Raw genomic sequence first — 124,870 nt, forward strand, 5'->3', positions numbered from 1 at the left:
CAAAGGTCCTCAGGACCCTCCTTTGTATCATGTAGGGCACATCGATCCCTTGTAAAGATCTCCTTTAATCCTGCAGCTCTGCAGCCTGGCCCAAAGGTCCTCAGGACCCTCCATGGGATCACATAGGGCACATCCATCCCTTGTGGAGATCTCCTTTGATATTGCAGCTCTGCAGCCTGGCTGCTTGCTCTACTGAGCATCCTTCTTGCACATAAGAGGGCAAATCACAGTGACTGGGTTGGAAGGGACTTCAAGGACCAACAAGCTCCAACCCCCCTGCTGCAGGAAGGGCCGCCAACCTCCATATCTAATACTAGACCAGGCTGCCCATCCAATCCAGTTCATAGATCTCCTTTGGTAGGTTTGTGTTTGTGCTGCAGACTCCTGCATGCATTGCTGGTTGCAAATACAACCTTGCCCACTGAATCCCATGCAGGCTGCACCATGGTAAGCCATGATGCTCAGGGGGGGATTCTGCACCTGATAAGCAAAGTTGCTTGGGATTAACTCAGAAATGGACTGCAGAATTCCATTCTGCAGATGGTTTGTGGGCACCTCAGCAGGATTTGGGCACTGGAAGTTGCAGAGGTGAAATCTCAGCCTGTGAAGCCTCAAATTAGTCAGTTTTTCTGCAGGATATGGGATTTTCCTGCAGCCTGGCGTCACTGTCTGCAGGCCCAGAGCCCTCAGGGTGTGATTTAGGAGAGGCAGGTGTAAATGAAAAGCATCCGCACACATTTCAGCTACCGATCTCAAGCCTTTGGCGGGCAGCCCAGCTACTGGGCTCTGCCTCCGCCGTCCCCGTGCCTCCTCTGTCCCATTCCTTCATAGAATCATGGAATGGCTTTTGTTAGAAAGGGCATTAAATATCATAGAATGGCTTGAGTCAGAAGGGATCTTGAAGAGAATAGAATTATACAGAGTTTTATATTGAAATGAATATTAAAGATCGTAGAGCCATAAAATGTAGATTAGAGGGGACCTTAAAAGCCCATTCAATTCCAACTCCCCTTCCATGGTTGCCATCCATTAGATGAGGCTGTCCATGGTGCCGTCCAATGTGGCCTTGAACACCTTCAGGAGCGGGGCACCCACAGCTTCTCTAAAAAATCTTCCTAATATATAGACAACATTTTCCCTCTTTTACTTTCAAATCAATCTTCTTTGTCCTGCCACTGCCCTGTGGGAAAACAGTTATAAAAAAAAAGGCAAAACACAGAGAGTTTTATTAAGCTTCAGCATTTCAGCTTATTTCCAGCTCCCCTTCCACTGTGCAGCAGTGTTCTTCTTGCTTAGTCTGAATTCACAAAGCCATAGTCGTGGAATTCTAGTCATAGCATCATAGGGATCATGGAAAGGTTTGGGTTGGAAGAGACCTTAAAGACCATCCAGTTCCAAGCCTATTTCATGGGCATGGACGCCACTCACTAGATTTCCCAAAACCTTATCCATTCTGGCCTTGAGAATGCCCAATTTCCCTGCCCAATTCCAGGGAAAGGGCACCTACAATTCCTCTGGACAACCTGTTCCAGTGCCTCATCCCCCCAAAATTCATCCTAAATTTCACCTCTTTCCATTCAAACCCATCACCCCTTGTCCCATCACTACTTGCCCTGATGAAAGGACGCTCAGAACATCTTCATCCCTCCAGCATCTTCCACATGCAGAGCCATCTCAACATACTCTCACTCTGGCTTTTCTGTATGACTGGCCAACCCACATCCCATCCTCTCAGTGCAGATTTTCTACCTTTTGCAGAGCCATGTTCAGAGGAAGCTGTGTTCCAGGTTGATTTCCTCTCCCTCAAGGACTAGGAATTCGCCCCACAGCCCTGCCTAACCTATATCTGTGTGCCTGGAGTACTTACATTTGTCTCCTCGCCTCATAAACCCCAAGGAAATCCTTTGGCATCTTAACTAATTACAGCCTGGTGACATCCTCCTCACACACGTATGCAAGGAGTGAATGTCAGATCCATTTCTGGGTTCCCTTGCAGAACTGATGAGCGGTTTTACCACCCACTTCCACCGCTCTCCTCCCATTTCTCTGTGTCCTGCTGGCTGCTCTTTCCTTGGCTTTTACTTGCTCATTTGTTGCTCAGGTGCTTTGCCATTGCATTCATCAATAGGGTGAAAAGTAAGTGTGGGGCTGGGGTCCCTGACCTCCTTCAAATACAACCCCTGGTGTTTCTTCTCCTTCCCCTGCCCACAATGTGCTACTGGCCCTTATGTTCTCACCCAGGGGACCAAGTAGAGACCAAGGCTTCCATCCCACCCACAAGAAACACAGAATGGGTTGGGTTGGAAGGGACCTTAAAGCTCACCTAGTTCCAATCCCCTGCCATGAGCTGGTTGACATCCAGGTTGCCCAGGTCTCCATTCAACCGGCCTTGAGCACATTTAGGGATAGAGCAACCACAGCTTCTTTGTTCAGCCTGTTCCAGTGCCTCACCATGCTCTGAGCAAAGAAATCCCCCCTAACATCTAACCTAAATCTTCCCTCTTAACTTAAATACCATTCCCCCTTGTCCTGTCACAGTCAGACTGTGCAAAAAGTCACTTTCCCTCCTGTTTATGAGCTCCCTTGAAGTACTGGAAGGTTGCAATGAGATCTCCATGGAGCCTTCTCTGAACAAGCCCAATTCTCTCAGCTTCTTTAGTTGGAAGAGGTGCTTCAACCCTTGGAAGAGGTACTTCACCTCCAGGCATCCTTGTGGCCTCCTCTGGATCCTCTCCAACAGCTCCATGTCCATTCTGTCCATTCCAAGAAGAAGAAGAAGACACCAGCCCACACCCCAAGGACCCCTCCGTGCCATGTTGGAGATGCCAGCTAGTGGCACAGGGCCATGGCACTGGCAGGTGCTGTGGGCATGCTGCTCTCCTCTCCATAACTGCTGTCACCACACTCCCCATCATCCCCCGAACCCCTGCACCCTTGGGCAAGGGCTGACTGAGGGCCACCATCCACTACTCTGTGTGCATCACCATCCCCCCCTCCATATCCGTCACCATCCACCGCTCCAGGCCCATCAGTGCCATGGGTCCGATCCCTGTTGTTGGGTGCTGTCAGCCATGGCAGGGCCAGGTACTTGTGCACCTCAATGGCTGGGCTGCGGCGATCAGGGTCAAGCCTCAGCAGGCGCTGCAGCATCTCCTGTGCCCCACGCTCAAAGCCACCCCAAGACTCTGGTGCCTCTTGTCCCACTGTATCACCCTGCCAAGCACTGAAGGCCTCAAACTGGGGGTCAGGGCTGGCAGCTACAGCCCATGGGAAGCAGCCGGTGCAGAGGCAGAAGAGCAGCACAGCAAAAGCCCAAACATCCAGGCTGGAGTCCAGCTCCAGTGTGTCAGAGCCCTGCAGCAAGCAGAGCTCTGGTGGGGCGTAGGGCAGCGCACCAGACATGGCGCTGATCTCTGAACCCTGCAGTCGAGTGAGGCCAAAGTCTGCCAGCTTCACACGGCGACACTCGTGGTCGAAGAGCAGCACGTTGTCCAGCTTGACATCCCGATGCACCAGGGCTCGGCTGTGCATGAAATCCAATGCTTCGGCCAGCTGAGAGGCACAGCGCTTCACCAGCACCTCGGGCAGCCCCTCCTGGGGAAGGCAGCAATATCACATCCCTCAATGGGGCTGTTGTAGAGCCCTACCTGGTGCCACAGCCCCATAGCAGCCCCCAGGGGTATCCCTGCACCATAGAGGGGCTCCTGGTGCACTGCATGGGCTTGCATTCCACTGCAAAGGGTGTATATGCAACACACTGCATGCACTGCGTGTTCCCATGCACAATGTGGGCATGCACCATGCTGAAAGATACATGAGTGTGCAACCCACTGCAAGGGATCTCCTCATAAAACCACAACCATGGACACTGCTGCAAAGGGTGTCCCTGTGCACTGCATGAGCATGTGCCCCATTGCAGAAGGTCTCCCCATCAACCCTATAGGCACACACCCCATTGCAAATGATGTCCCCATGCATCACACAAACACGCTCCCCATTGCAAAGAGCCTCCCCATGCACACGCATCCTCCCCATGATCTCACACAGCTGCAGGGTCAGCTTTGCTCCCACTCCCTCCCAGCCCCTTCCCCTCCCCATCCCACTCTTGTGCCCCCTGTTGTACACCCACCCCTGGTGTGAGCAGGTTGCACAAGTCCCCAGCGGGAGCCAGCTCCTGCCCAAAGGCAAAATGTGTTGAGTTCTCAAAGGCAAGGGGCAGGGCATGGATGCAGGCAGCGTGGCCGGAGAGGCAGCGTGCTATGCAATACTCCCTTAGGAACGCCCGTCGCTCTGTCCGTTCCTTCAGCATCAGCTTGAGGACCACGGGGGAGCCTGGGATGCAAAGAGAGGGTCAGCACCGAGGATTCGGGTCCACTCAAACCACAAACATGCAACCTCGCTGTGATGCACGTCCCCATTCACATTGCAAGCATGCAACGCCGCTGTGAAGCATGCTCCCATGCGTACAGGACTCCAATGCAAAGGATGCCCTCATGCATTACACGAGCATGAGGTGCAGCATTGGGGCAAAGACCCCCCAGCTCCTCACCACCATCCCGAGGCTCGGTGAGCACCACGTTGCCATAGGTGCCGCTGCCCAGCTCTTCCAGCACGCAGAACTGCTCCTCCAGCTCCTGCCATTGCAATGTCCGGCCTGTTTGTGCCATCAGCTGCTCCAAAGCTGCTGTGTTGTCCTCTTCATCCTCCTCCGGCTCTGCCATGGTCCTGCGGAGCCCAGCACCATGTTGTGGTGGCCCCACAGCATGCAGAGGGAGCATCCAGATGGATGCACACCAGTATGGCCCAGTTTAATGCAGCTCAGACCAATCTTGTCTGAAACAGCCCAGTTGTTGAGCCCGTTCAGCCCAATATTGTCCAGTTCATCCCACTTCAGTCCAGTTCAGCCCAGTCCATCCCACTTCAGTCCAATGCATTCAGCCCAATATTGTCCAGTTCATCCCACTTCAGTCCAATTCAGCCAGACCAATGCATCCCGGCCCAGCCCAATCCCTGTCCAGATGCAGGGAGCATCCCAAGAGGGAACAGAGCTGGGATGCTGCCCCACACAAGCCCCACATCTCACCCCACATCACCACATAGCAGTGGGTCAGGTCCATCACTTCCACACTCCTCCATCCCCAGCTGCGCAGCAGGATCTCTGACCCACCAGCACTACCAGATACACTGGACAGCAACAAGCCCCTTGTGCTCCCCATAGGCCTGCAGTGGGGCTGTAAGGAAGCCACAAGCAAAACACAGGTTGGGGTTGCACAGGGACAAGCAAAGCAGCCTCACCTGAGTCCCTGAAGCGTCCCCCCCAGCAGAGCTTTGTGCCACCGGCTCCGTGGCGCCCGCGGCCGTGACTCAGATTTTCCTGAGCACTCCGACACCCGCCGGACCCAGGGCAACGCTGGGCCGTGTTAATCTGTCCCAATGGAGTGGGAACATGTGCAAGGCACAAGGCGTGCCCAGAGCCAAAGATAGGCAGGGGCAGGACAGACAGGGCACGGTGTGCGGACAGACAGACAGGATGCAAAGAGTGAGATAGAGAATTGCATGGGGATAGAGAAACAGGATGAGATACAAAGAGAGAAAGGGCACTGTGAGGGGGCAGACAGGCAGCACAGAGCATGAAATAGTATGGAGGGAATGTTTAACTACTAAGCACATAGATTAGGAGGTTGCATGACCCAGCGTTCTAAAGGTTAAAAGAAGGCAAATGAGATTAAGCTTGACATTAATAAAAACTGGATTACCTATATTAATACTGATCGTTCTTCTATAAGTTTTAGTGATTTAGTTAGGTACAAGGTGGGGGTGTCCCCCCTTATTCTGCTCCCAGTGTGGGCTGCCTGGTGCCCCAAAATCAAACTTGCCCCTGCTCCATGGAAAGGTATGGGGCTGTACCCAAAGGTGTGGGGCTGTACCCAAAGGTGTGGGGCTGACCCTCTGCTTCAGTGCCCATCTCTCCCTCTCCCCCTTTTCCCACATCCATATCTCCTCCAACCTCAAATTCCCAGGCCTGCCTCCCTTTATCTCCCCATTTCCCACAACCAAATCCCTCCCTCTTTCCAGTTGTCTCTCCCCACATTTACACATCCCTATGCCTCTCTCTCCCCCTTTTCCCATCCCCATATCCTTCCTTCTCCTCACTTCCCACATCCTTCTCTCCCCATTTTCCTACATCCTTACACCTCCCTTTTCCCCATCCATATCACTTCCACTTCCTCATTTCCCACATCCTGATGCCTCCCTGTCTTTCATATCCCCTGTCTCTCTTTTCCCACAGCCCCAATTCTCCCCCTTTTCTTACCCCCATACTGCTCCTTCTCTGTTCTCCCACATCCTTGTATCTCCCTTCTCCCCCTTTTCCAACCCTCATCCACTTTCCTTTCCCTCTTTTCCCACATCCCTATGCTTCCCTCTCCCCATTTTCCATATCCACATTCCTCCCTTTTCCCATGCCCACATCTCTTTGCCTCCCTTCTCCTTCCCTTTTCCCTACTCCCCACAGCCCCATCTCTCTCTCCCTCCTTCCCCACATCCTTCACTTTCATAACCCCTTTCTCTCCCATTTTCCACAACCCCATCTCTTCCTCTCCCCTCATCCCACGCGCATATGCCTCCTTCTCCCCACTTCCCACACCCATAACTCTCCCCCTCTTCTCTTTTCCTACATCCTTATGCCTTCCTCTTCCCATTTCCCACACCCATAACTCTCCCCCTCTTCTCTTTTCCTACATCCTTATGCCTTCCTCTTCCCATTTCCCATATCCACATCTCTCTCCCACCCCTTTTCCTTCATCCTTTCCCATGCTCACACCCTTCCCTCTCCCTTTTCCCCCATGATAACTAGATAGGCCTAATGGTCCATTCTCTGATTCCTCACATCCTTATCCTTCCTTCTCCCCAGTTCCCACATTCTCATCCCTCCTCTCCCCATTTTCCATGACCATAACCCTCACTTTAACCTTTTTTCCATACCCTCTCCCCTTTTCCCCTCATCCTTATCCCTCTCCATTCCCCATTCCTATCTCTCCCTCTCCTTTTTCCCACAGCCATATTCCTTTCTCTCCCCATTTCCCATGACTGTATCCCTCTTTCTCCCCTCTCTTCCTACATCTTTTTCTCCCCTTTTCCCACACCCTCCCTCTTTTCCCCCAAAACCACATCCCTCTCCTTGCCCATTTCCCACAGCCCCATCCTTCCCTCTCTCCCTATAGCCGTTCCCTCTCCCTCCCCATCTGCTCTCTCCCCTATCCCAGCTGCTCCTGCCTGCCCTGACCCCGGCTGGCTGGGCCATAATTAACCCCTGACACATAATTAACACCTGACAGCACATTAGCGGGCCCTGCTGGCATGTGGAAAGGTCACTGGGCCGCACCTCTCACCCTGCCCTCCCCAACCCCATTACAAGGAGCAGATGCTGCTGGGTGGGGGTCGTGCCCTTGCTATGGGGCAGCGGGTGTGGGGCCGATCACTCCATCACCCTCTTGCCCCACTGAAAAACATCAACAGGGCCCAAAGCACAGACGAGGCCCGGTGCCAACCCCATGGCACCCAGCCCTGCGGGGGTGGCCGGGGGCGGGGGGCACCGACAGCTGCGGGGGCACAGAAATAGCCTGGGCCAGGTGGCAGAGCTCAGCCTTGGGGATGCAGCCAGGTCCCGGCCCCATGCCAAGGCCTCAGTGTTTGGGATCATCCCAGTGCCCCCTATCTGACCACCCACTCCCCTATTGCCCCCTATCTGACCACCCACTCCCCTATTGCCCCCTATCCAACCGCCCACTCCCCTACTGCCCCCTATCCGACCACCCACTCCCCTATTGCCCCCTATCCAACCGCCCACTCCCCTATTGCCCCCTATCCAACCACTCACTCCCCATGTCCCCTCTGTCTGCCCCCCCACCAGCAGGGTCTGGCCCCAGCCCCACATCCCAGAGCTGCTGGCTGGGTGCCGACCCTATGCCCTGGCAGCGGGTGCCAGCAGCAGACAGGTGGCTGGTAGGATTAGCTCTAACAAGAAGTTTCATATAATGAGGTCAAGAGGCCACATGGGGGGACAAGACAGGGTGGGGCTTCAGCGATGCACCTGGGCCTGCCAGGACCCCAACACACGATGTGGCATTCGATCCTGGTGTCACCCCACGGCCCTAATCCCCTCAACCCTGGTCAGGTTCTGTGCTTGTGGATGCTGCTGGCTTTTAATGACACCATTAAAGGCATAGGGCTGGGGCAGGGAGGCAGCGGATGGGGCTGAAGACCTGGATCCTTTTTGAGCTTGGAGTTGTGTTTCAACAGGGAGTCCTGATTGTGTTTGGGTTGGATCCTGTTTGGGCTCAGGACCTTGTCTGGATATGGGGTCTTGTCTGGGCTCTGGATCCTTTTTGATGTAGGGTCTTATCTGGGTTTGGGAGTCCTGTTTGTATTTTGAGTTCTGTTTGGGATGAGGGTCTGTTTGGTTTTGGGTCCTGTTTGGGCTCTGGGTCCTGTCTGGATCTGGGATCTTGTTTGGGCTTGAGGACCATTTGGATCCTGAGACTGGGGAGTCCTGTCTATATTTTGGGTCCTGGTTAGGCTTGGGGGCTGGCTTGGTTTTGGGTTCTGTTTGAACTCAGGATCCTGTTTAGGCAGAGGATCTGCAGATTCTGTTTGGGTTGGGGTTCTGTTTGGGCTCTGGGTCTTGTCTGAATGCAGGGTCTTGTTTGGGCTCTGGGTCCTTTTTGATTTTGGATCCTGTCTGGTTTGAGGAGTCCTGTTTTTATTCTGGGTCCTGTTTGGGCAAGGATTTCCATTCAGTTCCATTCAGGCTTAGGGTTCTATTTGGTTCTGGATCCTGTTTTGACTCAGGATTGGTTTGAGCTGCAGTCCTGTTTGGTCTCGGGGTCCTGTTTTGGTTCCTCACGCAGATGACACAGGAGGGCTAGATGCAATTCCTGAAGCTACCGGAGCCAGAGCCACGATGCTCAGGGATCCTGTAAGGAGAGAAGACTGAGCATGGCTGAGCCCTGCACCACAGGGTCCCATGGTCATCACCGAGCCATGGCAGCCATCCCACACCTGGCACACAACTCCAACGTCCTCATGGTGGGTGCAGTCATGGTATCCCCACACACGGTGTGCGCAGTCCTGCAGGCTCTTCTCCTGCCCTCGGCATCGGACATCATCCAGCCAGATGCGCCCGACACCGGGCTTGAAACGCGGCCGCTCCCCATCCAGGCCTTGTGCCTCACCACAGCCCAGCTCCTTGCAGACCACAGCCGTGTTGGTCCTGCTCCATCCGTCATCACACACCGTGCCCCAGCGCCCAGCCCGCTGCACCTCCAGACGCCCCGCACAGCGCCTGGGCCCATCAGCCAGACGCAGCCTGAAGGGCTCTGTGGGAACATGGCAGTGACATTTGGTCTTGATGTGACACCAGGCCCTGCCATGACACCAGGCCTTGTCACATCCCCTCTAGGCCCTGCCATGACTCCAGGCCTCAGGCCTCACTGTGTCCCCACCAGGCCCTGCTGTGACACCAGGTCTTGTCACGTCCCCTCTAGGCCCTGCCATGACACCAGGCCTTACCATGTCCCCACCAGGCCCTGCTGTGACACCAGGCCTTGTCACATCCCCTCTAGGCCCTGCCATGTCACCAGGCCTCACCATGTCCCCACCAGGCCCCACAATGACACCAGCCCTTGTCACATCCCTGTCCAGGCCCCACCATGACACCAGGCCTCACCGTGTCCCCACCAGGCCCCACCATGACAGCAGACCTCACCGTGTCCCCATAAGGCCTCTCTGTGACTCCACCATGCCCTGCCATGACACCAGGTCCCGCCATGTCCCCACTAGGCTGCAAGGCCCGGTCCTGCCCCATGCTCACCTTCACAGTTGACAGCAGCCACATGTTTGGAGGGACAGGACGCAGCATCACCGGGCTGCAGCTCGCAGTGCTCCAAGTCCAGCTCCTGCCCTGCACACAGCACCTGACGCAGACCCACCACGTCCCCCTCAGCCTTGGTTGGGCTGCAGGGCAGTGGGACGGCACGGGGGCGACCACAGCCCAGCTGGCGGCACAGGACACGGGCAGCTGCAAGGTCCCAGCCCACGGCACAGACCGAGGCCCAGGTTCCAGCCTGCAGCAGCTCCACGCGGCCCTGGCACTGGGAATGGCTGCCAGAGAGCCGCGCAGGCACTGTTAGGGAGAGCAAGAGAGTAAAACACGAGGAGCTGTGTGGCCTTCCCAATGCTGCACCAGCCTGACCAGCACAGCCCCAGTCTGCCCAGTGCAGCACCAGTTTGTTTAGTCCAGCACCCAGTCTGCTTAGCACTCATAGCAAAGCCCCACCTCAGCTTTGGCATGCCCAGTTCAGCCCCACTCTGCCCAGTTTAGTCCCAGTCTGCTCAGCTCAGTCATAGCAAAGCCCAAACACAGCCCCAGAACAGCCCAGTTCAGCCCCAATCTGTTCAGCTTGGTCCCAGCACAGACTCAGTCTGCCCAGAACAGCCCCAGTACAGTGACCCAGTATAGTCCCAGTATAGCCTGTCTGCCAAGTACAGCTCCAGTCTGCCCAGTTTAAACTGTGCCCCCTGTTGCCCCGATGCCTGCCTCATCCAGCAACTGCTGGCACCCAAATAGTATCTGTGGGGCATCCCAGGACACCCAGTGATGCCCAGTGATGCCTACTGTCATCCAGGACACTCAATGACCCCAAGTAACACCCAAGTGGTACCCAGTGAACCCCACTGACACCCAGTGACACCCAACGTACCAGATCCCATCACGGCGCCACAGCACAAAGCTGAGGGGGAGAGAAGAAGGAGTTGGAAAGAGACACAGACACCCACAGACCACCCAAGACTCTCGGGACCCCCCCCCCCCCAAGCCACTTACACACAATACATTTTCCCCCAGTTCCACTTCCACGTGCCCCCAGCTCTGTATCCCTCTTTTTCCTCCATCTCTGCCCACCATGCATCCCAGCTCTGCCTCCCTGACTGCCTCCACCTCTGGGCCCCTCATGTGCCTCCCATCTCTATGCCTTCCATTTCCCCCCAGCTCCGCACCCCCCATTTCCTCACCCAGGCACAGTCCGATGCTATGCAGCCCCCCCATGCTGCCAGCAGGGCCTCCCCAGCTGCTGGGGCCGCCCTTTTAACAAGGGGGTCAAGGAGGGGGGGGGGAACGAGGGGAGGAATCGAAAGCTGAGAGCAGGAAGGGGAAAGCTGAAGCAGCCAAGCAGGCGCCAGGATATAAGTCCTCCTTTCCCTCACCCCCTCCCTCTCCCTCTCTTTCACCATCTCCTTCATGTTCTCTCTCCCCCTCCCCCTGTTTTCTCTCTCCCCCCTCCCCATCCCTCTCCCTCTTCAACACTCAAGTTTGGTGAACCAGCCCAGCTTTATTTCCCTTGCCTCCTGTGCAAGGCCCCCCTCCGAATGCCCACACCCCCGTATTGCCAGGTGGGCTCCTCCAAGATGTGCTGCCCCAGGGCAGCCAGTCTGCCCAGGCGGCGGGCAATGGCCTCCAGTCGCTGAGCTCCCTGCCTCTGGTTGCGGGCCAGGGCTTTCAGCTGCCCCCGCAGCCCCTGCACCTCCCACAGCAGTGCCCGCAGTGCAGGGGCCACACAGGGTCCCCCACGGTCCCATAGTGCAGAGAGTGTTGGCACAGGCGGTGCTGGTTGAGCTGGACCTGTGGGGCAAGAAGCAGAGACCCCTAAATCCTCTGTGTGTGTATATGTTAGGGACCCCCCCAGCAGCCATCCCTCCTCTCTGCAGAGCCAGGGGTCTCAGCATGTGGGAGCCCATGGGGGTCCAAGTCTCACCCACAACCCCAGGACCTACCTGCACATGGGGGTCCAGGCAGTACAGGACTTGCAGAATGGGTACGGAGGGTCTCTGTGGGTGCTGGTGGGGTCTGGGTGCTGAACAACTTCATGGGGTGCTGGAGGGGTGCTTGGGGAGTCTGAGTGCCAAAGGTCTCCACTGGATGCTGAACAGGTGCTGAGGGAATCTGGGTGCTGGGGGGATCTGTGAAGTGCTTTAGGGGTCCTGGAGGTGTCTGGGTGCTGAGGAGCTCTTTGGCATGCTGGTGGGATACGGGGGGGGTCCGAGTACTGAGCAACTTCATGGGATGCTTATGGGATGCTGGAGGGTTCTGGGTACCAAAGGTCTTTATAGGGTGTCGTAGGGTTGATGGGGGCCTCTGGGTGCTGGGGGGACCTGTGGAATGCTGGGGTGATACTGGGGGTCTCTGGGTGCTGAAGATCTCCATAGATTGTTCAGTGGGTGCTGGGGGGGGCTGGCTGTCAGAGGTCTCCATGGGGTGCTGGTTGGGTGCTGGGGAGACCTGTGTGCTGAGGATCTCTGTTAGATACTGGGAGAATGGGGGGCTCTCAGAGCTGAGAGTCTCTGTGGGGTGCTGGGCAGATACTGGGGCTTTCTGAGTACTGAGGGTCCCTATGGGGTCCTCAGAGGGGCTCTGGGGTCTGGGGATATTCATGAGGTGCTTGAAATGAGCAGCATTCATGTAAGAGCTGGTGGGATCTAGGGGGAGAGCGGTGAGTGCTGGGAGGCTCTGGGGACTGGGGTTCCTTGTTGGAGTCTGGATAAAGAGGTCTGGGTGTGTCCGGAAGCCAGAGGGCTCTGCAGAGGCAGGTTGGGAGAGCAAAAGCTCTTTCCAGGCAGTGGGGCTCTCTGCAGGGTGTTGGATGGATGCTGGGGGTCCTTGAGTGTTGGAGATATCAGGATACTGGGTAGGTTCTGGAGGTCCCTGGGTACTGGGGGCCTTTGTGGGGTGCTGTGAGTGGGTGCCATAGCCTGGACTCAGTTGAACAGCAAGGACAGGAGAGACAGCCAGCCCCTGAGTGGGGCCTAGAGATGGAGAGGGTGATAAAACTCTAGTGGGCACAGCAGAGATTTCAATTGGACCAGCACCTGGAGAGGAGACACAGCCCATTAAATCCCCTCCAGCATCCCTCAGCCATCCATTGCCTTGCCTTCCTCTCCTGCACCCTTTCTTCTTACTCCCCTCTCCGTCTCAAACACTTCCACCTACAACCAGCACAATGTTTTGGCCTTCCTCCATCCCTTCCTCCTTCTCCTAATCTATCATTGCCACTCCATCCATCCATCCATCCATCCATCCATCCATCCATCCATCCATCCATCCCTCCATCCATCCATCCATCCATCCATCCCTCCATCCATCCACCCACCCATCCATCCATCCATCCATCCATCCATCCATCCATCCATCCATCCATCCACCCACCCATCCATCCATCCACCCATCCATCCATCCATCCATCCCTCCATCCATCCATCCATCCATCCATCCATCCACCCACCCATCCATCCATCCATCCATCCATCCATCCATCCATCCATCCATCCATCCATCCATCCATCCCTCCATCCATCCATCCATCCATCCATCCATCCATCCATCCATCCAACCACCCATCCCTCCATCCACCCATCCCTCCATCCATCCATTCCCCCATTTATCCTTGATATCTTTCCATCCATTCAGTCAAGTCCCTCCAAACTTTCTATTCTTTCCTCCTCTGTCATTTCAAACACCCCTTCTCCCTTCTGCCCAACCCCACAGATTCCTTGCTGTCCATCCACACCAGCCCTCCAACACTTGGTTCTCTTCCTTATCATTACTTTCAAGAACTTGCAGCCCTATTTTAGTCTGAACCTGATTCTGGTGTGGGAAGCGTTCTCCTCATGATTCCATCTGATGCTCGTTCTTCGGTAGGATGAGTCCTCCACGTGGCATCTCTTAGACTTGTTTCTATTGCAATATGTTCACTCTCCATTGTGCCTTTGAGATTTGCTTCTGCTGAAGAATGTTTGCTCCTCGTGGTACCATGTAGATCAAAATCAGCTGAAGAATGTGTGTCCCATGTGGTAACTTCTAGACCAGACTCAGGTGCAGGACGTGTGCTCCAGGTGGAAACATCTGCTGTGGGATATGCGCCCCATATGCGAGCACCCAAGCTCAATTCTGCTGAAGAACGTGCACTCTGCGTAGCACCATCTGGATCCATTTCCTCTGGAAGATGCGTGGTCCAAGCAGTACTTTCTGGATCAAGTTCTGCTGCAGGATGTGCACCTTTCATGGGAACATCTGGGTCCAGTTCTGTTGCAGGAGTTGTGCTCCTCATGGTAACATCTGGGTTCAGTTCCACTGCAGGATGTGTGTTCCTTGTGGTAACATCTGAACCCAGTTCTGCTGCGGGATGTCTGCTCCTCATGGTAACATCTGGATCCACTTCTGCTGCAGGATGTGTGCTCCTCGTGGTAACATCTGGACCCAGTTCTGCTGCAGGACGTGTGCTCCTCATGGTAACATCTGTGTCCAGTTCTATTGCAGGATGTGTGTTCCTCATGGTAATATCTGGGTCCAGTTCTGTTGCAGGACTTGTGCTCCTCGTGGTAACATCTGGGTCCAGTTCTGCTGCAGGAGTTGTGCTCCACGTGGTAACATCTGGGTCCAGTTCTGCTGCAGGAGTTGTGCTCCACGTGGTAACATCTGGGTCCAGTTCTGCTGCAGGAGTTGTGCTTTTCATGGTAACATCTGGACCCAGTTCTATTGCAGGAGTTGTGCTCCACATGGTAACATCTGGACCTAGTTCTATTGCAGGAGTTGTGCTCCACATGGTAACATCTGGACCCAGTTCTGCTGCAGGATTTGTGCTTTTCATGGTAACATCTGGGCCCAGTTCTGCTGCAGGAGTTGTGTTCCTTGTGGTAACATCTGGACCTAGTTCTGCTGCAGGACTTGTATGCCTCATGGTAACATCTGGGTCCAGTTCTGCTGCAGGATGTGTGAACTTCAAGGTAACATCTGGGTCCAGTTCTGCTGTGGTCCCTTCTAGAACTGATTCTGCTGTAGGACCTGTGCTCTTCATGGTCCCTTCTGGACCTGGTTCTGCTGCAGGATGTGTGCTAGGATCTGGACCTAGTTCTGTTGTGGGACGTGTGCTCCTCATGATATCATCTGGATCCAGTCCTGCTGTAGGCCCTGTGCTATTCATGGCACCTCTAGGGTCTGGTTCTACTGACGTACGTGCACCCCCCATGTTAACATCTTGGTCCAGTTCAGTTAGAGGATGTACATCCACAGTGCCTTCTGGACCCAGTTCTGTTATAGTATCCGTGCTTTTCATGGTACCTTCTGGAGCTGGCTCTGCTGTGGGATACATGCTCCACACTGTACTTTCAGGACCTAGTTCTGCTGCACGTTGAGTGCTCCTTACGGGACCTTCAGAACCCAGTTCTACTGATGGATGTGAAACCCATGAGGTCCATTCCAGACTTGGTTCCGCTGTAGGAGCTGCAGTCTTCATGGTACCTTCTGGATCTACTACAGGAAGCGTGCTTCCCATGGGACTCCCTGGACCTGGTTCTCCCAGGCTGTGATTATTCCATTTGACAGCACTTGCTTGGAGCCTCACGGTAAGGGCTGAGTCCTGCTCTGCATTGGACCTGCTGCTCTGCGTGACACCAACAATCTCTTGTTCCACATTGCTTTGAATAGCACTAACAGCATCCCGTCCTGCCAGCCACTGTGTGCTCCTGGTGGAATCAACTGGAGCTGGTTCTGCTTGAGGCTTGGTACCAGGTGTGGTCCCCACCAAATGCCTGGTGCTCTGGTTGGCTCCCACGACAACCTGCTCCGCTTTGGGATGGGTAATCCAAGTGGTACCGTGTGGATCCCATCCTATTTTATGTCGGGTGACGTGGATGGTGCCAGATGGATCCCATCCTGCCTTGGACCTATTGGTGCCAACTGGATCCCGTCCTGCTTTGGTCTTGTTGATGCCAACTGGGTCCCATCCTGCTTTGGTCTTGTTGATGCCAACTGGATCCTGCCCTGCTTTGGTCTTGTTGATGCCAACTGGATCCTGCCCTGCTTTGGTCTTGTTGATGCCAACTGGGTCCCGTCCTGTTTTAATCTTGTTGATGCCAACTGGGTCCCGTCCTGTTTTGGTCTTGTTGATGCCAACTGGGTCCCGTCCTGTTTTAGTCTTGTTGATGCCAACTGGGTCCCGTCCTGTTTTGGTCTTGTTGATGCCAACTGGGTCCCGTCCTGCTTTGGTCTTGTTGATGCTCACCAGATGCTGTCCTGCTTTGACTTTGTTGATGCCAAGAGACTCACGTCCCACCTTTGACCGGTTGGTGCCAGCTGGATCCAATCTCACTTTGGTCTTGTTGATGCTGACTGAATCTCGTTCCACCTTGGACCTGTTGGTGCCAGCTGGATCCCATCCCACTTTGGACCTGTTGGGGCCACCATGTTCCCGTCCTGCCTTCAGCCTGGTGACACCAGCTGCTTTGGGCTTGGTGCTCTGGATGATGCCAGCTGGATCCTGTTCTGCTTTGAGTCGGGTGATCCTGATGATACGGATGGGATCTCGCCCTGCTTTGGTTGAGGTGGCACTGACTTGGCCCTGTCCTGCAGATCCTGTGGTGGTGCTGGGGACACTGGTGAATGGATCCCGTCCTGTGGCCTGTGCAGTGGTTCTAGTGACACCGATGGCTGGATCCTGTCTTTGGGGACGCGTAGGAATGATTGTGGCCAGAATCCGTCCTAAAGGACGTCGAGGGATGGCGCTGGCTGGATCCCATCCTGAGGGAGATGGGGAGGTCCCCACAGGTGACAAGTCTTCTGGCCCTGAAAGCAGTGAGGGGCAATTCAGTCCTCTTCCCACAGCCCTTCTGCTTGTGGGAGTCCCCCCTTTCCCCTCAATTCCTGGGGATAGTGTCCATCCCTAGGGGCACCCAAGAGGTTGGGATGTCCCTTGGGGACACGCTTCTGGGAGCATTGGAATAGACCCCAGAAAAGTCCCCCAGTAGAGTCCATGCCCACAGAACTGACAGGGTACAGGATATAGGATCACTGCCCTTTACCAGTGCCATCCTACCTGCACAGATGACAGCAGCATCCTCTCCGTGGTCACAGTTGTGCTTGCCCCAAGGCTCAGCTGGGCAGCGCCACAACGCAGCCTCCGTCCCGCTGCACTTCACCTCATCCAGCCATATGGGGCCAATGCCGGGGCCAAAGTGTGCGCTGCGGAGGGCTTTGCGTGCAGCCCCACAGCCCAGCTGCCTGCAGACCACATGTGCATCCAGCAGACCCCAGCTGTCATCACACACCGTGCCCCAGCTCCCGGCACGCAGCAGCTCCACGCGCCCTGCACAGCGCCCAGGGCCCCCGGCCAGGCGCAGCAGGAACGGGGCTGCGGAACAGCCAGCACTGCATTACCACCAGCACCAATGCAGCTGCTGGGTTTGGGGATGGGGATCCCTGCTTTATCTCTATTGCATCCCTGATGCATCTTCACTCCATCACTTTACATCTCCCCTCCAGCCCATCTTCACTCCCCCACCATCCCCTCTCTGCACTTACTCCATCCTTTCCCCATCTCTATCCCATTCCAGCCCCACATCTTTTGCATCCCCCTCCCTTCAACCACATCCCATCCCCACTCCAACCCCTCACCATCCCCCTCCATCCCTTCCCTGTCCCCTCTCCTTCCACAATCCATCCCCACCCATACCCCATCTCCATCCCCACTCCATCCCCACTCCATCTCTTCCCTATCCCTTCTCCTTCCACAATCCATCCCCACCCATACCCCATCTCCATCCCTCTCCACCCCTTCCCTATCCCTTCTCCTTCCACAATCCATCCCCACCCATACCCCACATCCATCCCCACTCCATCCCTTCCCTATCCCTTCTCCTTCCACAATCTATCCCCACTCCATCCCTTCCCTATCCCTTCTCCTTCCACAATCTATCCCCACCCATACCCCATATCCATCCCCACTTCATCCCTTCTCCTCCTACCCATCTGCGATGTCCCATCCGTAGGCCGGCTGCTTGGTGTAGGTTGTGGGGAGCTGGTGCTGTGGGGCCGAGCACCTACACGTGGCACAGCAGAGGGGGACACCAGCAATGACCTGGTGGGTAGCTGTTCAGGAGTGGGGGGCATGGGGTCTACCCCAGTCAGCTCATCTAGGGCAGGTAGGAGAGTAATGTGAGCCTGGTGGTGCACTGTGCACACCTGCCTTGTGCATGCACCTCACCTCATCAGTGCACAGGGTCCCTGCTTTCTGCATGTGCTCACATAGCACATGCACTGCACCTTAATGTTGCTTGCAGCGCACCCTGCTGCTTGTGCTGTTTGCAATCTAGCTGCACATGCACTGCATCAGGAGCGCTGTGTGAGCACAGAGACTTCATACATGCTGCATAAACACTGCATTTCTCTACAGTGCATGAGAGGAGCACATGTGCATGCTGCGCATTCCCTGTGTGGCTGTATGGAACTGCATGCATCTATCAAAATGCACACCGCACTGCAAAGCCCTGCAGAGCTGCATGCATTGCATGCAGGCCATGAGCACGCCAGGCTGCACACATGCTGCTTGGGCACGTACCTGCACAAATGACGGATGCATCCTCCCGGTGACGGCAGTCGGTGATGCCCAATGGTGCAGCCGGGCACTGCAGCAATGCTGACTCGTTCCCCCAGCACCGCACATTGTCCATCCAAATGGGGCCGGTGCCCTCACCAAAAAACGCCCCACCGTGTGCAACCAGTGCAGCTCCACAGCCAAGCTGCCTGCAGACCACGGTTGCATCCGGCAGCCCCCAGCCGTCATCACACACTGTGCCCCAGATCCCGCTGTGCAGCAGCTCCACGCGCCCCGCACAGCGTCCAGGACCCCCAACCAAACGCAGTGGGTGTGGGGCTGGGGAATAGGGCATCCACATCACTGCTGGCACCGACCCTGCTGCCAAGCTTGGGGATGAGGCCTGTGTCCCAGCTCTCTCCCTGCTCTATCCCTTCCCATCCCTGCTTGTTTCCTGCAGTATCCCATCTCCATCCCCACTGCATTTGCATCCCTTCCCTCTGCACTTCTGTCTATCTGCACCTATCCAGCTCCATTCCCATCCCCATTCCTTCACTACTCCATCCCCTCTCCATGTCTTCTCCATCCCACATCCCTCCACTTTCCTTCCCATCCCATCTCCATCCCCACCCCCAATCCATCTCAGATCCATCTCTAATCCACCTCCAATCCATCCCCTTTCCATCTCTCTCTATCCCCACTCCATTCCCTCTCCACACTTGCTCCCACCCGGTTCCATCCCCAGTTTCTTCCCTAACGCATCCTAGTTCCTGTCTTTCCCATCTCCATCCCTTCTCCACCTTCATCCGTGTATTTTGATTCCATGTCCATCCCATGCTTGACCCTCACTCCTTCCCTCCCTTTCCTTCCCCCTTCCTTTCTCTTGCTATCTCCACTCTCTCCTCCATCCTTCTCCACCCCTTCTGATTTGAGCTCTAACCCCTCTCCATCTCAGCTCTGTCCCATCTTCATCCCTACTCCTTCCTGGCTCCATCCCTGCTCTTTCCATGCTCCTTTCCCATTCCTTCCCTCCTCCTTTTTCCATCCCTTCTCTTTCCACGCTCCTTTCCCATTCCTTCCCTCCTCCTTTTTCCATCCCTTCTCTTTCCACGCTCCTTCCCAAATCCATCCCATCCCAGCTCCTCCTCCTCTCCTTTTCTGTCCTATGCAACTATTTTTATCACAACCCATCCCGTCCCCTCTCCAACCCCTCACCATCCCCATCCCCACAACACAGGTGCATATTGCACCTGTGCATCCCATACTGCACCCTGAACCCAGTGCAATACTTATGGCCATATAACACTCACCGCCCGTTGTGGTGCTGCCAGCAGTGCCACTGGGCTCCGTGGTCCCAGGCGATAGCAAAGGATGAGCTGTAGGGATGCATGCCATGATGGGGGGGCTCCCTTTTTCCTCACCCCCCTCACCCCCATGCCCGCTGCCCACCTGAGCACACAACGCTGGCATCCTCCTCATGGGTGCAGACATGGCTGTGCCACCCCCGGTGCCGGCACTGGGCAAGGCGCTGCTCATCACCGCTGCACCGCACGTGATTGAGCCAAATAGGGCCGGATCCTTCCCCAAACCAGGCCCCTGATGGGGCAGCCAATGCAGTCCCACAGCCCAGCTGCCTGCAGACCACCGCCGCGTCTGGCAGCCCCCAGTCGTCGTCGCAGATTGTGCCCCAGCTCCCGTTGTGCAGCAGCTCCACGCGCCCCACGCAGCGCCCGGGGCCTCCAGCCAGACGTAGCGGGAATGGGACTAAGGAATGACATTGGTTATGGGGCCACCAGCACCACCAGGACCCACCGTCACCCACTGAGTGCTCTGGGACTTGCTGAGACCCATTGGGAATCTGACTGAGATGAGCCGAAACCCAAAGGGACCCCTGTGTGGTCTGGGACCCATTGGGAATTGTTGGGACTCTCTGGGACTTTCTGGGACCCCCATGTGTTCTGGGATCCATTAAACTAAACCAGCTGGGACCTACTGGGAACTGCTGGGTCCTACTGGGATGTGCTGGGACCACTGTGTGCTCTGGGACATGCTGGGACCCATTGGGAATCTGATGGGACTGACTGGGATGAATTGAAACCCAAAGGGACCCCCTGCGTGGTCTGGGAGCAACTGGGAACTGTTGGGTCTCTCCGGGAATTTCTGGGACCCCCGCATGCTCTGGGGCCTACTGGGACCCACTGGGAACTGTTGGGACCTTGCTGGGATTCCTGGGACCCCCGTGTGTTCTGGGATCCATTAAGCAAACCAACTGGAACCTACTGGGAACTGCTGGGTCCTACTGGGATGTGCTGGGACCACTGTGTGCTCCTCATTGGGACTTACTTGCTGGGATCCTGCATGCTCTGGGATCAACTGGGATCCACTTGGAACTGTTGGGAACCTGCTGGGATTCCTGGGAGCCCCCACATACTCTGGGATCTGTTAAGATCAGCTGGGACCTACTAGGATCACTGAGACCTGTTGGGATCTGCTGGGACCAGTGTGTGCTCTGGGACCCACTGGGATTTACTGGGACCTCTTGAGAACCCCACGTGCTCTGTTAGCTGTGGAGACTGACCTGGATCTACTGGGATGTGCTGGAACCCACTGGGACCCACTGAGAACTACCAGGATCTCTGTATGCTCTGGGACCCACTGGAACCTTCTAGGACCTTCTGGGACCCACTGGAAACAGCTGGTACCCTCCCACACTCTGGGACCCACCAAGATTTATCGGGACCCAGAGGGAACCACTGGGAGCTACTGGGACCACTGTGCGTTCTGAGACCCATTGGGACCTACTGGAACCTGGTGGGACTTGCTGGGACCTACTGGGATGTTCGGAAACCCATTGAGAACCACTGGAACTCACTGGGACTTGCTGGGATCTACTTGAACCACCGAGTGCTCTGGGACATTCTGAGACCCACCAGGATCTGCTGGGACTCACTGGGATCTGCTAAGAACCCTGCAAGCTCAGGGACCCACTGGGACCTGCTGGGATCTATTGGAAACTGCGAGGATCTACTGGGATTTACTGGGATCCCCAGTAGTTGGGACTGCTGTGTACTTTGGGACACACTATGGTCAACTGCATACACCAGGGCCTACTGGGACGTAGTGAGATACATTGGAGCCTACTGGGACCTACTAGAACCCACTGGGATGTACTGGCAGTGACAGGGATGCTGTGGGGCAGGGACCCTCAACCCAGCCCTGTGCCAGTACCTGTGCCAGGGAAGGCCAGCAGCCACACTGGAGACGAGAGAGGAAGTGAAAGGAGATTGCACCTGGCCAAGCCCCTCCAAGACCCACAGGGGCCATGGGGCTACAAGCAGCTTAGGGCTAGGGGTCCTACCCAGGGTACATCACCCAGAGCCCAGCAACCAGTGCCCCATTCCCAGTGACCCATGATCACCATCATCCCAGTGCCATTCCCAGTGACCAGGACTAGTTCCATTCCCAATTCCATTCCCCGTGCCCCATGACCAATTCCATTCCCAGTGTTCCATGACCAGTTCCATTCCCAGTGCCCAATAACCAGTTCTATCCCCAATGTGCCATTCCCAGTGCCATTCCCAGTGCCCCATGACCAATTCCATTCCCAATTCCATCCCCAATGACCCATGACCAGTTCCATTCCCAGTGCCATTCCCAGTGCCCAATAACCAGTTCCACTCCCAGTGTTCCATGACCAGTTCCATTCCCAGTTTCCCAATCCCAGCATCATTCCCAGTGCCATTCCCAGTGTTTGATGCCCAGTGCCATTCCCAGTGCCCAATAACCAGTGCCATTCCCAGTGCCCCATTCCCAGTGACCCATGATCACCATCATCCCAGTTCCATTCCCAGTGCCCCATTCCCAGTTCCATTCCCAGTGCCATTCCCAGTTCTGCAAGACCAAACCCATACCCAGTGCTTTGTGATCTGTACCCCATAACCAGTTCCCAGTGTCCCAATCCCAGCATCATTCCCAGTTCCATTCCCAGTGTTTGATGACCAGTTCCATTCCCAGTGTCCCATTCCCAGGTCCCCAAGACCAGATCCATACCCACTGCTTTGTGATCTGTGCCCCATGACCAGTTCCCTTCCCAGCATCCCAATACCACCATCATTCCCAGTGTCTGATACCCACTGCCATTCCTAGTATCCCAATCCCAGTGCCATTCCCAGTGCCCAATAACCACTGCCATTCCCAGTGGCCCATTCCCAGTGACCCATGATTACCATCATCCCAGTGCCAATCCCAGTGCCCCATTCCCAGATCCATTCCCAGTGCCATTCCCAGTTCCCCAAGACCAAACCCATACCCAGTGCTTTGTGATCTGTGCCCCATAACCAGTTCCCTTCCCAGCGCCCCAATATCACCATCGTTCCCAGTGTCTGATACCCACTGCCATTCTTAGTATCCCAATCCCAGTGCCATTCCCAGTGCCCCATTCCCAGTGAACCATGATCACCGTCATCCCAGTGCCATTCCCAGTGACCAGGACTAGTTCCATTCCCAGTTCCATTCCCAGTTCCATTCCCAATTCCATTCCCAATTCCATTCCCAATGACCCATTCCCAGTTCCATTCCCAGTTTCCCATTCCCAGTGCCATTCCCAGTGCCCAATAACCAGTTCCATTCCCAGTGCTCCATTCCCAGTGACCCATGATCACCGTCATCTCAGTGCCATTCCCAGTGACCAGGACTAGTTCCATTCCCAGTCCCATTCCCAATTCCATCCCCAATGACCCACTCCCAGTTCCATTCCCAGTGTCCCATTCCCAGTGCCATTCCCAGTGACCCATTCCCAGTTCCATTCCCAATTCCATTCCCACTTCCATCCCCAATGACCCACTCCCAATTCCATTCCCACTTCCATCCCCAATGACCCATTCCCAGTTCCAATCCCAGTGTCCCATTCCCAGTTCCATTCCCAGTGTCCCATTCCCAGCCCCATTCTCAGCTCCTCATGCCCAATGCCCAATGCCCACCACCCTTCCAGTTTTTAGCAATCACAGACTATTGCTATGTGCCCCATAAGCAGTGCCCCACACCCCCTTCCCAATGCCCAGCACCCCACTGAACACCCAGTGCCTTGGCCAGTGCACCCATAACCTTCCCACTACCCACAGCCCAATGCCCAGCACAGCTTGCAGTGCCCACCCTGCTGCAGTGCTCACTGCACTGCATGGTGTCCACTGCAGCACTGCTGCAGTAACCCATGCAGTGCCCAGTGCCCCATGCAGTGCTTCATGCAGAGCCCCTTATGGGCCCAGAATCCTTGCAGTGCCCAATGCAGTGCAGTGCCCCTGCAATGCGCAGTGTCCTTGCAGTAATCCTGCAGTGCACAGTGCCCCAGTGCAGTGCCCTCCTGTTTGCAGTGCCTGTTGCAGTGCCCAGTACCTTACCATGCCCACACCATGCTCAGTCCCCATGCAATGCCTGTGCAGTGTCCAGTGCAGTGTCCAGCTTGATGCAGTGCCCACCATAGCGGGCAGCCCCATGCAGTGCCCACAAAACACAGAGTCCAGTGCCCATGTAGTGCTCAGAGCAGTGCCCATGCACTCAAATTGCAGTGCCCGTGCAGTGCCAGTTGCAGTACTCATGCCATGCTGAGTGCAGTGCCCACACAGAGCTGATGCCCATACAGCGTTATCATGCAGCTCCCATGCAGTGCCCAACATGGTGCCCAGAGCAGTGCTCAGAACAGTGCCCATGCAGTGCCCATACAATGCCCATGCAGTGCTCTTATATTGCCCAGCACAGTGCCCATGCAAGGCCCACAGAGCGCCCATTTCATGCCCATGCAGTGCTCCAATACTGTCCAGCACAGTGCCCATGCAATGCCCATGCAGTGCACAGCACAGCACTCAGCTCCCCTTGCAGTTCCCCACACCGTGCCCAGGTTATACCCATGCTGCAGCCACACCACCTCCATGCAGTGCCATTTCAGTGCCACGCAGTGCCATTGCAGTGTGCCATAGCAGTGTGCCATTGGAATGCCACTGCAGTGCCATTGCAGTGCCATTGCAGTGTCAATGCAGTGCCATGCAGTGCCATGCAGTGACATTGCAGTGCCACACAGTGCCATGCAGTGCCAATGCAATGCCATGCAGTGCCATTGCAGTGCCATGCAGTGTGCCATGCAGTGTCATGCAGTGCCATTGCAGTGCCATTGCAATGCCATGCAGTGCCATGCAGTGCCATTGCAATGCCATGCAGTGCCATTGCAGTGCCATTGCTATGCCATGCAGTGCCATGCAGTGCCATTGCAGTGCCATGCAGTGCCATTGCAGTGTGCATTGCAGTGCCATTGTAGTGCCATGCAGTGCCATGCAGTGCCATTGCAGTGCCATACAGTGCCTTGCAGTGCCTTGCAGTGCCATTGCAATACCATTGCAGTGCCACGCAGTGTTATTGCAGTGCCATGCAGTGCCCTGCAGTGCCATTGCAGTGCCATGCAGTGCCATGCAATGCCATTGCAGTGTGCATTGCAGTGCCATACAGTGCCATGCAGTGCCATGCAGTGACATTGCAGTGTGCATTGCAGTGCCATACAGTGCCATGCAGTGCCATGCAGCGGCCCGGTGCTCACCCAGCAGCAGCAGCAGGGCCGGGTCCATAGTTTGTGCTGGAGGAGGATGCGATGGAGGCTGCAAGGCCGGGGATGACTCACTGCAGCCGTTCAACCCCCCCCTTCCCCCTCCCTCCACCCCCCTTGGATAAAATGGAAGGGGTTGGAGACAAGGGGGGAGGGATACCCCTGTGTTTTGGGGGGGGGGGGGGGGAGAGGGGGAGAGTCCTGCTATGGGCGCTGCTATGGGTGCTCCCTATTAACCAAGGCATTGAGGGGGGTATTTGGGGGATGAGGGTTAATGCTTGGGGGGTGGGGGGGGGTTGGGTTGACACGTGCAGGCGCCCACGCACCCGCGTGGCAATGGAAGGGGGGGGGGAGGCACGTGGCTGTGGGGTCGGGGCCGCGTGTGAGCAGTTGCACACGTGCAAGGGGGGGATCTGTGGGCACAGATAGACCAGCATAGTGTAATGGGGGGCACTAGGAGATACTGGGGGCATTTTAGGGGGCACTGGGGGCATAGAGGGGTGTAATGGGGGCTTACTGGGGGACACGAGGTATTGTGGGGTGTAATGGGGTCAGACTGGGGCCATACTGGGACTGTATTGGGCTATACTGGTATTGTGGGGTATATTGTGGGGTATAATGGGGTCAGACTGGGGGCATACTGGGACTGTATTGGGATATACTGGTATTGTGGGGTATAATGGGATCAGACTGGGGGCATCCTGGGACTGTATTGGGATATACTGGTATTGTAGGGTATAATGGGATCAGACTGGGGGCATCCTGGGACTGTATTGGGATATACTGGTATTGTGGGGTATAATGGGATCAGACTGGGGGCATACTGGGTCTGTATTGGGATATACCAGGGTCATAATGGGGGCTGTACTGGGGTATACTGGGACTATACTGGGGGAATACACAGGGACACTGGGCTATACTGGGTATAATGGGATTATATTTAGGTTTACTGGGAGCATACTGGCGTCCCAAGGGCCATACTGGGGGCCATACTGGGCTATACTGGTTTTTAATGGGGGCATTCTGGGGGGCAGCGGGATCAGACTGGGATATACTGGGGCCATACTGGGGCCATACAGGTCTATACTGGGCCATACTGAGTATTCTGGGCCATCTATACTGGGCCATACCGGGCCATACTGGGCTATACTGGGACATACTGGGCTATACTGGGGCATAGTGGACTGTACTGCGGGCATACTGGAGCTATACTGGGGCTATACTGGGGCCATACTGGGTTATACTGGGGCCATACTGGGCTATACTGGGACATACTGGACTGTACTGGGGCCATGCTGAACTATACTGGGACATACTGGGGCTATAATGGGGCTATACTGGGGCCATACTGGGCTGTACTGGGACATACTGGGCTGTACTGGGACATACTGGGGCTATACTGGAGCCATACTGGTACATACTGGGGCATACTGGAGCATACTGGTCTATACTGAGGCTATTCTGGGCTACACTGGGGCTATACTGGGGCTATACTGGGCTACACTGGGGCCATACTGGGGCCATACTGGTGCTATACTGGGGCCATACTGGGGCCATACTGGTGCTATACTGGGGCCATACTGGGCTATACTGGGGCATACTGGGCTATACTGGGCTACACTGGGCCCATACTGGGGCTTTACTGGGGCTATACTGGGCCATACTGGACTGTACTGGGGCATACTGGGCTATACTGGGACATACTCAGCTATACTGGGGCTATACTGGGCTATACTGGGGCCATACTTGGCCATACTGGGGCTATACTGGGGTTATACTGGGCCATACTGGGCTGTACTGGGGCAATACTGGGCTATACTGGGGCCATACAGGGCTATACTTGGCCATACTGGGCTATACTGGCCTATACTGGGCTGTACTGGGGCCACACTGGGGCTATACTGAGCTGTACTGGGGCCATACTGGGCTATACTGGGACATTCTGGGCTGTACTGGGCCATACTGGGCTATACTGGGCCTATACTGGGGCCATACAGAAGCTATACTGGGGCAATACAGGGCTATACTGGGCCATACTGGGGCTATACTGGGGACATACAGGGCTGTACTGGGGCCATACTGGGCCATACTGGGCTATACTGGGGCATACTGGGCTACACTGGGGCTACACTGGGGCCATACTGGGCTGTACTGGGCCATACTGGGACATACTGGCGCTATACTGGGGCTATACTTGGGCCATACAGGGCTGTACTGGGCCATACTGGGCTATACTGCGCCATACAGGGCTGTATTGGGCCATACAGGGCTATACTGGGGTATACAGTTGCTATACTGGGGCCATACAGGGCTATAATGGGGCCATACTGGGCTATACTGGGGCTATACTGGGCCATACTGGGCTATATTAGGTCTATACTGGGGCCATACTGGCCTATACTGGGACATTCTGGGCTGTACTGTGCTATACTGGGCTATACTGGGCCTATACTGGGGCCATACAGAAGCTATACTGGGGCAATACAGGGCTATACTGGGCCATACTGGGGCTATACTGGGGACATACTGGGCCATACTGGGCTATTCTGGGCTATACTGGGCCATACCGGGCCATACTTGGCTATACTGGGACATACTGGGCTATACTGGGGCATAGTGGACTGTACTGGGGGTATACTGGAGCTATACTGGGGCTATACTGGGGCCATACTGGGGCTATACTGGGGCCATGCTGGGCTATACTGGAACATACTGGGGCTATACTGGGGCCATAATGGGCCATACTGGGCATACTGGGCCATACTGGGGCTATACTGGGGCCATACTGGGCTATACTGGGACATACTGGGGCTATAATGGGGCCATACTGGGCCATACTGGGCTGTACTGGGACATACTTGGCCATACTAGCGCATACTGGGGCATACTGGTCTATACTGGGGCTATACTGGGCCATACTGGGCTATACTGGGGCCATACAGGGCTGTATTGGGCCATACTGGGCTATACTGGGTCTATACTGGGTCTATACTGGGCTATACTGGGCCATACTGGGGCTATACTGGGCTATACTGGCGCTATACTGGGGCCATACTGGGAAATACTGGGCTATACTGGGACATACTGGGCTATACAGGGATATACTGGGGCTATACTGGGGCCATACTGGGCAATACTGGGGCTATACTGGGCTATACTGGGGCTATACTGGGGACATACTGGGGACATACTGGGCTATACTGGGCTATACTTGGCTATACTGGGACATACTGGGCTATACTGGGCCATATTGGGCTATACTGGGGCATACTGGGCTATACTGGGCTATACTGGTCCATACTGGACTATACTGGGGCCATACTGGGGCATACTGGGCTATACTGGGCTATACCGGGCCATACTGGGCTATACTGGGGCATACTGGGCTATACTGGGCTATACTGGGCCATACTGGGCTATACTGGGGCCATACTGGGGCATACTGGGCTATACTGGGCCATACTGGGCTATACTGGGGCTATACTGGGGCATACTGGGCTATACTAGGGGCATACTGGGCTATACTGGGCCATACTGGTCTGTAAACGGGCTGTGACGACCAATGAGATTCGCCCATTCCCTCCCCCACCGGAAGGAGAAGCCGCGCAACAGGATGTTCGTTTATTAATCCGGTCCGGGCCGAAACCGTGCAACATTGGTTCCGCTCTCTGCCGTTCCCCCCCTCCCTCCCCCGGCTCCCGCACCCCATTGCTCACCGGCCCGCCCCACACGCTGTTGTGGCCGTAAAGCGGGTCCAGATGAGGCAATGGAGTGCTATAGGGTGCTGTGGTGGCCATAAGGTGGCTATGGCGTGGATGTGGTGGCCATGAGATGCTATGGTGGCCATAAGGTGGCTATGGGGTGGATGTGGTGGCTATAGGGTGCCTTGGTGGCCATAAGGTGTTTGTGGGGTGGATGTGGTGGCCATAAGGTGGCTATGGGGTGGATGTGGTGGCTATAGGGTGCTGTGGTGGCCATAAGGTGGCTGTGGGGTGGATGTGGTGGCCATAAGGTGATTGCGGGGTGGATGTGGTGGCCATGGGGTGCTGTGGTGGCCATAAGGTGGCTGTGGGGTGGATGTGGTGGCCATGGGGTGCTGTGGTGGCCATAAGGTGGTTGTGGGGTGGATGTGGTGGCCATGAGATGCTATGGTGGCCATAAGGTGGCTGTGGGGTGGATGTGGTGGCCATGGGGTGCTGTGATGTCCATAAAGTGGCTATGGGGTGGGATGTGGTGGCAATGGGATTAACAAGAGATGGTCTCTGAGGGTTGTAGGGTGGTGGTGATGGCCATAAAATGGCTATGGGTTCCAGTACCATCACTATAAGGTAGCTATGGGGTGGTTGTGGTGGCCATGGGTTGGTAATGAGGCATTGTGGGATGTCTGTGGTGGCCAACAGTTGGCTGTGGAGTCCTGTAGGGTGGCTGTGGTGGCCATAAGGCGGCCATAAGGTGTGGTGGGATGTCTATAGCATTCAACAGATGGCCATGGTGTATTGTGGGATGTAAGGTGGCCAGCAGGGGCACATGGGATGTAGTGGGGTGGCTGCAGTGGCCCTAAGGTGTCTGTAGGATCCATGGGGTGGCTATAGTGGTTGTAGCAGCTATGGGGAGCCAAGTAGACGCCTCTCGGTGGCCCTGGGGCAGCCGCTGTGTCACTACAGGGGCCATGTGGTCACTGTGGGGGCCATAGGGCGGCTATAGGGGCCTGTGGCGTGGCTGTGGGGTCTGTGCTCCCCCTTAGAAGGTGTGAACGAGCTGCGCCCCTGGCAGCACCTGCACACCTTGCACAGCTGGCAGCCGGGGGGCTGGGGAGCCAGGGAGCAGCTGCACCACAGCGGGTCCCTCACTTGCTCCCCCCTGCTGAGGCTCCCCACGTAGGACCAGGACTTTTGGGGGTGCCAGGGTGGGCACTGGGGACTGGTCACTGGACCCCCGCAGCACCAGGACACTGCGAAGCCCTTCAGATGTCTGCAGCACACCCAGACCTATAGCAGGTTCTGGGCCTCCCTGTACCAGCAGCACCTCTGGGCCTGCTGGAAGAGACACCCCAGAGGGTGGAGGGGGTGGTTGGGCTCCCGATGGGGGCTGTAAGTGGACCGGGGGCACCTCCAGGGTCTGGAGCTGGATGTTGGGCACCTCAGTGGTCTGGAGATGGACACTGGGCACCTCGGTGGTCTGGAGATGGATGTTGGGCACCTCCACGGCTTGAAGCTGTACACTGGTCACCTCAGTGGTCTGGAGATGGACATCGGGTACCTCCACAGTCTCAAGATGGACGTCGGGTACCTCCATGGTATCAAGATGGACGCTGGGCACCTCAGCGGCTTGGAGATGGACGTCGGCCATATCGGTGGCTTGGAGGTGGATGCTGGGTACCTCTGAGGTCTCCAGATGGACACTGGCCACCTCTGTGGCTTGGAGATGGACACCGGCCACATCTGTGGCTTGGAGATTGATGTTGGGCACTTCAGTGGACTCAACATGGAGATCGGTCACCTCTGTGCCTTGGAGATGAGTGTTGGCCGCGTCGTTGGCTGGGAGATGAACACTGGTCATTTCAGTGGCCGGGAGCTGGATGTTGGCCATCTCAGTGGTTTGGAGATGGACACTGGGCACCTCCATGGTCTCAAGATGGACACCGGGCACCTCCATGGTTTCAAGATGGACACTGGGCACCTCCGTGGTCTCCAGATGGACACTGGGCACCTCCATGGTTTCAAGATGGACACTGGGCACCTCTGCGGTCTCAAGATGGACACTGGGCACCTCCATGGTTTCAAGATGGGCATCGGGTACGTCCGCGGTGTCAAGACGGACATTTGTTCCATCTGGGTTTTGGAGCTGGATGTTGGGCACCTCAGTGGCCTGCAGCTGAACGCTGGTCACCTCTGTGGTCTGGAGCTGCACGTCGGGCACCTTGGTGGCCTGGAGCTGCATGCTGGTCACCTCCGATGGTTGTGGCAAGCTTTGCAGCTCAACATCTGTCACCTCAGTGGCCTGCAGCTCAACGCCGGTGACATCTGTGGACTGTGGCAGGGCTTGCAGCTGGATGTTGGTGACCTCCAAGGGCTGTGGCAAGGCTTGGAGCTGGACATTGGGCACCTCAGAGGGCTGTGGCAGAGCTTGGAGATGGACATTTGTCACCTCGGCCGCCTGCAGCTCAATGTTGGTGACATCTGAGGACTGTGGCAGGGCTTGCAGCTGGACATTCGCTACCTCGGTGGCTTGCACCTGGATGTTGGCGACATCTGTGGGTTGTGGTAGAGCTTGCAACTGCACATTTGTCACCTCATTGGCCTGCAGCCTGACAGCCGCCCCCTCCACCACTGCCTGTCCCTGCTGGATGCCTGCTGGGTGAAGGGGCTGCTCGGGGAGGCCCTGCAGAACAAGGATACCAGTCCCCGTCCCCTGCGGGACAGCAGTGACTGCCTGTAGCCTCAACGTGGGCAGTGTGGTCCCCGTGCTGGGCACAAGCAGAAGGCTCTGCCCAGGGGTCGGGGACTCCCCTTGGTGTTTGGGGGGCAGTTGGGAGGCCGTGGGGAGCAGGATGAGCTTCTGTGGGGCAGGCGGAGAGCTGGGGATGAGCTGGAGGCCCTGTGGTGTCTGCAGCAGCAGGAAGGTGTGAGCATCAGGAGCCGTCACCTCCAGGCTGAGAGCAGCCTGTAGGACGGGGCCGTCACGCTGCGGTGTCGGGCCAGGGCGAGGGGAACCTTTGGGGCCAGCAGCGTGGGTGCGGAGATGCCGCTGGAGGTAGGAAGCCATGACAAAGGCTTTGGGGCAGAGGGGACACTGGTGGGGCCGGGCGCTGGAGTGGGTGCGTTGGTGCAGCTGGAGGTTGGAGGAATGGGTGAAGGTCTTGCCGCAGTGGGAACAGGCGTAGGGCCGCTCGCCCGTGTGGGTGCGCTGGTGTTGGCGGAGGTTGGAGGTCTGGGTGAAGGCCTTGCCGCAGATGGGGCAGGAGTGAGGCCGCTCACCCGTGTGCAGCTGCCGGTGGCGGCGGAGGCAGGAGGTGTTCTTGAAGGCTTTGGGGCAGTCGGGGCAGGCGTAGGGCCGCTCACCCGTGTGCAGCCTCAGGTGGTATTGGTAGTGCGAGGACCACTTGAAGGTGAGGCCGCACTCGGCACACTTGAATGCACGCAGCCCCGTGTGCACCCGCTGGTGGATGGCGAGCAGTGAGGAACGCTTGAAGGCCTTGGGGCACTCGGAGCATTTGTAGGGCCGCTCGCCTGTGTGATCCCGCATGTGGTAACGCAACCCCGAGGAACCCTTGAAGGCTTTGCCACACTCAGTGCACTGATAGGGACGCTCCGATAGTACTGACGTTGGGGCTGGGGTCGCAGGAGGGGGATGTGGTGTTTCCGAGTGACCTCGCTGGTGGCCCAGCAGCCCAGCCAGCTGCCCGAAGCTCCTGTGGCACTGTGAGCATTTGTAGGGCCGCTCGGCACCGTGGCTGTGCCTGTGCCGAGCCAACCCTGAGCTGTTCTTGAAGGTCTTGCCACATGTGGGGCAGCGATGGGTGGTTGTTGCGGTGATGTCCCCTGGTGTTGCTGGCTGTGGGTGGCTGCGTTGGTGGCTCAGCAGCTGCTCCTGGCTGGGGAAAGCCAGGTGACACTCGGTGCATTTCCAAAGCATCTCCACCGCCTCCAGGAGCAGCGGTGGTGGGGATAACTGGGATGGGGACAACGGGGATGGTGACAACGGGGACGCGGCATGGCTCTGTAGATGCTTCTGCAAGCAGGCATCTGAGACGAAGGCTTTGGGGCAAGCCGGGCACTTGTGGGACCGGGTGCCGGAGTGGGTTCGCTGATGGAGGAGGAGGTTGGAGGAATGGGTGAAGGTCTTGGAGCAATGGGAACAGGCGTAGGGCCGCTCGCCCGTGTGGGTGCGCTGGTGTTGGCGGAGGTTGGTGGACTGGGTGAAGGCCTTGCCGCAGGCGGAGCAGACGTAAGGCCGCTCGCCCGTGTGGATGTGGCGGTGGCGGCGGAGGCTGGAGGAGTTCTTGAAGGCTTTGGGGCAGGACGTGCACTTGTAGGGCCGCTCACCTGTATGTTGCCGCAGGTGGTACTGGTAATGCGAGGACCACTTGAAGGCCAGCCCGCAGAGCGCGCACTTGAAGGCACGCAGCCCCGTGTGCACGCTCTGATGGATCTGCAGCAACGAAGAGCGCTTGAAGGCTTTGGGACACTCAGAGCACTTGTAGGGCCGCTCACCCGTGTGGCTGCGTTGGTGGTAGAGCAGCGCCGAGGAGCCCTTGAAAGCTTTGGGGCACTCGGAGCACTTGTAGGGTCGCTCACCCGTGTGGGTGCGCTGGTGGTGGACGAGGCGTGAGGACCATCTGAAGGCTTTGCCGCACTCCAAGCACTCGTAGGGGTGTTCCCCGGTGCTGGGCGCTGCTCGGCCCGCAGCCAGCTCCAGCTGCTGAGCACCCACCATCGCTGCCGCCCTGCGGGGACACGGGGTGTGATGGGGATGCACACGTACAAAGGCTGACCCCAAGGACACGACCCAGGAGATAACCCCAGTGTAACGGGGATGTGGACAAGGGCTGGGTCCTATAGAAGGACAGAATCCAGTAGATGGGGATGGGGTGTGGGGAAGGACACAGGAGGATGGGCACAAGATCAAGGAGATGGGGACTGACCCCAAGAGATCTGGGTGCAGGGGGTGGGGGAAGGAACTAAGGGACGACCCCAGATTAATGAGGCTGGTGATAGGACCCATCCCAGTCCCATCCCAGTCCCATACTGGTCCCATCCCAGTTCCATACTGGTCCCATCCCAGTCCCATCCCAGTCCCATACTGGTCCCATCCCAGTCCCTCTCTCCCCTTACTATGAGACTGGACAGAGGGGACAGGAACAGGTTGCAGGAATAGATACCAATGGAATGGTAATGGGGTTGGGAACAAGACCCCCAAAATCCCCCCCCATATCCTCCCATAGACCCCCCATATCCCCCCATAACTCCCTATATATCCACTATAGACACTCATATCCCCCCACAGACCCCCATATCCCCCCATAGACCCCCATATCCCCCCATAGACCCCCATATCCCCCTATATATCCCCTATAGACCCTCATATCCCCCCCATAGACCCCCATGCCCCCCCATAGGCACCCATATCTGCCCATAACCCCCCATATTCCCTCATAGACCTCCATATCCATCAAATATCCCCCCATAGACTCCCCATAACCCTCCACCTACCCCATAGACACTCTATAAGGGGGTGTAGCCTATAGGGGGCGTGGCCACCATAGCCACCCCATAGACCCCCATAACCCCCTATATATCCTCTATAGACCCTCATATCCCCTCCACAGACCCCCATATCCCCCCATAGACCCCCATATCCCCCCATAGACTCCCATAACCCCCTATATATGCCCTATAGACCCTCATATCCCCCCCATATCCCCCCATAGGCACCCATATCCCCTCATAGACCTCCATATCCACCCCATATCCCCCCATAGACTCCACATAACCCCCTATATATCCCCCATAGACCCCCATATCCCCCCATAGACCCCCATATCCCTCCACAGAACCCCATAGACCCCCATATCCCCCCATAGAATCCCATATCCCCCCATAGAACTACATAGACCCCCAAAGACCCCCATATCCCTTCATAGACCTCCATATCCACCCCATATCCCCCCACAGACTCCCATATCCCCCCCATATCCCCTCATAGACCTCCATTTCTCCCCCATATCCCCCCATAGAGCCCCATAACCCCCTATATATCCCCTATAGACCCTCATATCCCCCTCATAGGCACCCATATCCCCTCATAACCCCCCATATTCCCTCATAGACCTCCATATCCACCCCATATCCCCCCATAGACTCCCCATAACCCTCCAGCTACCCCATAGACCCCCTATAGGGGGGCGTGGCCTATAAGGGGGCGTGGCCACCATAGCCACCCCATAGACCCCCATAACCCCCTATATATCCCCCATAGACCCCCATATCCACCCCATATCCCCCCATAGACCCCCATAACCCCCTATATATCCCCTATAGACGCTCATATCCCCCTCACAGACCCCCATATCCCACCATAGAACCCCATATCCCCCCATAACCTCCCATATCCCCTCATAGACCGCCATATCCACCCCATATCCCCCCATAGACCCCCATATCCCCCCATAGACCCCCATATCCCCCACATATCCCCTCATAGACCCCCATATCCACCCCATATCCCCCCATAGACTCCCCACCCTCCCTACCCCATAGACCCTCTATAAGGGGGCGTGGCCTATAGGGAGCATGGCTTATAGGGGGCGTGGCCTATAAGGGGGCGTGGCCACCATAGCCACCTCATAGACCCCCATAACCCCCTATATATCCCCTATAGACCCACATATCCCCCCCATAGACCCCCATATCCTCCCATATCCCCCCATAGAACCCCATATCCCCCCATATCCTCCCCATAGACCCCCATATCCCCTCATAGACCCCCATATCCCCCCCATATCCCCTCATAGACCACTAAATCCACCCCATATCCCCCCATATCCCCTCATAGACTGCCATATCCACCCCATATCCCCCCATAGACCTCCATATCCCCCCCTATCCCCTCATAGACCACCATATCCACCCCATATCCCCCCATAGACCTCCATATCCACCCTATATCCCCCCATTGACTCCCCACCCTCCCTACCCCATAGACCCTCTATAAGGGGCGTGGCCTATAAGGGGGTGTGGCCTATGTGGGCGTGGCTTATAGGGGCGTGGCCTATAAAGGGGCGTGGCCTATAGGGGCCGTGTCCACCTCATACCCCCCCCCCTTCCCGTCCGGCCTCTCGCCCTATAACACCCCGCCCCCTCCGGTTCAGGCCCAGCTCCCCCCCTTAGCCCCGAACCGCCGCTCACCTGGCACAGGTTGAGCCTCCACCTCCACCACCCGGTTCCCGACCCGGTTCGGTCCCTCCTTGTGGTTCCGACACCCGCCCCCGTTGGCGGCGAACACGGCAATGGCCCCACCGAGCTCCCGTCCTCGACCCCGCCCCCCTTCACGTAACGCCATTGGGCGAGGCCCCCGCTCCGCAAAGCACCCTGGGAAATGGAGTCCGCTCCGCCGCCATCTTGAAGCCGGTAGGAAGCGACGCCATCTTTCTTTCTTCCTGACGTCATCACCACGCGACGCCCCCGCCATCACCAGCTTCCGAACTACATCTCCCATCACCCGCCCCCCCCTCCGCCCCCTCACTTCCGGCCGCCGGTAGTGACGTCACACGCTCGGAATTTTTCCCCGCGAAAACGGCGGAGCGATGCAACGGCGGATCACGTGAGCAAACCGGGACCCCCACCCCATATAACCCTCCCCCCCACACACCCCATATATTCCCCCCCCATATATGTCCCCCCCCACCCCTATATGTCCCCCTTCCCCCCTATATGTCCCGTCCCTCCATCTCCCTATATGTCCCCCCACCTCCCTATACGTCCTCCCTCCCCTATATGTCCCCCCCATTCCATATGACCCCCCCTCCCTATATGTCCCCCCATATATGTCCCCCCCCATATGTCGTCCCCCCTCTCCCTATATGTCCCCCCCTATATATCCTCTCCCCCCATATGTCCCCCCATATGTCCCCCACATCTCCCTATATGTTTTCCTCCCCCATATGACCCTCCCCTCCCTATATGTCCCCCCCCACATATATCCCCCCCTCTCCCTATAAGTCCCCCCATCTCCCTATATGTCCCCCCATATGTCCCCCCCATTTCTATATGTCCCCCCTCCCCCTATATTTCCCCCTCCAAATGTCCCCCCACATAAGTCTCCCGCCCCATATGTCCTCCCCCCTCTCCATATGTCCCCCCCTCTCCCTATATGTCTCCCCCCATATATGTCTCGCCCCATATGTCCTACCCCCCCATACGTCCCCCCATACGTCCCCCCCATATGTCCCACCTCTATATGTCCCCCCCTCTCCCTATATGCCCCCCGTCTGTATGTCTCCCCCCATATGTCTTCCCCCCCAACCCTCTCTCTATATGTCCCACCCCTCCCTATATGTCCCCTTCCTCCCCCTATATGTCCCCCCCATATGTCCACCCCCCTCTCCCTATATGTCCCTCCCTATATGTCCCCTGCCATATGTCCTAGCCCCCATACGTCCCCCCCATCTGTCCCCCCTCTCCCCATATGTCCCCCTTCCATATGTCCCCCCTCTCCCTATATGCCCCCCCATATGTCTCCCCCCCGCCCTCTCCCTATATGTCCCCCCCTCTCCCTATATCTCCCCCACATCTCCCTATATCATCATCCTCCCCCCCACCCCATAGTGACACCCCTCTTCCTTTTCATCTCCCCACAGATCTTTCTTCTCCCCCCCCAGGGCTACAAATAGCGCCGGCCAGTGAGTGGGATGGGATGGGATGGGATGGGATGGGATGGGAATGGATGGGATGGAATGGGATGAGATGGGGTGGGATGGAATGGAATGGGTTGAGATGGGATGAGATGAGATGGGATGGGAATGGATGGGATGGAATGGGATGGAATGGGTTGAGATGGGATGGGATGAGATGGGATGGAATGGGATGAGATGGGATGGGATGGAATGGGATGGAATGGGATGAGATGGGATGGAATGGGATGGGAATGGATGGGATGGGATGGAATGGGATGAGATGGATGGGATGGGATGGATGGATGGAATGGGATGGGATGGGATGGAATGGGATGGGATGAATGGGATGGGATGGGATAGGATGGGCTGGGCTGGGATGGGGTGGGGTGGGGGGTTGGGGGGGGGGTTGGAAGTTGTTTATTGGGGTGGGGGGGGATCAGATATGCCCCATCTCCCCCCATTATCTCCCCCCATTCCTTTCTGCACCCCAAACCTCTGCCCCTTCTCCCCTCGCAGATCCCATACACAGAAGGTAGAACAAAGCTCCCCCGAAGAGCCCCCCCAGGAACGTCAGGATCTCAATGGAAGCACGGTGAGATTCCCCCCTTTGCCTTCCCAGTTCCCCCAGTACCTGTCAGCCCAGTATATCCCAGTGCCCCCCCTGCTCCATCCCAGTCTGGCCCCATTGATCTCCCAGTTCATCCATAGCCCCATTCTATCACCCCAGTATATCCCTATACCCCCTATTCCCCCTATCCCCCCCTTACCCCCCATAGTCCCTATTCCCCCTATACCCCCTATGCCCCCTATACCTCCTATACCCCTTATACCCCCTGTTTCCCCTATCTTCCCTATACCCCCCCATACTCCCCATACCCCCTATACTCCCCATACCACCTATACTCCCTATACACTCTATCCCCCCTTATACCCCCTATACCCCCTATACCCCCTATACCCCTTATACCCCCTATACCCCCCATACCCCCTTACTCCCTTTGCTCCCCATACCCCCCATACCCCCCATATCCCCCATATCCCCCATATCCCTTATACCCCCTATACCCCCTATATCCCCTATACCCCGTATACTCCCTATACTCACTATACTCCCCATATTCCCCATACTCCCTATTTCCCTATGCTCCCTATATTCCTTATATCCCCTATACACCCCCATACCCCCTAAACCCCCTAAAGTCCCCATACCCCCTATCCCCCCTATCTCTCCTATATCCCCATACCCCCCATACCCCCTATAACCCCATACACTCCATACCCCCATACCCCCTATACTCCCCATGCCCCCTATCCCCCCTATCCCCCCTATCTCCCCTTTCCCCCCTTTCCCCCCTATACCCCCTATATCCCCTATACCCACCATACCTCCTATACCCCCTATCCCCCCTATACCACCCATACCCCCCTTATACCCCCTATATACCCTATACCCCCCATACCCCCCATCCCCCCATATACCCCCTATGCCCCCTACAACCCCTATGCCCCCTATACCCCCCTTACCCCCCATACTCCCCATAATTCCCATACCCCCTATACCCCCTATACTCCCCTATACCCCCTATACTCCCCATACCCCCTGTACCCCCTATGCCTCGTACACCCCGTATACCCCCCATACCCCCCATACTCCCCATACCCCCATTATACCCCCTATATACCCTATACCCCCCATACCCCCCATACCCCCCATACCCCCTCTACCCCCTATACTCCCCATACCCCCTATACCCCCTATACCCCCTATGTTCCCCAATACCTCCAATACCCCCCATACCCCTTATACTCCCCATATTCCCCATAACCCCCTATACCCCCTATACCCTCCGTACCCCCCATACTCCCCATACCTCCCATACCCCCCATAGCCCCCATACCCCCCATACCCCCTATAACCCCTATACTCCCCATACTCCCTATATCCCTATAATCCCAGTTTTATACTGATGGTCCCTGTCCCCCCTACATCCCCTCGTGCCCCCTCCTGACATCAGCCAGGGGACAGTGATGGGGACAGTAATGGGGACGTTGCCCCCCCCGCATCCAAGCGCTGCCGTCAGTCACCTGCTGACCAGGACAAGGGACCTCCCCCACCCCATAAAGCTCCAGCCCCCAACAGGTGGGTGATGTTGTGGTGTGACACAGGGTTCCCATGTACCATATACCGCCATATACACCCCCATTATTTGCCCCTACAGCCATATACCCCCCCATTATCGCCCCATATACCCCCCCATTATTGCCCCTGCAGCCATATACCCCCCTATTATTGCCCCATATACCCCCCCATTATTGTCCCTGCAGCCATAAACCCCCCCATTAACGCCCCTACAGCCATATACCCCCCCATTATTGTCCCTACAGCCATATACCCCCCTATTATTGCCCCATATACCCCCCGTTGTTGCCCCTACAGTCATATACCCCCCCATTATTTGCCCCTACAGCCATATACCCCCCTATTATCGCCCCATATACTCCCCATTATTGCTCCTGCAGCCATATACACCCCTATTATTGCCCCTGCAGCCATATACCCCCCATTATTGTTCCTACAGCCATATACCCCCCCATTATCGCCCCTACAGCCATATACCCCCCCATTAACTCCCCTAGAGCCATATACACCCCCATTATTGCCCCATATACACCCCCATTATTGTTCCTACAGCCATATACCCCCCCATTATCGCCCCTACAGCCATATACCCCCCCATTATTTGCCCCTACAGCCATATACCCCTTCCAATATTGCCGCTACAGCCATATACCCCCCCAATATCGCCCCATATACCCCCCATTATTGCCCCTGCAGCCATATACCCCCCCATTATTTGCCCCTACAGCCATGTACCCCTTCCAATATTGCCCCTACAGCCATATACCCCCCCATTATCGCCCCTACAGCCATATACCCCCCCTTTATTGCCCCATATACCCCCCATTATTGTCCCTACAGCCATATACCGGTGGAGCCATCCCAGTATGACCCCAGTAAGAGTGGGTACCACCCAGTGCAGGATGCCTGCTGGGGGCATGGGCACAGGTAGGGGCTTTGGGAGGGGATCCTAAATGGGGATGGTGGGGGATATGGGGTGGGTCGGGATGTGGGGTGATGGGAGATATGGGGTTATGGGGGACACTGGGGTGGGACATAGGGTGGTTTGTAACAGGGTGGGACCTGGGGTAGGAAATGAGGCTATTGGGGAACATGGGGAGGAAATGGAAGATGTGGGGTTGTGGTGGGAGTCTTGGGGGGCCATGGGGGGTGATAGGGCCATAGGGTGTGATGTGTGGGGCTGGAAGGCCATTCAAATGGGACTTGGGGTTGATGGGGGGGAACTTGGGGTGGGGTCATTGGGGCATTAAAGGGGGACATTGAGGTGGGATCATGGAGTCATGGGGGGTGATAGGGTCATAGGGTGGGGCATGCAGTGATGGTGAATATGGGGTCATGGAAAACATAGGGATACAACGTGGAGCCATTGGATATAGGGGTATATAGGGGTGATGTGGGACAATGGGGTGGTTCTTGGGGAGGGGGATGGAACATGGTGGGGACATTGGGATGGTGATGGGTGATGGGAGGGTTTGAGGGTTGGGGTCACAATCTGTCCCTCTCAGTGTCCCCTACCTGGCGGTGGCTCGTACCTTTGAGCGCATTGAGGAGGCTTCATCCCGGTAAGACCTCACTTTTCTTATATGGGAAGGGACAGACCTATTGGTTCCCAAACCCCAACACTGACCCCATAACCAAAACACCAAAGATTTTGAGGTTTTGGGATGATCCCATTCCCCGCTTTGATCCCAAACCCTGATCATTTGGGGTTGAGGCAATGACTCCACATCACTCCTACCCCAAACCCCAATAATATTGACCTGGGAAATACAATCTCATTTCTGCATTACCCCAAATCCCAATGATTTTGGGTTGGTGAACGAACCTCATCTCTACCTAACCCCAAAATTGATCCCCCTCACCTCAATTATTTTAGATGGGGAGGATGACCCCATTTCATCTCCATTCCAAACCCCATTACATCTCCATTCCGAACCCTAATAACCCCATTACATCTCCATTCCAAACCCCAATGACCCCATTTCATCCCCATTCCAAACCCCATTTCATCTCCATTCCGAACCCTAATGACCCTATTTAATCTCCATTCCAAACCCCAATGACCCCATTTCATCCCCATTCCAAACCCCATTTCATCTCCATTCCGAACCCTAATGACCCTATTTAATCTCCATTCCAACACCCAATAATTATAGGTTGGGGACCTGACACCTTCTCCACTCCCACCCCAAACTACTCGGGATTTATGGAGACAACCCCATTTCATCTTAATTCCAAACCCCAATGACCCCATTTCATCTCCATCCCAAACGCCAATGACCCCATTTCATCTCCATTCCAAACCCTGATGACCCCATTTCACGTTCATTCCAAACCCCAATGACCCCATTTCGCCTCCATTCAAAACCCCAATGACCCCATTTCATCTCCATTCCAAACCCCAATGACGCCATTTCATCCCTATTCCAAACCCCAATGACCCCTTTTCACGTTCATTCCAAACCCCAATGACCCCATTTCACGTCCATTCAAAACCCCAATGACCCCATTTCACCTCCATACCAAACCCAATGACCCCATTTCATCTCCATTCCAAACCCCATTTCATTTCCATTCCGAACCCTAATGACCCTATTTCATCTCCATTCCAACACCCAATAATTATAGGTTGGGGACCTGACACCTTCTCCACTCCAACCCAAAACTATTCGGGATTTATGGAGCCAACCACCTTTCCCCTCCATCCCCAACCCTTACCCCAAACCCCAATGATCTGAGCCTCCATCCCCCCTCTAGGCTGAAGATCATTGAGATCCTCACCAACTTCCTACGCTCCGTGGTGGCTCTGACCCCATCTGAATTACTCCCTTGCCTTCTTTTGTGCCTCAACCGTCCCGGAGCCGCCCCTGAAGGGTTGGAGCTGGGTGTTGGCGAGACCCTGCTCACCCGTGCCCTTGCCCAGGCCACTGGTAAGACCCATGGGTTGGGATGCCCCATGTTATTGGTGTGTTGACTGGGTTGCCCCATAGCATTGATGTAGGTGTTGACTGGGATGCCCTATGGTGCTGATGTAGGTGTTGACTGGGATGCCCCATAACATTGGTGTTGGTGTTGACTGGGATGCCCCATAACACTGGTGTAGGTGTTGACTGGGATGCCCCATAACATTGATGTAGGTGTTGACTGGGATGCCCCATAGTATTGATGTAGGTGTTGACTGGGTTGCCCCATAATATTGGTGTAGGTGTTGACTGGGATGCCCCATAGCATTGGTGTAGGTATTGACTGAGATGCCCCATAGCATTGGTGTAGGTATTGACTGGGATGCCCTATGGTGCTGATGTAGGTATTGACTGGGATGCCCCATAACATTGGTGTAGGTGTTGACTGGGATGCCCCATAGCATTGGTGTAGGTGTTGAATGGGATGCCCTATGGTGCTGATGTAGGTATTGACTGGGATGCCCCATAACATTGGTGTAGGTGTTGACTGGGATGCCCCATAGCATTGGTGTAGGTGTTGACTGGGATGCCCCATAGCATTGGTGTAGATGTTGACTGGGATGCCCCATAGCATTGGTGTAGGTGTTGACTGGGATGCCCCATAACATTGATGTAGGTGTTGACTGGGATGCCCCATAGTATTGATGTAGGTATTGACTGGGATGCCCCATAGTATTGATGTAGGTATTGACTGGGATGCCCCATGGCGCTAATGTAGGTGTTGACGTTGGCGTTGCCATCCCCACAGGTCGCCAGCTGGCTCAGATCCGCAGTGAAGCACAGGATAAAGGGGATTTGGGGTTGGTGGCTGAAAGCAGCCGCTGCACCCAACGCACGGTGGTGCCGCCGGCCCCATTGAGCGCCAACGGTGTCCTTGGCAAGCTGCGGGAGATGGCCGCCATGTCGGGCAATGCGGTGAGCTTGGGGACCATGTGGATGGCACTCATCACCTTTGTGTCGTGCCAACGTGGCTGTGGTTTCTTTTGCAGTCTTCTAACAAGAAGATCGACATCATCAAAGGGCTCTTTGTCGCTTGCCGGCACTCAGAGGCGCGATACCTCGTCCGGTGAGGACAAGAAAAGGGCAATTGTGGTGCTGTGGGGTCACCTCATCACCCTGTTAGTGATCTTGGTGCCCATTTTGTCCCTGATAATGATATTAGTGCCCATTTTGTCCCTGATAATGACATTGGTGCCCATTGGTGTCCCTTATAGTGACATTGGTGCTCATTGGTGTCCTTGATAATGACATTGGTGCCCATTGGTGTCCCTGATAGTGACATTGGTGTCTCCCTAATGCAGATCTCTCAGTGGGAAGCTCCGCATTGGGTTGGCCGAGCAGTCGGTGCTCACCGCGCTGGCACACGCCGTCACTCTCACCCCACCAGGGCAAGGTGAGAAGCTGTGGGGACATTGGGGGACGGTGTGTGGACATTGGGGTGGTGACAATGGGGCTGTGTCATATGGCAGAGTGGCCACTGGCTGTGGTGGATGCTGGGCAGAACATGGCACCTGATGCACGCAGAGCTTGGTTGGAGGAGCGGAGCCGGATCCTCAAGCAGACCTTCTGGTGAGGCCTGTCCCCCCACCCGGGTCTTCTTTATTGGGGTACCTGCTCTTTGGATGGGTTGTAATAATGGGTCGTAACGGGTTGTAATGGGTCGTAACGGGTTGTAATGGGTCGTAACGGGTTGTAATGGGTCGTAACGGGTTGTAATGGGTCGTAACGGGTTGTAATGGGTCGTAACGGGTTTTAATGGGTCGTAACGGGTTGTAATGGGTCATAACGGGTTGTAACAGGTCGTAACGGGTCATAATGGGTTTTAATGGGTCATGATGGCTTGTAATGGGTCGTAATTGTTTGTAATGGGTCATAACTGGTTGTAATGGGTTGTCACAGGTTGTAACGGGTCATAACGGGTTGTAATGGGTCGTAATGGGTCATAACGGGTTGTAATGGGTTGTCACGGGTTGTAACGGGTCATAACGAGATGTAACGGGTCATAACGAGATGTAACGGGTCATAACGGGTTGTAACGGGTCATAACGGGTTGTAACGGGTCATAACGGGTTGTAACGGGTCATAACGGGTCATAACGGGTCATAACGGGTCGTAATGGGTCGTAATGGGTGGTAACGGGTTGTAATGGGTCGTAACGGGTCGTAATGGGTTGTAATGGGTCGTAATGGGTCTTAATGGGTTGTAATGGGTCGTAATGGGTCTAATAACCACCCCATGAGCTCTTTAGAGCCAAGTCATCTTCTATATGTATGGGAATAGAGACATTGGGTCTGTCCCCTTGTCCCCACAGTGAACTGCCAGACTATGCTGCCATTGTCCCGGTGCTGCTGGAGCACGGCCTGGAGCAGCTCCCCAAGCATTGTGGCATCACTCCAGGTACCGTGAGGCCTAAGGCAGGTGGTCCCAGCCCCATCCTTTCCCCACGGCCCTCGCTACGTCCCCTTTTATCCCCAGGTGTCCCCTTGAAACCCATGCTGGCCCAACCTGCCCGCTGTGTCCGCGAGCTGCTGAAGCGCTTTGAGGAGGCTGCATTCACCTGCGAGTACAAATATGACGGAGAACGAACCCAGGTAGAGCTTTGGGGGAGTCGCAGGGTGCCCTTCACCCTTTGTCACCCTCCTGTCACCTCTATGTCCACCCCATAGATCCACGTCTTGGAGAGCGGAGCCGTCTTCATCTACAGCCGCAACCAAGAGAACACAACCGCCAAGTATCCCGACCTTGTCCAGCGCATCCCCAAGGCAAGTTTGGGTCTTTGGGGGGAGGGACATGAGGGTACCAAGGGAAATATAGGGCAAACACGGGGCACTTGGGGGGCAGTGGTGGTGCCGTGCTGAGCTCTGGAATTGCCTCCCAAGATGCTGAAGCCTGGCGTGCGCTCGTGCATCCTGGATGCAGAAGCGGTGGCTTGGGACAAGGTGACGAAGCAGCTGCAGCCCTTCCAGGTGCTGATGACGAGGAAGAGGAAGGTGAGAGAAGGTTTGAAGACACGAGGGGCAGCAGATGGATGGGACGGTGATGCCCTGTTTGTGTTCCGTGCCTCCGCAGGATGTGGATGCTGCTGACATTAAGGTGCAAGTGTGCGTCTACGCCTTTGATCTGCTGTACCTCAATGGGGAGGTGAGTGCAGTTCATCCTAATGGGATTAAGGGGATAACACTGTGACCCCTCATCCCTAAGGGGATGACACTGTGATCCCTATATCCTCTAATCCCCTAATCCTAATGGGATTAAGGGGATGACACTGTGATCCCTAATGGGATTAAGGGGATGACACTGTGTCCTCTCAGCCCCAGTGGGATTAAGGGGATGGCACTGTGATCCCTAATGGGATTAAGGAGATGACACTGTGATCCCTCATCCCTAATGGGATTAAGGGGGTGACACTGTGATCCCTAATGGAATTAAGGGGATGACACTGTGTCCTCTCATCCCTAATGGGATTAAGGGGGTGACACTGTGACCCTTCATCCCTAAGGGGATTAAGGGGATGACACTGTGATTCCTCATTCCTAATGGGATTAAGGGGATGACACTGTGTCCCCTCATCCCTAATGGGATTAAGGGGATGCCGCTGTGTCCCCTCATCCCTAACGGGATTAAGGGGATGACACTGTGATCCCTAATGGGATTAAGGGGATGACACTGGGATTCCTAATGGGATTAAGGGGATGACACTGTGTCCCCTCATCCCTAACGGGATTAAGGGGATGACATTGTGATCCCTAATGGGATTAAGGGGATGACACTGGGATTCCTAATGGGATTAAGGGGATGACACTGTGTCCCCTCATCCCTAATGGGATTAAGGGGATGACACTGTGATCCGTATATCCCTTAATCCTAATGGGATTAAGGGGGTGACCCTGTGACCCCTCATCCCTAAGGGGATGACACTGTGGTCCCTATATCCTCTAATCCCATAATCCTAATGGGATTAAGGGGATGACACTGTGATCCCTATATGTCCTAATCCCCTAATCCTAATGGGATTAAGGGGATGACACTGTGATCCCTCATCCCTAATGGGGTGACACTGTGTCCCCTAATCTTAATGGGATTAAGGGGATGACACTGTTTCCCCCATAGCCGCTGGTGCGGGAGCCCTTGGCCACGCGGCGCCGGTTGCTGCGCCAGTCATTTGAAGAAGCAGAGGGCGAATTCCTCTTTGCCACTTCGATGGACACCTCTAATCCCGATGAGATTTCCGAGTTCCTGGACAAAGCCATTAAGGGTGAGTGATGCCACCATAGAAACGCATCCCCTATATCCCCTTTTATTTGGGGTGACCATAAACTGTCCTTAGCTTCCTGCGAGGGTCTCATGGTGAAGACGCTGGAGGTGGAGGCCACCTATGAGATTGCTAAGCGGTCCCACAAGTGGTTGAAGGTGAGCGCTGGCGGCCCGTTTCTTGCCTCTCTGTCCCCTTGTGGCTTTCCTTTACGTTCCCAACCCTATTTGGTCCATTTTGGTGCCAATTTGGTCCATTTTGGTGCCAATTTGGTTCATTTTGGTGCCAATTTGGGACCATTTTGCTGCCACTTTGGCGCCATTTTGGTGCCAAATTGGGCCTATTTGCTGTCAATTTGGGACCATTTTTGTGCCAATTTGGCTTTCCTTACGTTCCCAACCCCAATTTGGTCCATTTTGGTGCCAATTTGGTCCATTTTGGTACCAATTTGGTCCATTTTGGCGACAATTTGGTCCATTTTGCTGCCACTTTGGGGCCTATTTGCTGCCACTTTGGGGCCATTTTGGTGCCAATTTGGGCCTATTTGCTGTCAATTTGGGACCTTTTTTGTGCCAATATGGCTTTCCTTACGTTCCCGACCCCGCTGCCTGTCCCTTCAGCTGAAGAAGGATTACCTGGATGGCCTTGGGGACACGCTGGACCTCGTCGTCATAGGTGCCTACCTGGGCAAGGGCAAACGTGCGGGCATTTATGGGGGATTCCTGCTGGCCTGCTATGATGAGGAGAGTGAGGAATACCAGAGCATCTGCAAGGTGACCACTATGGGGTCCTTATGGGGTCCTGTGTGGACATTATGGGGTCCTTAGGGGGTCCTATGTGGTCCTTATGGGGTCTTTATGGGGTCCTATGTGGACATTATGGGGTCCTTATGTGGTCCTTATGGGGTCCTTGTGGGGACCTATGTGGTCGTTATGGGGTTTTATGTGGTCATTATGGGGTCCTTGTGGGGACCTATGTGGTCGTTATGGGGTCCTATGTGGTCATTATAGGGTCCTATGTGGTCCTTATGGGGTCCTATGTGGTCATTAAGGGGTCCTTATGGGGTCCTATGTGGTCCTTAGGGGGTCCTTATAGGGTCCTGTGTGGTCCTTATGGGGTCCTATGTGGTCCTTATGTGGTCCTTATGGGGTCCTTATGTGGTCCTTAAGGGGTCCTATGTGGTCATTATGGGGTCATTATGTGGTCCTTATGGGGTCCTATGTGGTCGTTATGGGGTTCTGTGTGGTCCTTATGGGGTCCTATGGGGTCCTTATGGGGTCCAATGTGGTCTTTATGGGGTCCTTATGGGGTCCTTATGGGGTCCTATATGGTCTTTATGGGGTCCTATGTATTTTCCCTACAGATCGGCACCGGTTTCACTGAGGAGACCTTGGAGAAACACTACAACTTCTTCAAGGTGAATTTGGGCCATTTCGTGTCAATTTGGGCCATTTTGGTGCCAATTTGGGACTATTTTTGTGCTAATTTGGTCCATTTGGTGCCAATTTGGGCAATTTGGTGCCAATTTGTGTCATTTTGGTGACACAATTTGGACCATTTTTGTGTCAATTTGGGCCATTTAGTGACAGGTTGGGCCATTTTTGTGCCAATTTGGGCCATTTGATGACAATTTGGTGCCAATTTGGCCCATTTTGGTGGCAATTTGGTCCATATTGGTGCCAATTTGGCCCATTTTGGTGCCAATTTAGGCCATTTGGTGCCAATTTGGGCCATTTTGGTGCCAACTTGAGCCATTTGGTGACACAATTTGGGCCATTTTGGTGCCAATTTGGGCCATTTTTTGCCAATTTTGACCATTTTGGTGCCAACTTGAGCCATTTGGTGACACAATTTGGACCATTTTGGTGCAAATTTGGGCCATTTGGTGCCAATTTGGCCCATTTTGCTTCAAATTTGGTCAATTTTGGTGTCAATTTTGGTGTCAATTTGGGGCCATTTTGGTGCCAATTTGGACCATTTTGCTTCAAATTTGGTCAATTTTGGTGTCAATTTTGGTGTCAATTTGGGGCCATTTTGGTGCCAATTTGGACCATTTTTGTGTAAATTTGGGCCATTTGGTGACAATTTGGGACCATTTTGTTTCCAATTTGGGCCATTTGGTGCCAACTTGAGCCATTTGGTGACACAATTTGGGCCTATTTGGTGCCAATTTGGGCCATTTTGGTGCCAATTTGGCTCATTTGGTGCCAATTTGGTCAATTTTTGTGACAATTTGGACCATTTGGTAACAATTTGGGTCATTTTGGTGTCAATTTGGTCCATTTTGGTACCAATTTGGTCCATTTTGGTGCAAATTTGGCCCATTTGGTGCCAATTTGGGCCATTTAGTGACAATTTGTGCCATTTCAGTGACAATTTTGACCATATTGGTAACAATTTGGGACCATTTTGTTGCCAATTTGGTTCGTTTCTGTGTCAATTTGGACTATTTAGTGTCAATTTGTTCCATTTTGGTGCCAATTTGGGCCATTTGATGAGAATTTGGTGCCAATTTGAACCATTTTTGTGTTAATTTGGGCCATTTTGGTGCCAATTTGGGCCTTTTGATACACAATTTGGGCCATTTGGTGCCATTTTGATCCATTTTGCTGCCAATTTGGCCCATTTTTGTTCCAATTTGGTACCCATTTGCTACCATTGCCCCATTCTAGGACCACGTGTTGACTCAACCGCGTCCCTATTACCGCTGGGATACCGCGGTGGCCCCTGACCATTGGCTGGCAGCCGTTCAGGTCTGGGAGGTGAAATGTGGGGACCTCTCCATCTCCCCCGTCTATGGGGCAGCTGTGGGGCTGGTGAGTGTGACAGCGGGACATGGGGAGGGGGATTTTGTCCTTGGTGGGTATTGACGCCGTGTTTTGTTAAGGTGGATGAGGACAAGGGCATCTCATTGCGCTTCCCGAGGTTCCTGCGTGTGCGTGAGGACAAGAAACCCGAGGAGGCCACCAGCAGTACACAGGTAATGGGTTCTATTGAGTTCTAATGGGTTCTAATGGGTTCTATTGGGTTGTAATGGGTTGTAACGGGCCGTAATGGGTTCTAATGGGTTGTAATGGGTTGTAATGGATCGTAACAGGCCGTAATGGGTCGTAATGGGTTGTAATGGGTTCTAACGGGTTCAAATGGGTCATAATGGGTCGTAATGGGTTGTAATGGGTTCTAACGGGTTCAAATGGGTCATAATGGGTCGTAATGGGTTCTACTGGGTCATCATGGGTTCTAATGGGTTCTAATGGGTTCTATTGGGTTGTAATGGGTTGTAATGGGTCGTAATGGGTTGTAACGGGTCGTAACGGGTCATAATGGGTTCTAATGGGTCATAATGGGTTCTATTGGGTTCTAATGGGTTCTGATGGGTTCTATTGGGTTGTAATGGGTCGTAATGGGTCGTAACGGGTTCTAATGGGTCATAATGGGTTCTGTTGGGTTCTACTGGGTTCTGCTGGGTCGTAATGGGTTCTAATGGGTTGTAATGGGTCGTAATGGGTTGTAACGGGTCGTAACGGGTCATAATGGGTTCTAATGGGTCATAATGGGTTCTATTGGGTTCTGATGGGTTCTATTGGGTTGTAATGGGTCGTAACGGGTTGTAACGGGTCGTAACGGGTCATAATGGGTTCTAATGGGTCATAATGGGTTCTATTGGGTTCTAATGGGTTCTGATGGGTTCTATTGGGTTGTAATGGGTCGTAATGGGTCGTAACGGGTCATAATGGGTTCTAATGGGTCATAATGGGTTCTGTTGGGTTCTACTGGGTTCTACTGGGTCGTAATGGGTTCTAATGGGTTGTAATGGGTTCTAATGGGTTGTAATAATGGGTTGTGATGGGTTGTAATAGGTTCTAATGGGTTGTAATGGGATCTATTGGGTTCTATTGGGTCGTAATGGGTTCTAATGGGTTGTTATGGGTTCTAAAGGGTCGTAATGGGTTCTACTGGGTCGTCATGGGTTCTAATGGGTCGTAATGGGTTTTAATAATGGGTTGTAATAATGGGTCGTAATGGGTCATAATGGGTTGTAATAGGTTCTAACAGGTACAGATGGGTTGTAATGGGTCGTAACGGGTTGTAATGGGTTACAGTGGGTTCTACTGGGTAGTAATGCGTCATAATGGGTTGTTATGTGTTGTAATGGGTTCTAATGGGTTGTAATAATGGGTTGTAATAATGGGTTGTAATAATGGGTTGTAATAATGGGTTGTGATGGGTTGTAATGGGTTCAAATGGGTCATAATGGGTTTTAATGGGTCGTAATGGGTTCTATTGGGTTCTATAGGATTCTAATGAGTTGTAATGGGTTTTAATGGGTCGTAATGTGTACTAATGGGTTCTAATGAGTTGTAATGGGTCGCTATGGGTTCTAATGGGTTGTAATAATGGGCTGTAATGGGTTGTAATGGGTTCAAATGGGTCGTAATGGGTTGTAATGTGTCGTAATGGGTTCTATTGGGTTCTATTGGTTTCTAATGAGTTGTAATGGGTTCTAATGGGTTGTAATGGGTTTTAATGGATCGTAATGGATACTAATGGGTTCTAATGAGTTGTAATGGGTCGCTATGGGTTTTAATGGGTTGTAATAATGGGTTGTAATGGGTTGTAATGGGTTCAAATGGGTCGTAATGGGTTACAATGGGTCGTAATGGGTCATTATGGGTTGTAATGGGTTGTAATAATGGGTTGTGAAGGATTGTAATGGGTTCTAATGAGTTCTAACAGGTTCAAATGGGTCATAATGGGTCATAATGGGTTCTAATAGGTCGTAATGGGTTCTAGTAGGTCATAATGGGTTCAAATGGGTTCTAATGGGTCGTAATGGGTTCTAATGGGTTCTAATGGGTTTTAATAGGTCGTAATGGGTTCTACTGGGTTGCAATGGGTCGTAATGGGTCGGGGGCAGGGATGGGACACAGAGCAGGGACACAAAGCCCCACATCTATTGTTTCCTATGCAGGTGGCCGAGCTGTACAAGAAGCAGCAGCAGATCCAGAACCAGCAGCAGGCGGAGAAAGGGGACGAGGAGTTCTATTGACATCACCCGACCCCATAGACCCCATAGATCTATGGGGTCTCTATGGGGATCTATGGGGTCTATGGGGGCAGTGTTCCCCTATGGCATGAGGACTTTGGGATGTAATAACCTTCCATCTGTTGTATTCCCCCACCCCATATCTAATGTCACTCCTGCCCCATCTCTGGAGCTCCCTATGTGTCCCCAATAAATTGTCTGTGATTGCTCCAGCTCCTTTTGTCCTATGGGGTCTCTACGGGCATCTATGAAGTCTCTATGGGACTCTATGGGGTCTATGGGGTCTCTATAGGGGTCTATGGGGTCTCTATAGGGGTCTATGGGGTCTCCATGGGTATCTATGGGGTCTCTATGGGGATCTATGGGGTCTATGGGGTCTCTATGGGGATCTATGAGGTCTCTATGGGGATCTAAGGGGTCTATGGGGTCTCTATGAAGATCTATGGGGTCTCTATGGGGATCTATAATGTCTATGGGGTCTCTATGAAGATCTATGGGGTCTCTATGAGGATCTGTGGGGTCTATGGGGCCCCTATGGGGGACTATGGGGTCTCTATGGGGATCTATGGGGTCTATGGGGTCTCTATGGGGATCTATGGGGTCTCTAAGGATCTATGGGGTTTCTTGCTCATAGCCCAGTACAGCTCTCTGGAAGAGAGTCTATGGGGTCTCTATGGGGTCTCTATGGGGACCTATGGGGTCTATGGGGCCCTCCCTGCCCCATAAGTGCCCCATTCCTCATCCCTGCCCCATAAGTGACCCTCAAAAACCCCCAAATACCCCATAAGTGCCCCTAACCCCACCCTAAATGCCCCCATAAGTGCCCTCCCCCCCGCCCCACAAGTTGTGGGTCAGACCCACCAGCGCTGCGCAGCACCAGCCCCATGGTGGTGGGTGCCTGCCCCATTAGTGACACCTCCCAAACCCCATCCCTGCCCCATAAGTGACTCCCAAATCCCCCTCCCTGCCCCCCAATCCCTGTCCTTGCCCCACAAGTGACCCCAATCCACCCTCCTTGCCCCAGTAGTTCCCCCAAATCCCCCCTACCTGCCCTATAACTGCCCCCAAACTCCCCTCTCTGCCCCATAAGTGACTCCCTCCTCCCTGCCCCACAAGTGATCTCCAATCCCCCCCTCCCTGCCCCACAAGTGCCCCCCTTCCTCCTCCCTGCCCCATAAGTGACCCACAAATCCCTCCTATATGCCCCCAAATCCCCCTCAAATGCCCCCAATCCCCCCTCCCTTCCCCATAAGTGACCCCAACACACCCGCCCCACAAGTCACACCACCAACCCCCAATCCCTGCCCCATAAGTGACACCCCCAAATCCCCACATAAGTTCCCCAGATCCCCCCTAAAGGAAAGCGAGAGGAAAGACACGGAACGAGACGTTAATTTTGGGTCCCGGGGGCTTGACTTGATGATCTCTAAGGTCCCTTCCAACCCGCACAAGACTGTGATACTGTGATACCGTGAATACCAATAGAAAAAAATACAAAACCACGACAGTATGGCAGCCCGAAAAGATTCCCTTGTGGAAGAAGGGGGAGGGTGAAGGAGGGTGAAGGAGGGTGAAGGAGGGGAGTGAAGGAGAGTGAAGGAGGCCGAGGGCCCTTTACTTGGGGCCGGCTACTCTGTGACCTCTTGCTGGCCAGAGAGAAGGGCTGCCCGCTGGGCACAGGGAGCACCTTGGAGCTCCCGTGCCGTGCCCTGCCCTCCAGCCCCCTCCTCATCCTATGTGGAACGCCAGTGCCAGCAGTGCGGCCGCCATTTTAGAACCCTCTCCATGTCACCTTGGTCACCGCTGCCGCGCGCAACACACTCACCTCTGACAGCTGTGGCAGATAACAGCCATGTCGGCAGCTAAGAGGGCGAGGGTAGAATTTTCCCTGTTTCAGGCGGGAGGATGGAGCTGGGTGCACTAGGAGTGAGAAGGAGGAGGGGGCCCGCCATGACCACCAGGCAGAGGAGGGGTAAGAGAGCCATTTTCCATAATGCCTGGACCAGCCCCGTGACCACCACCCATGTGGAGCCTATGGAGGTGGATCCCCCTCCAGAGGAACCGATGGAGGTGGATCCCCCTCCAGAGGAGCCCATGGATGTGGATCCCCCTCCAGAGGAACCGATGGAGGTGGATCCCCCTCCAGAGGAGCCCATGGATGTGGATCCACCCACGGCATAGCTAGCCTGGCACCACACCACCATGCCAGGCCCCGCGTTGGCATGGTCACAGCTTCACCATCGCTGATCCAGGCACTTGGCTCCTTTCCTGCTGCGCGGCCCCTGCCCCCAGCGTTAGCTGGGTGGCGTTATTTAACATCTTCTTCTCCTCCACCTTGTTGCTCCTCCGGTTCTGTGGGCCCCCAGTTCCTTCTTCCCCCTGTTGGAGTTAGGTGCTTGTTCTGTTCTTTGTTGTTGATGGTAGTGTTAGGTTAGTGTTAGTGTTCAGTTTAGTTTTAGCGTTAGGGATAGGTTCCTGTTTGTTCTTTAGGGTTAGGTAGTTAGGAGTTTCTGTTGTTATTTTAGAGTTAGGCATAGGTTAGTGTTCGTACTTACAGTCAGGCATCGGCTGCTACGCTCAAGTCAAAGTAACCGCTGCTCCTTGGTTGCTCATGCATGTCATGCAGCTGGTTGCTCACCCCGAGCAATGAGTGCGACTGCCCTGAGAGCAGAGGTTTGATGACATCTGCGATGAACTGAATTTCCCTCTTGGGATTTTTCCTTTGCAGAACATGGAGGAGCAGAGCGTGAGTGGCTGAGAAATGGAGCTGGGACTCAGGAGAGCAACACGTGGCTGTGTCCCAGAGCTCCCAAAGTGTGGCCATGGCAAGGTAGGCGTGCCTTACCGTAAGCGTAGTTCAAGCACAGCTCCTGGCACTGTCTGCAACAGATCCGCTCTCTGCGTGCTTGCTTTCAGTCACTGGTGTTGTGCAGCACAGCCACGGCACGGCCCTCAGTGCGTACCCGAGGAGCGTGAAAAGGTAGGTGGTGAATTTTCATCTCGCTAACGCTAGGATTAGGAATAGTGTGGTCACCAAAAACGGAAGTGAGGTCAGAAAACCCTAAAGTGAGGTCTGCTAACACGGAAGTGAGGTCAGCAAACCTGGAAGTGACGTCACTAAACCCGGAAGTGAGGTCAGCAAACCCGAAAGTGAGGTCAGCAAACCTGGAAAGTGAGGTCTGCTAACCCGGAAGTGAGGTCAGAAAACCCTAAAGTGAGGTCTGCTAACACGGAAGTGAGGTCAGCAAACCTGGAAGTGACGTCACTAAACCCGGAAGTGAGGTCAGCAAACCCGAAAGTGAGGTCAGCAAACCTGGAAAGTGAGGTCTGCTAACCCGGAAGTGAGGTCAGCAAACCCGGAAGTGAGGTCAGCAAACCCGGAAGTGAGGTCACCAAACCCGGAAGTGAGATCAGCAAACCCGGAAGTGTGGTCAGCATATCCGGAAAGTGAGGTCTGCTAACCCGGAAGTGACATCAGCAAACCTGGAAGTGACATCTGCAAACCTGGAAAGTGAGCTCTGCTAACCTGGAAGTGAGGTCAGCAATACCGGAAGTGACGTCACTAAACTGGGAAGTGAGGTCACCAAAGCTGGAAGTGAGGTCAGCAAACCCGGAAGTGAGGTCAGCAGACCTGGAAAGTGAGGTCTGCTAACCCAGAAGTGTGGTCAGCAAAGCCGGAAGTGAGGTCACCAAACCCGGAAGTGAGGTCAGCAAACCCAGAAGTGAGATCACCAAACCCGGAAGTGAGGTCAGCTTATCCGGAAAGTGAGGTCTGCTAACCCGGAAGTGTGGTCAGCAAAGCCGGAAGTGAGGTCAGCTTATCCGGAAAGTGAGGTCTGCTAACCCGGAAGTGTGGTCAACAAAGCCGGAAGTGAGGTCACTAAACCCAGAATTGACGTCACTAAACCCCGAAGTGAATTCTGCTTACCTTTTAATGAGGTCAGCATTTCCCAAATTGACTTTGACAAACCTGGAATGAGGTCATCAAACCCGAAAGTGACGTCACCACAACCCGGAAGTGAGTCCAGCAAACCCAGAGTTGAGGTCTGCTCAACCAGAAGTGACGTCACTAAATCCGGAAGTGAGGTCAGCCAACCCGGAAAGTGAGGTCTGTTACCCTGGAAGTGAGGTCACCAAACCCGGAAGTGAGGTCACCAAACCCGGAAGTGAGGTCACCAAATCCGGAAGTGCTATCAGCAAACCCGGAAGTGAGGTCTGCTATCCGAGAAGTGAGATCACCAAACCCGGAAGTGTGTTTTTCAAACCCAGAAGTGACGTCACCAAACCCAGAAGTGAGTTCTGCTAACCCGGAAATGAGGTCAGCAAACTCGGAAGTGAGGTCATCAACCCGGAAGTGAGGTCAGCAAACCCAGAAGTGAGGTCAGCAAACCCAGAAGTGAGGTCACATAACCTGGAAGTGACGTCACTAAACCCCGAAGTGAGTATTGCTTTCCCGGAAATGAGGTCAGAATTCCCAAAATTGATATTATCAGAACCGGAATTGAGGTCATCAAACCCTTAAGTGAGGTCAGAAACCCGGAAGTGACATCACTAAACAAGGGATTGAGGTCAGCAAACTCGGAAGTTAGGTCAGCAAACACAAAATTCTGGTCAGCAAACTCGGATGTGAGGTCAGCACACCCGAAAGTGAGGTCATCAAACCTGGAAGTGCGGTCACCAAACCTGGAAATGATGTCACTAAACCCTGAAGTGTGTTCCGCTAACATGGAAATGATGTCAGCAAACACAGAATTGACGTCACTAAACACGTAAGTGAGGTCAGCAAACCCGGAAGTGATGTCTACTAACCCGGAAGTGAGATCACCAAACCCGGAAGTGACGTCACTAAACCCAGAAGTGCAGTCTGCAAACCCGGAAGTGAGGTCAGCAAACCCAGAAGTGAAGTCATCAAACCCGGAAGTGAGGTCAGCAAACCCGGACGTGAGGTCTGCTATCCGAGAAGTAAGATCACCAAACCCGGAAGTGAGTTTTGCTACCCTGGAAATGAGGTCAGCAAACCCGGAAGTGAGGTCGTGAAACCCAGAAGTGAGGTCGTGAAACCCAGAATTGAGGTCATCAAACCCAGACATGAGGTCACATATCCCGGAAGTGACGTCACTAAACCCTGAAGTGAGTTTTGCTTTCCCGGAAATGAGGTCAGAATTCCCAAAGTTGATTTTATTAAACCCAGAAGTGAGGTCAGCAAACCCGGAAGTGACATCACTAAACCCAGAAGTTAGGTCAGCAAACCCGCAGGTGACGTCACTAAAACCGGAAGTGAGGTCAGCAAACCCGGAAGTAAGGTCATCAAACCCGGAAGTGAGCTCACCTAACCTGGACGTGACATCAGCAAAATAGGAAGTGAGTTCTGTTAACCCAGAAGTGATGTCAACAAACCCCGAAAGTGAGGTCTGCAAACCCAGAAGTGAGGTAACCAAAAAGGGAAGTGAGTTCCGCTAACCCGGAAATGAGGTCAGCAAACACGGAATTGACATCACTAAACCTGGAAGTGCGGTCTGCAAACCCGGAAGTGAGGTCATCAAACTTGGAAGTGAGGTCATCAAACCCGGAAGTGAGGTCAGCATACGAAGAAAGTGAGGTCTGCTAACTCGGAAGTGAGTCCAGCAAACCCAGAAGTGAGGTCTGCTATCTGAGAAGTGAGGTCAGCAAACCTGGAAGTGACATCACCAAACCCGGAAGTGACGTCACCAAACCCGGAAGTGAGGTCAGCAAACCCGGAAAGTGAGGTCAGCTAACCCGGAAAGTGAGGTCACCAAACCCGGAAGTGAGTTCTGCTAACCCGGAATTACAGAATCACAGAATCACAGAATCACAGAATGACCCGGGTTGGAAGGGACCTCAAGGATCATGTAGTTCCAACCCCCCTGCCTAGCAGGGCCACCAAACATACACCTTTACTAGATCAGGTTGCCCAGGGCCCCGTCCAACCTGGTCTTGAACACCTCCAAGGACGGGGCATCCACAACCTCCCTGGGCAGCCTGTTCCAGGACCTAACCACCCTTCTAGTAAAGAACTTTCCCCTAACATCCAACCTAAATCTTCCCTCCTTCAACTTAAAACCATTTCCTCTTGTCCTGCTATTATCAGCCCTTTCGAAGAGTTTACTCCCCTCCTGGGAGTAAGTTCCCTTCAGGTACTGAAAGGCTGCAATGAGGTCACCCCGCAACCTTCTCTTCTCCAGGCTGAACAAACCCAACTCCCTCAGCCTGTCCTCATAGGGGAGGTGCTCCAGCCCCCTGATCATCTTCGTGGCCCTCCTCTGGACCCTTTCCAAAATCTCCATGTGTTTTTTGTACTGAGGGCTCCACACCTGGACACAGTACTCCAGATGGGGCCTCACAAGAGCAGAGTAGAGAGGGACGATCACCTCCCTATCCCTGCTGACCACCCCTCTCCTGATGGAGCCCAGGATCCCATTTGCTTTCCGGGCTGCCAGAGCGCAATTGAGGTCAGCAAACCCGGAAGTGATGTATGCTAACCAGGAAGTGAGGTTGCCAAACCCAGAAGTGAGGTCTGCTCACCCAGAAGTGAGTCCACCTAACCCGGAAATGGCGTCACCAAACCCGGAAGTGAGGTCAGAAAACCAGGAAGTGAGTGTGGCAAATCCGGAAGTGAGGTCACCAAACCTGGATGTGAGTTCTGCTTACCCGGAAATGAGGTCAGCATTCCCAAAATTGATTTTCACTGACCCGGAATGAGGTCATCAAACACGGAAGTTTGGTCACCAAACAGGGAAGTGAGTTCTGTTTACCCGGAAATGAGGTCAGCTTACACGGAATTGATGTCACTAAACTCGGAAGTGAGGTCAGCAGACCCGGAAGTGATGTCTGCTAACCTGGAAGTGAGATCACCAAAACCGGAAGTGACATCACTAAACCCGGAATTGCGGTCTTCAAACCAAAAATTGAGGTTAGCAAACCCGGAAAGTGAGGTCTGCTAACTCGGAAGTGGGGTCAGCAAACCTGGAAGTGAAGTCAACATACCTGGAAGTGAGCTCACCTTACCTGGAAGTGACGTCACCAAACCTGGAAGTGAGTTCTGCTAACCCCGAAATGAGGTCAGCAAATTCAGAAGTGATGTCTGCTAACCCGGAAGTGAGGTCAGCAAACCCGGAAGTGAGGTCAGCAAACCCGGAAGTGAGGTCAGCAAACCCGGAAGTGAGGTCAGCAAACCCGGAAGTGAGTTCTGCTTACCCGGAAATGAGGTCAGCATTCCCAAAATTGATTTTGACAAACCTGGAAGTGAGGTCATCAAACTCTGAAAGTGAGGTCAGCAAACCCAGAAGTGAGGTCATCAAACCCGGAAGTGAGGTCAGCAGACCCAGAAGGAAGGCTGAGGCACAGATGGAACTGAACTTGGCAAGGGATGTAAAAATAACCAGAAGGGAGCCTACAGGTACACTGGGCAGAAGTGACAGACCTGGGAGAATGCACTCCCTCTGATAAATGAGGAGGGAGAACTGGCTTTAACCAACATGGAGAAGCGCAAGGTACTCTATGAGTGCTTTGCTGTCTGGATTCTGCTGGAGATATTCTTCCACCTGGCTCCTGTTTTGTACCAGCTGGAGAGAGCACAAGGGCCACCAGAAGTTATCTCATAAAGGAATGGCCAACCTGCAGAAAAGGCTCCAAAGATCCCCCTCCCAAGCATGGCCAGGTTTACAACAGAGACTTTACCCTCGGCTTCCTGTTAATGAATCACCACCAAAGACCTGAAAGTGGTTCAGCACATCCATTAAAATCACAACCCTCCACACTTGTTTCAAGCATATACCCCTTAATTTCTATGATGACAAACCTTACGACATATAGTAGCTGTTTGCCCCACTGCTTCAAGTACCCAGGAGGAAAAGGACACAAATGCATGCTGGCCATCTGTCTGATCTCAGGGCAGACTGAAGGCACCAGAAGGAGAGATGGAAGTGAGCAGAGGAGGACTGTAGCAAGTCATAGAGGCAAGGAATGAGGTGGAAAGCAAGTCAAGAAGGCCAACAGAATAAAACAAAGATGTACCAGATATGAAAGTTTATTAAATACCAAGTTGGAACATAAATATCTGGAATTAAATATAGCATATTAGTGTCACAAAATACATTCATATAAAAAGGTGCAGTACCAATTGGACAGAAGGTTGAAATATTATTTTTCCTTCTTCCCACTGCGAACCACTTCAGGTTCATCATGTGTTCATCTACCAACTGTGAATGTCTTAAGATGAGTCAAATTCTAATGCAAAATCCAACAAGGATATCAAGTCAGAAATATCAAAAAGGTCACCTTAAAGCTTTCTTGTCACAGCTACATACGCACAGTATTTTTAAACCCAAGGTGCGTGAAAGTGACAGCAATGTAAAGTGCATTCTTCTCCAGCTTAATCACTGGTAAAACTTCCACTTAACCAGCAGAAATATTCACAGCATCAGGACAGAAACAGCTGGCAGGAATCCAATCAAAATCTCCTATGCATTAAAATAACACTGGAGACTTTACCACAAACAGTGGAAGGGTTAAATAGAGCCAAAGGAATGCTTCTGGTAAAACCTTTAACAAAAAACGTGGAGCAAAATAATGTGTCAAAAGCATTTTGACAGTTCCATCAAGTTCAAGAACCAACCTTATTCAGTCTGATAGTAAGAAAAAATAGATATGGTTCTTATCCTGAGTGCAAAATAAACTGACTACCCCTCGGTGACCAACAGGTAAGTGCAGAGTGTCAACCTATTTAATACATTTAAAATTTATATTGAAACCGCAGTAAAGATGTTTCCACACTAAGCTGCAGGATGGGAAGTCACAGACCTCCTATGTAAACAAATGATCTCCAGTACTTTTCCCTTTACATTTTAAATAAAAAAATATTTAGATCAGGTAATTTTGGTTTAAAACATCCCGGTACTCCTGTACCGCTCTGCAAAGGGGATCCTGGTCAACATTGAGATTTTTTGAAGATCCATGAATAGATTCCATTGGAGAAGCTCTAGCAGTTTCAAGCTCAGCGGTGGCTGGAAAGAAAAGAAACAAGATTCACGATGTTACTTTTACAGTAGATTGAGTCAAATCAGTCACTGTAAAAACATTACTGATAACTGATCAGGCTACGCTCTAGAGAGATATTTAAAAACTTCCAAGGAAAACACAAATCAAAAAGGACAGGCATAAAGGAAGAAACATTTTTCCACATTCAATGATCAGCCAATACAATTTTTAAAGCTAGTTAAAGAAATTCCAGGTTTTAGAAACACAGAATGGTTTGGGCTGGAAGGGACCTTTTAAGATCACCCAGTTCCAATCTCCCTTCTATAGGCAGGGACAGCTCCCTCTAGACCAGGTTCCTCAGAGCCCCATCCGGACTGGCTCTGAATGCCTGCAAGATGGGGGCTATGCACAGCATCTCTAAGCAACCTGTTCCAGAGTCTCACCACCCTTACATTAGGAAGTAAAGAGTGTCTTCCTAATATCTAGTCTAAATCTACCTACTTTCAAGTTTACAGCCATTTCTCCGCATCCTGTTATTACATGCCCATATATATATATGAAAGTTTCAGCCTTAACTTTAACTGCCAGGGATGTCTTAACTTTCCCTGGCTAAACCCTCTTTCGTTCATGGAAACACATCTTCGATGGAAGCAGAAAAGGATTTTCAGTACTTCCATCCATCAGCCTTTTCCAGACAAGATCCCCAGACCAAGCAAATACTACGGCTCCTACTACACATGTAATTATGTTTGAATATGCAAATGGGCACATGGCAATGGGTTTCTGTCTATTCAGGGAAATTGGAAGAGCTGTGAAGCAACAGCTGGATTCTCAAGGGCTCCCTGCTTCAAAATAACTCTAGGAACAGCAGCAGTGACTCCGGCAGAATGCTAATTGTGAAACAGTATGAATTCTTCTCTGAAGACCTGGCCTTTTATTATAGAACAGGCTTTACACTGCATATTAAAAGCAATCAATTCACGTTGTGTCTGCCTATATATTGCTGAATGATTTTTACCTAAAGAAAGGCTATCTTTTCCACTGATTCTTCTTTATCCAAAGACAAGTATGACAGCATGTCAGGTACAAACAAAAGCAATGAAAAAGAGCAAGCAAAAATTAAGAACACCAGAAAATGTATATGGTATATTTGAAGTGCTGAATGCAATGAATGTATGCAGAAAGAGAAGTAGTGACAGAAGTCCATAAAAATCTTATTTCTGGGCTTTTTTTTTTTTTTTTTACATTTGATGTTTGTGCCTGAGGATGGAAGTTGACTTCAGCTTAAGCCAAGTTTATCTGTGTGGGGGAGATGGTTTGCTCTCCGTGCTTTTTCTCAAAAGTAGCTGCAGAACATTCTGAAGAGTATATTGGTTAGCAGGAAGTTTTCCATTAAAACTCTCTAAGTTAGAGTTAAAAACAACCCCACACTGTGCTTCAAACAGCACAAATCTTGACAACTTTTGAAAATAATTACATAGAAGTTACGAACAGTCATCATCTTCCTTAAAAACACTGATATCAGAGTAGCATATTACCTTGCTGAAGTTCCTTATTGATTTTTTCATCCAATTCCTTCCGTACCTAGAATTATAAATAACACATGCATTATAAATAACACTGCACATTTTATTAAGTAACAGAAACCAGCTTGGATTGCTAGAAAGGAGCATTTACCCCTCGCTCCCCCAGGAGATGTTTATTTACTGTCATTTATTCTGAATGCAAAGTTTTCATAAGGAGAAATTAGACCTTTTAAAGGGCCACAGTCCAAACACCGTATGCGATCATTTACATTTGAAGATATTTGCGACTCCTGTGTTATTTTCCATCAGGTCTTTAACGCATAGAAGTAACTGTCAAAACAGACAGCATATAGCTTCCAGACTCATGCCAATAGCAAATACAGTTAAGTGCTTGGAGCATGTGGCTTATGTGGAGAGGCTGAGAGCATCAGGACTGTTAAGCCTGGAGAACAGAAGGCTTGTGGTCTCACCTACAGGTGTAATTATCTGACTGTGGGATGCAGTATAAAGAAGACAGAGCTAGACATTTCTCGGTGGTGCCAAGTAAAAGAACAAGAGGAAAAGGCAGATGTCAAAAGAGAGGAAATTTATAAGACTGATAAAAATCAGGAGTGCAGACAGGAAATAAAATCAGAAAGGAAACAGAAACTGAGAGACAGAATGGGAAGTAGGTGTTCCCTTTCTTATGCTACCAGTAGGAAAACTGGTTTCATGAATTCATGCACTCACGCTGGTTGCAGCTAGCAGAAGTCACTATTATTTCCTGCACCCACTTTTCAGAGCTGCATTTCTTTCTCTTGTTTGCAATCAGTGCAATTTGTTTCTTCAAACAGTTGCATGGACAAAGTAATTGATACCAGCATTTTGAATAATGGCGGCGTGAAGTATTTTCAGCTTCTTGACCTTGAAGCTTTATCAAAGCTTTTGCAAAATCAAAGCCAAAATCTACACGAGCTTCCTCATCCCAGGAGATGCTCACACTCTACTTCAGATAACCTCCCTTACTTTGAAAAACACCAAATGTGCACAGAGAGCTTTAAATAAAAACAAAAGTGCAAGATGACTACACGAGGCAAACTGCAATTTAAGCTCCTTAGTTTCCAGTTATTATGAACTTTACTGTCAGGAGTACTTGTAATCTCCTCCATCCAAGAAGGAAGCACTTAGTTTGAATTTAATGGCAATACAGAGGTGTTTTTTTGTTGTTGTTGTTTTGTTTTTTTCCCAATAGAAGGAATCAGATTACTGGAAAAATCTGAGGTATAACTGAAGCAAAGACAAGGCTCAGAGTCAGGTAAACTCTTGTCTTTTTAAGTAGCCTGGTGAATAGGCCAAGTACTAAGCAGCACAACTGGCAAAGTACTTCAGAGCTATTGCAGAAGTTGCAATCATGTATAAATTGCTGCAAAATATTATAAAGCTGTGAAGACTTGAAGAGTAGGTTGTTGTTTTCTCAGGTAATAATACATAGCAGGAAGCACAAAAAGAAATGTTTCCTAGGCACAACATGCATCCCACAGCAGACTGTATAGTAAGAAGCAAAGCAATCATACTCACATCATCCTAGTTTTAAAGGATGTCTTTGTTAGTATTATTGTACTAAAAGAAACTAAAAATGAAGATCAGTAAGGAAAAAAACAACGTGGCTTGACCAGAGATGTCTGATGGGCTGAGCAAAGATGTCAAAGTTATCCATTTCAAGTATGTCATACGCTTATGCACATTCTATACAATAAAGTTTAATAAATAGCTTAGCTGGGAACTTCCAATGCCACAGCAGCTGTTTATTAAATTTTCTCTAGTTGAAAAAAAAGAAAAAAAAAACAACACAAAACCTTACGTAAGTACATAGTTATGTGTATATACAGTTAGATAGTTCATCATTTAGATGTCAGTATTTTTGGTGTCTGAGCACTCTAGGAATTCTGTACAATCTTAATGACCTAAAGTCTTCATCACTGAATAGTATTTCACAATGCTTACCTTATCCATGTACACTTCAACTTTTTTTCTTGACAATAATGCAGTCCCAGCTGCATCTAGGAAGCATTCCCCTTGGCTGAAGCTTCTGTTCAGTGCGGAATTGTTGCTGAGATTTCCCAGTTCAGCTGAATATTTTCCTGGACTTGCAGGAGGACCTCCACTGACAGTGCTGCTCGCAATTAAAGATTTGTTTCTTAGGCGTTCCTCAAAGAGCTTACAATTGGCTTCTGCAAGTCTCTCGGTTGTTCTGAAATATTTAAAAACACTCAAAGAATTACCCTTGGTAATATTTTTGCAGAGTCACTTCTTCCAGGTCTTTGACTACTATTCAGCTTTTGAAAAGAGAAGGCATTAGAAGTCCAAAATGAGAGGGGCCCAAAGGCCATGTGTTAAAATGCTATCAACTTCAAACACGGGCCAGTGATGCCATGACTAGTGGTGTGACTGCTAGAACACTGAAGTGAAATGATGGTGGTTCCAAAAATAAAGGGGAAAGGTTTTAGAGGGTTACGCTTACATCCATAGTGCTGACAAGACACAGAAAAAAGATTTTAGGAGGAAACAGTACAAGGTTTTTCATGCAAGCTACTGCTACTTCACGTCTTGTTACCACTCCAAAAAAGCATGCACTTACCTTTCCAGCTTATTTGCTAGCCTTCTTCTCATTTTCATTTCTTCACGATGCAGCTCTTTGTATTTTTCCACTTCCGCAAGCATAGATTCGTTTTGAAAAATATTGTCTTTGGTATTTTTTATTTTGTCCAACTCACATTCAAGCTCTTTTATTCTGCACTTCAGCTGGTCTCTCAGCGAGGCATGATGATTTTCTCTGATTTGTTCTATCTTGTCTTGTGAGGCTGCCTGGACCTGAAGCAGATAATACAATTTCAACCACTGCAAAGAAAAAGTGAACTGCATCTCCCCATACGGTTGCCCATAACCAATTTAAAGGGCCCAGTTTTACTCAACTGAGTCAACTGGACCTTCTCACTACTATCAGCAATCAAGGCAAAACCCTGGAACCAACACGTTAAATAACTGTTTTCATCCACACAGATCTGCTCTTAGCAATATTACTTATGAGAGCAGCTACTAAAAGAATGCTATGGCTGTAGGACAGGGCACACAAAAAGGATTCTACAAAGAAATTATGAGAATCCCATCCCCACTCTTTCTGCCCCACGGTAACTTCAGTGACTTCTTCCCTGAGCATTTTATCCTGTACAATGATAAAACACAACCTGTACGTACGGCCAAGCCATCTCTAAGTTATAGCATTCATGTGATGAACAGCAATAACAAGATGACCAGATGGCCACAGCTTCTTCTAAGAACTGCAAAACAGAAGTCTGTCAAGGGAAGGCTATTAGCTTGGGGACCTGCAGGCAAATTACACACACAAAAGCACTTTCGCCAAACAATTTTCCATTCTTCCACTTCCCTTCAGGAAATACAGAAGTATGGCACTAACACAAAAAACCAAAGTACGAACAAGAAATGAAAAAAGAAGTTACAGAATAAAAACTACAGACATACACAACAAATTCATTTACCTGCAAAAACAAATTGACTTCTTGCAGTTTTTGATTTATTTCTTGTGCAGCTCGCTCTTCCACTTCTTTCTTGTATCGTTCGATTTGGTTGTAAGTCATCATGTGCACATTGTGGACAGCCTCCAGATGTTGTCTCAGGTTTGCCACCTCTTCTTTCAGCTGGCATATGGTCTTCTCTAGTTTTTCATGTTTTTTCATGTTTAGAGCCAGCTCTTCTTGCAAATCATGGTTTTGTCCTTGTAGCTGGACGCATTTTTTACACTCTAAATCCAGCTGATGAGAAAGTTCAGTAACCTACAGACAGTAATAAAATGAACTTAGAGGGGTGTAAAATTATTCTCTGAAAATTTATGAAGGGGAAGACCATCAAGTCTGTAACTGTCATCTGCTGACTCAGTACCCGAGTCAAAGGAAAGACAAGACCATCTTTTAAGAGAAGAACAACTTTTAAGTTCTTGCCAATAGGGTTCCTTGACTTACAACCTTCCTCAGTTCTGTAGCAAGTAAAAGATCAACAAGCAGCAAACTAGCAGAATTTCACTTACAGAGTGTGCTGAAAGGCACTAGGGCCATTCTTTTGTGCACTGCTCTACTGCTTGATGGAAATCAAACCACTCTACCCAGACAGCAGAAAGAATGCCTATCATGCTTCAGGGGGAATGATCCAGTACACAGTTAACTGGGCACAGGAAACAAGTACTCCTCCTGCCATTGCTCTTGAAAGCTTTGTAAACAGTGCTTCAAAAAGCAGCTTCCACAGCAGTGGTAAAGGAAGGTATTTTCTCTCTAGGTCAAATCCAGTGTCTGGTTGCAAGAATATGTACAAAATATGAGATGTTTCAGTAGTTTCCAAGGTCAACCGTGAAGCCAATTTTCTCTCCCAGAAATATAACTTTTCCATACCTACTGAAAAGAATATTACAAGTCTCTAGAAATTAGCATGACCCAAAGAAAAAAACCACCACCAACAACAAAACAAACAAACAAACAAAAACAAAAAAACAAACAAAAAAAAAACATCAAAAAGAACAGAAAGAAACAACAAGAACTTGCCTTTGTTCTTAATTTTTCAACTTCATTCACCATTTCAGAATACCTGTTCTTCATTTCTCCCTGGAAATTAAATTGGGAGTCTCTTTCTTTGGCTTCATGCATCTTTAGTTTTTTCACAGCTTTCTTCAGAAGCCTCTTGAACCTGCACAACAAATCAGTCAAGAAAATAAGCAAAGGAACTAGGTATCTATTTGTCACGCTTGTACAAGAAAAGCATAGCTATGGCTTGCTTCATTTTTAACATGCTCAACAGGCCAAAAGTTAATAAGAAAAACCAGCATTTCAATGCAATAGATCACCTGGAGGGTCCAAATTTCACCTCAACAGAGGAAAAAAAGACTTCCCTCCCAGAAGTGCAAGGCAGCCTACATTTGCTCTTCTTATGGCAGCTACAGAAAATCATAGGCTCATGTACCAGAACTGTCTTGCAAGAACTGATGTGAGATCTGAATTTGTTCAGAGTTAAACACACCCGCTTTTACATTCAAGTTCCTTAAAGCCTGACTTCTAACCTACATGAGCTCTCTTTCAAGTACTAGTGAACCATACCTGTCACATTCCTTCCGCAGTTCAGTATTTCTTTCCCTTTCCTGGTCAAGACATGCTTCAAGTGGTCGTTTCAATTCTATCAGCTTCTTCACCTTCTTTCTTTCATTCTCACACTTTCAAAAAACAAACAAAAATACATGATACACTCAGCACAGGACAGTACACATAACAACTGCAGATAGCACATATTTTGCCACATTCAGCAGAACACTGAGGCACAGGATTCTTGTAAACATTTAAATCACTTCAGGCTTCACACAAGCGGGCCAAGACCTAGGGATACCAATTAACTCCCCTGCTGAAGCAAATGCTCCTCTGCCCCCTTATTGGGCTTTGTCCCAAAAAGCTGGAAAAAAGATGCTAGAGAACAGCTTCCGCAGTTCCTCTGCTAATAGGTCAGCTTGCACAGGTAGCCACAGCCCTGGAGAACACTGCACACTCTACAGCATTCATTCCAATGACCAGCAGGCTCTTGTGGAAGAGTCTGCTTTTCTGGAATTCACCAGTGTCTTCTCAGTCATTACTTCCATATCTTATTTGTGGGTGTTTACTAATTTAGTTGCTGTTCCTCATGGTGTTTTTTCAGACAAACCACAGGAGAGCTGGCAACTAGTTCTGTAGTTTGCATTTGCACCTTATTTATTCTGCAAGGGTTTTAAGCTCCTGTTATTCTGAAAACATGCAGCAGTTCCTCCATACACTGCACTGAAAATAAGGGGTGTTTTAATCCTGCTTGGAAATCAAGGGGTCAGACAATAACCAGAAGGAAATCAAATAAAGAACACAGGAACTGCTGCCTTGCTCCATGTGCTCAACTGGTATCAAACCACACCGTCTTTCTGATAGCACAACTTCGAGATATACTCTTGGCTTTTATTCAATTCCTTCATGACTCCCAATTCAATAGTACTCAGGGCATGAGTAGCAGGGATATAAAATCAGAGTATGTAAGAACTCAAGAAAATGTCAGCATTGCTCTGGGTATTGGCTAAGTGTTAGGGACTGTTTTCTGGGCTCACCTCTTCTAAAAGCTCAGCATTTTCCCTACTCAGTTTAGCAATATGGTCTTCAAGGTGGGCTCTCGACTTTCGATCTTCCTCGCACATCATGCATGAGCCTCTGGATGTCATAGCCAACATATTCTGATTTTGTATCTATGGAAACAACAATGACAAAGGGAATGCCAAGATAACCAGAGAGACAACACTGCACATGAACTGCATTATAAACTAGTAACTCAAATGGAGGCAGGGCTAAGCTCTCACCACTAAGGATCTATAGTGAATGTTACACTGAGTTTATAAAAGATGGCTTGAGAAGCACCGTCAAGAATAGCACTTAATGCTAGTGGAAAAAGTGAATGCTCTCTATAGGTTACATCATTTGGAGATAAGAAGACACACATACAACATTAACTCACAGTTTTCTTCATGAAATTCTCCAGATTTCATAATGATACAAAAATGACTACATTTATAACTGTGCCCACCACTTAAAATTCCCTACACTCACTGACTGTGAAATAACTGCAGATCTCCTCAGAGCAAGAAAATGTTTTCAGAACAGCAATGTTACTTATCCTTTTACACAAAGGAGCAAAGATTTGCATCACAGATGCATTTGTGTGTAAACAAGTTTGCTTATTCAGTTCCCTTTGTAAAGAATGAAAGTTGCCTACATGCTTTGAATAGCACATTTTAAGAAAAAGAGAGACATCCCTGACCTACAGAAGGACATAAAAACCTGACCTTAAAGGCTTATACAACAAACTCATAAAACTTCCTCACGTGTCTTTACAGGATATGTTAAATGTCGGTTCTCCGTATGTGACAATGTATGGGTAAAATACAGAAGTGTTAAAAATGCTAAAAACCTTCTAATTGGTATATCACCAAAAGAAGATGACAGAAAAGGAACCTGGAAAAGAACTCAGACTTTTCTGGTGCAGATAATCAACAGCTTTTCCCTTCCACTAGATCCTTCTTATTCTCCCTATAGCAGCTTAATTTTCCAACAGCAAACTAATTAAAGAATATTCCAAGGTTACACAAGATGCTAAGCCATGCATGGGCACCAGCTACTTCCCAGCTGCCTGCCACTGACTGCACAGCATTACTTCACCTAGTTGTTCTTTCCTTACCTCAGCCCCCTGCGGGGCAGTAAAGTACCAACACATATTCACAAATGGAAAAAGAACCTAATGAGCTCAGGTGGAAACTATGACAAAGCTCTGAAGATAAAATAGATTTCTCACATCCAGGTTTCCCCTCCCAGATCTGAACCACACATCTCCCTCCTGCTGACATTGTCCATCCTATCCATCAAAAGAATCATGCTGATTAACACAAACATTTTCATACTACTGCAAAGATAGAAATGGCAGCAGTGAAAGGTGGAGATTTACAACCTTTACCTTTGAAGGTGTCTTGCCCTGAAACCAATTTTGTCAGTTTACTTGTACTTCACAGCACAAGAAATAAAAAGAGTAAACCAGTTCTTTGCAGAAGTCATTGAGATACCTGCTGATGTTGATATTCTTCTACAGCAGTCTGTACTGTACGTAATCCGGTTATCAAGTCCTCTAGATGACTGTGAACCTAAGAAAGCATCAAGAGAAGGAAGAAGACACTGTCTTTCTAGACCAAAGTTCACATTTCATTATCAAAAATAAAATTTATGCATATCTTTCCAGCTCTCTACTCTTTTCATACTTACCCTCGTCATCAGTCATGAGAAATACCAATGCTATGATAAAACTGTTAGCAAATATCACCTCTGCCATTTGGCTTCAAGAAGGCAACTATGCAGAATACAAAGAATGTCCAATCATAGGATCATAGAATTGCTCAGGTTGGAAAAGATCTTCAAGTCCAACTGCAAGCTAACCATGCTACCCTAACTCTAACAGTGAACAAAGTACCTTCTCCCATCCACCATACATTTGAAAACCATACTTTCTTAACCAAGGGGGAAGAATAAGCACTTCTTTATTCTTCTGCCAGTGTCAGTACAGCACAAAGTTCAACATTCATGTATAGTTATTTTCAGAATCTCTTCAACATTATTTAACAACCACAGGTATAACAAGGCCCCCAGTTCATTGTTTAGATAGAATACAAAAATAATTTGCCTCATATAAACCACAGGTGAAATCATCTTATTTCTGCTAATATCAATCACCTTATTTATGGCAATACCACTGAACAGGGGCAAGTTGCAAGCCTTTCACCAAGCTCTGCAAATAATACCACAGGGATTCCTCTTTACCATTTCATAGAAACAAATACACATCGAGCAGCCAAAGGAAAAGCAATGCCACACAGCAAAATCTCTGAGGAATATAATTCTTGTCCCACAGCCTGATGATGTCAGTCAGGTCTCTGGTATGAAGCTCTTGGAACTGTCACACATGTAAAATTTCCCTGAAGAAACCTGCAGAAAGCCTTTCAAGGTACATATCCCAATATGCATCTGTCCTTTAATGCCATGACTGGCATAAAGAATGAAATATTTAAACCAGCTCACTAGTGTCAAAACCTCACCATATATATATATATATATATATATAGATAGACAGATAGATAGATAGATAGATATAGATATATAGATAGATAGATAGGGTTAAGTATACAACTTAACAACTAAATAACAAATATATATATATATATATATATAGGGTTTAGTAAGACTTGTTATATTATTATGGGAAAACTCTCAAAACTGGAGAATAGACCATCAGGATTTTCAGAGTACCCTACAGTCACACCACAGCTCAGATGACTCAGCTCCCCTACGATCCCCAGGAAAACCACATAACTTTCCCATGAAAAATATCTAAATAGGCTCAGAAGCTCACAAAAAAAATTAAAAAAGAAATAAATAAAAGGGAAGTTTATGACTGGCTTACTGATGCTTCAGTTCTCTTGTCCTGGTGTTGCACAGCAGCTTCCAGTCCGGCATTTTTCATTTCAAGCCTTAAAGAGAAGCACAGATCTTATTAGACAAATCCATAATAGCACACACTGCAAAAGAATGGTGTGAAAGAATGCTATTTAAAGCAAGAGCTTCTTTTAAAATCATGTATTACCCTGATGATGCAACAAGGCAATTCTGACGTTTTCAGAGAATCCCAGAAAGCAAAACCTTGCTTCACTCTGTTATTTTCTTACCGTTGGACATGTTCTTCCAGCTGCTTTATTGTAGAACTGCTTCTGGAAGCTGCTAACAGAAGGTCTTTCATTTTTTGGTTAGAAGCTGATATTTGTCTTTCCTTATTATCTAGGTCAGTCTTCAAATCTTGAATGCAACGCTCAGATTGAATACGCTGTTGTTCAGACTCATGTAACTGTAAAATAGCAATGAGAATCCTCAGCAGCCAGGTTAGGTTCAGTATAGAGAGCTCAGTGAGCACTGAAGAATTTGAATATTGCATGTATCTACATACACCCCCTACCCAAAGTACTGGAATCGTTTCCAATTCATTCAACCCTTCATTTCTCTTAGCAAATGAACAATAACAGATGATATTTCATCATCTGTGACACTGGCCTCTCCCATCTGTACAAAGGATTTTCTATAACACCATTATGAGCATTGACACTGCCAATCCTACCTTCTCAGTGACTTGCGACATCCTGAAACTACTTGTTTGATATTCTATCGAAAATATTAACCAAAAAACCTCATCCTTTTCCTAAAGTGATTTCACAGCTCATTAGTACGTTATTATGGTAGATGTTTCAGAAAAAAACCCACAACTCTCACAGAGAGCAAAAAAGAAAAACTCAAATTCAGCGGTCCGGTATTTCTACTTTTTCTCAGAAATCAGACACCAATCTTGGCCAAACCAAAAGCGATAACCTGCTGAGACACCAGGTCATTTTGCAAAGCAGCTTATGAAATACAGATCTTCTCCAGTTAAAGACATAATGACCTCGTGTCGAAGACCACCCAGTCATGGACACCAAGTGCACAGAACAATGCAGTTCATATACTTGTCTTTAAATCTATACCCCTGAATTTATTTCTACGATAGGAGGACATTTGCTTATACTTTGAACTCTCTGCTCTGATTTGGCACAGGCATGACTGTGATCACAGATGACAAGGGGCAAGTTGAGAAGACTAGGGGGATAAAGACCACCTTATAGTGTTTACAACCAACCTTATAAGACACAGAAAAACAATTTGTAAATTCAGAGCACCTGTGTGATGTTGCTTTAGATAGCTGGTAGTTTGTACACATCCCATCCACAAATAAATTCTTAATTGTGTTTGACACCAGGAGAGGGAAGTAAGTTGGGAAAAGAAAGAACACTGCTACAACACCCTGGAGCCACAAGAAGAACTTTAGCTGTGGGGCTGAAGAACGGCTCCTACTTGCAAAAGAAACTAGTTGGCTTTTTGATGATTCTAGTAACACTTATCTTTCACTACAGAGGAGGAGGCCAGCTGGCAAAGATTTCACCAGCTTCATGAATTATGACAGGGTATCACTGCTAACCTCCTTAGCTCTCTCTGGTACTTGCTCTCAGAACATTATTTTTCTCTTCTTCACCAGAAACAGGGAAAAATCACCCTCAGATTTTATGTGTAAGTTACAGCCTCTCTGTACCTTAGCTTTAATCCTGTCCAGTTCCTTCTGCAAGTGCAGTTTGTCTTCCTCAAGGTCACTGCGGTAGCGTGTAGTAACTTCAAGGGAAGCTTCTGACATAGACTGCTTTTTAAGAGCATCAGCAAGCTCCTGCTGCAGCTGTCTGACCAAACCCTAAGGAAACAGATAAACATGAGGAAAAACATGAAACCTGACTTTACTCCTTTAAACTGACTATATTATACAGTTCAACCATTTACCGGTCCTCCTTAATTCTAAGAGAAAAAACAATGAACCACAACAAAACAACACAATTTGGTCCTATGTGTAAAACTTACACCTGATGCATTTTAGAAATACAAAATCATTTTATGAATTGAAACATTTTAATTTATTCTAATTGTATAGCTTACCTCTCTTTCTTCTTTGTCAGTCTCATATTTAAAGACTTGTTCCCTTAAATCAGTACACTTGGTATTTAATTCCTTGTTTCTCTCTTCCATGAGGTAAACCTGCTTTTCACTGTCAGCTCTGAGTTTATTGAACATATCATGAAATCTGTCCTGGACATCATTCACAACCTTTTCTTTGATGATCCCCTTGTTCTGCAAATCTTCCAGCTGCTGACGGAGTAAAAGGTTTTCACTTTGGAGCTGGGCCAATCGTTCCTGCATAGATTCGTGCTTTATCATAAATTTACTGACTTGATCTTTCTCAAGTTGCCACGCATGCTCATTTTCTTTTGCTTGACACTGGGCTTGATTTAAGTCTTTTTGTGTCATTTCTAAAAGCAGTGTTTTTTCTCGAAGTGTTTGTTTCAACTGGTGAAGCTCGTTTTCTAGACTATTAACTTTGCTTTCCGTTTTACTCAGCTGCTGAGACAAGCTCTTGTTGCTCTCTCGCACCTCAGAGAGCTCACGATGGAGCTTGTCTTGTAAACGAAGCCATTCATCACGTTCTCTCTGAAATGTTCGTTCGGCATCACTTTTCAATGACTGATGACGTTCGAGATCTTGAACCACTGCATTCAAGCGGGAACAGAATGATTCAATCTCTGTTTCCAGTCTGTCTTTGCTTTCTTTTTTCTGTTCAAGCTTGGAAGTTAGCATTGCAGATTCCGTCCTGAGTAAATTCAGCTGTCCATTGTACTGAAATACTGTCTGTGTTAAGGTTTCCTCACTCAGTTTAAGTTCCTTCTGAAGAGAATCATTCTTTTCTTTCAAAGACTCATTTTCCTCTAAGTATTTTCCTTCATCCTCCTGGTGCTTAAGTTTTACTTGATCGAGTTCTAGTCTTAGCATAGCAATCTCTTCTTGCAGTAACTGATTTCTGTGTAGCAAATCCTTTTCTCTGTCATTAGTGTCACATTTCTGTGTGATAAAGGACAATAATGAATAGTTAGTTGGGAAATAAATTCAGGTTTAACCCATCAGGCAGCTAGGCACCACACTCTCATCACTAAGTGGGATGAGGGAGAGAACAGGAAACAAAACAGAACTCATGGGCTGTGATAAAAATAATTTATTAAGCAAAAAGATGAAGGAAATGGAAACAAGAAAGTGATGACAGTATAATAACGAATTCAAAAGCCAAGTAATAGGATCACAAACAGCCTCAGCCAACTTCTTTCCTAGTTAATCTCCAGATATCTGGACATTTCACGGGTAGAAACCTTAGAAATGATTGTAACAACTATACAGTGAAGAACAGCAGGCAGTTTAAGAGACTGGGAACACAATGTCTTATTTTCCAGTGGCTTCCTACTTCCACATGCAATTCAGGTCTATGTGGGATTGATGATGCTATTCAGAGTTTTTAGACAACAGTAACAAAATTTGGTTATATTGATAAACTGTAGATAATCCACCAAAAGGCACAAAAGGTTATTTTTCTTAAGGTTTTAGAATGAGCACAGTGAAGTATAACCAAATTAATTAGGAATGGAACTGCTTACCTCTGAATTTTTCCCGATAGTTTTTCTTGTCTCTTCTTCCAGCTCCTTCTGTCTCCACAGGTGGTTGCTCAAAATTCCTTCTTGCAGAGCTCTAGCACTCCTTTCATTAGAGAGCTGTCTCTGTGTTTCATCACGCTCTTCTTCAACCTACAGTAATATAGTTGAACTTGTGAATCTTGAGCAAAATCAGAATTAGCAATATTTCATTCTTTTTATTCTTACATTCTATTAATTCTAGTAAGAGCCATTTATCATAAAATCATAGAATGACCTGCATATCAATTTTCCATGTTTGCAAACAAACTTGTTTGCAAATCCCTCTATAACAAAAGAAGAAAACAAACAAACTAGAACTACTATTCTTGGAAACATACAGAGTTTAAGTAGAAACCCAAGTTATCTTTCTAACAAACTATATATACATACTAAAACCAGAGATGGACACTCATATGCTTACAGTCAAAGATTTAAAAACATCTATTCATCAATATGAGCACTAACACTAAGAACTGCACAAAACAAATGACTAAGATTTCCAAAAGCACAATAACTACACTTACTTTACCCCACTTAAGTCTTAAGTCTACATCTCTTCTACTAATATTTAGAAATGCTTCAGAAAATGTGCCAATCCATTTTCAGTTTACCAAAATCTAGCAATACTGCTGGATAAATTGAGTTGTATGAGATTTCCAAAGGCTATTAATGAAGTGACACACAGAAGAGGACTGACCAGCTGAACAGCAGACCAGGAGGTAAACTAATGCCAATGATGTCCCTGTTAAATCCAGGCAGACTGAAAGAGGTGATGCTAACTACTTACTGCTTCTGCCAGAGCAACGTGGCCACTGAGGATCCCTAATGACCACTTTCACATGTTCTTAATATGTTTGCAAATACAAGTTCTGAAAATTTGAGGCTTACTATTTATGGGGAAAAATACAACAGAACAGATCGAATTTCTGAGGTATATTTCAAACTGCGTAGAACCATGACAGGAATGCTGAAAAGTAGGTAAAGGCCAGTGAAAAGACCCTCAAAACTGTATGTAAGAACTGAAGAATTCATGCAGGTTGTGTACAGTGAGAACATCATCATCTCAATTGCATTTAATAAGCCACTAAACTTGTAATAAAAATAAAGGTGAGAGTTTTTCTGGATTCAGTCTTGATTGTAAGCAATTGAGGCAATTTACAGATTATCAGGTAAACAGTAACATTTAGGCCTAAATTTAAATTCATGTAAGTATACTTGAAAGAATACTACAAACAGTAACTGTAATTTCCTTCTGAAGAAAAAAAACCAATAAGAATAAAAACATTATATATATATATATACACATATAATATATATATAGATATATATATATTGACATACATATACACACACGCGCACAGAGTTCTGTAGTAATTAGGAAAAATAACTCAAAGAGAAGCTTTGCCTGAAGCACAAACCAAACTATAATTCTGAAAAATGTGAAAAGGTATCATGAACTTGTTTGTTCACGCTGGTTTCATGACAATGGTCCTCGAAATGCACCAAGATAATTACCTAATGTCTCTTCCACCAACAAGTTGAACATATTAGCATAAAATATCAGTTTGAAAGAAACAGAAAAACAGAAGATATATATTTAATATACCTGTTTCTTGAGCTGTTTCAGCGTTATTAACTCTGTTTCTAAATTCCTTACACGAAACTCAAGTTGTTGTTTTTCCTCTGTCTCTCTAGAATATTGATCCTCTTCCCTCTTTAGTTGCTTTCTTGTTTTTTCATATCGCATTTCAGCTCTATGTCTCTTTTCCTCTTCTTGTTTCACAGAAAATCTGGGATTTAAAAGAGAGTATTTGAGGAATTAAAGCACTGACAAAAAAGTAAATATGCCACATCATGAACCAGGAGAAACAACTTAAAACTGTAGAAATGTCACACTTTTTCAAATATAGAAGTTTTTCTGCAATTTTAAACTTTTAACATCACTCTAATTTCATTCCATTAGTGGTGGAAGACACCTTATACATGAGCTGCACAAGACTGACAAATAAGCCCTTAAGTGATGTACAAAATTCATCATGTATTTCCATGTCGACATAGGTAAACATGAACAGTAAACCATGAACTTTTACTAACAAAAATACACTGTTTTTAATATGTTGATCATCACCTATATAGTACAGATTCATAATGACTGCAAGTAATACCGATAAAACATCACATCACTTATCTAAGACAAATCAAAAACTTTTAAGAAGCCTTCCCTAAGACTATAACAACTGCTTACCATGTGTGGATGAACCTTTTCATTTCTTTTAATAAATTAAAGGATAAGGATAGTGTTCAAAAAAAGATTTGAATATCAGCAACCACTAACAAGTAGTTCAAAACATTGGCTGTAACATCAGTATTGAAGCAGCTTATTCTAAAGGAGAAAGATTTACATGTAGTCTTTAGCTTCCCAAAAAGTACAGCTTTTACTCATGTATAGCTAATACTGTTTTGAGATTTTACATAAAAGAAAAAATTAATTCCTTCTATTTACAGATGTTTGGGAATTCTGAAAAATGTTTAGAATCAAATCCAGGCCAAATCAGGAACGGCTTTGTCTTACTCACAATCCCCTTCCACGTACTGGGAGACTGCTGGCACATCCTGAAGTTTATTTCCCTCAGCTTATTCTCACAGAGTTTCATGCTCTGTGATCAGCCTGGAAAGCCTCTACTGAACTCACACATGTTGACTACGATCTCTTGAAGGCCATAAAAAGAAATGCACACAAGTACTTGGAGGCCAAAAGTTGGACCCAGTGCTCCAGACACAGACCAACTAGATGCTAAGTAGGGATGGACTCCTCCCTTCAGCTTCTTGACTCTGCAACCCAGGATGCTGCTGGCCTTCTCAGCTGCAAGATCATTCTGACTCACGTTGCACTTAATCTCTGCCAAAGCCCCCGGAGGCTTCTCAGCGAATCAGCTCACCAGCCAGAGCATTTCACTGTGTACACAAGGGGTTCCTCCATCCCATGAGCAAGGGCTTTGAATTCATTCTTGATTAATTTATTAGGCATAGGAGGTAAGATTCCAAAGACACGATTAGAGTCAGTGTTAAGGAAGAAATTCTCTGGGAAGCCTGGTCTGGTGGTTGGTGACCCTGCACATAGCAGGGGGGTTGAAACTAGATGATCATTGTGGTCCTTTTGAACCTGGGCCATTCTATGATTCTGTGATTAAGACCTCTATCACCTCCAGCAAAATTGATCTGAACCTCCACTGTGCATTTAGTTCTTCGAAAAATATACTTTTAAAACAGTTTGGGAAGCAGGGGACTACTCAGCATAGCTTTCAATACCGAGGAAAGTGCTTCAATTACAAGATTTAAAACAATCTAATTCTACGGATTATTTTATTAGCTTACCCTTTTACTGGCATTTCAAGTAATTTTGGTCTCTCCTCAGATGAAGAATTCTTTGTGTGTTTTTCTTCTATCATTTTTTCGTTCTTCCTTAGAGCAAGCTTTTCTTTTACTGGTTGATGGGTAATATTGCCCGCTGGTGTATTTGATTTATCAAGACTTTCCTGTTTCTCCACTGCTTGCATTTTGAAATGTTTCCGCTTCCTTTTTTTCTTCTCAACCTATGAAGAGAAAATTAAGCTTCATATATTTTTCTGATTCTAAAGGAGATCCAAGACCAAATAATCTAAGCTTGACTTTAAAAATAATGTAAAATAAAAAAGATTTTCCCCAAAAATTACTCTACAAAATGTACCAAGTCAATATATACTCTGAATTCACTCTTGATTTGAAGTATAACAATCAAACAAAAACAAAAAAGCAAAGCAGCCCTAAGGAAACAAACAATAGAAGCATTACTGATGGATAAGAAATCAGATGGACTACACAACAGTAGTTGTAGAAACACAAAGTATGAGTGGATGTATGATGTCGTACTTCCTTAATGATGAGGAAAAAAGCAAACTGAACTCAAAAGCAGAAACAGCTTCACAGCAATCAGGAATTTTAGTGAGAGGCAATGAAGGCACACCATGCACAAACCACAGCAAACGAAGAGATAAATCAAGACCCTGTTCAGAAGCTATTTTCATTCCTTGATCGACAATCAAAACTGGTGTACTTGTATGAATTTCTTTTGATGGTAATGAGGTGATAACTACTTACACTGCAACTGACTGCCACCTATTGTCAAACTGAAACAATACGTTTTGCTTTCTCAAAACCTTCTGATTACATTATGGGGAAAAGCACAGTTCTCCACTGCTTTCCTTATTTATGAGCAACGTTCTTCTCTTAAGACAAAAAAATCAATTTGCACAAAGCACCTTCTTTTAATGATCAATAGCTAACATGAACAGGACCATTGATACTGAGAAAGACTAAAGGAACAGCAGGTGAACTTCTACCTCTTTTTGTAGCTGTACCTTCTCTTTTTCCAAAGCCAGGAATACCATTTGCAGCATTCCTACCTTACTCTTAAATCTTTCCACATCTTGTTTTAGTTCTTCATCCAGATTCCTTTTCAGCATGCCACAAGGTTGCTGAGCATGCGGGAAAAGATTTTCGATTTCTGTTTCTCCTATTTCCTTGTTTTTGATTAGGCAGTCTCTGGGAACACTGTCACTAAGACAGATGTCCTTGCCAATTTTCTTCTCGCTTATAAAGCCAAGTGTACTTTCACCATTTGTGGAAACAGGTCTTATATTAGGAAGATTATTAGAAATGTCATCCCAAATATTTGTTTTTAAACAATGTCTCAGGGAATACTCAGGACTTCCCTCTACATCTCTACTAATCCCATTCTCATTTTCTTCCATTTCCTCTGCTTTTGATAGATGTACTTTTGTATTATCTGTGTAATTCGTGCAGCCTTCTTCATCTGGTATTCTCCAGGTATTTTCCATGCTCGCATTTAAGTTACTGTGATCAGGAAGGACACAGAGACTCGGAATAACTATTTCAGGTTTGGGTTCTTTTAGGTCTACGTTAAGTTTCACATCTCCAAATTCACCTTTACTTTCTAACTTATCACTTGATTCTGTCACACAAGATGAAACACAAAGACTCTTCAATTCTTCAATGAGGTCATCTTCTGACACTTCTGCCACAAGGGATGGAGCTTTCTCAGATTCATTAATTTCACCAAACAGCTGCTTCAGCTCTGCTGTAATGTTTTTAAAATTTGTTTTCAACTCCCTTTTCTCTTTTTCAATCCACATCCTTTCGTATCTTTCTTCCCACGACTTTAGACTTAACTGCTTGTCAGCACTGTGGGATTCCTCATTTTCTGCTAGGGCTTCCTGATGAGAAATTTCTGCTTTGTCAGTCTGCTTTTCATGTGCTGTATTTTCTATCAAGTTGGTAGTTTCTAAAACATATTTATCCTTAAGTAAGCAGGTAAAGACAGAAAAATTACCAAGAAAAATGAAATTACCATTAAGCCATATAATTTACATTGCAAACTCATCCCATCATACAACAACAACAAAACAAAGATACCTTATTTATTTTTTCCTCAAAACAGAAGGATCGAGTTTAGAAACATTAACCAATAAAACAATCAGTAACAACAGAAAACACAACTGCCCAAATTTTCCCATACTCCATTACTTTCTACTGACTGTCCCTTTAAACCCCCTGCTGGTGAGCGTTCATAACAAGTGTGAGTGATCATAACAAGCTTTTTTACTAACCACCACAAGGGACTGGCTACATTACAATCACTTATGCTCCTCAGAGTCAGAATTATTAAATTCTATTCCAAGCTCCCAAGACAAATATTTACAAGGAATACCTGTTCATTCCTGCCCTCAGCCCAAAAATCAAGAACTGAGACATCTATCCAAACGGTACCATGCCTCATGCTCACTGACCAGCTCCTCTCTCCAGCCTTCTCACTATCTCTGACTTCACAGTCCCTGCAAAGTTGCCCTTGGTTTGTGTTCCCTTCCGAACAAGGTCTGCAGCCTTGGCATCCCAAGGAACCACAACTATTGTCCTTCTTACTCTGGTTATAGAGGCCCTTTTCTCCTTCCACATCGTAACTCCACAAAAATCTTTCACAATGGAGAGCATCTCAGTCACCACCTGTCTCAGCCACTTCATTTCCAAGCTCCATTCACTTTGCACATCTACTACCACCTTCCAATACTTCAGGTCCACACTCTACCTGCTGAAATGAATCACATCCCTCTTCCACAGTGCCTTGGATGTATGATGATATTACTTCCTCCACTTCCCTTGAGGTATTACAGAAGACTCCAGACACTCAATGAAGATCCCTACCCAGTCCTGTATGCTCAATACAAACAGGACGCCTAGCCTATATTCCTCCATAATGGCCTTCAAAAAAAATATTTTCGAACACTTACTAACTTGATCAGACAAGGAGATATTTTGCAGAGGCAGAGAAAGCACTGACAGATCATATTTCAGGTTTTTACTTAATCTTTCTAATACACAGAGGAAAATCTGGCGTGTTTTGTCAAAGAAATAATCACATGATATAAAATTTTGCTCCCAACTGAGTATGTATTTTACATAAGAAAAAACAAAAAACCCACCACATGACTGCACTGTTTCTCAGAATTGCACGCAAGGAAAACAGTGGTCAATGTTTAAGCAAACTAGCTGGAAATGTACCTGGACAATGATATGTATCCATCACAACAGCAAGCATTTTATACAGCCATGAGAAGACAGTATCTAACATCAGATGATACAAACTTCATGTGCAAGATGCTTTTTTCAGAACCACTTACTGACTGGTAAGCTTTCTTTTAACTTACAATACAGTTTATCAATTCAGATTATAATTCACAATATTTGGTTTCACATACCTGCCTCCCAAAGTTTTCAGTGGCATCCTTGACCATCTCTTTTTTAGCTGATGACGACACATGAACGGTAGATTCTGAGCGCTCACCTACAGTGAAAAAATTACATCTTTATAACGAACATGACTTATTACAAATTAATTATACCTAAAGTACATCCTAAATCATTGCATTTGTGAGAAAATAGCACAAACTAACACAGCCTCTCAAGCGTATTATTATTTACGATTTGAACATAATATTACAAAACAGTTTGAAGATGCCTCTGTGCGAACTAATCCCTCTCAGGGCATTTTCCCTTTCATTCCTAAGGGAAATTTGATGAAAATCAGTCAGAAATACACCTTTAAGAATCTCAAATGGTTTACATGTAGAACTATATTTATACATACATGACACACTGTATGCTATACAGCAATCGGCTAGATTCCTCTAGCTACTTTCATTTCTCCTTGTTTTGTGCCACAAAGGGTCTTGTTTAACCCTTTTAGAGTTAGAAATACTTGTACCATAGGAATTATAACACTCTGCAGAAGAAATACAGCTTGCTGAAACCCAAACATAGGAGTTTGAGACAAACTTTCACATATATTTCTTAATACCTGATCTTTGAGCAAATACATGGATTAAAGAAAAAAAAACAGACACGAGGAAGGATGAACAGAAAATACATGAAATAATGACACAAAATGAGCTATGAAAAGACTGTTTTTCCTATCTAACTTTGCCACGTCCCACACCATCACTGGACTACATTTCACATGACTACATAAAACAGACAAAACAAGAACTCACAGAATCACAGAAACACAAAGGATGGAAAAGACCTCCAAGATCATGGGTAAATTAGGTTGCTAAGTCACTATCCACCATATTTAAAGAGTTGTGGCAGTCAGGTAAAACCCTTAGTGACAGGAGAAAGGGAAACATCACACTTGTTTTTAAAGAGTTTAAGAAAGGAGGTACTTTCCATGGCCCAGACAACCTTCTATTATGGAGTGACTAGAGTGGAGGATAAAGAAATAGCAACTGATGTTAGCTACCTAGAGAGCTCATCTCTCTAAATTGGAGAAATATCATGGATGGATTCTTTGGTAGACAGAGAAGTGCTGCCAAGTGGTGTATCTGATATGTTAGTGAAAAGAGATCGCATTCAGACGGATACTGACAGCCTACAGAAGCAGATCTTATGATGTTCAGCAAGGCCAAGCGCAAGATCCTGCACCTGGGCTGGGAAGTCATCAGCTTCAGCACAGGCTGGACAATGAACAGACTGAGAGCAGTCCTGTGGAAAAGGACTTGGGGATAATGCTGGATGAAGAATTACATATAAGCTGAGAATGCATGCTTGCAGTCCAAAAAGCCAATTGCACCCTGGGCCACAAAAAAAGAAGCACTGCATGGCCAGAAGGCCAAGAGAGGTGGTGTCCCCTTCTACTCCACTCTTTCAAAACCCTACCAGGAGCACCAAGTTCATCTCTGGGGCCCCCAGCACAAAAAATCTCTGGCTAGAGCAGGTCCAGGGAAGGGTCTCAAAAAACAATTTGAGGACTGGAACACTTTTCCTATGAGGAAAGCTGACAGAGTTGGGGAATAGAAGAGTTTGCAGAGACCATATGATGGCCTTTCAATAATTAATGGGGGCTTACACGAAAGACTTTTAACTATGGCCTGTAGTGACAGAGCAAAGGGTAACAGTTTTAAACTAAAAGATCGTTCAGATTAGATATAAGGAATAAATTCTTGATGAGGGTGATGAGGCACTGCAACAGGTTACCCACAGCTAGGAAGTTTCAATTAGGTGATTTTTAAAGGTCCTTTCCAGCCCAATTCTATAATTCAATGATTCTAACCACCTTTTGTGCATCTTTCAGAAACAATAGCACTGCAGTAGAGAATCTCCTTTTCTTTATGCAAACACACGTACATTTTTTTTCTAGAAAGAAGTTTAACCTCTATTGTCATCAAAAGAAACAGTACCTTTTTTCCCAAGACATGGATGTCAAACAGCTTGGAGCAATTTCCATTCCATACTTAGAAGTTGCAATAGTTTTCTGAACTCTTATCTAATCATCTACTTCATATGCTTGCTTATATAGGTTTTCACCTGATTTGTAATTTTCAGGGCTCGTTGTAGAAATTCTAAGACCTTAATAGGGAACTGTTTTGTATCTTGCTAACAAATACTTAAATTCACATATATCAGAATTAAGAAATTAAGAACCCATTGAGGTTAGATATACTCTCTCCCATGTATAATAAATGATCTAGCTGCTTCACTTTTATTTATCTTTCCCAACCAAAAGGAATACCTGCCAACATACTTCCACTCACTGCCTCCCACCTACACTCTCTTTCCCATGTCCTTCCACTAGCTCTAAACTCAGTGGCCAGTTTAAACAAAACATGAGAGGATGGCTTTGGAAGAGCATACGTAATACATGTTTTCATACAACTGCCAGAGAGGCAAAGAAAAAGCCAGGTAAATAATCAATCATGCTAATGAAGCATAAGCCTGTGAACCACCCATTCTGTCCCACCTGCAGCTCCTGGACAGCTCCATCTGCAGACCCTAGACAGGAATCAGACACAGGACATGACCCCTGTTGCTCCTCTGCAGATCGGTATATTTGGCAATGAGAAGGAAATGAGTAAATGTGGACTGCCTGACAAGGGGTGATGATAGCAGGTATGCTGGAGGAACCTTACACTGTAGAAGGATGTTTACAAATGTTGAATGGAGCTCTAGTGGAGAAAACACCCAAAGATAGAGCCATATTTCATTAAATCTGCTGCTGAAATAACATCTTGCTAGCAAAACATTAATTTAATATGAAGAATTTACAACTACAATGTATCTGCCCACAAAGGGACATGACAAAAAAAAAAACAACAACTATTTATAAATACCTTCAATATCATCTACACTCAATTTCTCCTGTGGATCTGCAAAACAAATGAATCAAATGCTTAATTAAATATGCTTATCAGAAAGATTTTTGAAGCTAAAATCAGAATATAAAAGACATCATTACCTGATTTTTGCTTTTCTGTTTTTGAAGATGTTTCATTCATCTCTAAAACTGCAGAAACCTTTAACTATGAAAGACAAACCAATGAAAAATAAACACCCATACATTCAAAATAACTACATATTCATTAATGAGCAGGACAAGTAGATTTCAATGAAAAGCATTTACCTGCAAATTACTGGGTTTCTCTGAAAGGCCTGGAGGTGAAAAATGAAAGCGTTATTTTATTTAATTGAAGATATCTTTTATTCTTTACAACATTAGTAGGCTCTGTAATTGTTTCTTGCACAAATTACTTCATTGAGAGTGAAATAGCTAATATCCAATTGTCTTATCACACAGAACTTGTAGTAGTATATAAGAAATACAGAGTAATTCCCATCATCCACCTTTTATTAAAAAAAAAAAAAAAAGAATCAAATCACAGAATGACAACAATTCATGTGAAGCATTAAGTTATGTCTATTAAGAGAACAAGATTAAAATATTTTGTTCCTTTTGGAAGCTGAATTCTGCTTTCTGGAAAAATTAGTTAGAGCAGATAGCTCTGGCTTCTTAATGACCAATCAAGAAAGAACCCAGCAGAACTATGACTACTTCTATTCTAGCAGTGCATAATGTTGAGGCTACTTTCTCATTAACAGCTTATGGAAAGCAAGGGTACAGACACAGCAACCTCATACAAACGTCATTCAATGAGGTAAAAACAATCTGGTTCTCAACTGACCTCTCTGGATCAGTTTGCAAGGAAATAAATGATACAAACATTGCTTGGTTGTAATGCACAACATGTGCATTATTCCAAACCTTTTTCAAGTTTAGTGTCAAATCTTATTTCCTAACTCTCACAACCTACTGCCCTGTGCTGCAGTCATCTTATACTTTACGACTCCATTCATGAAACAAGCATACAAAATGCTTCTACGAACTGTTCCACAAAAGAATTTTTACATTTAAATAAATACTAAAAACAAATCATCAAGACTTGATTTTCGAACACTAGGTGGTCAAGTAACATGGAAATACATTAGAAAGATTATCACAGTCACCTCTTCCCCCCTCCCACACTGATTTCAAGCTTAGCAGAATCATAAGAAGCAGACATTAAAGATAATTGGTAAGTTGATTTATGGATTCCAGAAGCTTGCTAAGATTTGGTGTCTGCTTACAAAAATAAAATTGCACTTGCCTTTTAGGCTATGTCATTGAATCCACATTATAAGCCATATTGCCAAAGCACTCTCAAAAAGATAAAAGCTTTATTCCAATAGCAAAACTTCCAGCACACTTATGATCAATCAGGATGGTCATAAAGCAAATGCCATGAGCTGCAGGTGGAAACCCGCAGCAACATAACAAGAATTTGCCCACATATTTTAGTTCTTAAAGCAAAACATGAAACTAAAAATAAAAAAAAATAAACAAACAAAAAGATTAACCAAATTTTCTTCTGCTGATTATCCAGGAATATCCAAATCCTCAGACAGATAAATCTCAAACCAGATACCACTCTCAACACTTTAAGTGTTCACTGCTGTTAATTAACATCAGCCAAGCACTTCATTGCTACAGCACATACTCGCAACACAACAGGACTCAAAAAGGAAAACACAGGAAAATGTACAATCGTCTATAAACTCAGACAAATCTAATCTATGAGATACTTACCCTTGTTGTGCTCCCCTGAAACAATCTGCAAGTGTAATCCAAGTTCATCTGCAGCTGGGAGAAACACAGGAGGAGATGCTTTCCTCGGACTTTCAGAACAAGGCTGTACAATACAGTACATATGCATAAGAATTTGCACAAAACTTTTTTTTTTTTTTAAAATAAAATCTAACAAAGGATTTTGCATTTTAAATAAAAGGGCAAAAAAATCCTCACAACACATCTAAACTATTCCATAATGTTGATTAAGGCTGGCAAATCACAGAGCCACACAAGAAATTAACACAGGAAATCAAGATGTTAATAGTGAACAAGAATCTGCAGCTCTGTGTTGATTGAACATTTGCATCAAATTTGTATCTGGCATTCAAGTTTCAGCTTACGTTGCTGGGGCACATATCCCACAGTGGCGAGTTAGTGCATGACTATGTTGCAAAACCAAGTAAGAATTGCTTTGATTAAATGCAAAAAGGCAAAACTAATAGCGATTAAGCTATCTAGAAAATCTTGTATTTTAAAGAAAGGAGTGGGGAATTAGTTTTTTTCCCCACAACAAAGGCTAGAGGGGAAGTAGCTATTCTGTTACATTACTGTGCTAGAAAATCAACTCAAGAGCCTGCAGCCAAATGGCCGATACAAGAAGCTTAACCTAACTTTGTCCCAGTACTATCTCAACAGAGAACCTACTCTTCAAGCATTTCAAACACCCTCAGATACAGGACATCGAGCAGCAGCAACATGGGGTAAATAAGCCTCACCAGGGGCAGAGCTCAACTCAAAGGCAAGCTCTCACGTAGTTCTCATCTGGCTCTCCCACAGACCGGGGAGATGCACATATCACAGAAAGTACCTCAGAATCCCAGGGAGAATCAGACTCTTCCTTTTTCTCTGCTCCTACTGCAGGTTGGGCTTCTACAAAAAAAAAGGAGAAATAGAGACACTGAGAAATATACTGCACTGCACTTTTATACACCATCAGTCAAATAAAGGAGCTGAAAGATGAGCAGTAATTCTGCAGCAATTGACAAACCAAACAATGAGTTCCACTCAAGGGTAACTTTACAAACAAACACATCACAGTATTCTCTTTACTCCTCTTCATCTGTTTTCCAGCAGAAGATGCCCAAGTAGGACAGCTGACATGGCTATGTCCATCATGTTTGGACAATGTTCTGTGCAGCATCTTACCAATAGCTACACATGCTCTGAAGAAGTCTACTGCAACAAGCAGTGCTCTGGAGTCAGACAATGGAAATAGTATCTTCTGCTTTCACACCCTGGGGTCTATGCCAAATTACCTAACTCTCTCTGAGCTGGTCATGCTCTCAAGCCCACAGAGGTTTAGCAAAGGAGAGATCTCCTACATTTTACAACTGAACAAGGTGAGGCAATCTGCTTTTGGCTGAAGCCCTGAAAAACCACAGCTTTTCAATCTGATAGTACCCATTGGAAAGGAAATCAGCAGTGCCACACACAAGACACACTAGACTACCTACTTGTTTTGTTCAGATATAGGAGAACACAGCAACAAAATTAATAAAGAAACTTGCATCAGACATAATCATTAGGAACCCAGCACCACCATTTGTGACCTTTAGGAAAGAACGAAAAGCAACAAAAGCTGCAGACCTTCTCCACCACAGCAGGTAGGGTTCACAGCTAAATCTTAAAGCAGATACCACTCTCACCACTTTAAGAAACCACTTAAAGCAAAGAAAAACACACAAACGAATACATATCCAAAAAACATACATAATGAACTCAAGAACCTTACGGACTAATCAAGCAGGCCAGCAAGTGCAGTGTTCACTGCTGTTAATTAACATATGCCAAGCACTTCATTGCTACAGCACATACAACAGAACAGGACTAACAAGGAAAACAAAAGAAAATGTTCACTTGTCTATAAACTCAGACAAATCCAATCTATGAGATATTTACCCTTGTTGTTCTCTCCTGAAACACTCTGCAAGCGTACTCCATGTTCATCTGCAGCTGGGAGAGACACAGCAAGTGATGCCATCTTCAGACCTTCAGAACAAGGCTGTACAATACAGTACATATGCATAAGAATTTGCACAAAACTTTATTTTATTTTAAATAAAATCTAACAAATGTTTTTGCATTTTAAATAAAAGGGCAAAAAAATCCTCACAATTCATCTAAACTATTCCATAATGTTGATTAAGGCTGGCAAATCACAGAGCCACACAAGAAATTAACACAGGAAATCAAGATGTTGATTGTGAACAAGAATCTGCAGCTCTGTGTTGATTGAACATTTGCATCAAATTTGTGTCTGGCATTCAAATATGAGCCTACATTGCTGGGGCACATGTCCCACAATGTTGAGTGAGTGCATCACTACGTTGCATAAGGAAGATTTGATTTGCTTAAAGGCCAAAAAGGCAAAGCTGATAGCGATTAAAGATATCTACAAAATCTTGTATTTTTAAGAAAGGAGTAGGGAATCAGTTTTTTTTCCCAACAACAAAGGCTAGATGGGAAGTAGTTATTCTGTTTCACTACTGTGCTAGAAAATCAACTCAAAAGCCTGCAACCAAAGGGCCGATACAAGAAGCTTAACCTAACTTTGTCCCAGTACTATCTCCACACAGAACCTACACTACAAGTATTTCGTTGACCCTCAGATACAAGACATCGAGCAGCAGCAATATGGGGTAAATAAGCCTCATCAGCAGAAAGGCTCAACGCAAAGGCAAGCTCTCACGTAGTTCTCATCTGGCTCTCCCACAGACTGGGGAGATGCACATATCACAGAAAGTACCTCAGAATCCCAGGGAGAATCAGACTCTTCCTTTTTCTCTGCTCCTACTGCAGGTTGGGCTTCTACAAAAAAATAGGAGAAATAGAGACACTGAGAAATATACTGCACTACACTTTTATACCCCATCAGTCAAATAAAGGATCTGAAAGACGAGCAGTAATTCTACAGCAAAGAACAAACCAAACAGTGAGTCCCACTCAAGGGTAACTTTACACCCAGTCACATCACAGTATTCTCTTCACTCCTCTTCATCTGTTTTCCAGCAGAAGATGCCCAAGTAGGACAGCTGACATGGCTATGTCCATCAAGTTTGGACAATGTTCTGTGCAGCATCTTACCAATAGCTACACATGCTCCGAAGAAGTCTACTGCAACAAGCAGTGCTCTGGAGTCAGACAATGGAAATAGTATCTTCTGCTTTCACACCCTGGGGTCTATGCCAAATTACCTAACTCTCTCTGAGCTGGTCATGCTCTCAAGCATACAAAGGAGTAGCACAAGAGAGACCTCCAACATTTTACAACTGAACAAAGAGAGACACTGGAAAAGTCTTCTCTGACTTTGAATCAGGTCTGCTCTTGGCTGAAGCCCTGAAAAACCACAGCTTTTCAATCTGATAGTACCCATTGGAAAGGAAATCAGCAGTGCCACACACAAGACACACTAGACTACCTACTTGTTTTGTTCAGATATAGGAGAACACAGCAACAAAATTAATAAAGAAACTTGCATCATACATAATCATTAGGAACCCAGCACCACCATTTGTGACCTTTAGGAAAGAACGAAAAGCAACAAAAGCTGCAGACCTTCTCTACCACAGCAGGCTAGGGTTCACTGCTAAATCTTAAACCAGATACCACTCTCACCACTTTAAGTAAAAACATAAAGCTAAGAAAAACACCCAAATGAAAACATATCCAGAAAGCATACAGAATGAACTCAAGAACCTTATGGACCAATCCAACAGGCCAGCAAGTGCAGTGTTCACAGCTGTTAATTAACATATGCCAAGCACTTCATTGCTACAGCACATACAACAGAACAGGACTAACAAGGAAAGCAAAAGAAAATGTTCACTTGTCTATAAATTCAGACAAATCCAATCTATGAGATATTTACCCTTGTTGTTCTCCCCTGAAACACTCTGCAAGCGTACTCCATGTTCATCTGCAGGTGGGAGAAACACAGGAGGAGATGCTTTCCTCGGACCTTCAGAACAAGGCTGTACAATACAGTACATATGCATAAGAATTTGCACAAAACTTTATTTTATTTTAAATAAAATCTAACAAATGTTTTTGCATTTTAAATAAAAGGGCAAAAAAATCCTCACAATTCATCTAAACTATTCCATAATGTTGATTAAGGCTGGCAAATCACAGAGGCACACAAGAAATTAACACAGGAAATCAAGATGTCGATTGTGAACAAGAAGCTGCATCTCTGTGTTGATTGAACATTTGCATCAAATTTGCGCCTGGCATTCAAATATGAGCCTACATTGCTGGGGCACATGTCCCACAATGTTGAGTGAGTGCATCACTACGTTGCATAAGGAAGATTTGATTTGCTTAAAGGCCAAAAAGGCAAAGCTGATAGCGATTAAAGCTATCTACAAAATCTTGTATTTTTAAGAAAGGAGTAGGGAATCAGTTTTTTTTCCCAAAAACAAAGGCTAGAGAGGAAGTAGTTATTCTGTTTCACTACTGTGCTAGAAAATCAACTCAAAAGCCTGCAACCAAAGGGCCGATACAAGAAGCTTAACCTAACTTTGTCCCAGTACTATCTCCACACAGAACCTACACTACAAGTATTTCGTTGACCCTCAGATACAAGACATCGAGCAGCAGCAACATGGGGTAAATAAGCCTCACCAGGGGCAGGGCTCAACTCAAAGGCAAGCTCTCATGTAGTTCTCATCTGGCTCTCCCACAGACCGGGGAGATGCACATTTCACAGAAAGTACCTCAGAATCCCAGGGAGAATCAGACTCTTCCTTTTTCTCTGCTCCTACTGTGGGTTGGGCTTCTACAAAAAAAAAGGAGAAATAGAGACACTGAGAAATATACTGCACTGCACTTTTATACCCCATCAGTCAAATAAAGGATCTGAAAGACGAGCAGTAATTCTACAGGAATTGACAAACCAAACAATGAGTTCCACTCAAGGGTAACTTTACAATCAAACACATCACAGTATTCTCTTCACTCCTCTTCATTTCTTTTCCAGCAGAAGATGCCCAAGAAGGACAGATGACATGGCTATGTCCATCAAGTTTGGACAATGTTCTGTGCAGCATCTGACCAATAGCTACACATGGTCTGAAGAAGTCTACTGCAACAAGCAGTGCTCTGGAGTCAGACAATGGAAATAGTATCATCTGTTCTGACAACAAGGGGCAATTACCGAAGTACCCAACTCACTCTGATCTGGTCATGCTCTCAAGTATACAAAGGAGTAGCACAGGAGAGATCTCCTGCATTTTACAACTGAACAGGGTGAGGCAATCTGCTCTTGTCTGAAGCCCTGAAAAACCACAGCTTTTCAATCTGATAGTACCCATTGGAAAGGGAATCAGCAGTGCCACACACAAGACACACTAGACTACCTACTTGTTTTGTTCAGATATAGGAGAACACAGCAACAAAATTAATAAAGAAACTTGCATCATACATAATCATTAGGAACCCAGCACCACCATTTGTGACCTTTAGGACAGAACGAAAAGCAAGAAAAGCTGCAGACCTTCTCCACCACAGCAGGCTAGGGTTCACAGCTAAATCTTAAACCAGATACCACTCTCACCACTTTAAGTAAAAACATAAAGCAAAGAAAAACACCCAAATGAAAACATATCCAGAAAGCATACAGAATGAACTCAAGAACCTTATGGACTAATCCAACAGGCCAGCAAGTGCAGTGTTCACTGCTGTTAATTAACATATGCCAAGCACTTCATTGCTACAGCACACACTCACAACAGAACAGGACTAACTAGGAAAACAAAAGAAAATGTTCACATGTCTATAAACTCAGACAAATCCAATCTATGAGATAGTTACCCTTGTTGTTCTCCCCTGAAACACTCAGCGAGCTTACTCCATGTTCATCTGCAGCTGGGAGAGACACAGCAAGAGATGCCATCCTTGGACTATCAGAACCAGGCTGCACAATATAAAGCAAATGCATAAGAATTCGTACAAAACTTTATTTTTTATTTTTTAATCAAATGTTTCATGGGATTCTGTATCTCTAATGTAAGGGTAAAAGAGTCCTCACAACTCATCTAAACTATTTCGTAATGATGATTAAGCTTTGCAAACAGGAGAGCCACCAAAGTAACACAGGAAATCAATATGTCGATTGTGAACAAGTAGCTGCAGCTCTGTGTTGATCCAGCTTTAGCATTAAATTTGTGCCTGGCATTCAAATTTCAGCTTATGTTGCTGGGGCACAAGTCCCACAGTGGTGAGTGAGTGCATCACTACGTTGCAAAAGCAAGTATGATTTGATTTGATTAAAGGCTAACAAGGCAAAGCTAATAGCGATTAAAGCTATCTAGAAAATCTTGTATTTTAAAGAAAGGAGTGGGGAATTAGTTTTTTTACCCACAACAAAGGCTAGAGGGGACGTAGCTACAGACCCTGCTCACTCTCATCTTGAGAATTGAATGATATTTCCTTAACAGAAAGAATAATCTCAGCAAGCACAATTAGTGTCTGCTGAACATGATTTTGAAAAATCGGATTAAGTTTGTTAGAGAAGACAGAGGTTCTATACAGAAAAACCTAAATGTCTGGGTTGCTCAAACTTGGGTCATCGTTTTAATTCTCACTGGATCAGCAGAACAGAACCATATAGAGATAAAAATACAGTACTCAAAGAAACCCCCTTGTGGAGATCATATATTCTCAAGCAGCAATAAACTGTGCTGTATCAATACTGAGCTAGAAAATCAACTCAAAAGCCTGCAGCCAGGACACCTATATAAGCAGTTAGACCTAACTCTGTCCCAGTATTATCGCAATAGAGAACCTACGCTACAAGTATTTAAAGGACCCTCAGTTACACACGGAGCAGCAGCAACATGGGGTATATGACCCTCATCAGGGACAGGGGTCAACTCAAAGACAAGCTTTCATGTACTTGTCAATTGGCCCTTCCCCAGACTGGGGAGATGCACATTTCACAGAAAGTACCTCAGAATCCCAGGGAGAATCAGACTCTTCCTTTTTCTCTGCTCCTACTGTGGGTTGGGCATCTAAATAACAAGGACAAGAGAGACACTGAGAAATTTACTGCCCTCCACTTTAATCCCCCATCAGTCAAACAAAGGATCTGAAAGAAGAGCAGTAGTTCTACAGCAAAGGACAAACGAAGAAATGCGTTACTCTCACGGTTAAGTTAACACCCAGTCACATCACAGTATTATATTTACTCCCCTTTATCTCTTTTCCAGTAAAATATGCCTAAGAATGGCAGCTGATATGGCTAAATCCATCATGTTTGGACAGTGTTCTGTACAGCATCTGACCAACAGCTACACAAGCTCTGAAGAAGTCTACTACAACAAGCAGTGCTCTGGATTCAGACAATGGAAATAGTATCTTCTGCTTTCACACCCTGGGGTCTCTGCCAAATTACCCAGCTCTCTCTGATCAGGTCATGCTCTCAAGCATACAAAGGTGTAGCAAAGGAGAGATCTCCTACATTTCACAACTGAACAATTGAGGTACTGGAAAAGTATTCTCTAAGTTTGAATCAGGTCAGCTCTTGGCTGAAGCCCTGAAAACCCACAGCTTTTCAATCTGATAGGGAAAAGAAACAATTTCTGACCTTTAGGAAAGACTGAAAAGGAACAAAAGCTACAGTACTTCTCTACCACAGCAGGCTAGGGTTCACAGCTAAATCGTAAACCAGTTACCACTCTCACCACTTTAAGAAACCACTTAAAGCAAAGAAAAACACACAAACGAATACATATCCAAAAAACATACATAATGAACCTAAGAACCTCCTGGACTAATCCAACAGGCCAGCAAGTGCAGTGTTCACTGCTGTTAATTAACATCAGCCAAGCACTTCATTGCTACAGCACATACAACAGAACAGGACTAACTAGGAAAACACAAGAAAAAGTTCACTTGTCTATAAACACAGACAAATCCAATCTATGAGATAGTTACCCTCATTGTGCTCCCATGAAACACTCAGCGAGCTTACTCCATGTTCATCTGCAGCTGGGAGAGACACAGCAAGAGATGCCATCCTTGGACTATCAGAACCAGGCTGCACAATATAAAACAAATGCATAAGAATTCGTACAAAACTTTATTTTTTATTTTTTAATCAAATGTTTCATGGGATTCTGTATCTCTAATGTAAGGGTAAAAGAGTCCTCACAACTCATCTAAACTATTTCGTAACGATGATTAAGCTTTGCAAACAGGAGAGCCACCAAAGTAACACAGGAAATCAAGATGTCGATTGTGAACAAGTAGCTGCAGCTCTGTGTTGATCCAGCTTTAGCATTAAATTTGTGCCTGGCATTCAAATTTCAGCTTATATTCCTGGGGCACAAGTCCCACAGTGGTGCGTAAGTGCATCACTATGTTGCAAAAGCAAGTAAGATTTGATTTGATTAAAGGCTAACAAGGCAAAGCTAATAGCTATTAAGGCTCTCTTGAAAATCTTGTATTTTAAAGAAAGGAGTGGGGAATTACTTTTTTTACCCACAACAAAGGCTAGAGAGGACATAGCTACAGACCCTGCTCAATCTCATCTTGAGAATTATCAGACAGAAAGGATAAACACAGCCAGCACACTTGGTGTCTGCTGAACATGATTTTGAAAAATGGATCAAGGCTGATAGACAGATGTTCTATACAGAAAAATCTAAATGTAAGGGTTGCTCAACTTATAAGCATCCATTTACTTCTGACTGGATCAGCAAAATAAAACCATATATTAGAAAAAAAAAAATCCTCACACAAGCACTCTTGAGAAGGTCATAAGAATTCAAAAAGCAATAAACTGTTCTGTTTCATTACTGTGCTAGAAAATCAACTCAAAAGCCTTCAGCCAGGTTGCCTACATAAGTAGTTTGACCTATCTTTGTACCAGTATTATCTTGACAGAGAACCTACACTGCAAATATTTAAAGGACCCTCAGTTACAGACATAGAGCAGCAGCAACATGGGGTATATGAGCCTTATCAGGGACAGGGGTCAACTCAAAGGCAAGCTCTCACGTAGTTCTCATCTGGCTCTCCCACAGACTGGGGTGATGCACATTTCACATAAAGTACCTCAGAATCCCACGGAGAATCAGACTCTTTCTCTTTCTCTGCTCCTACTGCTCGCAAGGCATCTAAAAAAAAATGGACAAAGAGACACAGAGAATTTTACTGCACTCCACTTTAATCCCCATCAGTCAAACAAAGGATCTGAATGATGAGTAGTAGTATCACTACAGCAAAGGACAAACCAAACAGTGAGTCCCACTCACTGTTACACCCAGTCACATCACAGTGATCTCTTCACTTCTCTTCATCTCTTTTCCAGCAGAAGATGCCCAAGCAGGACAGCTGACATGGCTATGTCCATCATGTTTGGACAATGTTCTGTGCAGCATCTTACGAATAGCTACACATGCTCTGAAGAAGTCTACTGCAACAAGCAGTGCTCTGGAGTCAGACAATGGAAATAGTATCTTCTGCTTTCACACCCTGGGGTCTATGCCAAATTACCTAACTCTCTCTGAGCTGGTCATGCTCTCAAGCCCACAGAGGTTTAGCAAAGGAGAGATCTCCTACATTCTACAACTGAACAAGTTGAGGTACTGGAAGAGTCTTCTCTGAGTTTGACTCAGGTCTGCTTTTGGCTGAAGCCCTGAAAAACCACAGCTTTTCAATCTGATAGTAGCATCGGAAAGGGAAACAATGTTGTCACACACAAGATAGATTAGACTAGCTTCTTGTTTTGTTCAGACCGCATCAAGGAGAACACAGCAACAAAATTAATAAAGAAACTTGCATCATACGTAATCATTAGGAATCCAGCACCACCATTTGTGACCGTTAGGTAAGAACAAAAAAAAAACAAAAGCTGCAGACCTTCTCTACCACAGCAGGCTAGGGTTCACAGGTAACAGGAAAGTTTATCATCTTTGAGGATAATCATCATTTTACTTTATTTACTGAACATTAATACTTATAGAGGAGCAATCAGGATCATATTTAAACTCACTTCTCGCATAAGCTGTGTCTTCTGAAACTTTACGGACTTGATGTTTATTACTAGAAACAGAATGTTTCACATCCCCCAAAACTGTCGTTTGCAACTTCCTTCTAGTATCTTCCTTCTCCTGTTCTTCTTTCCATTTAGGTGACTCCTTCTAAAACAGATTGACCAAAACAGCTGAAAAGCACAGAAATCAATATCTACTTCACCACCCATTAACAACTTGGAAAACGGTTTTCTTGGGTAAGACTTAAATGAAGCAAAGTGCAACATGGTTTCTAAAGGCCTACAATTTTTAGTGGGAATCTGCACAATTAAACTGCAGTGCCTCATGTTGTAAACTTCATCTCTGGCTATGCAAAACCTCTGAGAAGCACTTCCTTGTGTCAATCTAAATGCAGTTTCATTGATATTATTCAGAAAGTCTTCTTTCTGCCTAAATATCTCACAATTTCACTAGTTTCCTGCCCTCAATTTCATTCAAAACTTCCTTTTGTTTCTTCATTTCCAGTCATTACTTCATGAATTCTACTAAATGGCTACAACTTCTAATGGATATTATCCATTCCCTCCGTTTTACATAACAGAAAGTGCACAGATTCCAGAAAGAATGAAGTTTCCTGTCTTTCTCCTTCCAAAACTCTCCAATCTCATAATAAAAATATTGAAAATAATGTCTGAGTTTGGCTATGAACAAGATGTTTTCAGTATCAAAATACAATGATTGAATACAGATACGTGATTGAGTATTAACAGGAAAATAGTTTACTGTCACTTACCTGTATTACCCTTAACAAACTCTTCCAATTGAATCATCCCTGTACACTTACTTTTGTGCTTGAGGGAAATGCTGCCCATAGATTTTCCTCACATCTATTTAGGCCCAGGTTTTCACTTTCTTGTTTTAGTGTTTCATGGAATTTATTATGTACCTCTTTGCACTGCCCTTCTTCATCACCTTCATCATCCATGACAGAGCTTGGTCTTTGATTTTCAAGATTCAGGTTTTCTGCTGCTGACCAAGAACCACTCCTACTTTTGAAGGAACCACTGAACCTTGACTTCTCCAGAAGATGACCACTATTTGAGAGAGGCTGAGGTATTCCTTTTTTCAAGCCTGTTGTTTCGGAGTCATCAAAACACGAAGCTGTATTTCTGTGAAATGTCTTCTGTATCATGCTTTTCTTTTTGCACCTTTCTTTTTCATCTTGCAAATTATTTGTATTTCGAAGGACAGCTTGTTTTGGTACTGACTGGTAAGATACTTCATTATTCATTTTTGTTGGAGACAGGGCTGTTACGTTCTCTTGCAATTTTTCGTAACGTCCATCTATAAAAGACACAGGAGTATCAACAGACTCTTCAATCTTTTCTTCACTTTTTTTAAGCATTTTCTGAGAATCACTGGAGACACTTCCAGCTCCACACTGTGCATCCCCTTCATTCTTAACATTACTAAGATAACCCAATTTCTGATTAACTTCTTCTTTAAGTTCTATTTTACCTCTCTGCTCCTCTTCCATTATGTCATCAGACTGAGTTTCTTCATTGTCCAGATCTTCTTCCTCCTTTTCAGCATAAGTAAGATCTTCCTCTTCTTCTCCATGCTCCTCATTGTCATCTCCATCATCATCTTCATCCTCTTCTTCCTCTTCTCCCAATTCATCTTCCTCAAGGTTGCTTGAATCTGAGACATCTTGTTTCAACAACTCTCCACATTCTCCTCTGTTCAGATTTGCACCTGTTGGTTTTTTTTGTTTGAGGCTTTTCTTCTGTGACTTAGGAATTTCAATTCTAGAACTATCACCACCACCTTAAAGCATGAGAAAGGGAAAGAGGAATATGAATCAAATGGGTTATCTAAATAGCAGCAGGCATTTTACCCATTAAAAACACAGGAAAGTAGTCATCTGGGACTGTATGGAAAAGAAGCCAGGTAAGGGCAGGATGGGAGAAGGACACATCAGACACAAAGGCTTAGGAGGGGACTCAGTATGGTCATTTCCATTATCTTACTTATTTTATTCTGACATGACCATCTGTTCTGTTCTTATAACACTACTTTCCTCAATTACTACAGCCAAGTGAAAACAACAACAACAAAAAACAAAATGAAATTACTTAGTAAGTTTACTTTTGTATGTCATTGTATTATGAAGTACTTTCCAAATAACTTACCAATATTCCTGAACTTTTGGGGAACATTCATTAACATTGTCAAGTTTGGCTTCTGTGGCTTCTGCAAATAAAAATACATTTTAAAAGAATTATTTGATCTGTTTTTGTTTGCTTTTTTGTTTTAAAGCAAATCCTTTACTTACATCAAATCTTGAACAGTAAATACAACCAGGCTGTCCCCTTTTGAAAGGACTCAGATACTTGCTAGATCCTTCAACTTTAATTATGCAAACATTCCTCTCCTCTTGTGTACAAGTCAGTGACTATTCAAAACTATCTGTAAATGCGTAACAATTCTAAAAAGGTATTTTAATTTATAGGTAAAATACAACTACACTCGGGATTACTTGTAAGTATGCACAACTCAAGTATCAATTAAAGTTCCTGAAGCTTGAAGAATAAACTAGTTAATATAACTCCACTTAGTGAAATGTCTGTAAATTTCAAAATAATGCTAGAAATATGAATCGCTTCCCCTAAAATCAATGTAAGAAAATAGAATAATTTTTAAAGTACACATGCTTACATCTCCAGCATTACAGAGTGTGCTGAACTAACAAACTAAAGTTCCTAATCGCTGCAGAATCCCAGTGCAACAGACTAAATACTCCAGACGTCACTGAAAAAAACTGGTAATCTTTTGAAACGTTCATAAAAACAGCAGGATAAGCACATGGAGCTTATAAAGAGAAAAATCCAAATATTCAAAAAATGAAGATAGTCATGCAGTGTGAGATTATATACAAGCACGGAATGTCATCCCACAGAAGGAAAAAAGAAAGAAAGAATAATTATTTGAGCAACTCAAGTATCGAACACTCGAGGAACCTAGTGAGGAAGGAGAGAACCAGGTGATGAACAATTTCACTAGATTTTGATAAATAAATGTTCTTTTTCATTATCGTGTTGTCATGGTTTGATAATTTTGTAATTTTGCTATCAGTATTCCACATCATAACATCATATAAAGCATGAATAATTTTACTGAATCTGCAACTTACAGAAGAAGACTACATCTCCCAGGGAACAACACGATGGGTCACGGGACCTGGACTCTATATTAACTCTGTCGCAGAACAGACTGACGTCTTTTGAGTTCTGGCGTTCAGGGCAGTGTGTGGGAGCCTTCGCCGTGTCGCCTAGATTCACAGTAGGCCTCTCAGTTAAGGGACTCATTCTCTCTCCTATTTTGCTTGATTCGTTAGCTCAATTTTCAATTTTCAATTATATTGTATTATACTGTGTTATCCTGTATTTCGATATAGTATTTAGTAAATAAGTGTGCCTCCTTAGATCGTTGCCGCTGTTTTCTTTCCCTAATTAACTTTTTCCTTTCGGCCTAGGGCCCCTCCGGGGCCCACGGCCCCCTGTCACGGACGCAGGTGGATTTTTCGTTCAAACCGTGACAGATTTTGGTGGAGAATGCGGGCAAATTGAGTTGCTGTTTTTCTGTGTTTTCTTCTGTTGCTCTTTTAGCTTTTAACAGAGCTACGAGTTTTTTTTTTCCCTGTTAAGGAGCTATCTCGTGTTTGCGATTCTGCACCTGCGAGCTTGACCTTGAAAGTCCAGGCGGACTGCCAATACTCCGGTATATTTTATAAACACTGCTGAGCTTTGTTTTTTTTTTTTACTTTTTTTCCCTCTCTATTGAAAAAAAAAAAAAATGTTTACTAAATTTGTTTTACCAGGGACTGTGTGCCATTGGTTCCTTTTCTGAGACGCTCCGAACATATTGGGTCATGTTTAAGCTAGCCACTTTTTCTTATGGAGCTATACAATTGTATAATGGATTGAAAGCATGGTTAGCAATGCTCACTTCGTATCTGTATACAGCTCCAGAGGGAGCAACTAATGCAACTAATTATACAGAAATGGTGATTTTTAAGCGTGCTCCTCTTTCTTTCTATGAATCCTTTATGCAGTTTTTGAATGATCAGTGGGCCACACTCTTAATCTCCCTGATCTTACTGTTGATTATTGTAATAATCTCACTCAGTATCTGGATTTATAGCATCCGGAGGAAGTCTTCCCTAGAACCAGAGAATACTGAGTGGCAGGGAGTGTGGAGAGGCTTTGAAGAGATTCTCAAAGGACAGACATCTTCAGTGTTATGGAGCTTCACTCCTGAACACTTGAAGAATCCTGAGAGTTTGATTGCATATTTGAGGCAGGAATGTTGTGGCTCAGGCAGATCTCAGGAGGCACAAATGATTTTGGGCCTAGCTAATGCTTATCGGGCCTTAGTCAATACCATTCCTGAGAGGGAAGTTTTTGAAGCTGAGAGAGAGAGTCTCAGGGCCGAGAAGGAGAGTCTTAGAGCTGACGCAGAAAAACTTTGGGATGAGAAAAGCTCCCTGCAATCCCAACTCAACACTCTCCAGTCCGAGCACAGCGCCCTCCGGTCCGAGCACGACACTCTCCAGTCCGAGCACAGCGCCCTCCGGTCCGAGTACAACACTCTCCAGACTGAGCGCGATGCCCTCCGGACCGAGCACTATGCCCTCCAGACCGAGCACAACACTCTCCAGTCCAAGTATGACGCTGTCCAGTCTGAGTGCGACATCCTCCGGGCCAAGCACGATGCCTTCCAACCCAACTGCGACACCCTCCAGTCCGAGCACAACACTCTTCAGTCCGAGCATAATGCCCTCCAGTCCGAGCATAACGCTCTTCAGACTGAGCACAATGCCCTCCGGACCAAGCTCAACACTCTCCAGACTGAGCACACTGCCCTCCAGGCCGAGCATAACGTCCTCCGGTTCGGGTACAACACTCTCCAGTCCAACTACAACAGCCTCCAGACTGAGCTTGGTGCCGTCCAGTTTGAGCGGAACGCTCTCCGAGACCAGCTATGTGCCCTCCAGGGTGAGTTGAATGTATTTAACCAACTACCAGGGGCACATGTAGTCCAAATTGGCCAGCCATTGAGGGCACATGTAGTCCAAATTGGCCAGCCACTGGGGGCGCATGTAGTCCAATTTGACCAGCCACCAGGGGCACATGTAGTTCAATCTGACCAGCCACCGGGGGCACATGTAGTTCAATCTGACCAGCAACCGGGGGCACATGTAGTCCAATTGGACCAACCATCAGGGACACCAGATACAATGTTGGTTGCCCCTGTAAGAGGGCGAAAAACAAAACAAGTTTCAACTCAGTTAGAGAAAATGCAGAAGGAGTTAGAAGAGCGGAGGGAGTTAGTAGAGCAGGACTCAGGAGACTCAGGGGACTCGGGAGAGCAGGGGGAGTCAGAAGACCAGAAGAAGTTGGAGGAGCAGAGGATGTTAGAGGGGTATAAGAAGATGATAAAGGAGCAGAAGAAGTTTGAGGAGCAGATGAAGTTGGAGGAGCAGAGGAAGTTAGAGCAGTATAAGAAGATGTTAGAGGAGCAGAAGAAGTTAGAGGAGCAGAGAAAGTTAGGAGAGAGGAAAAAGAAGGAGGGTTACCTGGAGGAAATAACACAAGCGTCAGGGTCAGGGTCAGAGTCAGAAGAGGAGCCAAAAGCTAGTTTTTCTTTACGAGAATTTCTCAAGTCCAAACTTATAGATGGGGCAGCCTCATCAACACAGTTGCCACCATCAACACCTGGGACTCTTGATAGAGCAAAAGGTGAGCAAAGTATTACGACCATTATTGATCGATTTTTTAAACTGAGTGAAATTCGAGATCTAAGAAAGGATTACACACGTCAGCCAAAAGAAAATATGGTCACTTGGTTACTTCGCTGCTGGGACAATGGTGCCAACAGTGCGTGGCTCAATGGCAGTGAAGCTCGCCAACTGGGTAGCATTTCCAGGGACTCACGTGTGGACAGAGGTATTGGCACATGCCAAAATCGGTCCTACACCCTCTGGAAGCGGATGTTGATAGCGGTAAAAGATAGATTCCCCTTTAAACAGGACTTGGAGCCTGAGAGAAAGAAATGGACTGATATTGAGAAAGGTATCCAATTTTTGAGAGAAAATGCTCTGGTGGAAATGCTATACAGCCGCGAGTTCAATCGTAATGATCCAGACCAATTACATGATCCTGAAGCAGTCCGCGTTCCACAACAAATGTGGCGTGACTTTACAAAAGCAGCTCCAGAAAAGCATGCCACTGCACTTGCATTAGTATATGGCAAAGGGGATAGGAAACCCTTTGTGAATGAACTAATTGGCAGACTTCAGGAACTTGAATTATTTATAAGCGCTACAGAAGTTAATCTGTATACTTCAGCCATTGTCAAAATTGTGGAAAGGTTAAACGAAGTGGAGGGAACACAAAATGATATTATTGACAAATTGGCTAATGTGCCTGATGTAGATGAATCCACAGTGGTACAAGATGATGGAAACCAGGATTTCCACAATCGCCTATTGAGGAAGCTGAACAACATGAGTTCCTCTCGACCTGTATCATCGAAAATCTCAACCATTAAAAAGAGATGTCCTCGTATTCAAGCAAATGATGATGATAAGTCACCTCGAATCAACAATGAGACTACACGTCTTGCCTTGTTGCTTTTCCTCTGTAGTCATGGGGAGGACATGAAGAAGTGGTGTAATTCATCCACTTCTGCACTTCAGGCACGAGTGAAAGAATTACAAGGTGAAACAACTACCAAGGTGAACTCTTCCAAAAAGGGGAGAGTTCCAGTTGCTGCAAGTCAACGAGGTAAACAATAGAGGGGCCCTGCCCCCAGCCAGGGGGGGGAAAGGGACAATAGAGTATATTGGACTGTGTGGATTAAGTGGCCTGGCACATCTCAACCACAGAAATATAAAGCCTTGGTGGACACTGGTGCACAATGCACCCTAATGCCCTCAAGTCACCAAGGGACACAACCAATATATATCCATGGAGTGACTGGGGGTTCCCAAGAATTGACTATGTTGGAGGCCGAAATAAGCCTCACTGGTAAAAACTGGCAGAGACACCCTATTGTGACTGGTCCAGAGGCTCCATGTATACTGGGAATCGATTACCTTAGGATGGGATATTTTAAGGATCCCAAGGGGTATCGATGGGCCTTTGGGATAGCTGCTGTTAACACAAACGGTGTTAAGCAGCTGTCAGCTTTACCTGGTCTGTCAGATGATCCTTCTGCTGTGGGGTTGCTCCAGGTAAAAGATCAAGAGGTACCAATTGCCACCAAAGTGGTTCACAGACGGCAGTACCGCACCAATAGGGACTCATTGCTCCCCATTCACAAGCTAATTTGCCAATTACAGAATCAGGGAGTGATTAGCAAAACTCACTCGCCTTTTAACAGCCCCATATGGCCAGTGCCTAAAACCAGTGGGGAATGGAGGCTGACGGTAGATTACCATGGCCTGAATGAAGTTACACCTCCATTAAGTGCTGCTGTACCAGACATGCTAGAACTCCAGTATGAACTGGAGTCAAAAGAAGCTAGGTGGTATGCCACCATTGATATTGCTAATGCCTTCTTTTCCATCCCATTGGCTGCAAAATGTAGGCCACAGTTTGCTTTTACCTGGAGAGGTATTCAGTATACCTGGAACCGTTTACCTCAGGGGTGGAAGCACAGCCCAACGATTTGCCATGGATTGATCCAAGCTGTTTTGGAACAGGGTAATGCTCCTGAGCACTTGCAGTATATTGATGACATTGTAGTGTGGGGCCATACAGCAGCAGAGGTTTCCAAGAAAGGGAAACAGATAATCCAAATTCTTTTGCAAGCTGGTTTTGCCATTAAGCGCAGCAAGGTGAAGGGGCCTGCCCAGGAAATTCAGTTCTTAGGTATAAAATGGCAAGATGGACGTCGTCACATCCCAGCAGATGTGATTGACAAAATCACTGCTATGTCTCCGCCCACAAATAAAACAGAGACCCAATCTTTTCTGGGAGTAGTGGGCTTTTGGAGAATGCATGTCCCAAACTACAGCCACATAGTGAGCCCCCTCTATCAGGTAACACGGAAGAAGAATAATTTCTCATGGGGTCCTGAGCAGCAGCAGGCTTTTGAGCAGATAAAACAAGAAATAGCCCGTGCCGTGGCCTTGGGGCCAGTATGGACAGGGCAGGATGTGAAGAACATCCTCTACACTGCTGCTGGAGAGAAAGGTCCCACCTGGAGTTTGTGGCAAAGAGCCTCAGGAGAGACCCGAGGCCGACCCCTAGGATTTTGGAGTCGAGCATATAAAAGGTCTGAGGAACGCTACACTCTGACTGAGAAGGAGATCTTAGCCGTGTATGAGGGGGTTCGGGCTGCTTCTGAAGTAGTTGGGACAGAGCTTCAGCTTCTTCTAGCACCTCGCTTGCCAGTAATAAACTGGATGTTTAAAGGACAGGTTCCCTCCACCCATCATGCTACTGATGCCACTTGGAGTAAGTGGATTTCATTAATTACTCAACGAGCTCGAATGGGAAAACTCAGCCGTCCTGGAATTCTAGAAGTGATCATGGACTGGCCTGAGAGTAAAAAAATTGAAACACCACCTACAGAAGAGGTATCACGTGCTAAAGAGGCACCACCATACAATGAGCTACCAGAAAACGAAAAGAAATTTGCCCTATTCACAGACGGATCATGTCGTATTGTAGGGAAGCATCGCAGATGGAAAGCTGCTGTATGGAGCCCCACACGACAAGTTGCAGAGGCCACTGAAGGTAAAGGAGAATCAAGTCAATTTGCAGAGGTAAAGGCTGTTCAGCTAGCTTTAGATGTGGCTGAACGGGAGAGGTGGCCAATGCTTCATCTTTATACTGATCCATGGATGGTGGCAAATGCCTTAAGGGGTGGTTGCAACAGTGGGAGGATGATAATTGGCAACGAAAGGGGAAACCTGTTTGGGCTGCTGAACTGTGGAAAGACATTGCTGCCCGAATAAGGAACATTGTTGTAAAGGTGCGCCATGTAGATGCTCATGTGCCTAAAAGTAAGGCTACTGAAGAACATAAAAATAACCATCAGGTTGATCAAGCTGCCAAAATTGAGGTGGCTCAAATAGACTTGGACTGGCAGAACAAGGGTGAATTATTCCTAGCTCGGTGGGCCCACGAGACTTCAGGTCATCAAGGAAGGGATGCAACATATAAGTGGGCCAGAGACCGAGGGGTGGACTTAACTATGGACGCTATTGCTCAGGTTATTCATGATTGTGAAACATGCGCCATAATTAAACAAGCCAAGAGGATGAAACCTTTTTGGGGGGAAGGGCGATGGCAAAAGTATAAATATGGAGAGGCATGGCAGGTTGATTATATCACCTTGCCACGATCTCGCAATGGTAAGCGTTATGTACTCACCATGGTGGAGGCAACCACTGGGTGGCTCGAAACATACGCAATACCCCATGCTACCGCCCGAAACACCATATTAGGGTTGGAAAAGCAAATCCTGTGGCGGCATGGCACTCCGGAAAGAATTGAATCAGATAATGGGACCCATTTTAAAAATTCCCTTGTAACCACTTGGGCCAAAAATCATGGCATTGAGTGGATTTACCATATTCCCTATCATGCACCAGCTTCTGGTAAGATTGAACGATTCAATGGGTTGTTGAAAACTATGTTGAAAGCAATGGGTGGCGGAACGTATAAAAATTGGGAGAACCATTTAGCAGAAGCCACCTGGTTGGTCAACACTCGAGGATCTAGTAATCGGAGTGGTCCTAACCAATCCAGCTCCCTACGTACCGTGGAGGGAGATAAGGTTCCTGTAGTACACATAAAGAGCGTGTTGGAAAAGACAGTTTGGGTCCTTCCAGCGTCTGGAAAGGGCAAACCTCTCCAGGGTACTGTCTTTGCTCAGGGACCTGGGTGCACGTGGTGGGTGATGGACAAAAATGGGAATGTTCAATGTGTACCACAAGGGCATTTGATGTTGGGGGAGTGCAGCCAATGATTTTCTTGTAGATATATAGGTAGAGTCTCAGAAAATATTTCAATTAGGTGCAAGATAGTTCAATTAGGTACAGGACTTAAGATAGAGTGGATTAATGTTAAGGAAACACTTCTTCCTATATACCTTAATTGGGCATTTTGTAAGCAAGTTTTTCCATCTGGACTCTATATCGTGCACTGGCCATGCATGTGTAGAGCACACATGGAAAGAAGTATAAGTCAAAAGGAAATCTGCTGTGGTGGCTGGGAAAGGATGAGTGCACCCTGATGTGGGGGACACCCTACTAGCACTGCCTTTCTCCTCCACCGCTGACGTGTTTTCCTTTTTCTGGCAGTTTTGCCATTTTCTCAAAATTAATAAATAGTAGGTTAGGTTATAGAGTTTTGTTCTCAACTTAGAGATTTGTATGGAATAAATATAAACTGTTGAGAAAAATAAGGTTGCTGATTATTCACAATTATACATATGAGTGTGTATGTATGTATAAACACAATGTAATGATGTAGAATAAGGGGTGGAATGTCATGGTTTGATAATTTTGTAATTTTTGCTATCAGTATTCCACATCATAACATCATATAAAGCATGAATAATTTTACTGAATCTGCAACTTACAGAAGAAGACTACATCTCCCAGGGAACAACACGATAGGTCACGGGACCTGGACTCTATATTAACTCGGTCGCAGAACAGACTGACATCTTTCGAGTTCTGGCGTTCAGGGGAGTGTGTGGGAGCCTTCAGCCATTCGCCTAGATTCACAGTAGGCCTCTCGGTTACGGGACTCATTCTCTCTCCTATTTTGCTTGATTCGTTAGCTCAATTTTCAATTTTCAATTATATTGTATTATATTGTGTTATCCTGTATTTCGATATAGTATTTAGTAAATAAGTGTGCCTCCTTAGATCGTTGCCGCTGTTTTCTTTTCCTAATTAACTTTTTCCTTTCGGCCTAGGGCCCCTCCGGGGCCCACGGCCCCCTGTCACGGACGCAGGTGGATTTTTCGTTCAAACCGTGACACGTGTTCTTTTTCATTATTCATCCTATCATGTAAATTAGGGGAAACAATTGTGAAGTTTGAAAGAGAACAGAACAGGTTATTTATTAATTTATCAACTCCTAGGGTTGGCAAATCTCACTCAATGAACAACTAATACAATGTGGTAGTTTATCTTAATATCTACTCTTTTACCTCAAACCACAAATCTACTGCATGTTCTGCCAAAGCAACAAGTTCTTAGGAAAAGCAGCAGAAGAAAGGTTGGCAGATGAGAGACTCTTCTTAAGGAGGAAAAAAAAAAAAAAAAAAAAAAAAAGAATTGGCTGGAAAAAGAGTTTCCTTCTATCTCAGAGGAAACTGCCTTCAAATCACTTATTTTACACAACTATTTTCCCATAAAGGCACCATACCTTGGCTGTAAAATCCAGTTCTTCTTCCTCAGAAGTATTCCAGGTGCCATTACTGCCCTCTTTTTCAGAACTTCAAAAACAACGAAAAGTAAGTACTGGTCCTCTCAAATAATTCCTCAAATAAGCATTTGGTATTTTTATAAGACTCACCTTGTTGAGTCTCCTTCGAAAAAGTCATCCATTGCTGTTCAAATATAAATCGACATGTTGAGATTAGATTTTGCATACTAAAAATTAACCAATACAGACATTTAACATGAAAACAGCTCATAAGAGTACAGAAGCTGAAGTGGTCAATTCAATAAGAACAGCATGAAGGAAAGTATTTACAAAACAAATGCTTTTTCAAATTATACTGAAAAACAAATCAGACATATCTACAATATCTACCATTTTTTTGCTGCCGTACCTTGCTATGGATTATAAATAAAGTATATTTATAAATACAAAGAAAATCAAAAAGCATACTCAGGAGCTATAGGTTATCCCTAGCTAGAAGAATCACCAGCATTTCTCTACAGTGAATCAAAAAATGATATACTTGAGACAAAAGGAGCATTAGCAGGGCATGCTATACTACACCCCCAAGTTTTTATCAGTTCAGTGAAGGTAGTAACTCACACCTAAGACTATAGGATAGGTCAGGTCAAAAGGGATCTCTGGAAGTCTCTCAGCCAACTACTTAAAGCCAGCTCAGCTTTGAGGTCAGGAAAAGTCGGTCAGGGTTTTATTCAGTCTAGTCTTGAACACCTCCAAGAGAAGGTTCACGACTTCTCTATTTTGCCATCCTTATCATGGCAACACTTTTCATCTCCAGCTAGAAACCATCTTGCTTCCATTTATACCTCTTGCCATCTTCGCTTCCTGTCAAGTATCACAGGGAAGCATCTGGCTTTGTCTTCTCATCTGCATTGGACGCATTGGACACTGCAGTTAGGGCCCTTCAAAGCTGCCTCTTCTTCAGGCTGAGTAAGTCCACTTTCTCAGCCCTCTCTCACAGGGCAAATACTCCTTCACAAATATGATGGCTCCCTAGAGAATTAGCTTGCTATTGATCCATCGACCTCTCACGTAGAAGGAACTCAAAATTACAGCCAAGGCACAGTCAAGTGAGTGCTAAACAGGGGCTGACAATCGCTTCTCTCAGTCTCCTGGCTTTGCTACTCTTAGCACAGTGCAAGCTGCAGCCCTTAGCTGCCAGAGCACCCTGCTGCCTCATGCTCAGCTTGCCTTCTGACAGGTCTGTGTCCTTTCTCAGCAGAGCTGCTCCCCTGCCATGCAGTCCCATCATGTTTTGTAGGAAGGGGCTTTTCCACCCCAAATGGGTCTTGGTATTTGCCCCCGATGGATTTCTTAAGATGCCTGCCAGTCTATTGCCCTGGCTCATTGAAGTCCCTCTGAATGCCAGCTCTGTGCTGAAGCATATCCAACAATCGCTCTTACTTCAGATCATTAGCAACCCTGATGAGAGTGCCCTGCAGTAAATCCTTCAGGTCACCGTTCTAATGAAAACTGCAATCCAGGAACACAATTTTTGAAGCGCTAACACCTCTTAACAACTAAAACATAATAGAAGGACTTTCTGATTCCCAGCACAGAAGGGAAAACAGACATATCTGATCTCCACATAGAAATCATAATTCCTGAAGTTTCTGAACTGTTAAATATTATAACAAAAAGAAGGGTTACTACTAAGAGCCTACAAATGAGTGTACAAATTTTGCCTTTCCTAAACACAGTATGCGAGAACATTCCCTGATCTGAACACAGCTTTCTGATGATGCAGTACAGTATAAATGTTCAAAGAAATCTCATGTAGAAAAAAGCTAGAGGCTGAAACTTCCCATCTGAGGGCATCTTAAATGGTTCAAATGCTAACAATCTGATTTTTGATGTTTTCCACTACAGAAAACACAGAATATTCTTAAATGCTAATGGAATCCTGCTGTATGTAAAGCTAAGTAACTAACTCAGTACTATGACTCTATCTGCTAACTTTCCATGCAGAACAGAAAATTGCTGCTGTGTGGAACAATTAAACTCTGGACGAACGACTTCAGTTACATCTTCAATGAGTACCACTAGAAGTAAGGAAAACAGCTCATTAAATTACCTACACTTTTGCTTTCAACATATAAATACTGCCAATGATCCTGCTATCCTTTAGAAGGCGAGACAGGAATTTGATGAGATAGCTTTCAGCTAGACCAAAACCACAGCCATGATGCACTGACACAGAAATGAGATCTAGTCTCCAGGGACCACTTTAACTGAAGCCTATATCACCATTTCTGAGCAAGAGGAGAACAGATTACAAAACAAACAACCCCAAAACAAACACTATCACAAGTGATAAAAGCAAATGCTGAATTCAGTAATAAGGGACTCATGCAAAACATGCAAAGAAACAAAAGCTGCCCCAAATCCACTCTAACTCATAGATCTTAAATCATCAAGATACAGATCTGCAAGATAATAAGCACCTATGATGAATAAGTATTTGTCTATCACAAGACATGTGTGGTATTTAAAATACTGCTGTGCAGAATGAATACCTTCACTCGATTCTCCTGTTCTCGGAGTCTGCTCAGGGGACTGTTGCATTTCTATATCCATTAAGGGAAAGGCACGGAAAGGACAGACAACAATGACATCAGAATAAATGCGGAATCTCACAAGTTTGGAAAATACAAAAAGCACACACACAAAGCTACAGCACTGGGAGAATGCGCTGTGACTATGACATGCATTTGTGTGCACGTGTACATCTGTGTGTCAAAAGAGAAACTGTGGAACACTACCTTGCCATCAAATTCTTTCACAATAAATCTGTTGCTTTTCTCTGGAGCAGAAGGTTGTCCTACTTACATGGATTTTATCACATACACATGCAGTGCTGTGGAAAAACAGCTACTATCAGAAACATACACTTAAGAGAAAGTTTAAAAGAATCACAGGATGGCTTGGGTTGAAAAGAACCTCAAGATGATTTCTCATCCCTTCTGGCTTTTCTCTGTTTCCTTAAGAGGGAATACAGGAAAAGTTTTATCTGACCTCAGGAGATAAAAATCACACAGAAGTGATAATTTACTTTTGTAAAGAGTTTTACAATGCTGAGACAATTCCTCTAATCATAGAAACACTAAGGTTGGAAAAGATTATCAAGTCCAATTGCAAATGACTCAGGGAAACACTGAACAATACACTAGTATGTGCTGCAGTGGCCAAACATACTGTCACTGCGAACATACTAGAAACAGAAATAGCACAACTACTGTTTTCCTCAAAAATAAATTGTTACTTAAAATCTAAGAGATCGGTCATTCAGTATGTTCTGGAAGCCAATCTGTACGTGATTAATAAAAGGGTTCATGTTCTGACACCCAAATAATCATGAGCAAACTTGTTGAAAAATGCTGACCTGTTCAACATTCTTCAGAATCTCCTCTTCTAATTAGAAAGTACAAAAGTAGCAGAAAGGATAAGGTCAAAATTTTAGATAGCAGAAAAATAAAACAGAAGAGCAAAAGACAATAAAAGAATTCCAAAGTGGGTATTTCTCTGGTCTCTCTCTCAACATCCCGGCTTCTCCTCTAAAGGACACTTTTAAGACTGTTACTGTGGCATATTAAAAGGACTCTCATGATTCAGGGTGTGGATGCAATCAGAGACTGCAGAATTAATTCCAATATTGTTTCTACTACGCTACTGAACTTTCTCTCTGCTCCCTCCTACTCCTCTGCTGGGGTCATCTTTAAGAGACTGAGCACAGGGAGAATCACAGAATGGTTTGAGTTGGAACAGACCTTTAATATCATCTAGATCCAACTCCCTGCTATAGGCAGGGACATCTCCCTCTAGACCAGGTTGCTCAAAGCCCCATCTACCTTTGGCTTTGAATGCTTGCAGGGAGGGAGCATTTACAACCTCTCTGGGCAACCTGTTCCAGTGTCTCATCCCCCTCACAGTAAAGAATTTCTTCCTGATATCTAGTCTAAATGTACCCTCTACTTGGAAGAAGAAACCCTCAAATCACATATTTTAAATTAACCCAGGCCTGTTAGTCCTTACAATGGGGTACCAGAGCAACTATCTACGTGCATGGAAGGTAGCAACTGAGTGGATTTGGATAAAAAAAAGTATTTCAATGATTAAACCAACTGTATCGAGCCTCACTGAAAGACAAGCAAACAAAACTTCAAAACCAAGCTACGAAGAAACTTTTTCAACCACTCTCTAGTTCAAAGTAACTGCTCCTAAGTCAAAGGCAACATCACTTGGGTCTAAAATCTATTCTTCCATCTGGGATAAGTCCAGGAAGAAAAAATATGCCATGTATTCTTTGTTCATATTTCTCAGTCTTTATAATAAAAAAGTAATGAATTGTGTTTGAACAGTCTGCTGCCCATCTGACACATGATTCTCACAAAACCCTTAAAAATAAGGAACAAATAAAACCTCGTACATTGGGGCTTGAAACGTAAACTGCAAGGCAATCTCATTCATACTAAAACAGCAACTTCCTAAGATTCATTTAGGGCAATTTGAGCTTATAAACGCTGCCTGGATTTTACAAATTCATTGAAAGAATGTATTTCTTTTATTTACAAGGCAATGAGAAAATATAACAGTTTTTCTGGATCACAAAGTCTTTCTTGTTTTTCTTTTTTTTTCTTTTTTAAATAAAAGTAATTGAAAAAAACATTACTTTGATTATAAATCAAACCACGTCCAAAAAGATACGGTATATACAAACAATGTACTGTTGTTGTTTATGAAGTTATTCTTCCAAGACAATTTTTGTTATGTCTCCACAACACAAACAAAAGCAATTGTAATTGAAGGTGAGAAATTATGTCTCCTAAAAAAGGAGCTTTATGCAGGTGAAACTATTAAAATTAAAACAGAGTGACAGAAATCCAGTGGTAATCAACAAAAGATGCATCTTCTTGCAATTCATCTGCTGCTTCGCCGCCACAGAAGATAAAACTACTATTTGGGATGAAACTACAGCTTTTGCAATTGGATTTTCTGAACAACAATCTAAATGAGCATCTCGTAAGTAAAACTGCACACCCATAAAACAAGGCCACTTTAACCTATTTTGTTTCTTCTCTCCCCTCCTCCCCCTTGCTAAAGGGACAATTTAAATAAATGGGCAACCTGATGTGCTGAAAGTGACAACTGTATGAGCAGATGGATGTAGTGCACACAAACCACAACTGTCCCCACAGCCTGTGGAGATGCAGTGTAAACTAGCAGCAAGCAAACACATTCATAACACTTCTTATTACAGTCCACCTGATGCTTCCACTGAAGTCCACACTGAGCACGGTGAATTTAAAAGATGCAAACCAACCTAAGGAAGGGGCCAGCACGATTCTGCCCATTAGCTCTACCACAGTTAAGTATCCTACCTCCTCTGCTCGAAGCAGCTGCACCCAACGTAAAGCCAGCAGCTCTTGCCTGGTGAGGAGTCACCGGCACTGGGATGCCTCCTTCAGCACCTGCAGAAGCTTCCCCTGCGTTCTCACGGTCTGCATATTCTGCCAGTTTTTTACTAAGACTATGGAGAGCAAAAAAGGAAATGCATTTGGGAAAAATAATCCCATAGCTACATAAACACTTAATGGGATAATAAGAGCCTTATACTATCCATCCTAAACATAACCATAGCCAGAACAATTTTCATATTCAGTAAGTGTAACATACTTTACTTTTTGCAAACTGTAACATACTCAAATATAATGGACACATCTATTTTATAGATGCACATCCAGATCTATGAAGTTATTTACTTCTGCTCGGTACCCTTTGCAGTCCAGTTTTTACAAATACAACCACTCTTATGAATGAACAACCACGGGTAAAATGCTTATGTGTCGGAGGAGTTAAACTGTTTAGTAATTTAACAAAAGAAATAACAGCTAGATCTCCTCTGAAACAAAACAGGTGGTTCCTGGTCAGTGGAACTGAAGACAGTAATAACAAGGGTTCTGTTTTGAGAAGAATTTACAAACATTTCAGTTTTTCAAGTTGAACTTCTGCGTCTGTGGGCTACAGACACATTTTAATAGTGTATAGCAGGCAGACATCAGCTTAGAAACAAACACTTGAAATCTTACAGAGAATTTTGAGCAGAAGCCCTTTTCTCAACTTTCAAATTAACACCAGACACATGAACAGTATACGTGAGAAAATGTCAACGAACACATCTTCAAAATAGCACCGTTAAACTTGGTGCTGTTACCAAAAAGGTTCAAACTCAACACTGATAACTAAAAACCTAGCAATAAATTTAAAAGTTTACCTAGCATTTCCATGAATAATAGCATAGTCCTCAGCTGTCCATCCATTAACGTCTTTATGGAAAATTTCAGCCCCATAGCGAAGAAGCATTTTTACCAACTTAAGCTCCCCACCGGCCGCTGCAGTCATAAGTGGGGTTCTACAGCATCCAAAATACAAGACAAACCATACAATTTAGTCAGACATTGTAATTATTTTAATTCCCATTTGCTCAATGTCAAAGAAAAATAAAATCACTTTATGAACAGAAAAAAAGCTTCTATATTAACAACACTTGCATACAAACTTGGCATCAATTTGAAAAACTCTCTCTGGCATAACAGCAATGTTGCTGGCACAATGGCAATTTTCCTGCCACAGCGGCTACCATAAACAATGTTTTCTTGCAGTTCTCAATGCAGAAAACATGCAATAATGCATGTCACCTGCCAAGCTGAGACCTGCTTTCGCCAGTCACTCAACGAGCTCTTTCTGTGTCTTTCTACTTCAATGCTCATTCCCATCCCTCCCATCAGTCCAACCTGAAGACAACTAAGGTGACCTGCAGAGTTTAGACCATCTCCTCACCTTTCACACGGATCTCGAGTGTGAACATCAGCTCCTTTTTTAAGAAGGAGCTCTACCATTTCTTTGTGATTTTCAGAGATAGCAAGAGTAAGAGGAGTACATCCGTCCTGAAAGAACAGAAATAATTCAAGTTAAAAATCAAAAGAAACAAACAAAAAATCTACAATAAAAATATCAATGCAACTTTTTGAACTTCTCTATTGAATCTCGAAATGTACCTTATTCTGAGCATTAATACGGGCACTGTGCTCAATTAACATCCCTGCTAGAAATCTGTTAGGAGCTACAGCAGCCAAGTGAAGGGCAGTGTTGCCACCAGCATCTGCCAGGTTCGGATCAGCACCATGCTCTAGCAGGATCACTGCACATCTTTCTTTCTGGCATTGTACTGCCTGGAAACAACACACACACACACAAAAAAAAAAAAGGTAAAATTTCCAGCAGTCATATTTCACTGTGTCACTACTACTACAACTTCCCATTCCTGGATTATAAAAGCATCTGTCAAGATTAGCTAGCACATGCCAAACCCACACTGATTACTGCATGCATGTTTCTACACAGACTTACTTAAAGAATCTGGAAAGACATCATTTAATACATAATCAATAATTCCTACTTGCAGCAACATAGTATGTTCTACTTACCTTCATCAGTGGAGATCTGTTATCACCGTCCAAAAGATTTAGCTTACACTTGTTTTCTACTAGAAATGTAACGACATCCTCACGTCCATTTGCACAAGCAAGATGCAGTGGTGTCCTAAAAGTGAAACGTGTAAATTGAAACAGACAGCTAAATAAATATTTTCACTCTGTGGTACATGAACAGGGCAAATTGCATTTCTTTATCCCAATTACCTCCCAAAATAAACAAAATAAAATAAAAACAAGCTTATTCCATTACCAGCGTGCACCAAACCATGTCCCTTAGTACAACATCTACATGTTTCTTGAACACCTCCAGGGATGGTGACTTTACCACCAACCTGGGCAGCCCATTCCAGTGCACAACCACTCTCTGGAGAGGCTTATCCTAGCATCCAACGTGAACCTCCCCTGGTGCAAGCTGAGGCTGTTCCCTCTTGTCCTAACAGCTCCCATCACAGGCAGGCTGATGAGTACCCTCCATAAGACCAGCTTCCTCCAAGGCAGAGAAGATGAGGACGAAATAACAGGCAGAACGTCAAATAACTCATCATGCCTTGTCACAGACATGGAACAACTCGAGGGTGACTGTCCCCACTGAGAAATTCCCAAATAAGTATGCAAGATCCTTCACCTCTGAATAGAAGCCTGACAATATTGATCTGAGCACTGTATTTATTATTTATTTAGCACAGTGTACCGCAAAGAGCTCGAATGAGTAACGGAACTGTAACAAACACAACTTTGTGCAGGAGCCCCTCGTCACCCAAAAGCAGCCGTTACCAAGCACTGGGGAATATGACAACCTAAAGGAACCACCATCAGCTTCGCAAGCAAGAAAGCCTTCATGAAGCCAGCAGCCTTATCGCTGCCCTTTCTCACCAGCCCCCAACAGAGCTCTCAGCTCGGAGGAATGCCGAGCAGCGCTACGAGGGAGCCAGGCCAGGAGGGCACATCGGAGCGGCCTCTACCGGCCGTCCCAGCCATGCGCGGCCCCCGTTAACAGCAGCCCTCTGTGCCCAGGTCATGCAGCGGGGATCCCGGCCCGGCCCGCCGCCCTTACCGCTGCGCTTTGTCGCGCTCGTCGATGTCGTGCTTCTTCAGTCCTTGCTGCACCAGGGCCAGGTCTCCCGCGGCGGCCCCTCGGTGCAGCTTGGTCAGCTCCTTCGGGCGGATCTCGTACGCACCGGCGGAGCACGCCGAGGCGGCGCTGCCGGGCGGCGGATCCCGTTTCTTCTTCTTTACGAAGCTGAATATCTTCTTCATGTCGTCCCAAAACTCTGCCGGGCCGAGCCCCGAGCAGGACGCGGAAACAGGGCGCACGCTCAGGAACCGCGGCCCAACCCACAGGCTGCAGGGCAGCCTCAGGCTCCCAGCCGGAGCCGGGAGCCCCGCGCATGCGTTACGAGAGGCGGAGCCGTAGCGATATGAAGAGGATACACAGCCGCGGGGAGCAGGAGTGTGCGCGTCTGTAGGCTCGGCTGCCTCAGAAATCGCGTGGTAACGGTGTGTTGTGGGGCTGTTGCCTGGTGCCTTTGGAATAGTCACGGGGATAACCGTCTGCAGGGTTATTTCTTGGCCTACTTGTGGGTATTATTTAATAGCACGCGTTTTTAACACGTAACTAAACCAGTTGTCAGCTTTCTGTCTTCAGTTTTCCCATCTTCCTTCCCTCCCCCCCTCCACCTTTGTTCATACTGTTTATTAAATCTTTAATATGGGTGATTTTGAATAATATTTTTAATTCATTCCTGTTAAAAACAAATAGTTCCATTTATTTTTTTTTTTTCTTCAGAAATTGGTATTTCCTGTCACGGTTCCTCATATTCTCAGTGTGTTCTCTTTGGTAATCTGGAGCTTTCTCTAAGAACCATCGAGTAATTGCTATTCCTATTGCTGTCTGCGTGAGGTGATTCCTGTTCTGTTACCCAGTACAAGATCCACGTAGCACAGTAAGATTTTCAAGTAAGGGCTTAAGTGTGGCTTAAGTGTTGCGTAAGCATTGGCATTTGGGTTAGTCTGCTAAAGACTCACCTTTCCTTTGACATAACAATACGGCTGGATAATTTAGCTCACAATCCTCGCAGCTCTGAGGTACAAAATGGCAGTCTAAAAGGTCTCCTTTTGCAGTCTTTATTTTTCCCCTATTAAATCACTGTGTGTATTTTGCTTATTGAAGAGTAACAATGGCAGTAAAGGCTTGTTGGACTGATCACAGTGTGCTGCGTGTTGTCTGGTCATAGAATCTTTTAATCATAGAATGGAATGGCCTGGATTGAAAAGGCCCACAATGTCCATCTAGTTTCAACCCCCCTGGATATAGCCACATCCAGCCTGGCCTTGAATGTCTCCAGGGATGGGGCATCCTCAACCCCCTTGGGCAACCTGTTTCAGTGAGTTACCACCCTCTGTGTGAAAAACTTCCTCCTAATATCTAACCTAAACCTCCCCTGCCTTAGTTTCAAACCATTCCCCCTTGTCCTATCAGTATCCACAGGTGACTTACTACACCTGATTTGCAGCTGTTGTGTTTACAAGCTGGGAAATCTGGCTGGGCAGATAGCATGTTTCTGCATTGCTCCAGGGCTTTGAAGAGAACTGGGCAGTTGCAGGTAGAGACTATAGCAGCTCCAGCTCTGTCTAGGTTGGAGAGCTGGAGCTGAGGTGGTGCTTTTGATGTTACACTGCCTGCCCTATGCAGCCAATGTGTATGCTTAGATACAGTTTTGCTTGTTCCTGGTCCAGTCTGAAGCTCTCACACTGTATCTCATGCACATGGTCTGTTAATCCTCAGCTGGATTAACAGCTAGTTTCTATTGATAACGCTGAAAGAATTCCTTTAGGCTTACCCTAAATGAAAAAGATGCAGCTATGCTTCCCATTTTAACAATGAAAATTAAGAATAGGTTTCAAGATTGAAAAAAAATATATCATTTATTTGCTTTCTTTATGACTCCATTTTCAGTTGACATAAATACATGACTTGCAGATTTTCAAATGGAATATATGGAGTTGCAACTAAAAGTTTGATTATGTCTCTCTACCAGACCTCTACAAGTCTCATTTTACCAGGGAGAAATATCCTCCTTCTTACTTGTGTCACCGCTTCTGGCAGTAAATACATTTGTGAGTGACTGTTTTTCAAGGCTGAAGCACAGGAAGAGTAAAATTTCATCAAAACTGTGATGAACACCTGGAGTTCTCACTGAGAATGGCAATCACTGCCATTAAAGCAGCCTCATGTGGTTGTTTCACAGAAACAAGATCACATATCCCACTAGTTTTGTGGGTTTTTTGGTCTCTTTTTTTACATGCTTTAATAATGAAGACTAAAAATTAAGTTTTGTTATTTTGTATATGCAGTGTTTCTTCCTGAAGTTCACACCTTACTGCCACTCTTGCCAGTATCAGTACAGCACAGGGCCTGCAGTCACCTCCCTGCCTCCCCAGACCAAATCCAAGAATCATTTGCTTCTCATAGGCCTCAGATGAAAATACTATTTTATAACAACTCTAACCACGTTAAGGACAGTGAGACACTTTAAGTCAGTGCTGTGCAGTTCTACAAACTTGGCAAATACCTCTAATGCAGGAGGAATGTCTAATGTGCAGCCTGAGGTCTTCGATACCACAAGTAAAGCAGATCTAAACCAGAAAATACTTACACCAGCATGTTAGTGTAAACCTTCTCTAGTGTTAACTACGGTTTGCCATAGCATCGTGGCAAGTCTCAAAACCACAAACGTGGGGAAATAACGAATGGCAGGATTTTCAGAGTAGCCTATGGTCAGCACAGCTTGGGAATTCAGCTCTCCTAGGCCCTCCAGGAAAATGTCATTGTGCATTTTCCTCACAGAATTACTTAACTAGTCTCAGGAGCTTGCAAAACCCACAGAGGTTTTTAACTAGCTTACTGAAGCAAAGGCTTGAAGGTTGCCCCGAGGGGCTTCATTCGTTTTGCTTTGTTGCTGAGCTGTGGTTTCCAGTCTGTCACTTCCAGCCTTGAGCCTGAAAGAGAGACAGGCCTTGCTGTGGACATTCACAAGAGCACAACTTCTGAAAGAGCAGTCTTTATGGAGGGAAACTGACAACTTCTACTTTCAAAAACTCACGTTACTTCATTGCATTCCCTTCTATTAGAATTCAAAAAATAGCTTTTTGAAAGGAACATGCACACAATTCTCCCAGCATGGAAAAAGCAACTTCTTGATTGGCAGCCCTCCTAATTACAGGTTAGTAAAACAAGGCAACCAACTTTCATATCACTGAATCTACCCTGCTGAAACGATGCTCAGTCTGCTACAGCAACCTGAGCTCATGGCCCCACTGTTACCTTAAGCTGCTCACAGGAGCAGACACAGAATGCAGCAGCCCCATTCCTTCCCAGTCACTGTCACAGCTGAGTGCACGCTGAAGCATCCTGAGCTACAGAAATGTCCCAGAGAAGGAATCAGCTCTCCACTCTGGGTTGTTACAGCAAAGACCTGAGCACCACTCTCTGGGAACTACGTGGAAACTTAGGAAAGACATGGAGAAACCTCAGAGTCCAGAGCTTTGATGTGAGTATATGGCTTGTGTTGTCGTGTAATTTGCTGCCTGTTTACATTAAACATCCCCAATATGGCTGCAGTCTTTCATGTGGCTCAAGCTTAGCAAAAGGGCCAATTCACAGTTGGGCATCGAAGGCAGGAGCTTGGGCTCCTCCTAGAATCAGGGAGGGGGAGAATTCAGAAATACCCATTGCTCATCCACTGTTAGGTTCATGTCAGCTTCAGTGCAGAAACTTGCAGGGGGAGCAAAGTGTTTCTGTGTATCCACTAGAAGGCTGTTTCTAACACAGTGCTTTGCCCAGGTTGTGAAAAGCACCCAGGCCTGCTAGCGGCATTATGTACCTTGAACAGCTGGCCTAGAGCTTAAGTATTTCAAGGTCTCATTGTTCAGAAGCATAAGGCAGAGGCAGCAGCAGAGGGAAGTGGGTCCAGAGGTGACAAGCCTAGAAGTAAGCAAGCCAACAGGGGTCCCTGCACATCCTTCAGAGAAAGTACCTCTGTCACGGTTTGAACGAAAAATCCACCTGCGTCCGTGACAGGGGCCGTGGGCCCCAGAGGGGCCCTAGGCCGAAAGGAAAAAAAGTTAATTAGGAAAAGAAAACAGCAGCAACGATCTAAGGAGGCACACTTATTTACTAAATACTATATCGAAATACAGGATAACACAATATAATACAATATAATTGAAAATTGAGCTAACGAATCAAGCAAAATAGGAGAGAGAATGAGTCCCGTAACCGAGAGGCCTACTGTGAATCTGGGCGAACGGCTGAAGGCTCCCACACACTGCCCTGAACGCCAGAACTCGAAAGACGTCAGTCTGTTCTGCGACAGAGTTAATATAGAGTCCAGGTCCCATGACCTATCGTGGTGTTCTCTGGGAGATGTAGTCTTCTTCTATAAGTTGCAGATTCAGTAAAATTATTCATGCTTTATATGATGTTATGATGCGGAATACTGATAGCAAAATTTCAAAATTATTAAACCATGACAACCTCAGAGTACTGGGGAGATTCAGTCTTCCTCTTGCTCTGCTCCTGCTGCGGGCAGGGCACCTATGAGGAATGGACAAAGTGAGACACATTCAGTCTCTTGCAGTGAGTTTCCTAAGTCTGTTAAGCCCTGTCATCAAAGCTTTGCCATGCTCTCTGTGGGGAAGTGCAGCTGCAAGCTTTGTTAAAAATTGGTGGTATCTTGCTTTACAACGTGAGTTTTCCATTTATCATGTTCTGTGTTTTTTTCAAGATTATAATAGGGCCAAAATCACACCCATCCACCAGCAGGGCATGAGGGAAAAGCCAGGACACTACAGACCTGCCAGTCCAACCTCAGTCCCTGGGCAAGTGATGGAGAAGTTTGTCCTGGGGGATATGGAAAGGCATCTATAAAGCCATTACCAGCCACAGTTGACATGGGCACACAAAGGGAAAGTCCTGCATCAGTAATTTGATCTCCTCTGATAAGGTCATCTGCTTGGTGAATAAGGGAAGGCAGCAGATGTCACTGTTTTAGATTTCGGTGAGGCCTTTGATACAGTTCTTTATGGCAGCTTTCTGGACAGATTGTTTTACTGTGAGATAAACAAGATCACACTATGCTGGGTGATGGACTGGCTCAATAGAAGAGCTCAAGGGGCAAACAGGGCTACATCTGGCTGCGTACAGTTACCAGTGGTGTTCTATGGGGCTCGACTCCAGGGCCAGTCCTGTCCAACATTTCTATCAACCAACTGGACACAGACATTCATCCTCTGCAAGTCTGAGAATGACACTGATCTAGGAGGTGCTGCTGATTTCCTGTTGGGATGAGAGGCCTTGCAGGGGGTCTCCATTGATGGGAGTACTGGGAAATCAGCAGCAGCATGAAGTTCAGCCAAGAGAAATGCTGGGCTCTGCAGCAGGGATGGAGCAGTGCTGGACTCCAGCCAGCGGCTGGAGCAACTCAGTGGGAAGGGACTGGGGGCACTGGTGGCAGCAGGCTCAGCAAGGGCCAGCAGTGTGCCCTGGCAGCCAAGAGGCAAACCACATTTTGGGGTGTATTACACAAAGCATGACCAACAGGTCAAAAACATGAAGCATGAGAGGCTGCAACATGCTGTCAAACACTAATTAACCATTTCTACTTTGATGAAAATGAAATGAGGAAAGTGATTTTGCACATTACAGCATGAAAAAGCAAACTAAACTAAAAAGTGATAAAAGTTTCCAACTGAAGAAAGCAACAAAGGACAAAGCCTTTGGAAAAGAACAGAGTAGGTAACAGGAATAAAAGCAGCACACAGAACTCATTTCTCAGGCTCACAATGTCTCTACCGCAGAAAAAACAAGTGACTTTGACAGACCTCACAAGAGAAGTATCTGCTGGATGCTCAGACATCTGCTTTCAGTCTACTTCCTCTCACCTGGAGCAAACATGATTTCATTTTTCTTGGAGCGGATCTGCAGGAATGTGAGGTCATTTTGGGGATCAATGTCTCGCACGGTGCTCCTCGCCTTCATGATGAAGCTGAAGCTGTGCATTAGGCCAGCGTACTGAATGGTTGTGGTGTTGTCCATAGTACTTTTGATAGGAATACCTGCAAGAAGCCACCATGAGGACAGCAAGAGTCAGTAACGCAGCTTTTAAAGCAACTCCCTCTGGGTATCACCATATCCAACTGCAGTGGCCACTGAACCTGAGTATGTGTTAGAGAGCTAAAACAGGAATGGGATCAGGAGTGCCCTTTTGAAACCTTAAAAGAAGAGTACGAGCAGAAATAAGACAGAGAGGATAAGTTCTGAAACCATAGATGAAGGTGAGAATAACAACTTAACTCTACTAGCATCAGTGGTTTACATTTGCTTTATCAATTACTCATTTGAAATGTATAAAAAGATAAATAAAAATAAGTGCTTAGGGGGTGTGGGAATATCTGTCATTTTTTCTAGGAGTTATTTCTAGAAAACACTTTGTTTAAACTGACAATCACACAATTTTAACAAGCTGGACAGAACTACAGGAAAATCTTTGCTAAACAGAGACGCCAACTGGAAACAGTGCAACCACTATTCCCTGAAGTGCACGAGTGGTGTAAGTCACGACCTCAGAAAACAGACTGACAATACCTTCAGAATTAACAACAATGATTCCTTGCACTCCTTTCTGGCTCTGAATTCGCTTCAGTGTTTCTTCTACCTCAGCCTGCAAAAACAGAAAGCACAAATCAAAAGATCACAGCTGCTGTTTGCCTTCAACAACAGCGTGCCTGAAAGTAAAGATGCACAAAGATGATGCAAACAGACACTGCCTACACCTTTCCATAAAGCACTGCGTACTTCAGTACTATTTTCTCTGCTTGGTCTTTTGAGTTGGTTTCCATCCATTTTGGATTTCAGGGGTAAGTTCTTTACAGAGAGAGCAGTGAGGTGCTGGAACAGCTGCCCAGAGAGGCTGTGAATACCCCATCCCTGCAGGTGTTCAAAACCACATTGGATGGAGCCCTGGGCAGCCTGGTCTAGTACCAGATCTGGAGGCTGGTGGTGCTGCCTGTGGCAGAAGGTTGGAACATGATGATCCTTAGGCTTTCTTCAACCCATGCCATTCTGTGATTCTATTATCTTTCAGAGCAATCTTCAGTCATTTGTGATTACAATCTTGCGCAAACTTGGAACTCTCTTTCAATCTTGTCCTCTCCTCCTTCCCACCTTCCTGCAGCCCCACAGATGAGCTCCTTAGTGCTGGCTCACAGTGGAAAGACTTCTTAGACTGCTACGGCACAGGCATGCAGCAAAATCTGCATACACACAAATGGAATTCATGAACAAAACACAACAATGCACACTCTACATGCAAAACTACCCTCCCTTTTATCAAACCGATGCTAAGAGGAATTAAAAGCATAAAAAATGAAAGGAAGAAGTGATCTACGTTCTTTACTTTGGATTATTATTGGTGTAGGGATCGCTACTTTGGAAAATCAACTCCTCCAAAAAATAAAAGATGACTGAAAGCATCAGTTTGGAGGTTTGTGATTCCCTGAAAAGTAAACAGAGATGTGCTACACATTTCAGATCCTGCAAGACCTGGCACAGAACAAAAGGATCAGCTGAAGTTGGGGGAATGGCCAGAGCTACTGGGGGCACCTGGCCAACAGGGCTGCATTTGCCCATGTCCCCCAGCTGGGAGAGGTGATTTATGTCAGTGAAAAACAAAGCATCAGCTCAGCCTAAGAACTGCCAGCAAACCTTCCACAGGGCTTTGGGAATGTAAGTAGTTCAGAATAACACAGACTGCTGCTGTGATCAGACAGCCCCACCTGAGCTTGTCTTGACAAAGCAGTTTTTATCCTATACAGATAAAAGCTGAGTTTAATCACTTTGAGCCCTTGATTCCTTCTGAACACTGGACTGCTTCCATGTGGAAGATAAAGAAAGAGGAAAAAAAACCCAAACAGATAACTACAGGGTGTGACAATGCTGAGGGATAATAGTGACACGCTGTTCCATCTGAAATAATTTCCTGCCTTCCCTGTAGATGCATCTAAGCCCAAAGTTGTCAAACACTGAATCACACCTCAACGAGTGCTTGGGTGCAAAGAAGAATCTACACGGAACTTCACTGACCCTAAATCTCCCCTACCAACCAGCAGTAACCTGACTCCAGGGAGGGGGAGCTGCCAGAGGAGGGGGAGCTGCCCTGGCAGCTCACTGCTGTTTGTATAGGGAAGTCTCCTGGAGCTGCACACAGAGGAAACTCCTCCCCGACACCTCACTGCGCTTCTGCCATT

At 47.2% G+C, this 124,870-nt stretch overlaps 6 protein-coding genes across 19 annotated transcripts; 1 reads left to right on the forward strand and 5 right to left on the reverse strand.

Annotated features, from left to right (window-relative positions):
- Positions 1 to 900: 900 nt before the first annotated feature.
- LOC107325891 (putative serine/threonine-protein kinase SBK3) lies at positions 901 to 7,766 on the reverse strand. Its single transcript, XM_032441123.2, has 3 exons — positions 4,550 to 7,766; positions 4,130 to 4,332; positions 901 to 3,594 (listed from the first exon to the last, which is right to left on the reverse strand). Exons 1-3 carry the CDS (start codon positions 4,776 to 4,778, stop codon positions 2,830 to 2,832), a joined length of 1,197 nt encoding a protein of 398 aa, XP_032297014.2. The 5' UTR covers positions 4,779 to 7,766; the 3' UTR covers positions 901 to 2,829.
- Positions 7,767 to 8,185: 419 nt separating this feature from the next.
- On the reverse strand, positions 8,186 to 11,119 carry LOC146760186 (CD5 antigen-like). 2 transcript variants are annotated; one of them, XM_085550665.1, is made up of 5 exons: positions 11,071 to 11,119; positions 10,761 to 10,790; positions 9,872 to 10,183; positions 9,061 to 9,377; positions 8,186 to 8,975 (listed from the first exon to the last, which is right to left on the reverse strand). In XM_085550665.1, exons 1-5 carry the CDS (start codon positions 11,102 to 11,104, stop codon positions 8,967 to 8,969), a joined length of 702 nt encoding a protein of 233 aa, XP_085406791.1. In that variant the 5' UTR covers positions 11,105 to 11,119; the 3' UTR covers positions 8,186 to 8,966. The 2 variants fall into 2 exon arrangements, with proteins under 2 accessions (XP_085406791.1, XP_085406792.1); XM_085550666.1 differs by lacking the exon at positions 10,761 to 10,790.
- Positions 11,120 to 11,367: 248 nt separating this feature from the next.
- On the reverse strand, positions 11,368 to 24,425 carry LOC107325870 (uncharacterized). 3 transcript variants are annotated; one of them, XM_085550614.1, is made up of 9 exons: positions 21,648 to 24,422; positions 19,869 to 20,183; positions 19,730 to 19,795; positions 18,444 to 18,797; positions 17,851 to 18,018; positions 16,923 to 17,237; positions 13,691 to 16,672; positions 11,830 to 12,921; positions 11,368 to 11,677 (listed from the first exon to the last, which is right to left on the reverse strand). In XM_085550614.1, exons 4-9 carry the CDS (start codon positions 18,778 to 18,780, stop codon positions 11,388 to 11,390), a joined length of 5,184 nt encoding a protein of 1,727 aa, XP_085406740.1. In that variant the 5' UTR covers positions 18,781 to 18,797; positions 19,730 to 19,795; positions 19,869 to 20,183; positions 21,648 to 24,422; the 3' UTR covers positions 11,368 to 11,387. The 3 variants fall into 3 exon arrangements, with proteins under 3 accessions (XP_085406740.1, XP_085406739.1, XP_032297003.2); XM_085550613.1 differs by having other exon boundaries at positions 18,444 to 18,758; positions 19,869 to 24,425; XM_032441112.2 differs by having other exon boundaries at positions 19,869 to 24,425.
- A 4,189-nt stretch (positions 24,426 to 28,614) lies between these two features.
- Positions 28,615 to 36,078, reverse strand: LOC107325872 (uncharacterized). Of its 2 annotated transcripts, none has more exons than XM_015887093.3 (2): positions 35,916 to 36,078; positions 28,615 to 33,454 (listed from the first exon to the last, which is right to left on the reverse strand). In XM_015887093.3, exon 2 carries the CDS (start codon positions 33,442 to 33,444, stop codon positions 29,749 to 29,751), a length of 3,696 nt encoding a protein of 1,231 aa, XP_015742579.2. In that variant the 5' UTR covers positions 33,445 to 33,454; positions 35,916 to 36,078; the 3' UTR covers positions 28,615 to 29,748. The 2 variants fall into 2 exon arrangements, with proteins under 2 accessions (XP_015742579.2, XP_085406757.1); XM_085550631.1 differs by lacking the exon at positions 35,916 to 36,078 and adding an exon at positions 35,261 to 35,280.
- Positions 36,079 to 36,274: 196 nt separating this feature from the next.
- Positions 36,275 to 52,016, forward strand: LIG1 (DNA ligase 1). The gene is made up of 23 exons (XM_085550636.1): positions 36,275 to 36,330; positions 37,367 to 37,408; positions 37,919 to 37,994; positions 39,418 to 39,542; positions 40,383 to 40,469; positions 41,048 to 41,104; positions 42,300 to 42,472; positions 43,254 to 43,420; positions 43,495 to 43,571; positions 43,807 to 43,898; positions 43,975 to 44,074; positions 44,817 to 44,902; positions 44,981 to 45,096; positions 45,172 to 45,267; positions 45,385 to 45,495; positions 45,575 to 45,646; positions 46,616 to 46,760; positions 46,833 to 46,915; positions 47,378 to 47,530; positions 48,121 to 48,174; positions 49,430 to 49,573; positions 49,645 to 49,737; positions 51,730 to 52,016. The coding sequence occupies exons 1-23, from the start codon at positions 36,314 to 36,316 to the stop codon at positions 51,805 to 51,807; spliced, it is 2,244 nt and encodes a 747-aa protein (XP_085406762.1). The 5' UTR covers positions 36,275 to 36,313; the 3' UTR covers positions 51,808 to 52,016.
- Positions 52,017 to 59,835: 7,819 nt separating this feature from the next.
- On the reverse strand, positions 59,836 to 116,958 carry LOC107306748 (uncharacterized). Of its 10 annotated transcripts, XM_085550682.1 has the most exons (44): positions 116,619 to 116,958; positions 115,556 to 115,670; positions 115,127 to 115,300; positions 114,909 to 115,015; positions 114,343 to 114,480; positions 113,450 to 113,598; positions 110,588 to 110,638; positions 108,183 to 108,216; positions 108,033 to 108,102; positions 98,769 to 98,829; positions 98,095 to 98,403; positions 97,523 to 97,920; positions 96,597 to 96,744; positions 95,657 to 95,718; positions 94,535 to 94,637; positions 93,548 to 93,609; positions 92,411 to 92,513; positions 91,315 to 91,376; positions 90,468 to 90,570; positions 89,346 to 89,407; positions 88,499 to 88,601; positions 87,408 to 87,469; positions 86,558 to 86,660; positions 85,058 to 85,086; positions 84,893 to 84,956; positions 84,768 to 84,803; positions 81,861 to 81,946; positions 79,428 to 80,405; positions 78,424 to 78,641; positions 76,655 to 76,838; positions 75,013 to 75,159; positions 73,472 to 74,428; positions 73,080 to 73,232; positions 71,635 to 71,810; positions 71,373 to 71,439; positions 69,985 to 70,062; positions 68,485 to 68,619; positions 67,466 to 67,578; positions 66,917 to 67,058; positions 65,864 to 66,157; positions 64,945 to 65,177; positions 64,311 to 64,557; positions 62,340 to 62,385; positions 59,836 to 60,827 (listed from the first exon to the last, which is right to left on the reverse strand). In XM_085550682.1, the coding sequence occupies exons 1-44, from the start codon at positions 116,819 to 116,821 to the stop codon at positions 60,685 to 60,687; spliced, it is 7,308 nt and encodes a 2,435-aa protein (XP_085406808.1). In that variant the 5' UTR covers positions 116,822 to 116,958; the 3' UTR covers positions 59,836 to 60,684. The 10 variants fall into 10 exon arrangements, with proteins under 10 accessions (XP_085406808.1, XP_085406810.1, XP_085406807.1 ...); XM_085550684.1 differs by lacking the exon at positions 110,588 to 110,638; XM_085550681.1 differs by having other exon boundaries at positions 79,491 to 80,405; positions 97,523 to 98,403.
- Between the last annotated feature and the right edge of the window lie 7,912 nt (positions 116,959 to 124,870).

Source organism: Coturnix japonica, chromosome 6 (assembly GCF_054131305.1).
Source record: "Coturnix japonica strain WE chromosome 6, WE-NBRP24, whole genome shotgun sequence".
In the NCBI taxonomy this organism is placed as follows: Eukaryota; Metazoa; Chordata; class Aves; order Galliformes; family Phasianidae; genus Coturnix; species Coturnix japonica.

What these genes read in the sequence shown, in the direction of transcription:
- LIG1 (XM_085550636.1), top strand. An exon ending in TCTCACCCCACCAGGGCAAG is followed by an intron (nt 43,899 to 43,974) that starts GTGAGAAGCTGT and finishes GTCATATGGCAG; the next exon opens with AGTGGCCACTGGCTGTGGTG. An exon ending in CCTGGACAAAGCCATTAAGG is followed by an intron (nt 46,761 to 46,832) that starts GTGAGTGATGCC and finishes AACTGTCCTTAG; the next exon opens with CTTCCTGCGAGGGTCTCATG.
- LOC107325870 (XM_032441112.2), bottom strand. Translation starts at nt 20,388, where the DNA reads ATGGATCCCAGAACACATGGGGGTCCCAGAAAGTCCCAGAGAGTCCCA. An exon ending in TGCATCCGTCATTTGTGCAG is followed by an intron (nt 18,019 to 18,443) that starts GTACGTGCCCAA and finishes TACCTGCCCTAG; the next exon opens with ATGAGCTGACTGGGGTAGAC. An exon ending in GCTTCCCACACCAGAATCAG is followed by an intron (nt 12,922 to 13,690) that starts GTTCAGACTAAA and finishes TCTCCTCTCCAG; the next exon opens with GTGCTGGTCCAATTGAAATC.
- LOC146760186 (XM_085550665.1), bottom strand. Translation starts at nt 11,104, where the DNA reads ATGGGGGGGCTGCATAGCATCGGACTGTGCCTGG. An exon ending in TAGCATCGGACTGTGCCTGG is followed by an intron (nt 10,791 to 11,070) that starts GTGAGGAAATGG and finishes TCTCCCCCTCAG; the next exon opens with CTTTGTGCTGTGGCGCCGTG. An exon ending in GGCTGCTGTCAACTGTGAAG is followed by an intron (nt 9,378 to 9,871) that starts GTGAGCATGGGG and finishes ATGTTCCCACAG; the next exon opens with AGCCCTTCAGGCTGCGTCTG.
- LOC107306748 (XM_085550679.1), bottom strand. Translation starts at nt 116,821, where the DNA reads ATGAAGAAGATATTCAGCTTCGTAAAGAAGAAGAAACGGGATCCGCCG. An exon ending in ATTCTCCGTGGGATTCTGAG is followed by an intron (nt 94,638 to 95,656) that starts GTACTTTATGTG and finishes TATATTGTGCAG; the next exon opens with CCTGGTTCTGATAGTCCAAG. An exon ending in AAGAATATCAACATCAGCAG is followed by an intron (nt 68,620 to 69,984) that starts GTATCTCAATGA and finishes TTGTTTCCATAG; the next exon opens with ATACAAAATCAGAATATGTT.
- LOC107325891 (XM_032441123.2), bottom strand. Translation starts at nt 4,778, where the DNA reads ATGCTCCCTCTGCATGCTGTGGGGCCACCACAACATGGTGCTGGGCTC. An exon ending in CACCGAGCCTCGGGATGGTG is followed by an intron (nt 4,333 to 4,549) that starts GTGAGGAGCTGG and finishes TTTGCATCCCAG; the next exon opens with GCTCCCCCGTGGTCCTCAAG. An exon ending in GCAACCTGCTCACACCAGGG is followed by an intron (nt 3,595 to 4,129) that starts GTGGGTGTACAA and finishes TGCCTTCCCCAG; the next exon opens with GAGGGGCTGCCCGAGGTGCT.